Source organism: Halichoerus grypus, chromosome 7 (assembly GCF_964656455.1).
Source record: "Halichoerus grypus chromosome 7, mHalGry1.hap1.1, whole genome shotgun sequence".
Taxonomy (NCBI): domain Eukaryota; kingdom Metazoa; phylum Chordata; class Mammalia; order Carnivora; family Phocidae; genus Halichoerus; species Halichoerus grypus.
The window spans coordinates 19,407,329-19,551,507 of NC_135718.1; the positions used below are offsets into that span (position 1 = coordinate 19,407,329).

Genomic DNA, 144,179 nt, shown 5'->3' on the forward strand with positions numbered 1-144,179 from the left:
GAGCGTACACATGCGTGGGGGAGAGAAGCAGAGGGAGAGGGAGAGAGAGCATCTCAAGCAGACTCTCTGCTGAGCGTGCAGCATGGCGCAGGGCTCCATCTCATGACCCTGAGATCATGACCTGAGCCAAAATCAAGAGTCATATGCTTAGAGGCACCTGGGTGGCTCAGTCGTTGGGCGTCTGCCTTCGGCTCCGGTTATGATCCCGGTGTCCTGGGATCGAGCCCCGCATCAGGCTCCCCACTCCATGGGAAGCCTGCTTCTCCCTCTCCCATTCCCCCTGCTTGTGTTCCCTCTTTCGCTGTCTCTCTCAATGTCAAATAAATAAATAAAATCTTAAAAAAAAAAAAAAGAGTCATACGCTTAACTGACTAAACCACCCAGGAGACCCTGGGAAGATCGTATTATAGCAAAACTAGAGTATAAACAATGACTTAACATTTAAACTCTACAGATTTAACTAGTCAAAATGAAAGTGAATATACATTTTTAATTTAAATTCACAAAACTTTCCTTATTTTAAAAATGCCTCTTTAGGCATTTCTGGCTTCCACTAATGGAGTAGCTCCTAACAAAGTAGCTCCTAACAAACCAACCCTCCTGTTACCTAAACAACTATAAACTCTAGGGAGAGAAATCAGCAAGGAAAAAAAAGGTATATGTATTTTGAAAAGGAAGAAATAAAATGGTCTCTACGGGGCACCTGGATGGCTCAGTTAGTTGAGCATCTGCCTTCGGCTCAGGTCATGATCTCAGGGTCCTGGGATCGAGGCCCATGTTGGGCTCCCTGCTCACCTCGAAGTTGACTTCTCCCTCTTCCTCTGCTCCTCCTCCTCCCCCACTTGTACTTTTTCTCTCTCTCTCAAATAATCTTTTAAAAATATAAAATAAAGGGATTCCTGGGTGGCTCAGTCGGTTAAACGTCTGCCTTCAGCTCAGGTCATGATCCCACGGTCCTGGGATCGAGCCCCGCATCAGGCTCCCTGCTCAGCGGGAAGCCGGCTTCTCCCTCTGACCCTCCCCTGCTTGTGTTCCCTCTCTCACTGTATCTCTGTCAAATAAATAAAAATCTTAAAAAAAAAAATAAAATAAAAATAAAAAAGTATTTATGGAGAACATGATTTGTCCAAAGACTCTCCAAAAGGCCCTACTAGCATAAATGCAATTTCCAAGGTCATAGGAATATCCCAGTGTGGACTGTACTTAGTGACTCGCTTCCAAAGAATAGAGTCAAAGAAAAAGAAATGTAACTTTACAGGAAAGACACTGGGAAATGATCTTGGGCAGGTGATTAAGGTAAAGTAAACATCAAGGTAAGACATGTTAATAACAGGTGCCACTGATATGATGCAAACACTTTACCCCTGGTGCTATTATTTCATGCCAGTCTATGTATGAAAAAAATAATCAGGGAAACCCAAAATGAGAGGTATTCTACAAAACACATGAAAAGTACTCCTCAAAACTGTCAAGATAGGAAAAACAGACTGAGAAACTATCACAGACCAGAGGAGCTATGACAATTAAATGTACTGGAAATCCCCTTGAGGGATCTGAGAAAAAAAGGGCATTAGTGGAAAAACTGTGCAATCTGAATACAATCTGGAGCTTAGTTGATAAACTAAATGTATACATGTTGAGTGACAAATGTACCACGGTAATTGTTTTGGGCTGAACTGTCTCCCCCAACCCTCCCCAAAATCTGTATGTTCAAGTCCCAATTCTCAGTACTGCCGTATGTGACAGTATTTGGAGAAAAGGCCTTTAAAGAGGTGATTAAGGGGCGCCTGGGTGGCTCAGTCATTAGGCGTCTGCCTTAGGCTCAGGTCATGGTCCCAGGGTCCTAGGATCGAGCCCCACATCGGGCTCCCTGCTCCGCGGGAAGCCTGCTTCTCCCTCTCCCACTCCCCCTGCTTGTGTTCCCTCTCTGTGTCTCTCTCTCAAATAAATAAATAAAATCTTTTAAAAAAAATAAAGAGGTGATTAAGAGTGGGCCTTAATCCAATCTGACTGGTGTCCTTATGTGAGGAAGAAATTTGAACCTGTAACTTTATTTTTTAAAAGATTTTATTTATTGATTTGACAGAGAGAGACACAACGAGAGAGGGAACACAAGCAGGGGGAGTGGGAGACAAAAAGCAGGCCTCCCGGGGAGCAGGGAGCCCAATGCGGGTCTCGATCCCAGGACCCTGGGATCATGACCTGAGCCGAAGGCAAACGCTTAACGACTGAGCTACCCAGGTACCCCTAACTTTATTTTTTTAAAAATGTTATCTTTCAGGGGCACCTGGGTGGCTCAGTTGTTGCGCATCTGCCTTCAGCTCAGGTCATGATTCCAGGGTCCTGGGACTGAGCCCTGCGTCGGGCTCCCTACTCCGCGGGAGGCCTGCTTCTCCCTCTCCCACTCCCCCTGCTTGTGTTCCCTCTCTCGCTGTGTCTCTGTCAAATAAATAAAATCTTTAAAAAAATAAATAAATAAAAATAAAAATGTTATCTTTCAAAAGACACCATTTGGAAAGCAAAAAGACAATTCACAGGCTGGGAGAAAGTATTTGCAAGTTATACCTGGTAAGGGACTTGTATCCAGAATATTTAAGAACTCTTACAAATTGTTATTCTTTTTTTTTTTTTTAAGATTTTATTTGACACAGAGAGAGAGAATGCACAAGCAGGCGGAGTGGCAGGCAGACGGAGTGGAGAGCCTGACATGGCGCTTAACCAACTGAGCCACCCAGGCACCCCTGTTATTTATATTCTATAATAAGTAACAAAATTTTAAAATGTGCAAAAAATATGAATAAGCATCTCACCAAAGAAGATATACAAATGACCAATAAGTACATAAAAAGATGCTTAACATCATTAGTTAACAGGCAAATGCAAACTAAGATCATGAGATACCAATTCACATTCACAAGAATGGCTGACTATAATAAAAAAGAATAACAAGCGTTGGTGAGGATATGGAAAAACCATAACCCTCATATATTACTGGTGGAGATCTAAAATGGTGCAACTCCTCTGGGAAATTTTGGCAGTTCCTAGGGTGTCTGGCTGGCTCAGTCACAAGAGCATGAGAGACTCCTGACCTTGCAGTCATGAGTTTGAGCCCCATGTTGGGTGTAGAGATTACTTAAATAAACTTTAAAAAAAAAATTAAAGAAAAAAAGAAAAAAGTTTGGCAGTCCTGAAAATGTGAAAAAGTTACCATATGACCAACAATTCCAATCCAAGAAAAATGACAACACATATCCACACAAAAACTTGTTCATGAATGTTCATAGCAGTGTTATTTATAATACTCAAAAGTGAGAACAAGCCAAGTGTCCAACTAATGGTTGGATAAACAAACCACAGTATATATTCCGACAATGGGATATCACTCAGCAATAAAAAAGAATGAATTATGAATATGTGCTACAACGTGGATGAGCCTTAAAAACATGCTGAGACAAGTCAGTCACAAAAGGCCCCACACTGTAAGATTCTATTTATATGAAATGTCCAGAACAGGCAAATCCACAGTATGAGACACAAACTAGATTTATGGCTGCCAAGGGATGAGGGAGGCGGGAGATACAGAGTGAGTGCTAATAGGTACAGGGGTTTCTTTTTGGGGTAATGAAAATGTTCTAAAATTAGACTGTAGAGATCGTTTCACAATTCTGTGTATATACTAAAAAAGTACTGAATTGCATAATTTTAATATGTGGATATTATGGTCTATGAATTAAATCTCAGTAAAGTGATTTAATAAACATAATAAACAAAAAACAAAAACCTCATCTGAGGGGGGAAAAAAAAGTTTCAACAATTAAGTTTTCCAAACTTTTAATCAGAAAAACAAGGAAACTTTATGACTCAATTTTTTGGCTTAGTGTTCTTAGCTACTCTTAAAACTATCTTCCTAAATTCTAATAAATACACTGCTCTCTTAAATTAAAAACTATTTTTAAAGAACCATTACAATGAGTTAAAGCCAGGGTTCTAATCCTCACCAAGGGTCATAATCACCTGGGGGAACTTAAGAACTAGCAACAACCAGAACCCCACTCCATAAAGATTTTGATTCAACTGGTCTAGGGAAATACACCAGCAGTTTAAAGCTCCCCCAACATGGATTTAAGCATGCAGCCAGGACTGGGAATCGTGGATGTATTTCAAAAGAATATGAAGCCACGTTTAAAGAATCTTTTTAGGTAAAGGCAGACCTTTCTTAGGCAAAACAAAAAGCAGATATTTAAGAAAAATTTGTTTCTAATCATACAACTATAAATAAAAAGCCACATAAAATACTAAAGTAGTCATAAACCAATTATTTAATTGAAGCTATAAAAAAAGAGGCAATATAATTGATAAAATAATTAGGAAAGAATATTTAGCATGTTTCAAAAGATTTAAAACAGGAGCAGGACACTTTACAAAAAGTTGTGTGGGAAATAAAATTCTTAAACTATAAGTAGAAATGTAACATTACAGAGTATCTTATAAAATACAATGACAGAAATATAAAAGGACTATGTATGCTCTAAGTCTGAAAACTATTAGTAGTGACTACATATTTAAATGTACAGTTCCTGGGTATGAGATTCATATTACTATACACAACTTCCAAACCAGTGGACAATATTTTCCGTTTAACCATGAGTAGTATCATCTTCTACAAAGTCTTTGGCCATCTCTGCTGTGATCACGTCAATATGACTAACCTGAAGAAAAAAATGTTAAAAACTGTGTTAAACCTTAAAAAAATATCAGTGTTCTCACTGTTCAGAGTAATATTTTAAAAATATGGCCTATCACCTATAAATTTTACATATCAAGTCAAATGAGTCTAAAACACTGATGGATAAGACCTTTATAATGTTGTTTGTTGAAAGCATGAGTTTAAAAAATATTCTGCATTTTAGATCTCTGAAGATCCGGGTAAGTACTAACGTCTAATTATCAAACCATGTTTTTTCAGTTTTTATTATTTTGCTATTTCAAAGAATCTTAAGGCTGAAGACATCAGGAAGAGATGTGTGGCCCAGCCAAATAGAAATGACCGTACATAACTTAAAGACTGTGCACTGAATAGACCAGACAGGAAGATATTGTCTCTTAATGCCAATGAAAATAACACCAATGCAACGAATGCCACAAAAACTAAACTTCACAGGCATTTGAAAGAAAAGTTTTGTTTTTTTTTTTTTTTACAAACTCATAAGATAAGCAACAAATTTCTCAGTTTTCCTTTATGATTTAAGTAACATAAAACAAGAATTTGACAAATACAATACAAACTTAAACTCAATGTAAAAAAAATTTTTTTTTACCTTATTTCTAAACTTTACACCATAGAATTTGTCAGCTGACTCAAGCAGTTCAGGCCTAAAAGTAGTTGTAATAAATTGTGCATGTACAGCAAGTTCCATAATCATATCTATAAAAAGAAATAGTAATTTAATAAAACCATTTTCTGAGTAGATCTGAACATTTAAAAAGCAACTATCTTCACTCTTACCTAAAATTCAAAACAGCCTGTAACTTTATTTTTCATGCATATATGCAAAATTACCAACTTACTCTCTTACATTAGGGATAGATCTTTTACCCAGTATCTTAAAGTTACAGAATATGAAGTAGCGGCTACTCATAACACAGCATTAAAATTGTCAGAGCAAAACAACTTTTCTCACACACAAAACAAGAACAACCTTCCCCTGCTACCCACGTCCCCAAAGATCTTTTGAATTTACTAAAGATCAAATATAAATATAGATTCTTTATTTATTTTTAAAGATTTTATTTATTTGAGAAAGAGAGAGAGCATGAGTAGTGGGGAGAGGCAGAGGGAGAAGCAGGCTCCCCGCTGAGCAGGGAACCCCACTCAGGGCTTGATCCCAGGACTCTGGGATCATGACCTGAGCCGAAGGCAGACGCTTAACCGACTGAGCCACCCAGGCATCCCCAAATATAGATTCTTTAAATACAGAATCAACATTTAATGTCAGGGGTTATTCAAACATTGAGAAAAACAAGTTTTAAAAAGAGAGACTTCTGTGTAAAAGTTTAACTGAAGGATTTTCAATTGACAAACACATCGACCTCTCACAGAATTAAGCTTTGTAGTCTAATACTAAATTCTAAAAAACTTACTAAAAGAAATTTTATTTACAGAATATACACCCTGTCTAGTCCCCCCAAATATCTTAGGCAACAAGAATTCACTACCAAAGAAGCAAGTTATCATTTTTAAGCAAGTTCTCATTGTTAAGTACAAACTCAAACTACCTGACACAGCCTTTCTGTGCTGGGCATCCAGAGCCTGGTCAATTTCATCGAACAGGTAAAAAGGAGCTGGGTCACATTTCTGAATAGCAAAAATCAGAGCAAGAGCTACCAAGGATTTCTGTCCACCAGAAAGCTGTTGCATTTCTCTCATTTCACCCTGTTTTCCTGTAAATGACACCTAAGAGAACATTTAACTAAGTTAATACCCAAAAGGGGTAGAATCACCATCACCTCTTAAATCACATACAGTGCACCAATTTGTAAAATATTCTACAAATGCCACTACGGTAATACTGGGGAAAATTGGATATAAAGGTATTTTACCCTAATTCCAACTCCAGTGAACTGGTCAACTGATGGGACACTGCTTTGTGACCCAGAACCCCTCTCACTTTCACCACTTCCTTCTCCTTCATCCTGAGACTGACTGCCCTCCACATCTCCTTTCTTCATCACCAAAGTAGCTTTGCCACCAGGTACCAACTTCTGGAATACTTCACTGAAGTTCTTGGACACCTTTAAAAAGAATGAATGAACAAACAAATGAATAAACTACGTGGTGATTCAAATATAAATTCTGCTTAGGTGGCACTGCACGTATTACTTCTTAAGGCAAAGACAAATATTTAAAAGCAATCACAAACATTTTAACCAGAGCAACAGACTGAATCCTTTTAAGAGCTGTGTAGGATATTCTAATTAGTGTGTTAGAAAACTATATGCTGGATTTGTTCACTTGTATTAGATCCAACTATCAGTGGGGGAAAAAACTTAAAAACCTTTACAAATTGAGTAATAAACTGAGTAACAGCTGAGGCTTTTGTCTCGTGTATGCATTAAATACAAACAGAAACATACCTGCTTGAAAGTTAACTGAATAGCTTCATATTTTCGAAGTTCAAGTACATTCATCAGTTCCATGATTGATTTGTACCCCCTATCCAACTCTTCTTGTCGTTTTATTAACTTTTCTTTCTGCTCAGAGAAATTTACAAACTGATCTAAAGCTTTTTTGTTAACATGGCTGTACTTCTTCAATTCTGTGTTGCACTGTTCAAGTTTTCGAAACAACTACAAAGAGAAAAATAAATGTATAAATAAATTCACATGAAGAGAAATTTGCAATAAGATTTCAAATTTAAAACTACACAATTTACCTGTTTGAGGCTCAGTGTCTGGTACTTTTCAAATGCTTCCTGAGGAAGTGATCCAAGTTCTCGAATTTTCTTCATACACTCTTCTTTCTTCTTCAGCAGCATGCCTTGTCGATTTGTCATCTTTTCTAGTTCTTTAGTATCATGATTTATAGCATCCATGTGTTCTTTTTCCATATTTTTCCAGCGTTCCATACTCTTCTGAAGCTCCTTAATTCCAGCTTCTGTTTTATCAATGGAATTGTCCAAATCTAAAATAGGGGGAAAAAAAAAAATTAAGCCATAATGCCTATTTTAAAGCTAGAGTACTATTTGACTGAAGATTTTAATGGCCAAATCGATCAAAATAAATAGGTTTTAGGTTTTTTCTCTTTGTTTAAATTGTACTGTGTAAATCCATGAAACATTTAATTCAGGACAAAAATAGGAGTGTACATTAGTCAAGTATATATTTCTCATTATTAAATGTTTATAAAAAATTTTAAAAATTTTCTTCTCAGCAACTAGGTGATAAACTTAATTCAGCTATTTCACACTTTTGGAAACAAAATTAATAATTATGGTCTCTCATAAAATTGTCACAAACATTTCAACAAAACAAAGGTTACTATTTATAATCAACCCACTAAACTCCATTCACCATAAATTATTTATGGTGATGGAAAACACACAAAATCATAAGTGCATGCTTTTGCCTATTTGGGTATTTCATTTTGTAGTAAACAATTTTATCAAATAAATAAGCTAACTTTTAACAAAATACAAAAAAAAATTTTTACTAAATAAAAATTCACCTTCTGATCGTGCCATAGTATCTTTTACTCTTTTATTGATTGCTTCAAGTTCTGAGGTTGTAGCAGTGAGAACAGTACCCCCTTCTGTCTCTCTCAGTTCATTAAGTTCCTGCAAGATAAAAGAAACTTAAGATCATTAAACCACAGAATATGAATTTTGTTAGTTTCAAAATAATTACGTCAACAGTTTCCAATAGCTGTTACTTTTTTTGCATTAATATATAAAAACTTAATCATCCAATTGTTGATATACATTTGGACGGTTTTTAGTTTTTGACTATTATAAATAATGCTATGAATATTCTTGTCTTTTTAATCAACCTCAATGAAGTATAATTTACATCCAATAAAATGAGCCAATTTTAAGTGCAGAGCTCAGTGAGCTGTGATAATGTATACACCCACATAAGTACCACTACAATGAAGATACAGTTTTTCATTAAACCAAGAAGCTCCCTTGTACCCTCTATAATCAGTTCCCTCTACTCATGGCCCCAGAAAACTATCATTCTGCTTTCTATTGCTATAGATTATTTTCCCCAATAGCTGTTATTTTGAATAAGCATTCAAGAGAGATAGAAAGTACACTCTGTATAATTGCAAATATTTAAAGTATCCATTAAAGGGGAAAAAAAAAGGTAACGATGTAATAACTAGAAAATTTCTCAGCGACTGACTATACTGAGAAAACATTAGTTACTAACACTTACCGAGTACCTAGAATGGGCCAGGATATTCATACAAAACAGGTTTTACTGTTATGCTCACTTTTCACAAGAGGACACTGAGGCTTAGGAATAATACGTTACTTGCAAAAGATCGTACACTAGGTGGCAGTGCCAGAACCCCAACTCAGGGGATGTGCTTTCTGTCCCCAAAGCCCATGCTATCAAAGCCACTCGTGTTTAAGTTCTTTCAAAAGGTTATGGTCATCAACAAACCCCCAAAAAAGAACATACCTGTTCTACTTGGTCCAAGCGTTTCCTCAAATTCTCATTTAGGTATGTCTCTACTCGAGTAATGATACCTTCTAATTTAATTCTTTCATTCAGCAACTGTCTGTTTTCCTAGAAGAAAAGAAAATTATTTGTCTACATAGGCACGCACATTTCACACACAGGAATGCTGTTAATCTGCTGTCCTCTCCATTACTTGTGTTCAAAGGACCTGCAATAGAAAGCCCTATATTTTCTTCATTTTCTGTCTTACCTATTCAGAATGCTAAGTTTGTGTGCTTGGTTCTTTTTATAAGACATCCTGCCAAAAATATTTATCTACTTTTCATTTTTTGGACTTAGTATTTACGTCTCTGTAATACAAAAATCAAATGTTTAACCAAGCGGTGTCTGGGTGGCTCAGTCCGTTTAGCATCAACTCTTTATTTTGGCTCATGTCATGATCTCAGGGTCCTGGGACTGAGACCCAGGTCAGGCTCTATGCTCAGCATGGAGTCTGCTTGACCCTCTCCCCTTGACTCCTCCCCCGACTCGTGCTCTAATAAACAAATAAAATCTTTAAAAAAAAGTTTAATCAAAAACAGTATTAATTATATAAAGGCAGTCAGATCAAAAGAGACAGCAAAGCTAACAAGCTCAATCTTACTAATAATAAAAGTGCATTAAATAAGATGAAGAAAATGAAGACTTCTTGTATAATCCTAACATACCCACAATGGTTTAGAAAAACTTACTTACTCTTACAGGTATGAGAAGTTCAAGTCTCATTTTTCTATTTTCTCAAAGTTCCCTTCTTTTGCATTCCCTTAGTAGCAAGAAACTTTTTACAACAGCCAATTATAAATGAAAATTTATACTTATATAAATTGTACTTGCCTGCTGAAGTTGACGAATTTCATCATTCAGTGCATCTACTCTCTTCTGATCTTCCAGACTAAGTTGTGAAAGCAAATCAGTTCCCAGTTCTGCTTTCAACGATTCTCTGGTGGACTCCATAGCATGCAAACTTGCCTCCAAACTTTGTAAGCTACGTTGCTATGTGACAGATCATCCATTTATTAATAAAGGTGTTAGTCACTGCATTACTTATTAATAGTGAAAAATTGAGAACAATCTATATTTGATATTAAAGTGAACTGAATCATATCAACTCAAGTAACTATTAGGTATCCACTTAATTTGATAATTATAACTAAATAGCAGTAAGAAAAATACTTATGATACAATACTATCAGGGTATATGGGACCAATCATATTCCACGACTGAATCATATAAAAATCTTCTTACATATTAAATGTTAATAAGAACAAAAAGAAAAGACTGCTGGAATGTGTTAGGGTGGTATAGTTGGACAATTAAAAACTACTGTTTTAGTACTACTGATGAACTAAACAGTTTTTGTCAAAGCTTATGAGACTAACGTGTTATTACTTGTAATTTAGCAGTAATAGTTTGGCTTCTACCCTGTTTAGTAGAATTTCGATAAAATATTCAAACAACTCCATAAATAGTGCTTAACAGACAAAAATGATTACTAACAAATTAATGATCATCAGAAAATACTATTATGCTATAGCTCAAAATGCCTACTTGTTCACTGAAGCTGGACAATCTGAATGCGGACTACAGAATGAGACTTTGGGTACCCATGGGTGTAAGTACAGTATAGATAGGGGAAGTCCAAAAGTATAGGTCTACAAAAAATGGAACATATAAACTCCAGATAATAACCTATGTAATATATGGTCCATCCCAATTCTAAATAATTAAAATAGATCTGTAACAAAAGGGACATACTTACGAACCTTTGGCATAAAGGTTTTCTCTGACTGCTGCCTCTTCTCTTTTAACATCTTCATTTCTGATAATATGCTATCTCGAGATGCTTTAAATTTCCTTTGCTGGGTCTCTATCTGCTGCATTTGGTTCATCAACTGATCAATTTCATTATTAATCCATATACAAGGCTAAGGAAAATTCTCTCTAGTTCTTTTAAAAACATGTGTATCCCCTCCCTTCCTTTTCTTTACCTCCAAATAAAAGTTATTTCCTCAAATTTATGGACCATAACAATGCTAAATTAACTACAACACTGTATTATATCATAAAGAAGCTTAAAACATTTTACCCCACCATTTCTCTCAAAATAACATATATTTTACTTAAAGCTATATAAAAACAAAAATTCTTGGGAAACCCTAAGAGAATCTGAATGAGGTATATATTTTTTGTATCTTTTCAAGAAATATTTACTGTGTTATCTATTAATGCTTAAAGCACTATAGAAGGTAGTTATGTATGAAGAGGAGGCCTTGTCCAATGTAGAAAAATAATACCACCTAGCTGGATTATCAAATACAGGAAGGTAGTTGATGTATGTTGTCAATATCCTTCTTTTTCTTATGTTTCCCAATGTTTTCTTTGCGCCAACATCTTGCCAAATTTGGGCAGCTCTAAATATGCTCTGCAGACCCCTGCAAAGTCAAAACTAACATGTTTATTTACCTTTTGCTCTGTGCTGCTGCTTGCACTGATGGCACAGAAGCTATAAACCCACTTTAAAAAAAAAATTGCCACTTTCAATTAAGAATATCCCAGGGGTGCCTGGGTGGCTCAGTCGGTTAAGTGTCTGCCTTCGGCTCAGGTCACAATCCCGTGGTCCTGGGATCGAGCCCCACGTCAGGCTCCCTGCTCAGTAGGGAGTCTGTTTTTCCCTCTCCTCCCCTGTTCCTGCTCTCTAGCTCACTATCTCCAAAAAAAAAAAAGAAATCATTAAGAATATTCCAATGACTCAGTAAAAATGGTTTTTCTTGATGCTTGAGTACCTATTAGGTAATCTTCACACCCAATGTGGGGCTTAAACTCATGACCCAGAAATCAAGAGTTGGATGCTCTACCGACTGAGCACAGTAGGTGCCCCTCAAGTATCTACATTTTTTAAATTGTGTGATGTAATTCAAAGTACACATAAAACACTTTTGCCTTATACCAAAGTACTGGGGTTAATTTAAGAAAATGCAGAGGTACAATGTTTCTGTTGTGAGCTAAACTAGCCACTCTTCATGGAACACCAGTTTTATTTGAAAGAAGTGAAGGTACTATGTTTACTAAGACTTGGATTTTGACAGCCTTCGTCCACTAATACATCTGCACCAAATGACCTTGAAATAAAAATCTAATGCACATTTTTCAACCCCTGTGTTTAACTTCTATGCAGTATGTGGCATTAGAGGCCCCCAACCCTTCTTTGAAACACTAACCTCATTTTCTTTCTACAATGCTGACCAATCCTCCTCAGTTTCCTCTATAACTTTAAATTCTAGTGCACCTCAGGTTCTTTGCTCTCAGAAATAGACTGACTCACTGCTCTCAGCTTTAAATATTAACAGCTAAGGAAAGAATCAATGTTACAAGAGTTTTTTCCTTGTCTTCAGAAGTTAACTTTTGACAACAATATAAGCTCCCATGCTTAAATAAAAGTCAAATGTGGAATTTTTTCCCCGCTGTATGAGAAAACACACTTAACATGTAAAAGATTACATATTTCAACCCAAACAGTTCTCCACCGTGGCACAAGACAAAAAGATATTTTCAATATTTCTGCGCAGGTTTTCATTGAGCTTTGCTTCAAGCTCACCTAGTTCTTCTTCTGCTTTTCTAACATCTTTTTGTAATTCAAGTCTAGACTTCCTTGTGTCATAATAACCTCCGGTTAGAGCACCCCGATGACTAACTTGGTCACCTATAAACAAAGCACAAGGAAGGTAGAAATTCTGTATAACAATTTCTTTATTCAGTGATAAACTGATTTATAATCAAACAACTAATTTAAAGGCTTTACCTATTTAATGAGAATTTAAAAGGATTTAAGCCACTCTGAGAAACTTTTGCTTTCCAACTGTTAAAATTTGCATTTAAAAAAGGTGCCTTCTAGGTGAACCTGAACATCTGCCAGAAAGGAAGGAAGTGCTAAAGACCAACGGGGACAGGTCAAGAGGACACAGGACTTGGGAGTTTGGAATTTCACTGGCCGTATTTGGGAAAATGTGAACATCAACGATGATAATAATGGCAAGTCTTGAGAAGTTTTTTGAATGCTTTTAAAAGCATAGAGATAGGGGTGCCTGGGTGGCTCAGTTGGTTAAGCATCCGACTCTTGATTGAAGCTCAGGTCATGATCTCAGGGTGTTAAGATTGAGCCCTGTGTCAGGGTCTGCACTGAGCATGGAGCCTGCTTGAGAGTCTCTCTCTTCCTCTCTCCCCACCCCTGCTGGCTCTCTTTCTCTTAAAAAAAAAAAAATACAGAAGCCTTGAAAGAATTTAAGAATCACCATTTGGAAACCCCCAGTGTATTGAGTCAAACCACTGGTAAAAAAATTGTTGGGGTGGGGTGCTTGGGTAGCTCAAATGGTTAAGTGTCTGCCTTCATCTCAGATCACGATCCCAGGGTCCTGGGATCAAACCCCACGTGGGGCTCCCGGCTCAGCGGGGAGTCTGCTTCTCCCTCTCCCTCTGCCTCTCCCCTGCTCATGCTCCCTCTAGCTCTCTGTCTCAAATGAATAAAAAATCTTAAAAAAAAAACCAAAGTTGTTGGGGAACCTGATATTCATGTTTTCTTAAAGCATAGTCCCACATATCACTTATTAATTATGAAGAGGAAAGGACACCTTTACAACTGAGAGATTGCTACTGGTCAAACTTAGCACCACTAACAGTGGGACACATTGTGTGATGCAGTAAGAATATACATCACTCATGCCAAGAATGTTTAAACTGAATCTCACGATGAGGAAGCAGTAGGACAAATCCAGAAAATGGGACATTCTATGAGAAAGTCAATTTCCTGAGGGTGGGAAGGAACAGGAGCTGTCCTATATTGAAAGAATCCAAAGAACATTGCATGTATCCTTGATCGGATCCTGGACAGAAAAATATTTTAGGACAACTGGGAAAATTTTAATGTACTTTTTAAATGATGATATTACTGGGTTATGTTAAATTACTTAGGTGTAACAATGATACCTGGGACTTAGGAGAGTGTCCTTACTCTTATGAGATATACATGCTTAACTTTTAGAAATAAAGCATCATAATTTTTATAACTTATTCTCAGAGGTAGTTCAAAACAGCAAAAAAATTATCTATAAAGATAAAGCTGGGGGGGGTGTGTTACCTTCTTTCGTCAACAAATAAATTATAAAGAAAAGGAAAAAATTGAAAAATGAGAGTAGGTGAACTTATATACCAAAGGTTCTTAACCTAGACTCCATGGATAAAATTCAGGATATCCATGACTTAGGTAGGAAAAAAAATTTACATCTTTATTTTTATACTAACTTCAAAATGAAATTTAGCAAATCCTTCTGTTATAACAAATAAGAATCACAGTGGTATTATCAGTACTTGTGTAACTCTGTTACCAAGAAAAATAACAGCTATTTTCTATCAGATTATATTTGCTGCAAATCTCAAAATATTGTTTACGTGTATCAGTAGTTCAAAGTTTTATTTATTAGACCCACTGCTAAATCTTGTTTTTGAATACCTTTAAGAATAAATTATTATGTCATATTTGAAAAAATATTGTGATTACCATGTCAATATGATTGGTTTCTTTTGTGATCCAAAGCATTTTATTTTATGCTCTTAAAAATATTTTGAGAAAGGGCTCACAGGCTTTACCAAAGAGCCAAAGGAGTCCACAGTGCAAAAAACGTTAAGAATCCCTACTACAGACCAAATGATTATACTTAAGAGACATCAACTAAATATAAAGTGTGGATCCTGTCTGGACTCAAACCATTTAAAAATGATAAAAAACTGGACATGAATTTTGAAATACTCTTAAAACTAAAATGGAATTTATCTGTTCAAAGCTGAGAATTACTATTACAAACCTTCCAGGGTAATGCAGTCCATAGTAAAAGCACGGGCTAGCTGGGTTGAAACTTCCATGCTACGACAAATAAGTGTTTTCCCAAACACATGTTTGAAAGCTTTGTCAAATCTGGGATTGTACCTCAATTTACTTATCATAGGAATCGCATCCTAAAAATGAATATTTTGTCAGGATAGAGATCACAACACAATTAAAACATGTTAGCAAAATTATGAATTACATCTTTATGAAATATAAACACAAATGCTTTCATTTTATTCTTAAGAAGTTAGAAAAATCACTCTACTGAAATATCTTGGAAATTATGTTCATGTAATCATCCAAGTTTTCAAGAGCAGAGAAAAATGACAAAGAGTTTAGGAGCTCTGGAGTCAGACAGCTCAAGTTCAAATCCTAGTTCTGACACTCATCAGACATATGCTCTGGACAAGTTGCTTAACTTCTCCATTTAATAGTTACTTCCTCTACAGAACTGCAGTAGCAGTACTTTCCTGATAAAGTTGTTAAGACTAGACTAGACCAGACAAACTAATAATATGTGAAACACATAGGATAGCATCTGTCACACAGAAGGGCTAAATAGGGGAGCCTGGGGGGCTCAGTCAGTTGAGCGTCTGACTTTTGATTTTGGATCAGGTCACGATCTCAGGGTTGTGAGATCAAGCCCCATGTAGGGCTCCAGGCTGGGCATGGAGCCTGCTTAAGATTCTCTCCCCCTCCCTCTCTCTCCCCCCACCTCCCACCTTCCTGCTCCCCCTGCTGGCTTGCACTCTTTCTAAAAATTTAAAAATTTAAAAAAGGCTAAAAAAATGTAAACTAATACTATTTCCTCAAAATGTTTTCATTTTATTATATGTATGTCTTAGGTATTCAGGAAAATATTTTTTACATAAAATTTTCCCTTTTTACATTCTTCTAATTCTTCTGAACTATTAGGAAAGGATTTTTCTAATTTTCAAATTAGGAAATATAACCTAAAACAGTGCAATAAATATGTTAAGCTTAAATCAGTAATTACAAAGAGAACACCAATGTAACTACCATGGAGGACAAGAAATAGAACACTGCTGACACTAAGAACTGTGCCCCTTTCCTAATCACATAGTGGTTACCTGTTGGAGGTGACCACTATCATAATTTTTGTGATAACCATTTCCTTGTACTTCTTTCAAATTCTATCATCTAAATTTAGTTTTATGTGTTTACTTATTTATAAGATTTATTTATTTATTTATTTTGGGAGAGTGGTGAGGGGCAGAGGGAGGAGAGAGAGAATCTCAAGCAGACTCCCCGCTAAGCGTGGAGCCCAGTCTCAGCCAATGTGGGGCTCGGTCTCAGGACTATGAGGATCATGACCTGAGCTGAAATCAAGAGTAAGACGCTTAACCAACTGAGCCACCCAGGTGCCCCTGTCTGTGTGTTTAAAGGGAACCATACTACATGTATTCTTTTTTTTTTTTTAAAGATTTATTTATTTGAGAGAGAGAGAACATGAGAGGGGAGAGGGTCAGAGGGAGAAGCAGACTCCCTGCTGAGCAGGGAGCCTGATGCGGGACTCGATCCTGGGACTCCAGCCAGGATCATGACCTGAGCTGAAGGCAGTCGCTTAACCAACTGAGCCACCCAGGCGCCCCACTACATGCATTCTTGAGTCTTGCTTCATTCACAGCATCACATCTGTGATTACATTTTCCTCCCCAAAACTTCAAGGATAATTTATAGATTTAAAAGAAGAAAAAGGTGGACCCTTTAAAGCAGCTTTTAAGATTCTCACTGTACCAGGAGCACCTGGGTGGCTCAGTTGGTTAAGGATCTTGCCTTCGGCTCAGGTCATGATCCAGGGGTCCTGGGATCAAGCCCTGCGTGGGGTTCCCTGCTCGGGGGGGAGTCTGTGTCTCCTTCTCCCTTTGCCCCTCCTCCCTCTCGTGCTAATAAATAAATAAAATCTTAAAAAAAAAAAGATTCTCACTGTTCCACTTAAATTGTTACCATTATCATAGAGTTTCAGCTCTAACCTTAGACTAGGATAGTAAAATAGTTGCTAATACCATCAACATTCTGAAACCAAACGCCTCAAAGCAATTATATTTTTCTCAAGAACACTGTCTGAGGAATATTCTTAATCCATTTAAACGTATACCAGCAAGTAACAAAAGCAACATTGTTTTCAGGGCCTATTATCTTACTAAACATTTTTATTTAATTTATAAGCCATTTAAAAAGTATATTCAAAAAACTTAAAAAAAATTTACTTCAAATGACAGTTCCTTAGGGATTTCTTCTCCTTAATTTTGTCACCCTGGGATAATCTCTCAAAGTATCCTGTACTTATGTATTTTAACACTTTACACATTTGCAGTGATTTGTTTCATGTGTTGCCTGTGACCTGTCTCCCTTCCCATCCCTACCCAGTAGTGACTATGCTGTAACAGAAGCATGTTTATCTCACAGACCAGTGAATCCTAACGTACAGTGCCTGTGCACTAGCATGTGCTAACCACAAGAAGAAATAACCTATTGAAAGAAAGATAGACCTTCACACACACCAACTCACATTGGTTTCAGGATAGGCAGTATCCCTGACATCTAACTTGTTAAGAGGAAGAAAAGTGACCTCTCCAGGAAGATTCATTTTATTAAACTCCATCAAAATCTTTGTGCTGACTTCATCTGAATCAACAATATGATAAAATAACCTGCATGTAAACAAAACAAGACACATCTTTATTGCTAGACTTTAAAGTGCTATAAACATTTAGGCAAACAATTCACTTTTTTTTCTTTGCGACCCAATTTGTACTGAGGTAGGGTGGGAGGGAAACTACTTAGAAAATTCCAATGAGGAGAAGGAGAGGAAGCCCCAAAAGGGATAGTTCTAGCTTCTACAGTTAGGAATACTTAACATGTACATCTTTAAAAAATTAAATAAGCAACTAGGATAAAAGAAGGTAATGGGAGACAGATTATACTAAAATTCCAAAAAGCTTATTCTTATTCCTTCTTTCCTTCAAAAATTCAAAATATCAAACAAAAACTTTACCTGTTGCCAGCAGTGACTTCCACGCATGTGTAGAAAGCGGGCTCACATTCGAAGTTATTCATCACGATGCCGTGATAGCCATTTTGAACATGCTGGTTTATTCCTTTCCTACGAAAGTGGTCCAGTACTTTGTTTATGCTGTCTATTCCATTTAAAATAGCCTGTTAAATTGTCAGAGATGAAAAATATTAAAATAATATTTCCAGTGGCACTCCTGCTGGTAAGAAACAAATCCTTTACTTTATACATTAAAAAATACTTCAGAGATTAAACTAAACATCCTCCCCAATGCCACATCACCCCCTTGAAAAATGCCAATTACATGAAACACTTTCTTATGGGTTCTGTTCTGACACTAACATTAAAAATGGGACTCTTCATCTAAAAATCAAGTGTTATCATTAATGCATGGGTTGTAGTAAGGCTGCTTAAACAAGACCCATCATTTTAAATTTATAGGACAAGTGATTTACACTCTTATTTATCACCTGAAACCAAGGACTTACAGCTTGAAAACTAACAAATTCTTGTGTAATAATTGGCTCAATGTAAACTGAAGTAATGAAAAGAACCTGCTCACCTTTCCTGTTGCTGCTCTAAGAAGTTGCTGTTTCTTTTCAAGATCTTCTCTTTTAGCAGCGAGTGCTTGCTGTTCTGCATTCTCCTCTCTCCACAAGTAACTAATCAATAAAAATTAGACTATCTTTAATTTTAAAAGCATTAAGATGCACCAACAGTATATAATTTAGGATAAAATACTGAAAAAAATATCAAATTTGAATAGTTCATTTACAACTTTTTAAGATTTTTAAAAAGATTTTATTTATTTGAGAGAGCAAGCAAGCATGTGCACGTCTGGGGGAGGTGAAGCAGACCTCCCCGCTGAGCAGGAAGCCCAGCTCGGGGCTCAATCCCAGGACACCGAGATCATGACCTGAGCCACAGGCAAACGCTTAACCGACTGAGCCACTCAGGAGCCCCAAGATTTTCTTCAAGTAATTTCTACACCCAAAGTGGGGCTTGAACTCACAACCCCAAGATCAAGAGTTGCATATGCTCCACCAACTGAGCCAGCCAGGTACCCTTAGCTCATTTATAACTTAAAGACCATTTAACAGCTAGTAATTAGTGTTACTCAAAAAAATTAAGGCATCGGGGCACCTGCTGGCTCAGTCATTAAGCATCTGCCTTTGGCTCGGGTCATGATCCCAGGGTGCTGGGATCGAGCCCCGCATCGGGCTCCCTGCTCCATGGGAAGCCTGCTTCTCCCTCTCCCACTCCCCCTGCTTGTGTTCCCTCTCTCGCTGTGTCTCTCTCTGTCAAATAAATAAATCTTAAAAAAAAAAAAAATTAAGGCATATTTTAGTCTATACTAACTTTCTTTCACTTTGTAATTCATCTTTCTTATTTTTTACTTCGTAGTATTTTCTGTCCAGTTCTTCTACTCGAGCTTTGACTTCATTAAGATCCTGATCCAGTTTCTATGGAAATAAAAATAATTTAAACTTAAAATCCAATTTCACGCAAACTAGTCCATAGTGAGAGCAAGATCAGTAGTTGCTAGGGGAAGAAGGAAGGGGAAACATTTTGGGGTGATGAACAGGCTTGTTATCTTAAGTGTGGTCATGATTTCACAGATGCACTCATATGTCAAAACTTATCAAATGATACATTTTAAACACACGCAATTTATCGTTATGCCAACTTAATAAAGCTATTAAAAAATTCAATTCTAACTTTTTTAAAATGCCTTTAGGCAAAAGAACACATCAAGAGAAAACATAAACCATAAAATGAATTACTCTATAAAATACTGCTAAAATAGAATTTACTCACTAATGATCTAAACCTTTCTACTAGAATTTTAGAAGAAAACAATACATTCACACCAATCTCAAAATAGTGCTCAATAGTTTTTACACCACTCCCTCACACACATACGATAGATTGAAAATTATACTAAGAAGCAAAAGGCCATTCTACATAATTCAATCAGCACTATAAAATCATCTCTATCCAGTATAAAGGACAGACTTCACTAGTGGAAGGTGTAGCTGAAATACTGCAAATATAATGAAGTTCAAGCTTGAGAAAGAATGAATAAAAACTACTGAAAAATCTTGGCTCTTCACCAGGCTGTTTCAAAAAGAGCATTTGTTGAGGTTGTTTCCATGAACTCATGACAAACACATTTTCTTTCTTTTAGGAAAGGACATGTAGCTATCACAGCTGAAACTATATTAATTTCCAAATAACTACCTGGAATTAACCTGTGTTTTCCATTCCCTCCATAAAATATCCTGACCAAGCACACTGGACTCTAGAGGCTACTGTCTATTACTCCTGGTCACTCTTCTCCCAGTTATTTATGATTACAGAGCCAGTTGGGTTTGCTCCCCACTATGTTTTCATTTATGCTGTGATTACATTAAATATTAAACAGAATATGAAGACAAAGAAAAGAGCTGTTTCTTTAAAAACTTGATTTAGTTCTGGATACACTCAATGGTGACACACTAAAAATTGAATTAAGTGGGGAAATCAACTCTAAAAGATCGAAAAATAACATAATACATAAACACATATAGTAATATGTATTTTATACTAAAAAATCATAATTCAAAATGTCAAATCCCAAAGTTAAAGACTAGAAAACTGGTCCAGATTACAAAAGATAACAGAAATATGACAACTAAATGCAATACATGATCCTAGATTGAATCCTGAATTCTGTTCTCATCCAGCTTTAAGGAGAACTGTATTTATATATGTGGCTCCTAACAAAAAGGTCCCCTGAGAACTCCCAGTCACTACTCATACTCAAAAGAAACATCTTGGGCTCTACATGAAAAGACTGGTATGTACTCTGGTGGGGGGATGTTGATAATGGGGGAGGCTATGCATTTGTGGTGGTAGGAGGTATATGGGAAACCTCTGTACCTTCCTCCCAATTTTGCTTTGAATCCAAAACTACTCTAAAAAATGGTCTTAAAAAAAGACTGGCACATGAGCAAACATTTATCTTTTTAACCAAAATACTTACGATATATATAAATATATGTATGTTTACATGTGTATAAACACAAATACTATTACATATAAAATTTAATATACACACATACATATATGAAGATTTTATGCATTTAGTGACTTTGATATAAACCAGTAACCAACTGGTACAGATCTCATGAGGTAAGAGAATTCCTCTGTGTAGGTACATATAGAACTTCCTCACCCTACACTTGTCCTACATAATCCCTTCTCATCACTTCTATCATCTTATATACAGCCACACGTAACACTTCACAAAGCATTTTCCCCCTTTCTCATTTTAAATAACATGAGATCTTTCTTATTCTGGAAGTGATTTTATCTTCTACTTCAATTTTTAAGAAAATGCTACTAAACATGCACAGTACATAATGTTTTATTCATTTAGAAAATCTTATAAAATCACCACTGCCTTAACCAACAAAAAATATATTCTGCAGTAAGTTATTAAATTGACAGAATTGTAAAAGACTGTAAAAATGGAAAAAAAATTAAATTAGTTACTCTGAAATTATATTTTAGACTTGTTTATCACATTAAAATTAAGGGTAGTTCAGGAACATTCTACCAATTCATAAAAATATATTTTAAAATATACTCAATCTACATGAACACTCACAGATATGGAAAAAATCTTCCTTGAAAAGGAGAACTACCATATAAATATTAATGTATATCTATAAATATTATGTATATAAATATTAAATTGTGCTGGTCTTTTCTAAATAAGTACCTGTTTCATATATTTTAAGAGCAGCAGTGTATTGTTCAAAAATAAAACTTAAAGAAATAGGTAAAATGTACGTGTCTTCTGAAAAATTTTCACAAAGCAGCTATAAAAGTTCTTACGTTATACTGCTCCAGGTTTTTCTCTTTATTTGCCTCAGTGTCCTCCAAATCCTTATGGATAGCAGCAATCTGTCTTTTCTTGTCATTAATAGCCTGATCTAAAGACTTGAGTTCCTTTTTAATCCATTTATCCCTTTCTTCCTTTGATGTAAACTGGCTTCCTCGACCCTGCTTTGCATAAAGATCTGTTCTTTCCTGGGTAGCTTGGGCCAATCTATATAAGACAGAAGAAAAGAATGGATTAAAAAGGAGAAAATAAGCAAGTTTAACTACAATCGATATGTCAAGAACACAGAGATAACAGTCATTTTCAAAATTCCGTAAAAAAATATAGAAAGCAACTGGTATCTAATAGAGCTCCTTGGGCTAGTACTATATAAATTTCATTTTGAAAAGTCACAGTTAAAGTCATGTGAAACAGCCCATATCCTAAGGATTTTGGGCAATGTCTTTACTCCAGTTCTGGGTTAGTCAGTAAAGCTAGAGACAATTCTAATATCCTATCTCAGGAATTTTCAAACTATATTTAACTATATAAACATTTCTAACTCCTTATAATAAAAGACTATCAAGGTTAAAAGGCAAGAGAAAGACAAAGAAAATATTTACGATACACAAAATACTAGAACAAATACAGATTACAGACAACCTTATCAAACAATAAGAAAAAAATCAGAAAAAAAGGGGCAAAGGAAATAAAGAATTCACTAAAAAAAATACTGGTGGCATAAAAACATAATAATGCACTAAACCATGAAATCAGCAAAAGTTGGCATGTTCAATCTACATATAGATACTAAAATGTCCAGATGCTAAAACAGCAATAAAAAAAGGAAACAGGATGAAACAGTAAGATGTCATGTGGGTAAAAACAAAACAAACAAACCATCATCCATGTTTTAAAAAGCCCAACAACATCTAGGCAAGTTATTTATCTTAGGCAAGTTATTTAACCTCCCAGAGCCTCAAGTCTGAACTTACAGTGAGGATAATGTGAATCTCTTAGGGCTTCTAAGTGAAAAAAATGTACGTGATATGTATACAATGACGCTTGGCCCACAGTAGCTGTTTAACACAGGCTATTACTTTGAAATTGGATTTAACTTTTGCCCTTACTGTGTCTTCTTAACTCATAACTATTTAGCTTTCACAGAGGAACTATGTAGAAAGGTAGAAGTATTGGTGAAAGAAATCCCAGACCTAGCAATTCCTCGCTCTTCTTTTTCTTTCACACTGTTGAATTTAGGTTCTGTTTCTGCCAGTTCTTTCTGCTTTTCTTCTATTTTTTCAAGCAGCTTCTGCCTCTCTTTTAATAAGCGTTTCTGTAAATAAAGCAGGATAAGTAAAAATGCAACCTTAAAAATTTCTGTTTAAGTTTAGCATAAAATACTTTCTCATGAAAAAAAAATTCATGAGAAAACTGATCCTGCAACACAAAACTAATTTTTAAATAAAAGAAACAAGGAGACAGTACTGAGTTGCTACTTAAGTGAAAATTATTTTAATGTGCCAGATCTTCTACAAAATTTAAGCATGCACCCCCATCACAGAAAGGATGGTCTTCTGTAATTCCTATTCAACTGAACACTTACGTCTTTCATTTTTAGCATTTTAACTTACCCTTTGTTCACTATTGCCTGCCAATTCATCTTGTAAATCCTTGGCTTTAAGCTCTAACTTAGTCCTCTGCTTAATTTGCTCTTGTCTTTCAGCGCTGAGCTGCTCCTTTTCTTCTTTCATAGCTGAAATTTTTGTTTTCAGTTCTCTAACTTGGCGCTCAATATCCTAGTCAAAAAGTATGAAATAGAAATGAGTCAGACAATTAGAAGTATAAAAGCAGAGTTTTTACACCATTAGTTCTGTCCCTTTTTCCTTCATTTACACTTTCAGTACTATTCTGTCTTTCCAATACTCAATCCCAATGACATGCATTTGAAGTTACCATTCCATAATTCTGGTACAAAAGGATTTACTGTGCTCAAAAAACATAAGTTAACCTAAGCCTAGTTTATAATCTTACCTCCATCTTATCTCTTGCATCCTGCTGGGCATCTCTTAATTGTCTGGATTTTTCTCCACTAGTCTCTCGCTTAGCAGAAAGCTGGGGGGAACAAAAAGCTGTAATTTCTAACTCATTTTGTATTTTGTTTAATACTTCATAACATGTAGTAAAACTGTATGCTAAAACAAAATCATTCACTTGAAGTTTTTTTTAATTTTTAGTGGTTTTAAAGTAAAAAGCTCCTTTAGTTTTAAGTATTACTAAAAAGCCAAGAAAAAAATTCATGAAGTTTTTTATTATTAAGTAAACTCCACCCCCAACATGGGGCTTGAACTCATAACCCTGATATCAAGAGTCCCATGCTCCACTGACTGAGCCAGCCAGGCACCCCTTCATGAAGCTTTTAAAGATGGCTTCCCTCATTTTGGTTTGCCTTGCACCACCATCTGATGACATTTCAGATAAAACTATAGCAAGGACGATACAGGTCTAGGCATTTTCCTTGGAATAAACTGAAAGAACAAATTTACTGACCAATGATTTCATTAAGAGGTTTAAAATTTTTTTTTTTTTAATATTTTATTTATTTATTTGACACAGAGAGAGAGAGATAGCGAGAGCAGGGACACAAGCAGGCGAAGTGGGCGAGGGAGAAGCAGGCTTCCCGCTGAGCAGGGAGCCCAATGTGGGGCTCGAACCCAGGACCCTGGGATCACGACCTGAGCCGAAGGCAGACGCTTAACGACTGAGCCACCCAGGCACCCAAGAGGCTTAAAATTTTTTTTAAGTTTCTATTTAAGAATCCCTGAAAAGTATAAATATAGAATGAGCTTAACCTAGTCATTAAATAAAATCACTCTGAATTTAAATAACAAAATTCTTTTACCTCATCAAGTTTAGCACGAGTCTCGTTAAGTTCCTGGTTGTAAATGGTATATTCCAGGGCTCGTCTCATTTTATCCCACTTTTGATACTGAGCTAGTTCTTCCTTTTCTTCCTCTAAGGTATGTAATCTCTCTTCAATGTATTTTAACAACTCATTGATTTTTTCCCGTTTGCCCTCTTAAAAAGAAATGAGAGAGGGGTGAAGGAGTTGAATAAAATTTTTATGTAAATAGTATCTATTCTCAAATATACCGTGAGTTAAAATTAATCTTAAGAACTACAGCATTATAGAATAGTATGTGGTAACCAAATCTAAGATACTAAAATGACAAAATGCTTTATTATGAAAAGCATCAGAGAACGTTACACATGGTGACACTTTTTTTTCTTTTTTTTAAAGATTTTATTTATTTATCTGAGAGACAGAATGGGAGACAGAGAGCATGAGAGGGGGAGGATCAGAGGGAGAAGCAGACTCCCCGCTGAGCAGGGAGCCCGATGCGGGACTCGATCCCGGGACTCCAGGATCATGACCTGAGCCGAAGGCAGTTGCTTAACCAACTGAGCCACCCAGGTGCCCCATGGTGACACTTTTTAAGTTTTTATTATTTTAGTTCATATATAATGTTATATCAGTTTCAGGTACACAGTACAGTGATTCCATAATTCGATACATTATACAATGCTCACTGTAAGTGTAGTTACCATCTGTCACCACACAATGTTATTACAATATCATGGGCTATATTCCCTATACTGTACTTTTCATCTCTGTGACTTACTTTATACCTGAAAGTTTTTCCTCTTAATCCCTTTTACCTATTTTACCCATCTTCCCCCTGCACCACCACCCTGGCAACCACCAGGTGGTTCTCTGTATTTATGAGTCTGTTTTGTTTGCTTGGTTTTTTTTAGATTCCAAATATTAGTGAAATCATGTATTTGCTTTTCTCTGTCTGACTTATTTCATCAGCATAATACCCTCTAGGTTCATCCATGTTGTCACAAATGGCAAGATCTCATTTTTTAAAAAGTGGCTAGGTAATACTCCACTGTATGCATATACCACAACTTCTTTATCCACTCGTCTATTGATGGACACCTAGGTTGCTTCTACCTCTTGGCTACTGTTACGTAATGCTGTAATAAACATATGGGTGCATGTATCTTTTTGAACCAGTGTTCACTAATTCTTTTATTACATGTGGTTAAGGGCCTCAGTTCAAACTTCCTTTAAAGGCAACTGTGCCTTCCCACAATATTTAAAAAAACCCTACTAATATCATTGATGTCACTGATTTTCAACTTTTATAGTAATAGCATTATCTATAACTTCCATATATTGAACACCCACTATATTCCAATCATGGTGCTACTCTGCTCCTCTACTCACCACCATAAACTATGAAAAAGAATTTTACAGATGGAGAGGTTTTAGACCAGAGAGATCAAGTCACAGTGTCAGTTAATTATTAGTTATTAGTCAGATTTTGAACTCAAGACTGTCTGACTCTTAAGACATGACAGAACACAGAACTTGAAAAGCAAAGTAGGGTTTCCATAAATACATGTACTAAAGAAGATTCAAAGTTTTCCATTTACTTGCTCCTGAACAACTTAAAACCTAATGCCAGCTGACACTCCCAGCAATTTTTTTTGAGGACTGCATCCAATTCTGTTATCCTCACTAACAATGAGGACAGTGGAGGCACAAAATAGTTGACCTACAAAGGCATTATTATCTAACAGCAATTCTTTATTTAAAGAGAGCTTATATTGAAATCTCAAAACTTAAAATGTCACGAACTAATTTTCTCTCCATTCAGTACATAGGCCAATTACCAAACAGTATACCGGTGAGAAAAGATAGAAGCCCTTTCAACTATAATAACACAATGAAAAAGTAATTCATAAAATAAGGCAGAATCACACTTCTTTACCTGTTTCTTTCATTAAAGATATGCTTTCTTCTTTTCGTTCATCATATACTCTAGTACCAGCTACTTCTCTTAATAGTTTTAGTCTCTGAGAATCTGGTGCTGTGGCCATCTGGTTGATCTACAAATTTTATAAAAATAATTATTACGTAGCTACAGATTGCTCTTTAAGAACTCTACCTTGAAAGAGTTTTCACATGCTAAGTTTTCAGTATCACTTAAAGAATGTAATTTGTGCAGTGCATATACCTACACACCTATATGTCCTTTATTTAAATGAAATTTATCAAATGAAAATCCAAATAGAATTGATACATTCATCAATCTAATTTATGAATAAAACTCTAAATTAAAAATGAAGGAAAAATAAACATCCCATCACCCTACTTTTTCTCAGTCAACACTGTAAGTTGTACAAAAGATGAACTCCACTTGGAAAGAGCAAAGTATTTTTACAAGGGGGAACCTATCACTCTATATTTTTAAAAAGCTATAATGACACTATTAAAAATGTAACAGGGGCACCTGGGTGGCTCAGTTGGTTGAGCGTCCAACCCTTGGTTTTAGCTCAGGTCATGACCTCAGGGTTGTGAGATCAAGCCCTGAGTCCGTCTCTGTGCTCAGGGCAGAGTCTGCTTGAGATTCTCTCCCTCTGTCCCTGCCCCCACTTGTGTGCACTCTTTCTAAAATAGAATCTTAAAAAAAAATAATATATATAAAAAACAAAAATGGTATGCATTATTATTACTTTTTAAGTAAACTCTACACCCATTATGGGGCTTAAACTTACAACCCCAAGAGTCACATGCTCTACTGACTGAGCCATCCAGGTACCCCAAAACTGGTATGCTTTAAATAGAGACAGATAAAAATAACTAACAGGGGTAGTGACCATTAAATAAAATAAGCAAAAGCATCTTTAAAATCTTAAAAATAGGGTGGGGTGGGAGGGATGGGGTGACTGGGTGATGGACACTGGGGAGGGTATGTGTTCCGGTAAGCGCTGTGAATTGTGCAAGACTGTTGAATCTCAGATCTGTACCTCTGAAACAAATAATGCAATATATGTTAAGAAAGAAAAAAAGAAGAAGAAGAATGTAGCAGGAGGGGAAGAATGAAGGGGGGGAAATCGGAGGGGGAGAAGAACCATGAGAGACGATGGACTCTGAAAAACAAACTGAGGGTTCTGGGGGGGGCGGTGGGAGGATGGGTTAGCCTGGTGATGGGTATTGAGGAGGGCACGTTCTGCATGGAGCACTGGGTGTTATGCACAAACAATGAATCATGGAACACTATATCTAAAACTAATGATGTAATGTATGGGGATTAACATAACAATAAAAAAATTTAAAAAAAATAAAATCTTAAAAATATATGGCAGGGCACCCAGGTGGCTTAGTCAGTTAAGTGTCCGACTCTTGGTTTTGGCTCAGGTCGTGCTCTCAAGAGCATGTGATGGAGCCCCACATCGGGATCCACGCTGGGCAGATCTGCTTGAGATTCTCTCTCTCCCTCTGCCCCTTTCCCTGCTCGCATACTCTCTAAAATAAATAAATAAAATCTTGAAAAAATATATATGGCCAAAAAACCACAGAAAGTGGTACAAACTAGTGTCATGCAACTTTAAACAACAAGCATGAGTTTACCATATTCATAAAAATAAAACTAATCATTAAAGGCAAAAAATGCTCTCACTGCATTAAAAAAGTGAAGTGAGTTACTCTCACTTTCACATAAAAAGAGAACCAGCTCTGAACTAAGACAGTATGGTCTATCAAAAGCATATAAATCAAAGAATCCCTCTTCAGATCCTTTTTTTTTTTTTAAAGATTCATTCATTTGAGAGAGAGAGAGAAAGAGTGAGCACGCACACTCAAGTGGGGGGAGGGGCTAGGGAAGAGGTAGAGAATCCCCAAGCAGACTTCCCAGCGAACATGGAGTCTGACGCAGGGCCTGATCTCAGGATCTGGAGATCATGACCCAAGCTGAAATTAAGAGTCGGCTACTCAACCGACTAAGCCACCCAGGTGCACCCCCTCTGTCAGATCCTTATCCCTGATTACCCCAAATATGGTCATTCAACGTATTCACTTAAAAAATATTTAACAAATGCTTACAACATTATGCCACTCTGCTGGGCACTGGGAAAGGAGCAATGAACATACAGAAAAGAAAAGGTCTTTCCCTCCTGGAACTTACATTCTAAGTGGAAGACAACAGGAAATAAATATACACCAGTACAGTGTAACTGTTAGGAAAAACAGAGAACAGAGAAAACATGTAGGGCTGGAGTAAAGGCAATGCTCTTTTAGTTGAGGTAACTTCCTGGATGGCTTATATGAAATGACATATAAGTAGAAACTGAAATGAAGTATAGGGGCCTATGTTGTATGTGCGTAGGGAAGACTCAGATAAATAGTCTTTCATAATCAGCCTCCTTTTAAAGAAATTCCTTGCTTATAAAGCTGGTCTTTTCAAAAACTTGTTCTGCATTTCCCAAATGCAAAACACCATACTCTTCCTAATCACTTCTCCTGGATGCTACCTTTCCAACACATATCTAAAAATCCTCCAATATGAAATAAGTGGACATTTAAAAAGAACTTTCCCCTAGTCCAAAAAAAAACACTACAACAAACTATGAGAACACTGCAGGCTATGTTCTAAAAAAAGAAATTATCTTAGATATAGTTTAAAGTATATGAAGAAACAGTAAAAGTATGTAACTACTAAAAACTATAGAAAATATAATCTCTACAAGAAAAAATAATATGTGGCATTATGGCAGATTTCTGGCAATGTAAGCTTTCTAACTATTTTAGCTGTGTGATATATTAAGTAACAAAGCATTAATTTTAGGAAGTAAATTTTTTTTTTTTTAAAGATTTTATTTATTTATTTGACAGAGAAAGACACAGTGAGAGAGGGAACACAAGCAGGGGGAGTGAGAGAGGGAGAAGCAGGCTTCCCGCGGAGCAGGGAGCCCGATGCGGGGCTCGATCCCAGGACCCCGGGATCATGACCTGAGCTGAAGGCAGACACTTAATGACTGAGCCACCCAGGCGCCCCTAGGAAGTAATTTTTTTCAAATGTTATTTTTATAGAATTTCTATAGTATTTTTTTTTTTTAAGTTAGGCTTCATGCCCAGCGTGGAGCCCAACGCAGGGCTTGAACTCACAACCCTGAGATCAAGACCTGAGCTGACATCAAGAGTCGGACGCTTAGCCAGCTGAGCCACCCAGGCACCCCTCTATACTATTCTTAAATAAGATCGTTGTGACTTTCACAAACCAAAAACATCTTCCAGTACAGGACATCTTATTAAGTGATATAGGCCACCAAGAAGACAAAATCCACCAACTGCAGAAATGATTCCATCCCACTACACAATAGATCTACTTTGTACTTTATGGCCACATAAAAGGTAATACTATCAATACAAAATAAATCAATGAAAACAAAAGACAGTAAGGTCCATTTTTGCTTCAACTTAACCACTAAAAACAATAAGCCAAGTTCATCATTCAAGGGAATATACTCAGAAAACAAATTCTATAAAAAAACGACATACAATTTTTTTACCTTTCCTTGTTTTACAATATAATAAGGATTGCTTCGAGAAAAACCAGCACTTTCAAGGAGATTCATCACATCATTTTTCCTGTTAATAAACATTGAAAAAATTTTTTCAGATAAATAACCCAATAAGCAAAAAAATGAAGGCTGACTCCTGGGTTAAGGAGCATGAGGGACTATAGTCATTAAACCACCTATTGTATCAGCCTCAGAGAATCCTGATTTTTTTTTCCCCCAAAAAGATATTAGCTATTTGACAGAGAGCGAGAGAGAGAGAGAGAGCACGCACACACAAGCAGGCAGAGCAAGAGGGAGAAGCAGGCACCCCACTGAGCAGAGAGCCCAATGTGTGGCTCGATCCCAGCCTCCTGGGATCATGACCTGAGCCAAAGGCAGATGCCCAACCAACAGAGCCACCCAGGTGCCCCGAGAATCCTTTTTCTTATGTTAATGCTCTAAATACTGGTTTGTTGAACACGAGGCATATATAAAACCCATATAATGAGCTAAGTAAAGTACTTTCACTCTTTTGTAAAGAAATTAAAATGTAAAGAAAATGCTTACGTGACCATTTTCTTGTCTAGGAAATACTGATCCTTTTTGGCACCAATAACTCTTCTAAGTGAAACTTCTTCTTTATCAATCTAAGAAAAAATGTAAAAGCCTAAAATTAATTTCACAGTAAAAGTGGGAAACTTTTTAATTAATAAGGTCATTCTAGAGTCCCTAACCATAACAATTATTTTGAAACTTCAATTCTCACTAAAGATATGCTATGAATATCAATTCTTAAGACAGACACTTTTTCACAACAGCTTACACACCCCCATGTTTACTAGAATGTTCATTATAATTTTAAGACAAAATTAATATGTAAACTGTATAGCTATTTTAGCAAAAACTAAATTATAAGACCTTAAGTACAGTTGTAAATGTTTCAAAGCTTGGAAGAAAATCAGCTGCATCAATAAAATTCTCAACATTATTACTGGGGAAAAAAGCCATTACTCACTGGCAACCGGTTGTCTGAATTATCAAAAATAATCTCCACAAAAGCAGAAATGACACGAGGACCAGTACCCTCCTAAAACATGCAAAAAATAAACATCATTTAACTGGTATTTTCACATTCTTTATCTTTTTTTTTTCCTTTAAATACCTTTAAAATTTAGTGCATGGTAACAAACCTAATTCAATGGAGAAAAATTTCTATCAGACTAGTATATACCCTTCTTGTCAAAAGAGCAAAGACACTGGCTTAGGATAACAATACTTCTCAACCAAATGGCTTTAGATTCTAACTAAAAACATGAGAACTATTCAAGAGATATCAAAGTCAGATGTATTTAGGTCTTGTTCTGAAGACCACTTTATTAGAACCTAAGACCCCAGGCACACCTAATTCTACCTATTTGCTAATACCTATAACACTTGAGGCTTTTCTCTTATAGACTCATTTAATGCTGGAAAGGAACCCTAACAAATTATATAATTACTGGAACTCAGCTTTTTTAAACAATTTGCAATATGGTACATAATCTTAAATCTGCTATGACAAGACACACATTTAACATGTGTCACATATAGACCAACTTATGACCCAGCTACTGCTATACCAAGTCCAGAGAATTTCCAGTTTAGAAACTGTTACTACATAGTGATTCAACACAATAAAGAATGATACTTAAAGAGGCTATTCTTTCAATGCCAATCTTAGAAACCTAAAAAAAAAGTTCATCTACAGGTAACCAGTTCTGATTACTGGGCTAAAAATTCAAGTTTAAGAGAGCAAAATAAAAGATAATGGTTAAAAAAACAAAAACAACCAAAACACCTCCCTAATAACTGTGAGATACTCTATTGAGATATACTAAGGAATTTCACTTTCTGGTCTTAAAACTAATTATAAGCCACATTCAAACCAAAAAGAAATCTTATCATTTTATTATAGCCTTTTATAATTTTTTACCCTTAAATTTCTTTAGTTCGTTATTCATAATTATTCAATGAAAAATTCTAACAATTTTATTTACTATAAATACACTTACCTTTCATATTGGAAAATGCTGTTACCATTTGACTTACAAATACGGCCAAAAATAAAACAAGTATGTTGTTTAGTTTGCAACTGTTGCTTCCCTATGCTCCCAATTAACTTCTGGTTCTAAGTCTCAAAATTCCTAATTCCCAATCTCAAACTCTTTTTTTCTCCTCAGCAAACCTGCTTCTGAGCATTACCAGACCATACTCTTAATAAATAATTTATATGGAAGACATACCCATCTATAGAAAAATCCTATAATTTTCTTACCATTATATAAAAATTAGGCCTTCGTCATGCATTAATATAGCAGGCTAAACTCCACAGCAGAATTAATACACTTAAAGAGAGACTGTATCATGTTTACAAAAGATCTGAAGCCTGAACAGATTATTTTATTTATCAGAATCAACAGTGTAGTTTAAAAAATACATAGTATCAGTAACCTCTCAACGCAATTTCACTCACATGCAACAAAGCCAATCGCTGTTCCGGACGAAGATGACTGAACTCATCACTAAGAACAAACTGAATTGCTAAAAATACAAAAACGTAACTATTAGTACAGTCCAAACAAACATCTATGCCTTATTTATAACTCCCCATACTTTCTACCAGGTAATCAACAAGGCAGATAAAGTAGATTATCTATTCCATATATGCAGAAGATTTGCATGTATTTCAGACTAATTAGCTTGGAAATGATAAGAAAAATACTAAGAAGTTTCCACTGAAACATTTAAGGGAAGAAAAAGAGAACACTGAGGTAACAAAAAGAGACATGCAAACTAAAGTCTACCTCTTGATCAAAGTATACACTGAGTGGTTAACACTTTGTTTGTACCCACTAGATATAAATAATATACATCAAAATATTTATTAACAAAATAGAATATATTTCTAGAATATCCTTAACTGGATACTTTTTGTCAAAAGAAATTGAACTAAGTGGGAAATACAGGGACATTATTTCAGATTCCCACCTTCTACTGCAATGCTTGCACTGCCCTTATCTGCTGTAAGAAACTATTCCTGCTTCTATATAGGGTACCTAACTAGACCACCCTGTCCTAGAAATGAAACTCTACTCAGCTGTCCTGTTTCCAGTCCACCCCCAGGAGACCTTTGACATTCTAAGAGTTGAGTGTGCATGTATGAATGTGTACACTAAGGGTGGAGTGATTTATCTTTTATAATCACCTATCTTTTATAATCACCTATCTTTTATAATCACCTTGGGAGGATAGATTCAAATTGCCTTCATCCCCTGGAGATCATGAAGTACTTCTACTTCAATCCCATTCTCTTATCACCAAATTACAACCACTGAAGGCCTATTGATTTGTGAGCACAGAAGGGATACTTACTAAGTTCCCCGCTATTCCTCAAGCACTACTCAACTAAGAGGTTCAATATTTTTCAACTTGCTTCTTGTATAGTCCAAAACTGTTAAAATGTTTTTTCTTTCCAAAGGATTTAACAGAGGCATTATTATACTTAATTGCATTTTTTAAAGATTTATTTATTTGAGAGAGAGAGAGAATGAGAGTGTGGTGGGGAAAGGCAGAGAGAGAGAGAGGGAGAGAGAATCTCAAGCAGACTCTGCACTAAGTGCAGAGCCCAATGGGGGGCTTGATCCCACAACCCCAAGATCACGACCTGAGCTGAAACCAAGAGTTGGACGCTTAACTGACTGAGCCACCAGGTGCCCCACTTAATTTTCAAAGCTATTTAACTATTTTCTTTTTTTAAAAAAATATTTTATTTATTTATTTGAGAGAGAGAATGAGATAGAGAGATCATGAGGGTCAGAGGGAGAAGCAGACTCCCTGCTAAGCAGGGAGCCCGATGCAGGACTCGATCCCAGGACCGAGAGATCATGACCTGAGCCGAGGGCAGACGCTTAACTGACTGAGCCACCCAGGCGCCCCTATTTAACTACTTTCAAATTGACAACAGTCTTTGTTGAATCTGTGATTTTTTACACCCCTCCATCCTTCAAAAAAAATGATTTAGAAAGCATTTTTCTAGAAGATGAAACAGAGGGGTGCCTGACTCGCTCAGTCAGTAGAGCATGTGACTCTTGATCTTGGGGTCATGAGTTCAAGACCTAGATTGGGTACAAAGCTTACTTTAAAAATAAATAAATAAACGAAACAGAAAGATAAGCCATTCTCCAAAACAGTATTAGCTATTCTACTGCATTTATATTTTTATATATACATACATTTATATATATATGCATTTGCAAAATTTAGATACTGCACTCAAGTTTAAAAAGCACTTCCATTTGTGTTATCTCATGATTCTCACAACCCATCAAAGTAGGCAGGTCAAAGACCTCTTTTTATTTTTATTTTTTAAAGATTTTATTTATTTATTTGAGAGAGAGAGAGAAACAGCATGAGAGGGGATGGGGTCAGAGGGAGAAGCAGGCTCCCCGCTGAGCCAGGAGCCCAATATGGGACATGATACCAGAACTCCGGGATCATGACCTGAGCCGAAGGCAGTCACTTAACCAACTGAGTCACCCAGGCGCCCTCAAAGACCTCTTTTTAAAGTGCAAAGAGTACCTTAAGAGATTGTTTTGCCCAGTTTTTCAGCTAATTAATCACTAGGTATAGAGAACTCAGATTATTATATCATTATACTTGAAATCCTCTACACTAAACTACAACGCTGTGTGAAGAAGTATTTTGAGTTTCATGCAGACACAACCTCAGAAAACCAATTTTCTAAGTAGGCTCCACACCAAGCATGGAGCACAATGAGGGGCTTGAACTCACAACCCTGAGATTAAGACCTGGGCTGAGATCAAGAGTCAGATGCTTAACCAACTGAGCCACCCAGGCACCCCTCAGAAGGAGCCTCTCAGAAAACCAATTTTTATTTTTATTTTTTAGAAAACCAATTTTTAAAATAAATTACCTGAAGATACCCAGGTCTTAACATATTTAGAATTTAAAAAACAATACTTACCATAAAAAAAGTTACTTTTTCCAGATCCATTTCTTCCCACTATAAAATTTCAAAAAGTACATGTTACTTTGCATAGAAACCAATAAAATTAAAACTTTACTGAAAGTATTAAAAAATTTATATTCTACTAACTTAACATCTTAATATTTGAAGTTAAATACAAAAGAGTAAACAAAAGAAATCAATAAACAAAACAGCTTCAATCACCAAATGAGTACAATTTTTGTATAGACATCAGATGGTTTTTTCTTGTATTTATTTCATTGATTCTTTTGCTCTTTTCTATTTTTTTTTTTTAAAGATTTTATTTATTTATTTGACAGAGACAGAGATAGCGAGAGCAGGAACACAAGCAGCAGGAGTGGGAGAGGGAGAAGCAGGCTTCCCCCCGAAAGGAGGGAGCCCGATGTGGGACTCGATGCCAGGACCCTGGGATCATGACCTGAGCTGAAGGCAGATGCTTAACGACTGAGCCATCCAGGCACCCTTTTGCTCTTTTCTAATAGTTTAAAATTAATAGGAATAACCAAACGTTACCAGGTTTTCATAATTTACAATCATTACTATGGACATATAATTCTTTTTAAATTATATATAATGGAAAAAAATAAAAAAATAAATTATATATAATGGAATCTTTTTAATAATTTAAAGATTCACATGTTACTTAAATTTTTAATGGTTAAATAATCATTTTAAATTCTCAAACTATTTGCTTATTAAAGTACTTATGATCAGCCCTACATATCATGTATAATCTCAGAATCACAAAAGTATAGGTTAAGTATAAGGCACTTTTTTTTTTAACTACCTGAACTCAAAAATAAACAATTCTATACATAAAAAGATATCAAATGTTTCAGATTTAATGAATTCATTTGAATTTTGTTGTTCAGCAAAATTCCCAATCTCTCTCATCTTGACCAAGATATCCTGAACAAATTAGCCCTTACAGTTATCATCTTTAGTGCAAAGTAAAGCCTAAAAAAAAATCATTTCTGTTGTGCCAGAAAGTAATAAATCGCTTTTTAAAAAAGGCATATGACTGGGCGCCTGGGTGGCTCAGTCGTTAAGCGTCTGCCTTCAGCTCAGGTCATGATCCCCGGGTCCTGGCATCGAGTCCCACATCGGGCTCCCTCCTTTCGGGGGGAAGCCTGCTTCTCCCTCTCCCACTCCTGCTGCTTGTGTTCCTGCTCTCGCTCTCTCTCTCTGTCAAATGGATAAGTAAAATCTTAAAAAAAAATTCTTAAAAAAAAAAAATAAAAAAGGCATATGACACAGAGGCCAGCTTGAAAAAGATTTCCACTGGCTTAATCTAGGACAATCTGAGCACCAAAATAATTGGATGAATTATAAATTTGTGCTGGAAGGGGGAAATAATCCATGACTCCAAACTGATAATAAAATGACAAAGAGCTAAGGAAGGAGAACTCTTGCTCACAGAATACCACACAGTAAATGTGAAAGGAATGCTGGAAATGGAAAATCATCATTTTGTAACCATCAGAATAAAGGCAAGAATTATCAATGGATGCTAAATCTAGGGGGAAATTCTGAAAAGGAGCACAATATTTGCATGGTCCAAAAGTATTTCCCATCCTCATACTATTTATTATTTGCAAGAGAACAAACACTATACAGTAGAAAAACCAGATAACTACCTAGACTGGGTGATCAAAAGTAACATCATTTAAAAAGAAGTAGAAAGAATGATTCTTTACCTCCAGATGTAATATCATTTATGTAGTATTTTTTAAAAACAATGTTATAAAAGACAAAGAAAGGCTGTGGAACTGATCCAGATCAAAGGAGACTAAAGAGACATGACGACTAGTGGCAGTACCTAACGCTAAATTAAATTAGATCCTGTAGTAGAGGAGGAAAAAATACTACAAAGAACGTTTTTGGGTCAATCAGTATAACTGGAAAATGAAGAGCAGTTTATTTTATTAATGTCAAATTTACTGAAGTTGGTAACTGTACTGTGTTTTATGTAAGAAAATATCCCTATTCTTAGAAAGTCTACATTGATTTCAAAGGTAAAGGACCATGACCTACATAACTTACTCTATGAAAAAAAAAAGTGTGAGAGTGAGTGCAAATGATAAAGCAAGTGAAGAAAATGTTAACAGGTAGATTAGGGTAATGGAGATAGTATTCTTTGTATTGTTCCTATTTATACAACTTTTCTATAAATCTTAAATTATCTCTAAATAAAAGTTTAAAAAGATAATTTATCATTAAAAGAATTACATATAGTTCAAACCATAATCTACTCATGAATAAATAACTTAAAATTTTTAAATTTCCCTTTAAGAATTACTCTTACCCACAGAGTGAAATACTATAATTTTAAGGATGTTGAATATTTAATGACTATAAAAAGATATTCAAGACTTTTTTTTTTTTTTTAAAGATTTTATTTATTTGACAGAGAGAGACACAGCGAGAGAGGGAACACAAACAGGGGGAGTGGGAGAAGGAGAAGTAGGCTTCCCGCGGAGCAGGGAGCCCGATGTGGGGCTCGATCCCAGGATACTGGGATCATGACCCGAGCCGAAGGCAGACACTTAACGACTGAGCCACCCAAGCGCCCCAAGACTTATTCTTAAACAGAAAAAAAAGATTACCAACAGATTACACAAGCCCATTTTTATATTTATATAGATGTACACAAGGTAGATCCAGTTTATATGTGCCCCAGATTCACCTGCCCCAACCCAAGTCTTGGTTGCCTGTCAATGAAGAGGCTCAGTATCCATCACCGTAGGTTGTTTCAGCCTACCCTAAGTATGCACTCAGGTCAGATCTGTGAAAAACCAAAGGAGGCTATAGTTCCCGGACTACTTCAGGGGGGGTTAGTCCCCAGAGTAACACCATCCAAGAGCATGGGGGAAATTAATGCCCTGTGTGGTAAACTTTGACCAATCAGAGACAGAGACTATTCCTTTCCCATCTGATCTTTCCCACACATGGTGGGTTCCCAAAGTCCGTCTGGAAGTTATCTAATTTGACCACAAACTAGCTGCGCCTTCTTTATAAAGCTATGACCAGCTTTCCCACTTACTCTTGCCCTCAGACTGCACCTTCCCATTAAAGCTTATTAGTAGCTGAGTGCGCCTTGCACTGTTTTCTAGGAAACCAAGTTTAACACAAGGATAGATTGTTAATATTAATAATGGCTATTTCTGGGCAGGATTACAGTTTATAGTTTTTTTTCCTTTTAGCGTTTAAACTCTTCCATAATGTTCTATAATTAACATATATTTCTTTTGTTAAAAAGCTACAGAAAAGGTAACCTGAAAAAGGTATATGCTTGGGGGCACCTGGGTGGCTCAGATGGTTAAGCGTCTGCCTTCAGCTCAGGTCATGATCCCAGGGTCCTGGGATCGAGCCCCGCATCAGGCTCCCTGCTCAGCGGGGAGCCTGCTTCTCCCTCTCTCACTACCACTGCTTGTGTTTCTGCTCTCCCTATCTCTCTCTGTCAAATAAATAAATAAAATCTTAAAAAAAAAAAAGGTATATGCTTGGTACATTCAAGCATCATTTAACTATTAAAACAAGAGTTTCAAACATCAAACATCACCACAAGAGATACCTGCCTCCCAATCTTTTTTTTTTCACGGTCAAAATCATTAAATAACCAAAGTAGTATGCTTTTACAGGATATTTTTAATGTCCATCTCAGTCTATACTATTTTGGATCTTTCTTATATTATTAAGGTACCTGTTTTTAAAACATGTTTAAGCAGTAAAATCATATTAGGTTTGTTAAAACAAAGAAAAGAAAGAACACTTAGACAATTTCCTTTGTAACTGTAACTATTAACAACACTAATGTTGCGAACAAAGTAGTAAACAGCTATCTGAAAATAGCCAAAACAAAAATATTTGATAGATCCTACAGACATAATCTAATCATCATAGGTAATAATGGTCATCATTATAGCTCATTTATAAAATTATACCATTGATATAATTAAGATATCCACCTACTTTTAACCTGTAAGAAATAATATAAATCTAGTAATTATTCATTTTTTCCCATTTCTAAAGATTTTCTGATTGATGAGAATCAGAAGGCACTTGTAATCAAAATATAAGTAAAATATTGGATCAAGCTATCCTTATGGCACACAAATTATATTAACTATTCAATAGGTACAGCAGGGAGGAAAATGTTTTCATAATTTATTTCCAACTACAAGCTACAAGTGATGTACTGAGGGTAGGTTTTTTTCTTGCCCTAAGTTTTTTTTTTAACTGAAGTATAGTTGACATTCTTGCCCTCAATTTTTAAAATTTATTTATTTATTTATTTTTAAGATTTTATTTATTTGACAGAGAGAGAGGACACAAGTAGGCAGAGTGGCAGGCAGAGAGAGAGGGAGAAGCAGGCTCCCCGCCGAGCAGGGACCCAGGGATCATGACCTGAGCCGAAGGCAGACCCTTAACCGACTGAGCCACCCAGGCACCCCTAAATAACGTTTGCCCTTTACTAATCTCGATGAGTGCGACACACTGAATTGTGTCATTCCCCTCCCCCCCATTCATATGTTGGAAGTCCTAATCCCAAATGTGATGGTATTTGGAGATGGGGGCCTTTGGGAGATAAATCAGGATCAGGTCAGGTTGTGGGGGGGGGCCTTCATGATGGAATTAGTGTTCTAATAAGGAAGAGGGAGACAGAACCAAAGAGGTCATGTGAGCATGATGATGAAGATGGTGACTTCCAGAATGTGACTATGCTGGCACCCTCATCATAGACTTGAATTTCCAAAACAGAAAATAAATTATTGTTCTTTAAGCCACCCAGTCTATATTTAGTGGTAGACCTAGCAGTCTAATATACCAATAAACCACATAAGGGGGACAACGTATAGAAGTCTGTTTATAAGAGTTTCATCTAGCCTTTAAAAATTCAGCAGGATGTCAAAAAACACTTTTGCTGGCTGTATCAGCAAAAAATGGACACTCTCATCCGAAGAGTCTTATACTAAATACTGTATTTCTTTTTTTTTTTTTTTAAAGATTTTATTTATTTGACAGAGAGACACAGCAAGAGCAGGAACACAAGCAGGGGGAGTGGGAGAGGGAGAAGCAGGCTTCCCGCTGAGCAGGGAGCCCGACGCGGGGCTCGATCCCAGGACCCTGGGATCACGACTTGAGCTGAAGGCAGATACCTAACGACTGAGCCACCCAGGTGCCCCTAAATACTGTATTTCAGAACAGTAATCATTGTAGCTCTTTATCCTCACACATATACTTTCTCATTTAATTTTCCCAACAGCCCTATAAGATGGGTATCATTAGCTCCACTTTACAAATGAGAAAACTAAAGCCCCTCCCGGAGTCAAGTTTGAAAGAGTATGTATCAGAACTGGGATTTGAAACTCATTCTGTTATGCTCCAAAGTTTATGCTCTTCCCAACAAGCTGCATGGTGTAACTTTAAACAGTATGACAGAAAAAAAAATCTGGGAGCAATCTGTGAATAAATAATGGTCATCTTTGAAATAAGGCAACAGTGGGCATTTTAATTAGGAAATGACATATCAAGAACAGAATAGCTCAAATGTTAAATTTAGTGTCATTCGCTATAATCATAGACACACTTTCACACATACAAGGCTACCTAAATAAAAATGAGTTAACTAATGATCGTCTTATGCAAATATTTTAAATGTATAAATAAGCAATTCATCAGTGTAGATAAAAGACATGCTATTTCATATAGAAAAAATATGTATAAATTCATGTAATATTCCAACCCAATTCCTCTTTCCTTAAGCCTAGACAGAATTTAAATGGTCTATACATATCAATCTGATTTTGTAAACCATCAACACTTACCGATAACATTATGTTTTGAGCTGAAGGGATCTACAATTGTTTGATCTCTGTAACTCCGAAAACCCTGGATAATAACCTAATAAATAAAAAAGATACTTTTCAGAGAATACATACTAAAAGAACTCCTAAACTAACATTTTTCCTTGCTCTTCTCTTTCTGGTTTCTCATGTAATGCAAGATAGAGAACTTTCTATTTCTTGTAAGAGAAACTCATTCTGAAAAGTGGTGATTAAAAATCTTCTTTAAAAAACAGTCCGTTTATTAGTAACCACTGGCATTGTTGTTTTTTTAGGAATTATAATTAGTAACCTGTTAAGGAACTCTCAAAATCAAGTACATTGTATAAGATTCGTTGGAATGCTAAACATTACATTACTTTAATAAAAATGTGTCAAGCAGGCAGGCTGGCCCCCGCTTCCCTTACTCCAGGAGCGGTGGGCGCTTCTTTCGGACACACCCGCCAGCCAAAGTAAGCAGCCGTTCCAAGAAAAGGGTGCTTCAAGTCCAACACACCCAACAGAGAAACTTCTCTCCAAGAGCGTGAATGGGCTCATCTTTGCGGTGGACTCTTGCGCGGGAAGACCATTTTGACAGGAGTAAACAAGTGAACGAGGTGGCGCTACATATTCTGCAAGGAGGAGGGTCCCTTTCACGTCTCCCGTAATTCGGGGACAAAGACCCCGGGCTAAGCTGACACCCCAACCTGAGCCCCCCAGAGGCGCCTCCGGGCCGGGGAGGCCACCTCTCCATACACCCCACGCAAATGGCCCGCGCGGGGCCATCCGCGCAGGACAACACAGCTTCCCGCCCCGCCGCTGCCGCCCCCGGCGCGGCCCCCAGCCAGCTCGGGGCCCTCAGCCCGCACCCGGCCCACCCGGGAAGGCCCGCGCCCTCCAAACCTCTCGGAGAGACTGCTCCGTCAGACGAACGCCCTGCGAGGAGGCCCGCGCTGCAGGCAGGCGCCCCAATTCTCCGCTGCCCCCCGCGCTCGCGGGGCGGGGCCTCTCCCCTCCCCCGCCGCCCGCGTCCAGCTCTGGGTCCACCCTGCCGGGAGGCGGGAGGCCTCGGGTCTCACCGCGACACCCTAGCCTCAAGGAGTGTTCCTCAGAGGCCCGTGAGGGGGTGGGCGGGACGCACAGGCCTCACCTGTTTTATGTACATGGTTCCGCGCCCCTCGCCGGGGAGGACTCCCCCCGAGAAGCGACAGCGCGGCCGTGGGGTCCAGTGAGGCGCCTACAAGACCCCTCCCCCAAAGCGTCGCTCGCTCCCGTCCAGCCAAACAAAATGGCGGCGCCCGTGGAGGCGGAGTCCGCGCCTTAGACGGAACCATCCTCGCGGCCCCTACAGAGCGTAGGGGGAGTCAGGGTCAGGTCTGTTCTTTCCTTTTGACCAAAGGAGCCTTCTACGGCGTCCCTAAGTGGGTTTCATTTGATTGATTTATTTGTAGCTGAATTTTTCCTGAGAATTCGCTGGAAGCTTCTTTCGGAAAAGCCTTAATCGTGAGGTTGGCTCGTATTCCCTCCGAGAGCGGAGCTAATGGTTGCGTCCACAAGGGGGGAAAGGTTCGGCGCCAAAGCCAAGTGTGAGAGTCCGAGGGCCAGTAGCGGAGCTTGCCGGTGACCACGTGATCTCTGGCTGTTTAAAAATGCTCACCCCGCGCCGCGGGCGCCTGTGCGCGAGCCTGCGGAGCGCTGTGGACGTCTGGGATTCGGCGTGCAGAGTCCTTGTTGCTTTATTTATTCTCCCTCGCTCTGGGAACTTGTGTAAACTTAGAATGGCCCCTACTGGCTCGGGACCGCACACTCACAGCACAGCCCGGAAGGGGCTTGACGCTCGAAAATTTGTTTTAATAACGTGGTAATTAATACCCTGGGAGCTCTTACTACTTTTCCATTTGTTGTAAATCTAGTCAGACATGGACAATTGCAACAAAAAGAAATTTAGGTAAGAATAAAAGCTCTTCTATTTTTTTAACAGCCTGAAAGATAATAGGTGCTAGCAGCACCCTAGATGTATCTAATCCCATCAGTCTTAAGGGAAAAACTTTAGTTAGTTAGAAATTGGATCTCTGGGCCGCTGTGAAATTACCTGCCATTCAAATTGGCGGTCCTTGCTGCCCCTCCCGCAGCTGTGGGCAGTTCCAGCCACAATTATTTCTAGATGGAACTATTTTTAATAGCCTGCTAACTTCATCCTTGTCAGCACTCCTTGGTGCTGGCAGAATCCAATCCTTTACAGCTCTTGGGGTTAAAAAAAAAAAAAATCTCTTAAACATTTCTCCAGGATTAGTGTCCCTACACTGTCAATTTCTGTGGGATTGTAGGCATGTTAATAAAGTTCGAAACCTCCAGTTCCTATTCTATAAAATGAGGATGGTAAAAATCACTTAATTTTTAGAATTAAAAATAGAATCTATAAAATAATTATATTTACTCAAATTGTGGAGATGGATGCCCCTGGGGCTTATATGAAATTGCAGTCTGGCTGACATCTTGATTTCAGCTTAATGACACCTGAGGAGAGGACCCAATTATGCTTTGCTCAGACTTAGGACCGTATTTCAAAAAATTCTGAGGCTGTAGACCTTTTCTCACAAATATTCAACCTGGTTTACAGTATCTGGAGCAATAAAGACTCCAAGGACCCTGAAGGTGAAGCGTAGGGCAAGGGCTAAGTACACACATGATATAAGACCCTGGATGTCATAGTTTCTCATTCTCCTCCTTATACTCCTCCATTGTTAAGACATTCCAAAATAAAGCTCTATCTCTAAGCTATTGTCAGTTCACAATCTTTTATCATCCCGGGAAGGGATCACAGACTGAATTTACCTATCTCTAAGTTACTTCTCCCAACCTCTTAAAAAAGATTCTTTTTTAAAGTGTGCCCTATCTATTCTTAGGCTACACAGATTTTCTATGGGTACCTTCCAGTCCAATGATCAGGAAGGAAATATCTCATTATCACTCAGTTCATTTTCAGTTCTTAGGGTCCCTAAGAGATAGAACTAGCACAGCAGAGATGATCCCAAATTATAGTTTTCTCTTGGTGACTCCTTGGTCAAGTCCCAAATCACCTAAGAAAACCTAGAAAACTCTCATCCAAGCAAGATAGAACTATAGCATTTGTGGGAAGATGAGATTCAAAAGAAAGACAAAATCTTTTATTGCTTCCCTCCTGGATATATGGGAGACATTGCAAAACTTCTTTAGGGAAAAAACTTGGGAGGAAGCCTTTTCAGGTACCATGCCCCAAAAGCCAAGACTAAACACTTGGTACTGTTGCAGGATTTTTTTTCTCTGTTGGTGCCCGCGTCACCCCACTTCGAAGAATGAAAGAGGTAGACCAGACAGAGTGGTGGGCAGGCTTATTGAGCAATATCAAAGTGATAGCACAAAGGAGGAGAGAGAGGACCCGAGAGGGTTGCCATCAGAGTTTCTAAGTCTAGGGGTTTTTATGGGCTTTGTTGGAGGGCTGTTTTAACCTGATTAACCCTCCCTGTACCTGTCATCCAATCAGGGTTTTGTCATCTATCTATCACATGCAAAAGGGTGGAGGCCTCCTTCCAGGGTGGGTGTAAAATCCTTTAAAGGGTGGTTTCCTCTTAGGGCAGGAGGCCTCCTCGTCCCCGCCTGCCTTTCTTCCAGTTATTCTTCATCAATACCTCACAGGAAGTAAAGATTCTCATCCCTCATTCTCATCCCTCTACTGGATGATGTTGGGGAAATTGTCATTATTGGAAAAACCCATTCAAAAAACAACTCCTGAAAAACCACCAATAACCTTCACTTCGATTCCCTATTTGTGTTATCTTTATGCCACAGTAATCTTCATATTTTTATTTTTAAAAACTCAAATTCTTAAAAAAAATAAAAAAATAAAAAAAATAAAAAAAATAAAAACTCAAATTCTCATGTAAGCATGTGTTAACATTCTATTTAATTCATTAATGAGAAGCTCAATAAGATGACGAAGCTGCTTTAAAAGATCAAAAACTGAAATTTAGATAGTCATTGGGAGAAAAAAAGAATGCTAAAATATTATTCCTAAATTAGACACAAAACTGGTAAACACAGGGTGATAAACTATAACCTTTAAGATAATCTAGTCTACTAGTCAAAAGAGATTCATCACAGGTTATCGGTTTTCTTCCAGTTTTTACAAAATTGTAAACTATTTGGGCCCTAATCAATTGTGAATACTAAGTTGTTAGTAACATTAAAAGGTCATGCAATCTTTTTTTTTTTTTTTTGCCTGTAGTTCCAAGTTTGGAGTCATTTTTCGGAATAAAGACCTTGAGAATAAAAATAAAACTTAGAGATAAACTTTCTTGGGTACCTTAAATATTCCCAACAAGTTAAGGACCAAATTCTCAACACCTTACAAAATGTACAGTCACTGTCCCTCCATAGAATCAATCACATGGGGGAAATTCGAGCTATAATGAAAAACTTAGTCATTGGAAAAATAATTGCCTGAATAAACCTTGGGTTAACCTCCATAATTACCTCTATACTTGCACCAAATCCCCACAGCCTTCATATTCCATAAAAATGATACTGTACAATATGTGGCCTTTTGTGCCTGGCTTCTTTCATTTAGCATAATGTTCTCAAGGTTCATCCATGTTGTATGTAGCATATAGTAATGGTACAGGCTACATTCCCTCTTACGGTTGAATAATATTCCATTGTATGAATAGATCACGTTCTGTTTGTCCATTCATCAGCTGATGGACATATGGGTTGCTTCCACTTTCTGACTATTAGGAATAAAATGGCTATGAACATTCATGTTCAAGTTTTTGTGTGGATATAGGTTTCCATTCTTCTGAGTATGTCCCCAGGTGTGGAAGAGCTGGGTCATATGGTAACTCTCCCATTTAACTTTTTGAAGAAGTGCCAAACTGATATCCAAAGGGGCTGTGCCATTTTATTTATTTATTTTATTTATTTATTTATTATTTATTTAATTTATTTATATTTGACACAAGCGGGGGGGAGCAGGAGAGGGAGAAGCAGGTTCCCCTGCTGAGCAGAGAGCCCAACGCAGGGCTCGATCCCAGGACCCTGAGACCATGACCTGAGCCAAAGGCAGCCACTTAACTGACTGAGCCACCCAGGTGCCCCAGGCTGTGCCATTTTATATTCACACCAGCAATGTGTGAAGGTTCCAATTCTTGGCAAAACTTGTTCTTGTTGTCTTTTTTATTTTAACAGTCCTAGTGGATGTGAAGTGGTATCTCATTGTAATTTTGATTTTCATTTCCCTAATGACTAATGATGTTGAGCATCTGCTCATGTCTTTCATGTTAATTTATGTATTTTACTTGGAGAAAATACCTTGTCCATTTTTAAGTTTGTCTTTTTGCTGCATTGTAAGAGTTCTTTATACATTCTGGACACTAGATCTTTAGGTCAGATACAAGATTTGCAAGTATTTTCTATTTCTTTTTTTTTTTTTTTTTTTTTTTTTTTTTTTAAAGATTTTATTTATTTATTTGACAGAGAGAGAGACAGCGAGAGCAGGAACACAAGCAGGGGGAGTGGGAGAGGGAGAAGCAGGCCTCCCGCCGAGCAGGGAGCCCGATGCGGGACTCGATCCCAGGACCCCGGGATCATGACCTGAGCCGAAGGCAGACGCTTAACGACTGAGCCACCCAGGCACCCAGTATTTTCTATTTCTTTGGGTTGTCTTTTCCCTTTCTTAATAATCTCCCTTGAAGTACATAACTTTTACATTTTAATGTCATCTGATTAATCTGTTTTTTGATTTGGTTGCTTGTGGTTTTGGTGTCATATCTAAGAAATCATTGCCTAAATTTTAGTCCAATTTTGATAACTGATATCTATGAAAGGAGTCAGCTGACAACTTTACACTGCCTGGAAAACACTTCTCCCGAAATCTCCAGTACTCACCCCTCACCTCATTTAGGCCTCTGCTCAATTTTAACTTTTCAGGAAGGTCTCCTTTGACTACCTGATCTAAAGTAACTTACCCCTTGGTTACTCACCATCCTTGGTACTGCTTTATTTTTCTTACAGCACTCTCTATCTGACATTCTCTCTCTCTTTCTCTGTCTCTCCTCTTTTTCATTTTCATTTATTGCATACCTCACTCTCACATTGGAATGTATGCTCCTGGAAAGAAGGAATTTTTGTTTACTTTGTCAACTGTTGGTTACTCAGTGCCCAGCATAGACTTGTAATAGGTGATCAATGATACTTTGTTAATGATTCCTCAAATCTCCAATGCAGTGTTAACAAACTTTTTCATCTTTGCCAATCTGAAATATGAAAAATGGTATTTAAACATCTTTCAATTTGCATTTCTATTTCTGTGAGTGAGGTTTAGCACTTTCTCATACATTAAAAAATCATCAGGGCTCCTGGCTGGCTCAGTGGGTAGAGCATACGACTCTTAATCTTGGGGTCATGAGTTTGAGCCCCACATTGGGGTAGAGACTACTTAAAAATAAATAAGTAAAAATGGTTTTTTAAAAATCATCTTTATTTCTTTCTGTATAAACATCATTGTTTTCAATAGATGCTATTTTAATAAGTAAATACATTTCTTTAAAAGGATTATAGATGTCATAGAGTTTGGTCATTCTGTACTTTATCAGGGTTTGGAATAGTGCCTGTTGAATGAATAAAAAATAACTACCGGAGACAACTATGAGAAGGTGAACAGAGGCTCCATGAAACTTTTCAATGTTTAAAAAGAGTCCTCCTAATTGAAGGGGATCTCCTAGGCTAAAATATAGAGAAGAAAGGATTAGCTTCCTTGGCAGCTACTCATGGACCTTCTTTTAGTTTCCCTGCACTAGCAGAGCCTGAGAGTAGGATTTGGGGGCAGGGAGTGATCCCAGGGAGCAGAAGTGATAGAGTGGGAAGTGACAGAACAGGAAGGGAGAAAAGTCGAGAACGTGTGCAATGGTGAAATTTTTGCTCACGTGGGCACAGATGATCAATCCCACTGGGAGACTCCTGAGGAAACATGTACCACATGCCTCAGGACTGTCGCACCAAAGGACAGAGAGACTGAGGCATTCGTCTGCCAATTCCCATCTCCCACTGCTTGAAAAGCACCCTTGGATGCGTACCTCACCCATGCTTGGGAACTGCACCTGTAGTTAGCTGTGCAGCCTTCCCCAGCCTCAGAGAAAGACTGAAGGCAGAAAACCAGACAGCTGTACTGGCCAACCCTTGAGGAGAGAGTCTGTCGACATGTGTGGGATCTCTAGTCCCCTGCACTGAGAGCATGTGTGGCCTTTGTGTTGTTACTCTTTAGTCTTCTATTGGCTTTGAATGTTTCCACGTGCTTTTGTCTTATCTCACCATCTGGATTTCACAGTCCTTAAAGGCTGGACTATTGTCCACTCTAAGGTGTATCATACAGTCTCTTGGGATTATATAATGACATACACACACTTGTTGATTGTTTTTCATTCATTCGTGCATTCGTCACAAAATGTGACGATCATGGTTCTGCGAAGAAGAAAGGAAGATACACTCTTCGAATTTTTACCTAGCTACCTTGCCTTTTGTTGTCCAGGGTCCTGGATTTGCCTCCGTCCCAGCATTTGTGCATCCCAGAGAAGGAAACTAGACAGTCTCCTCAGCCCTAGACCAGATGTCTAGGTGAACATTAGCTACGGGGTGTACTGGGCGAAAGAATCGGAAGTCATGAAATGAAATCTTTGCCGTCTGCAGATCATGTCTGAAATATGTTACCTTCTCAATTGATTTGTTAAAAGGAGAAAGGGGTGGTCATTGGGGTCCTGATTATATTATCTAAGCTGGTTTTATAGTCTTAATAATGACTTCTGTGGGAGGAAAGCTGGTGAGTCTATTATATGGAAGAGGACTGTGTCCCTGTGCCCAGGTTTCATCCTAGTTGGTCTAGACAATGCCACCAAGTACAGCTGTGTAGACTGCACCGCACAGCTCCTGGGGGCACCATTCCCATAGCTGTGCAGTATGGAGACCTATAGATAAAAATCACAAATGGAAGCTCCTTCTCAAACAGGAAAGACTGAGAGAAGAGAAGTTTGGTAGGTGTCTCTGCTCATTGAATGGTGCCAAGTAACTCACCCCTCCCCACATGACTTTACCCTGGGGAAGATATTGAAGGCTGGGAAGCTGGTGGGTGAGATCTCATCTCCCTTACACCAGTGAGTTGAAAATAATAGTTGTGGCATCTACTCTATACCAGACTGTGCTAAACAATTCATGGATAATATTTAGTCCTCAACAACCTTGGGAACCTTGGGTAAGCCATGCAGGTCTTCAGGTCGGTACTACTTCAAGTGCACTCCGAATCATTGAAGCCTATGAACTGCTCGTTACCAGTTCACAAGGAAAGCAGTACAGAATTAAGAGTAGGCTTTTAGAAAAGTTCATAATCATTTAATATCCAAGTGCATGATCAGGGAACTTATCTTGTTGAACAAGGGCTAGACCAAGTACTGTCCATGAGTCATGTGTTTTGAGAGCTGTGTATGTAGTAAGACCATGTTACCATGTGTGATATTTCAAGGTTAGTTGGTCAACGGTAAACTGAACACATGTAAAAATCTGAGAAAATAAAAGTATTTCTTTAGATTATTTTTACCTATTAAAGGTAACTTCCTTTTGTAAAAACTATATTTAAAATTTATCATTTAAAAATATTAGCTAAGGGACGCCTGGGTGGCTCAGTCAGTTAAGTGTCTGCCTTCAGCTCAGGTCATGATCTCAGGGTCCTGGGATCGAGTCCCACATTGGGCTCCTCGCTCAGCAGGGAGCCTGTTTCTCCCTCTGCCTGCCACTCCCCCTGCTTGTGTTCCCTCTCTCTCTCTCTGACAAATAAATAAATAAAATCTTTAATAAAAATATTAGCTAAATTAGGGAAGCAAATTTTCATAGTAATATTTAACTATAATTTACAGGTGTCAAACTTCACTCAACTGCTTTTAATCAAGAAAAAACATACTTTTCCTACCATGCAAGCAGCAACAATAGTACAACAACAATGACTAATGAAAGTGGTTCTGAAGAAATTAAAACTAAAAGAATTTGTACCGGTTTTACTTGGAAGTATGGTTCCTCACATATTGAGCTCAGTTTTGTAGCCACAATTGCTACTGAAGTGCTGAAACTCTAGTGTGTTATTTGCAGAGTTGTATTAGCTGATAAAGCTAATAAATAAAGTCATCGAACTTAGGTAGCATTTACACAGAAAACAAAAGAAATACATTCAAAACCTTAAGAGAGAGGGAAACAAATCATGAGAGCCTCACTCTCTTCTCTTTCTCGCTCGCTCTCTTTTTTTTAAGAACTCTTGGGAAGAAAGACCATTGAATTTAAAAAACTGATAGAAGCAGAGGTTCCATATTTCACATATAAACATTGGAAATTTGTGTCTTACAAAGTAGCATTTTGAGATGCTAAAATTTAAAAAAATAGACATTAGTGAGGACTGTCTTAAAGATCTTGGAAATTATGGCTGAATCTGTGCAAAAGAAGGTAAGTCAAGTATTATTTTTCATAGCTAGATAAATTTATCAACCAGCTAATGACATGGCAGATTAAGTCACCAAAGAAATACAGCTAGTAAAGTATTTTTCATTGCAAGTTGTTGAATGTTCACATACTGCTAACATGACAATTACTTTAGTGTATAGGCAATTTGAACATGGTGGAGATATGAGGGAGAATTTTTTTTTTTTTAAGATTTTTTTTTTTAAGATTTTTTATTTATTTACCTGACGGAGAGAGACACGGCGAGAGAGGGAACACAAGCAGGGGGAGTGAGCCACCCAGGTGCCCCAAGGGAGAATTTTTTTCAGCTTCGTTGATGACAAACACAACTAACAGTGAACCATATAAAACTATGAAGAATTATGTTGTTAATGAATGTGGTTTGAGTTTAAGTTTGGCGTAGGAATACGCTCTAATGGTGCAGCTGCTTTGACAGAAAGACATCCTGAAATTATTACCCAAATTAAATAGCTTGCATGAGAATGTAAATCAACACACTGCTTTGTTCATCAAGAAAATTTTACAGTGAGGGGCGCCTGGGTGGCTCAGTTGGTTAGGCGACTGCCTTCCGCTCGGGTCATGCTCCCGGAGTCTCTGGATAGAGCCTCTCATCGGGATCCCGGCTCAGCGGGGAGCCTGCTTCTCCCTCTGACCCTCTCCCCTCTCATGCTGTTTCTCTCTCTCTCTCAAATAAATAAATAAATAAAATCTTAAAAAAAAAAGAAAATTTTACAATGAAAACATTTCAGTTAAATTAAACAGGGTCTAGTTCATATCAAAAAATTATGAATTATGCAAAAGCTAATGTATTAAATTTGAGATTATTCTCTTTTTTATGTGATAACATGGAAGCTGATCATCAACAACCATTGTTGCATACTAAGATAGGGTGCTTCCTGAAGGGGAAAGTTCTATTGGGAATGTTTGAATGTGAAACAAACTTTTGGTGTTTCTAGAAAGTAAAAACCACCCACCCTTATAAGGGCCCAACCTTTTGAAAATGTGGTTTGAACAACAGACTTGTTTATTTGTGTGATATTTTTGGCATTTTTGATGATGTTACTATTTCTAAGCAAGGAAAGACTACAATATGATTTTCAACGGCAAATAAGATCAGAGAGTAAGAATAAAAGCAGCTTGGAAGAAAAGAGTTTCCACACTGTTATACCATGCTCCATCATTTAACAGCAATTACCAAAAAAGTAGGTGATGATCTTGTTATTGCACATCTATAAAATGATACAGCTAAATGACTTACAGATTTGACAAAATTGTTTCAATTTTATTTCCATCAAAAGAAGATCCGTGCATGGGAAATTCACAGATCCTGAAACCATTGCCTTCATTGAAAAATAATTTGCAGCACTATCAACAATAGCCAGACTATGGAAGGAGCCCAAATGCCCATCAACTGATGACTGCATAAAGAAGATGTGAGAAATGTATATATACAATGGAATACTACTCAGTCATCAAAAAGAATGAAACCTTGCCATTTACAACGACACGGATAGAGCTAGAGTGTATTATGCTAAGCGAAATAAGTCCATCAGAGAAAGACAGATACGATATGATTTCACTCATATGTGGAATTTAAGAAACAAAACAGATGAACATTTGGGAGGTGGGAAAAAAGGAGAGAGAGGGAAACAAATCATGAGAGACTCTCTCTCTCTCTTTTTTTTAAGATTTACTTATTTATTTTAGGTGGGAAAGGCAGAGGGTAGAGGGAGAGGGAAAGAGAAAATTGTCCACTGAGCGTGGAGCCCAACTCAGGGCTCTATCTCATAACCCTGATGAGATCATGACCTCAGCTGAAATCAAGAATCAGACGCTTAGTTGACTGAGCCACCCAGGGGCCCCAAGAGGGACTCCTAACTATAGAGAACAAATTGAGGGTTGATGGAGGGAGGTGAATGGGGGATGAGATAGATGGGTAATAGGTGTTAAGGAGGGCACTTGTTATGATGAGCACTGTGTGTTGTATGCAAATGATGAACCACTGAACTCTACTACTGAACCAATATTGAACTGTATGTCAACTAATTAGAATTAAAAAAAGATAATTTGATTTAACTGTACAATTGTTGAACAATACAGGTTTGAACTGTGCAGGTCCACTTCTATGCAGAGTTTTTTCAGTAAATACAGTACTGTCAATGTCTTTTCTCTTCCTTAGGATTTTCTTTCTTTTTTTTTTTTTAGAGATTTTATTTATTTATTTGACAGAAAGAGACACAGCGAGAGAGGGAACACAAGCAGGGGGAGTGGGAGAGGGAGAAGCAGGCTTCCCGCGGAGCGGGGAGCCCAATGCGGGGCTCGATCCCAGGACCCTGGGATCATGACCTGAGCCGAAGGCAGACACTTAACCACTGAGCCACCCAGGTGCCCTTCCTTAGGATTTTCTTAATGACATTTTCCTTTCTCTAGCTTACTTTATTATAAATAACACAGTATATAATACATATAACATACAAAATATAAGTTAATTGCTTATGTTACCAGTAAGTCTTCTGGTTGACGATAGGCTATAAATAGTTAAGTTTTGGGGAAAGTCAAAAGTCACACATGGATTTTCAACATCATGGGGTTCCCCAACCCCCATGTTGTTCAAGGGTCAGCTGTATCACTTTACAGGATAAATTGGTGGAACTGGCAAAGGATGGAGAGGTGAGATGTATTTTGAAAATCAGAATCATTTGCTTCATCTTGGATAAAAGTAAAATATGAAAATCCTGAGCTTCGTGAAATTGATTTAAAATTTCTTCTTCCAGGCATGCCTGGGTGGCTCAGTTGGATGAGCGTCCAACTCTTGATTTCAGCTCAGGTCATGATCTCAGGGTCGTGAGATAGAGCTCCAACTTGGATTCTGTGCTCAGCAGGAAGTCTGCTTGAGATTCTCTCTCTTCCTCTCTCTTCCCCTACCCGCAGTGTGCTCACACTCTCTCTCTCTCCCCAAGATAAATAAATAATCTTTTAAAAAATGTCTTCTTCCATTCCCATCAACAAACCTCTATGAGACTGATTTCTCCACTAAAGCTCTTATTAAGACAAAACATAAAAGCAGTTTTGACGACCATTGTACGTTGTGAGTAGCATTATATTCCATTCTGCATGGACTAAATAGGCTAACAAGCCATAAAAATGTGCATTTGTCCATTAAAAACCCATAATCTTGATATACTGTTTATTTGAAGTAGGGAATCACTGTATTTCACTTATAATTTTCTGTTTAATTGTGAATGCAGAACGACAAAATGTCAGCGCAATAGCAATTCTCTATATTAATCATCTATAATATGCACATTGAATGAACAACAGGTAGAGATTTTGCATTTATTTTACTTTTTCCTATGTTATGTTTTGATTATATTATTATATTATATTAGGTTTTTAAAAATTTTGTATGTAATATAATTTATCTAGTAACTCATTTTTTTTTTTTGAATTTTACAAATGGATTGATTTGCAACAGATAATCTTTTTTAAATACTGGTTCTTCACCATAGTGTGAGAAGCTCTGTACATGTCACCTTCATCTGTAAGGTTAGGATAAACTGCCAACTTGAATCCAACACAGTTTTGGATGGTGTAAAGTCCAATGAGTTAGGAAAAAAAGGACCACTCAGTCTATGGCCATATCATCCTGAATGCACCCAATCTTGTCTGATCTGGGAAGCTAAGCAGGGTCAGGCCTGAGTAGTACTTAGATTGGATTCCGCCTAGGAATACTAGGTGCTGTGGGCTTAAAACAAAACAAAACAAAAAACAAAACACAGAAAGGGACCACTCATTCCTGCAGGAAAGATGAGCTGTTTGGGGTTTCACTTTTTCATGCTTCCCACTAGAGGGCAGTCAAGAAGTACTTACAATTGTGGGTGCATCTTAAAGCCAAAATCGCTCTTAAACCAAGAGACTGAAACATGTAGGAAACAATAAAACAGAGCAAGCACAATTACCCAGTGACCATTTATTGAGTATAGTTAACACTACCAAACTGTACGTTTAAAAATGCTTAAGATGGTAACATTTGTATTATGTGTATTTCCCCACCACTGAGAGAGAGACAGAGAGAGAGAGAGACTCTTCAGGCCAGAAGCCTGGAGTGGGCAGGAACCATCCACATTGACAACTCCAGCTCACAAGATGTGGAGAGAAGTGGAGACACACAGGCTGACCCATCACAGGGGCGGTTGAGCCTCTTTTCTGGGCACACACACTTACACACACATGTACTTTTATTCTGGTATTGCTTTACCCTACTTTTCCAAAGTCAACTGTTTTAGGACCCCTCTCTCCATAATTAGTCAGTTCATTCAACATTTACTGACTACCTCCTTGTTCCAGGCACCTTGGAAGGCTCTGGAGGACAGCTGTGAATGAGCTTCTGCCTCAAGGTGTTTAGAGAAGATAGTTCTTTCTGTTTGGGGCCTTGAAGGTCCTGCATCTCCTTCAATCACTGGCAAGTGGGCCACTTGGAGCTGTTTCTCAAGCGTTCTCTTGAGAAGGTGGGGAGACAAGGAAGCAAGAGGGAGAAGAGCTACAGAACCACAGAGCGATCTAGGGTTGCCTTGACAACAAGATCAGGGGAAATGGCCAAGCCCTTGAGGTGCCAGGGCTGGACTCGGCCTTGGCCCACTGTCCGTGGCAGGATGTCACCTTTTGACTCTAACAGAACTTCACTGAAGTGATTCTTTGAGATCCAAAGGAAGAGGGGCCCACGCTTTGAGGAACTCATCCCACGTCTATTCCAGCCTTTTTCCGATTCTGTAGGAACACGGGAATGTCCTCACTCTGAAGGCGGGCTGAGACCTCTGGGAGCAGTGTAGGGTATGGGTAAGGGTTTGGCTTAAGAATCAAACAAGCCTTAGTTAAAACCCAGGCTGTGCCCCGTGGTAGCTCCCTAACCTTGCACAATGTCTGTATGTCTGAGCCCCACTATCTTCATTTTTAAAGTGGAAACAACATCCTCAAAGGGTGTTGTAAGGATGGTATTATAAAATGTATGTGAAGTTCTCAGTACAGTGCCTGGCATGCAATAAGCACACAATAAAGCTGAACTGGAGCTCAGAGTGCATCTTACCCCACTTCATTCTACAGACGGGAGAACTGAGGCCCAGTAGCCTAGTAATGGTGGAAAGATGATAGATTTTGGAGTTAGACCTGGTTTGAATCCTGACTCTACCCCTGGACTTTAGGAAGTTCCCTTAATCTCTCTAAACCTCAGTTTCCTCATCTGTGAAATGGGACAATCAGGTTGTTCTGAGGACTAAATGGAGATATTCTGTAAAGCACCTGGTACCAGGGCCTGGCATATAGTAGTTGCCCAATAAAATGTTCCTTTGGGTCCTTTCTTCTCTTTGGTTGTCCAGAGTCATATTTGGCTCACTTTCTTTCTTTCTTTTTCTTTCTTTCTTTCTTTCTTTCTTTCTTTCTTTCTTTCTTTCTTTCTTTCTTTCTTTCTTTCTTTCTTTCTTTCTTTCTTTCTTTCTTTCTTTCTTTCTTTCTTTCTTTCTTTCTTTCTCTCTTTTTTTTTTTTCAGTAGGATCTGTCCCCAGTATGGAGGCCAATGTGAGGCTGAGATCAAGACCTGAGCTGAGATCAAGAGCTGGACACTCTACAGAATGAACCACCCAGGTGCCCTGGTCCTAACTTTAAAAATGCAAGCCTCAGGGAGTTCATGCTGACATTCATGATGCAAACATGGAAGTCAAGCAGCTTTATCTCAACTCAAATCCAATTCCTGACCTTGGGCAAGTTACTGATCCTCTTTCTGCTGCATTTAACTTGTCTGTAAAATGAGGATAATAATAGTACCTAGCTCCTGGTGCTGGTATGAGGATCAAGCTCTTTTGAAGTGACCCATAAATGTTTATTAGCATGTCCTACAACCACGGCTCTGATCTATAAGAGACTCTCAGGTAGATAAGTAGTAATGCCCATATTCCTTCCTTCCTTCCTTCCTTCCTTCATTTTTTGTTCATTTGTGTGCCAGGCTGTTAGAGCTGGGATTCACAGAATTAGACAAGGCCCCTGCTCTTGAGTTGCTCACAATCTACAAAACTTAAACAATGGCTACCTGATTGTGTGTCAAGGGCTTTGAGGAGAGGCCAGACTCTGCAGTCAGACTTCAGCCCTGCCACTCTGTGACCTTACCCGAGTGACTTAACCTCTCTGCGCCTCTGTAAAATAATATAAAATGGGGATTATCAGTCCATTTCATTCATGGGATTGTTATGAAGTTTGAATGGTTTCGTAGCTGCAAAGTGCTTAGAACAGACTGGCACATGGTAAGCAAACTATGTGGGCTTGTTCAGTCGATAGAAGCATAAGCAGAAATGACAGCAGCATTCAGGGGAGAGGGTGGAGTCCTAGAGGAAGAAATAGGGAAACCCAAAGAAATTCAGTGCACTTCCTACATGTCAGGCCCCCTACATTTCACGTTTTGAAATAGTCCCACCAGCCAAACCTGGAAGGGACCCTGGAGAATATTTTGTTAAAGATTCACAGTTTACAGATGAGAAAACTCAGGTCAGGTGAGGTGAATAGAATAATAGCCCCCAAATATGTCCAAGTCCTAATCCTCAGAACCTATGATTATGTGACCTTACATGGCAAAAAGGACTTTGCTTGTGTGATTAAATTAAGGATTTTGAGTTGGGGAGATTATCCTGGATTTTCCGGGTGGGCCCAATGTAATCACAAGGGTCCTTGTAAGGGAAAGAAGGAAACAGGAGAGTCAGAGAAGTCAATGTGATGATAGAAACAGGAGTTGGATTGATGTGGGGCCAATGATTCAAGGAACCCGTGCATGTGTGAACAGGGAGCTCTGATTTCCCCATACCCCTTTACTCCACGGGTGCCCTTCCATTGATCTGAGCCTTCATTCCCTGCTGATTGTCCCAGGAACCAAATTTGCTACTTTCAGCTTTGATGAAGTGCCCTCCTCCCCACCCCCGCCTTTAGAGACAAAGCCAGAGCTTTACTCTCGGAAGTGGAAACTAGGAATGCCAACAGGAAATGAGTGCTATTAGCTATCTGGAAATCTTTTCAAGAAAGAACTCACCCTAGATGAGATTTGTGAACAAGGCTGATGAGATTTGGGAAATGTAGCCAATAGCAGATAAGCAGTTGTCTAATTGTCATGGGTCCTCTGTGAGAAAGATGTGGTGGCTGGCTTGGAAAATTGGTAGGAGACAATCATCAGAACTTGTGCCTCCACAACTGGACAGGGCAGAGGAGGACTTGCGAGGCTGGGAAGCCAAATTTACATATTTGGACAGGAATATCCCTAGAATGGAGAAGAGAAAATAGGCTACTGCTGCTGGAGAGAATAAAAGGGTTCACCAGTGATCAAGAAAACAGGCCCTACTGGACTTGGTAGGTGGGAGCACAACCTGACATCAAGTTCTCGGAAGGCTCTTTGTTAGTTTCTACCAACAACTCTCCTTTAGGAAACTCATCATAGGGGACAAAGAAAAGATGTTCAGCTGCTAAGATGTTCATTTTAGCATTGTTTATCATTGGTGCAAATGCTCAGCAATATGGGATTGTTAAATAAATGATGGTATGGCCATGTAGTAGGACGCTATGCCAGATTTAAAATGTCGAAGACCAGGGTGCCTGGGTGGCTCAGATGGTTAAGCGACTGCCTTCGGCTCAGGTCATGATCCTGGAGTCCCGGGATCGAGTCCCTCATCGGGCTCCCTGCTCAATGGGGAGTCTGCTTCACCCTCTGACCGTCTCCCCTCTCATGCTCTTTCTCACTCTCTCTCTCTAAAATAGATAAATAAAATATTTAAAAAATAAATAAATAAAATAAAATGTCGAAGACCATTTCAAGACATGAGATGTTAGTACACACTCATAATTGAAGAGTGGGTTGTAAGATGGCATGAGAGTGGGATCCCATCTTTTTTGTTTGTTTGTTTTGTTTTTTAAAAAGCATGCAAAGCCTGGAAGGACAATTACTAAAATGCTACCAATAGCACCCTTTGGATGATGGGATTATGGGAGGTTTTAGTGTTTTATCTTTTAGCTTATAGGATATTTTTGATATTCAATCATTAGCATGTGTTACCTTTGCAAATGAAAGTTATCTATAAACAATAATTAAAAGGAAGTGACCGATTGGTTATGTCTAGTTTGTGCCTGGATCTTCCCATACGTTACCCCATTTATACTTTAGCACAGTATGGGGGGCGCCTGGGTGGCTCAGTCGTTAAGCACCTGCCCTCGGCTCAGGTCATGATCTCAGGGTCCTGCGATCGAGCCCCGCATTGGGCTCCCTGCTCAGCGGGAAGTCTGCTTCTCCCTCTCCCACTCCCCCTGCTTGTGTTCCCTCTCTCGCTGTGTCTCTCTCTGTCAAATAAATAAATAAAATCTTTAAAAAAATAAAAAAACAAAACAGTATGAGTTAGGTGTTATTATGCCCACTTTGTCTACCGGGAAAATGACACAAAGACTTGAAGCAACTCGCTCAAGGTCACACAGTTAAATCAGTGCCGGAGCCACGATTTCAAACCAATTCCTTCGCGCTCATAGGCCACCCTCTTTCTACGACACCACTTGCTTCCCCCATGAAGAATTGCCAGTCCTCTCTGTGCTCTTTCTGTGGTCGGAGCAACCCTCAGCTTATGTAGTAGCCTAGGCTTGCCTTATCCTCAGGAGAGGGAACAGTTCTGCTGTTGGACTCCAGGAATCACCTTATAAGTGAATACCTTCATTTCCTGTTTCCTCATTCCCACTCTTGTTATGCCTTAGAGTACATGGGTCCCTCCAGACCCGATGAGGGCTGGGGGACCTGGTGGGTCAAGGCCCAGGGACCGTGCTCGCAGACGCTGCTACCCTAGCGGCTTTCCTGCTTAGCCTCCTTCACTCTAGCTCCCAGTGGGTCATCTGAAATAAGCTGGGGCTTCTATAAATACCAGAAGCTGGGTGATCCCCGCCCCCTCCCCGCCCCCCCCCCCCGCCCCCGCATGCGGTAACCCAGGGCATTGAGATAAACGCTCAGTTTCCATTGTGCAAGTCGACCTGGGAGGGATGTATCTGAATGGTCTCAGTCTCCACACCACTTAGCACAGTGCTTGGCGTGGAGAAGACACTCCGTCACTATAAAATGTATCCATGGCTACAGGGAATCAGCCAGGTCACTCTCCCAGCCAGCAGCTTTCCTCTTCTCTCCCCTTAGGTCAAACATTGTCCAAGTGGCAGAGAACTGAGCAAGCCGCTAGTATAGTCTGAAGACTTCCTACTATCCAAAATGACTAAAGGGAGGGTGACAGAATCAAACAATTTTTGAGTGCCTGCCTGGGATCAGCATTCTGCTCTTTCTAGTATTCATTCATTCCACAAATATTCAGCTTGTTGAATGTCTATGGGCTAAGCCTTGTACTGGATGCCACAGAAAATAAACAGGTAAAAAAAGGATATGTAAGGAGCTTCTTATTTGAAGCATAGGATTTTTTTTTAAAATTATTTAAAAATTATTATACAGTAAAATTGATTTCTTTCCTTCTGATGTATGTTCCGTGCATTTTAGTACGTATAGATTCATGTAACTAGCATCACAATCAGGATGCAGAACGAAGTGTAGGAATTTTAATTTCCATTTAGCTGTTGAGGAAATTGAGGTCCAGAGAGTCTGAGCGATGCCCCGAGGACAAGCACCCTGGTGTTAACACAGATGACAGAAGGAAATTGGGATTTTGCTGTGGAGTCCAAGAAAGGCTAAGGAAGGGATCTGGTTCCAGGTATTGGACCTTGAAGTGGAAATTTTCACTTTTCCAGGGATGGTTGCAAACTTCAGTGAAGTCTATTCTGAAGATTTTAAGAAAACCTTCTGGGAATTTAGAATTTAGCTGGGTCCAGTGATTTACTCTCTCTGATTACCTGCCCAGCCTCGAAGTCTATAGCTTGTCTGCAATAGCTGATTTTATGAAGCATTTGGACTCATTTTCTTTAAAAAATATGAATACTTGGTAATCTTTTGCCAATCACTCCTGGTCATATTTGTGACTGTCATTTGATGTACCCAAAATGAAACAATCGCTTTTCCGACTCCTCTCTTGGGGAAAGCGTGCTTGGCTGCCCTTATCACAAGCCGGCTTTTAACTTGATGTGTTTAATGAGTGCCATCCTGGAAAACATTTCAGTGTCGTGAAAATGTAAATTAAAAGTCAATAAAGTAGATTAAAAGGTCGAGAGTCTCTTCCAAGGAGTGTCATGCACTCACATCTAATACCTCTCAAATACCCACTGTGGTTGCTGAAAGTTTATGTAATTAATAAATACACATGGTTAAAACTGATATTAAGTGACCAATAATTTCCTTCCCACCCCACCCCCAGACCCTAGTACCTTGGTCTCTCTTTCCAGAGGCAAACATGATGACCAGTTAACTGTGTATCCTTTTGGGAAGTTACTAAGCAATCAAAGGTATTTTATTTATTGTCTATAGAATATGTATTTATGTATTGTCTAAAGGAAATATGCCATCCCATTTTTCCTGACTCTATTCATTCAAGTAAGTCAACGGAGGGTGGGCACCAGGGATTCAAGGACAAATACGGCAGTTGTGATTTTCAAAGAGCTCATAGTAGAGCAGAGGGGAGCTTATGTGTAAACAGGACTGAACACAGAGTTCTTGGATTTGTGGCCCAGATGCTCCTTAGTCCCACCCATTTGGTCCTGACCCATCCACCACTGGTGCCATCTTGTGGCAATGGCTGGTTTTCCAGACGTAGTTACATACAGGGCTGGTCTAAGGCTTCCAAGGTAGGGCTAAGCTTGCCTTCCCAGTGGAAAGGGAAATTCTTCTCCTCAAAGTCCCCAACAGGAACCCAGAAGCCCACTCCCACAGCTGGTGACCTCTAGCCTGGAGTAAGCCTCATGAACAACTTCCTTCCAAAGTGCTTGGAATTCCCACCCTACGACCATTGGGTGGGAAGGGACTTTAGAGAGTGACCCATCTCCATTCCAGACTTCCCCTCCCACACATCCTTCCCCCACCATAGGGTCTTCTGGCCTCGGTGGGGGTGGGAACACACCAGTGAACAAATACTCCCTCCCTGGGGCAGCCTACATCTGGACTGGTCACCCAACACAAAGGGCTGGAAAGATCTTCCCTTTATTAGCTGACACATGTGGCCCTCTGACAACCATCCACTGTCCCCAGTGCAGGATTATCCAACAGACACACCAAATACAGCTTATGGAATCAGCAAAGTGGAGGCCACTGAAAAAATAATTTTTTTTTCAAAGAACATTGATAATTGATAAAATAAAAAAAAAGCACTGAAGTGGTCATCAGTGGAAAAATCAGCACATTACTAGACTTCCTTATACTTGTTTTTAGGATGGGGATAAGGGTGGGCAGGAGATATCATAATCTTTAGAGGCTGACGGCCCCTAAAGATCTTGAATGGGCTCCGTCGTCTTAGATTCTGCGTTGACTCAAAGGAAGTCTCCTTCTCAGATAGCTTTCAAATATCTGATGACTTCCTCCACTCTCACACTCAACTTTGCTGCAGTTTGTCAGCCTCCAGGAAGCCCTTTTTGAGCAACTGGGAGAGAATTGGGGTTTCCCCCAAGACACACAACCCCATCTGTATTTGTCTTACTCGGTGTCCTGACCCATGTACAAGGAGACAACAATACCCCCGAGCGGGTGCCCACACAGTGCCCCCAGAGTCAGTGACTACTCCTTTACTTCATGGCTGAAGCTTGCACATCCGCCCACCTGTCCCCATCAGCCTTACATCACCAGTCTGGAGGGATGGGGATCATCCCTTCACCTCCTTACACAACCCCAGGCTCTCCAGAGCAGGGCTGTGGAATGGGGCTGATGTTGAGAGTTGGTGCCCCTCAGCCTGGTAGGATGAGGGTATAAGAAGGGGTGACTAAGCCTTTCTAGCAACCCGGGGGGTCATAAATATCATGGCTCTTATTACTAAACAGGGTATGGCAGAGAGAGGGCTCTGGAGAATAGGGGGCCCTGAATGGGACAGGAAGTGGTCACTGTGATTCAACCACAGAGCTTTTCCCTGAACGTTGTCTGTTAGGAGTGACACAGCATTTGGGGAAAGTCACTGTGCTGAGGTGGGCGTGGGGGTGGGTAGAGAGATGTTCAAGTTATGGGCTGGTCCTGCCACAGAAACTGGGCAGCGAAACCAGGAAGGAGAGCTCCTGCGACATTGGTATCTCCAGGGGGCCACCGCCAGCCCAGATCCCAGCCCTGTGGGGAAATGCTTCTCTGTAGGGGTGGGACAGCCCCCGGGAGGCAGCATCTCCCTGACCTCCCAGGGTCAGAGACCCAACTTACTAGAGCTGCCATTTGGACAGGTTACTTTACTTCTCTGAACCTCTATTTCCTTATCAATATAATGGAAATAATAATGGAGACAACTAAGCGGGTTGTTGTGAAATTCAAATGAGATGTTACATGATCATCACTTTGAAGAGAGATTGACATAGGGTAGGTGGTAAGAAACAATAGCTGTTATTATTCTGTGTTTGTTATAACCAGAGACTCTCAGAGGTGGAAATCTTAGCCTGAATAATCCATTTTAAAGAAAAGAAATCTGAAGTGTCAAGAAGGGAACTGATGTCTTCACAGGGTCTCCACAGCTGTGCCTAGAACAAAGGTCTCCGCTTCTCAGCCCCTTTGTCTCTTTCTCTTCCCCTTTCCCCACCCCTCCTTCTTCATCACACCATTCACTGTGTCAACCATTTTATGTATGTGATATCGTTAAATATCACATACATTAACATCGTTAAAAGGTAAGCAAAATTGTTCCATCTTTCAGATACCATGTCATTCAGAATGCTTCTATCCATCTTCTCATCAATTTCTCTAGAACTCTGCCCTCGCTGTCCTCCCTTTCCAGGAAGTCCTCCTGGATTAAAACTCCACCAGAACTCTAATCCCTCTGAGACACTGTATCCTCTCAGCTATTAGTGGACAACCTGCTCGAGCGAGTACTTCTGCAACTATCAACAATTGACACAAACATACAGGGGAAGAGGATAATGTCAGTCAAACGTGGGTCTTTCAGGGGTGCCTGGCTGGCTCAGTTGGTAGAGCACGCAACTCTTAATCTCAGGGTGGTGAGTTCAAACCCCATGTTAGGTGTAGAGCCTACTTATAATAAAATATTTTTAAAAATGGGTCTTGCAAATCATAACTTTAAAAAAAATTATTAAAAATTGGGGCATCTGGGTGACTCAGACAGTTAAGCATCTGCCTTCGGCTCAGGTCATGATCCCAGGGTCCTGGGATTGAGCCCTGCATCAGGTTCCCTGCTGAGCAGGGAGCCTGCTTCTCCCTCTGCCTGCTGCTCCCCCTGTTTGTACTCTGTCTCTCTCTGTTAAATAAAAAATAAAAAATCTTTAAAAAATTATTAAAAATACTTTTATAATAAACATAAAGTACTAATAATAGCCACCTTTTTTTTTTTTTGAGTGTTTATTTTATGCCTAGCTTTCGTCTGGGTGATTTACAGGGAATATTTTTAAATCTGCATTTATAGTATTCTCAGCAAGCGAGGAGGATTCCTCAACAGCTTCCATCCTTCCAGGGTTTTCCCTGGCTTCTGGCAGCTCACCCAAGGCGGTAGCAGCCTGTGGGCAGCTTCCACTCTCAGGAGACGTCCAGTCTCAGATAAAGCCACAGAGTACTGGGATGGGGGACAGATACCCCAGGTACATCTGGGGACAACCAGTCAAATACATTCATTGTGGTTTTAAGCATATTTCTGAGAGGAGACCTGCCCTCTCTGGTTTGGTTCTGATCCCCTCAGTTTCAGGGTCAGCCTGAGAATAGGCGCCAGGTCTGTGGTGTAAAGTCTAAGATCTTCGGGGTACATTCTCAGCGCAGTGGGAGAATCACTCTTACCTCTCTCCCTAATCTCTGAGACCTGGTCACTCACCACTCCTTCCCTTGGCTCCTGACCCTGTCTCTCTTACACCAGTAAGCTTGTTGCAATTTCCCCCAATATACCTGGCGGTGTCCTACATCTGGACCTCTGCACATTTCCTTCCCTGCCTCAAATACTCCTGCATCCCCTGCTCGCTGTCTGAGAACATTCCTGGGGAATTAAATAAAGACTCCATGTGGGCCTGTCTCCGTGGACAAAACAGGGACTGGGATTTAGTCTTAATTATTTATAAAAATAGGCTGCAGGCCTATGGGCCCTAGTTTGCTGATTTGATTTTTAAAAATATTGCATTAAAATATTATTTATGTTGGTCCTTGAGTTTTTTGGCACCCCCCCCTTAGGTTTTTGTACTCAAAGCAAGTGCCCCACTCTTCTCACACTATTCCCTGCCCTGTTTGTTTGCATCCCCAGAGCCCCAGCAGACTTCCTGCAGGTTAGATGAATGAATGGATGAATGAATGAATGAAGAGGAAATCCTAACATCACACCTTGTACTGGGCTGTGGGGAGCAGCTGAGTGCCATGATGTCAACCCCGCCTGGCCACTTCCTAGCTGTGTGTCTTTGGGCAAGTTACTAAACCTTGCAGAGCCTCCATCTCCTCATTTGATGAGTGGGAATGACAGGTCAGGGTTCTCCCACCTCACAGTATTGTGGGAGTGACTGGCGACTGCCCCTGCTGGGGCACCGAAAACTGACAAATACACAAATACCATAGTTGGGAAGCCACACGTGGACTCCTCCGACCACAATGAAGTTTTACGTCCTCCTTCCCTCCCTCCCTTGCACCTGCTCTCAGAAAAAGGAACAGAAACGACTTCTTACTGACATGGGAAGTGATCCCCACCAGGGGAAGCTGAACTTTTAATTGGCACCAAAGCCTTAAAGTAAAGGAAGTGAAGTGGAATTTCAGGTGCGGCCGGGAGGAGGAGGCTTTGGGGGTGGGAGAGCTTTTCTGAGTCACTGATGGCACATCCAATAAACAATGTCAAGGATAGTGCTTCCAAAAGCTCCAGCCACTCTCCTCAAGAGTAATTCACTTCTTCTTGGGCCTCAGTTTCCTCCCGCATGAAATGAGCGAGTTGGACAAGCTGCCCTCTGAGCCCCCTGCATCTTCGAGATTCTGATGGTGCTTTGGAAGGGCAGGAGGGGGAAGAGGCGTCTTGCGTTTCCCTTTGCCCTTCTTAGATAACCGTTCTGGTCTCTTCACTCTCACACAGGCGACCCCCACAGGACCAGGCCCCAGAGCAGGGCCCTGGGCAGGCCCAGGATGGATTCAGGAGCACGTGGGTGTCCGGGCCCCCCGAGACTGGGGTGGGGGTGGGGGTAAAGGTAAGCGCTCCGCCCCTCCGGCCCAGGGGAGCCGGGCTCGGTTGGGGCGCATCCTCTGCCCGCCCCACCCTCAGAGCCACCCTGGCTGGGCGCGGGTGCCTATTGCACAATTGCCGCCCCGGGAATGCAGCCCGGGCAGTTCCCACGGGGCTCCCAGCTCAGGGTGGGACCCCCTTCTTGGCAGGGCGATCAGAATCACGCTCGGCAAAATATTAATTATTGTTGCTTCCAAAGCCCCACCACTGGCAGGTGCCGGGCCCTGCCCAGGAAATCCAAATAATCAGCATCATTGCCATTTTAGTCACCCCCGGTGGGGGGGGCAGACCACGTGACACCCCCTCCCCCCGCCCCCGCTGTTGTGTTGTGGTTGGTTTTGTTTTGTTCTGTTTTAAGCCAGCGCCGCTTCCTGGAACCCAGCCTGACACCGGCAAGTGGCAAGTGCTGGGAGGCCAGTGGGGGCTGGGGTGGGGTGGGGGTGAGTATGGGAGAAGTGGAGAATGTGAAACTCTTGGGGATGAAAGAAAGAAGAAAAACTTACTGTCCAAGCAAATTTATACGCGATTCTCCTCATTTTGGAGAAGAGGCTGAGAGATGTAAGAAAATTGCCCCAAGTCCCCAGTTGGTAAGAGGCAGAGTTGGGTCACTTCCCACTACACTAATGGCAGGTGATTGCACAGGCAGGATTAACCACCCTGGTCTAATCAGTGGTTGAGCATATTGGGAACGTGAGAAAGCAGTGGGCAGGCCAGCCATGTCAGGGTGTCAGTGGGGCTGTGGGACTCATACTCTTGGTGGCAGTGAAAATGTCCCATCAAAACACAGTGAGGTGGTATGCATCCAGGAAGGTCATGCCCCCCTGACCTGCCTCAGAATTGTGGGAATTTTAAGAGACAGACTCTTAAAAGTTCCTTGGAACAAAGTGCTTAATTGATGACAGTTAAGCCTCAATTAGTATTCCAAAGAAGCGTTCCAGAATCAGAAATAGTTTGTGAAAAAGCACTCCATTTATAAATGCATACCACTCCCTGTCCTCTCCCACTTCCTGGATAAGTGGAAGCAACATTTGGGGAATAATTCTATCTACTCCACAGGATATTTTGCTGTTCTTAAGAATAATGATTATGAAAAGTCTTTAATAACATAAGGAAATGCATATGCTATAAGGTAGGAGGCAAGACTGTACACACAGGACGATCACAGCTATTTGAAAGAAAAAAAAGGAAGAAAGAATGAAAGAACCCAAACCAATACATACAAAACAGACCAGCAGGAAACACACAGATGTTGACAGTGGTTTTCTGTGGGTGGTAGGTGATTTCTTTTTCTTCTTTCAACTTTCCAGTATTTACGGCATATATTACTTTATAGTAGAAACTAGCCATACTTTACTTTAAAAGAGAGAAAGTGGATGATAATAGTAATATAACAATAATTACAACAACAACAATAGTAAACTAGCATTTACTGAGCATATACTGGGTGCCAGGCACAGTGCTAAGCACTTTACTTGCTTTAAAAAAAAAAAAAAAAAATCCTCAGAGCAATCCTGTGAAGTGGACATTATTAATGTCTCTATTTTACAAAGCCTCTGAGATATTAGGGCATGTCCTAGACATTGAGTTTTTGGCTGTCCTGGATCCAAAGCCCCCTGGCTAGCGTGCAAGACTTGCCCTCATGTGTGGGCTTGAAGGAGGGAAGCACTCCCCACCCCCTCCTATCCCTGAGGTCCAAGAGCAAATCCTCCCACCTCAGGCGGACGGTGGGTGGATGCTCCCGCCTGGGGCCTGGGCCTTGGACCCCTGCATGCTGAAGGGTTAGAACTCCATTTGCTGTGATATCTAGCTGCGGTGGTGTCAACATCCCGACTAGACACTTCCTGGCCAAGGGCCAGTTTTGTGTCTCCTACCACTCTGAGCCTGGAGAGCTGCCTTCACTTCTGCTCCTTTCCTGAGACTAGCCCCTCCTGACCCCCTGCCGACTGCATTGTATTTGATACCCTTCTTTGTTTAAGACAGTCAGGGTCCATTTCTGTGGCTTGTTACCAAGAGCTCTGACTGATATCAGTGATTTTCCAGCAGTTCCAGAGCAAGTGGTGGAAGCAGGACTCCAGTCCAGACCTGTCCATCCAGAGCTCAAACATTTAACCAATCCTCCTGTGCTACCCACTCTTCCCCAGCGCATGATAAACATTTCTTGAACTTCTAGAAAACAAACCAGAAATATCGTTTGGAAATTTTTCTCAGAAACAAAGGCCCCACCATCCACCCTGCTGCCACGGGGCCCTGGCAGGTCAGAGAGGAGCCAAGCCAGTCTCCAGTGACTGCCCTACCATGGGACCCGGGAAGGAAAGGAAGAGAGGCAGTTCAAGCCCCACCGGTACTTCCTGACTGCTGCCAGAGAACTGACTCAGAATGGGGTCTCCTCCCCCAGAAGCCTTCTTTGACCTTTGGCGTCTGGGAGAAGAACCTCGGGTATGATCCCCATGGCACCCACGCCAGGTTATGATAGTTGGTTTGCAGGTCAACCTCCCAAGCAACTGTAAACTTCTAGAGGACAAGCACTGGACATTTTCCCCCTGAATCCTTCATGTCTAGCACATCAGTATTATTGGAATGAATGAATGAAGGGCTTGTCCCTTCCCCACACCCAGCAGTGGGAAACCTTAAACCCTGGGACTTGTCAAAAGCATCTTGGCAAAATAGAACCACCACGGGCTTTGGAGTTGACAAATCTTGCTTCAAGCCATGGCTCTCTTACCTCCAAGCAGATTCTTCCTTGACCTCCCTGACCCTCAGGTTCCTCATCTGCAGCATGGGGATAGTAGCTAAACTCTCACCCCAAGTGATTGGGAAAACAGAAACAGTGGTTGGGACACTGTAGGAGCCTCAGTCTATCCCAGCTTGCTTCCTCCTCCCAATACTCGATTTTGATTTGCTTCCCTCTTCCTGCCCCTCACCTGAGTAAATATCCAACAGTAGGGAAAAGGTTAAATCAACTATGGCATACCAATAAGAGAAAATGTTAAGAAGTCAATAAAAATGTGGCTTAACCAAAATTTTTAACAGAATAGAAGATGGCCATGTATTCATGTGAAGTGAAGAAAAGGCTAAATTATTTATACAGTATGACCTCAGCCATTTGAAATGAGTATGCATATGCATGCTTGTACATGCAATAGGCAATTTCTGGAAGGATATGCAAGAAAACTCTTAACAGTGGTTTCCTCTTGTGTGGGAATAGAAAGTTGGGTTGGACTTCGACTTTTTCCCTTTATAACCTCTGCCCTTATTTTTATACATATAAAAAATAGAGAATAAATCATCTTATAATATAAATAAAAAATTTGCCATGATTATGTATTAATCTGTAAATAAAAACCCCCAAATGCAGAAAAAATAAAAAGGAAATATAACAAGATTTCAAAAGTGGTTATTTGGGGAGTGGTGGAATCGTGGAATTAATAAAATACTTTTCTCCTTCATATCTTTCCATATTTTCCAAATGTTCTGCGATGAGCTTATAGCTCTTCTATAATCAGAAATAAGGCAAACCTCATTTCAGTAGCTTCTCTGGACTGGGAAGGAGGGGGAGGAGGAGCAGGTGAGTGTGTCCAAAGGGCCAAGGGAGCCCGAGGTGGAACTGGGCAGAGGCAGTTGTATTTTTGGAGCCCTGTGGTTCCCGCTGAGTCAACTAACTAGTTGTTTGGCCCCAGCCTGCCAGTGGAAGCAGGAAATGCTCCCACTCCTGCCCTGGTTCACTCTTAGTCATCCTCTGGGAAAGCAGGGTAGGGGTGGGGGCCGGAGGGTAGTTGGGAGTCTCCATCTACCCCTGCAGCCTTCTAGGCAGAGAAGTCCTGGGAAGGAGTCTAAGACAGAGATATCCTATCCACCTGGCATTGTCCCCTTGGGGGGGGGGAGGGGGCAGCAGCTGGGAGGGAGCAGCAGGGGTTGGGGGAGGGGTGCTGGGAAAATGCCCCTCTGGCCTCCAGCAGGCAGCACTGCACCCCCCTGTGGAGCTGCTGTGAAAATTAATTACCATTTGTCCAGAGCTTTGAGATTCCCCAGATGAAAGACATGGCAGAGGAGTGTCACCATGAACACGTGTTCACGGTACGGGCTTTTATCCCAAACACCCATCATGACAATCACGTGTTCCTCTCCTAACCTCCCCCAGCCCTGACATCCTGGCCTCAGAGCCCCCGAAGTTGAATGTCAGTATCAAATCCTGCCGAAGGGGAGGAGGGAAGGGCAGGGGACAGTGGATCCCCCATCATCCTGTATCTCAGATGGGTAAACTGAGGTGCCCCTTTCCCCCCTCCCCCGGTTAAAAGGAGGAAATTATGACAAAATTGAGAAAAGCGAGGTAAGAAGACTTGGAGACAGGGGTTGTGGATTAGTTTATCCCAGAACCCAGGCCTCTGTCCCTCTTGTGGACTGAGGGATGGAAGGAATTCTAGAACTCTCTGGCTCAGGGCATGCAGTGCCGAGGAGGTTCATCCCCAGGTGTGCAAGGTAGATGGATTTCACTCTGACTTCTAATTCCTCTAGCAAACTGAAGGATTCTCTGCTGATTGCTTCGAACACTTGACCATGGTGAATTCTGTCATCTCCTGGCTCTGTGAATTTGGGTGAGAAACTCTTTGGTTTTCTGGATTCTTTTTGTTCTGTCTTTCCCTCCAAATTTTAGGCAAGATAATTGATCCGTAAAGCTGCTTCGTGTGTTTCTGGGCAGGTGTACAGAGCAAATCCAACAGACAAAAGATCATGAAGGGGCCAGGCCCTCCCTCAAGGAGACTGAATTCTTATTGGAGAGTTGGACCCTCCCTTGCTTAGAAGACACTTAAACAATGTAAGAGGTCAGACAGACGAAGAAAAGGCCTAAGCCCCAAGAAGAGTAGGACAGTTGTGGACTAGAGAATTCAGGAGACTTTCCTAGGACCCAAGTAGGGAAACGCAAAGGGCCCCGGCCTCAGTAGAGACAGTGAAGCTGCCGCTGAGGCCAGAATGGAAGGTGCACGTGAGGACAGGGACAGGCAGATGGGCTGGCTGGGTGAGGTTGAAGGTCCCTTGAACGCCAAGCTAAAGAACTGGGGTTTTGTCCAGAGGGCAAAGAAAAGCCACTGAATGTTTCTGAGCCAGAGAATGAGATGATGCAGAGTTTGAGAAGAGGTAAAATACTTTCACCAGGAGGTGAATTTTCACATCTCCGAGTCAGCCACCCTACCATGAAATTCACCTTTTCCTCCTCAGTCCAGCCGCTGACTTCTATGTCAGCTAATGATATATATAAGCACAGAAGTCACCTCCCGGGCTTGCTCTCTGACACACTACCTGCTGTTATTTTCTTTATAGTACTTATCACGCTTGGAAATGAACTTGTTTAGGCACTTGTTTACTTCCTTTTTCTCTTGTTGTCCTTAGAATGTAAGCAAAATGAGGTAGGTGGGGCACTGTTACCTATTTTGTTTGCGGTTTCATCTCTAGCACCTAGGACAGCACTGGGCTGGTGGCAGATGCTCCATGTGCATTTGTGGGATGAATGAATAAGTGGATTGATAAAAAATGGATAAATGGTACTACCATGTTCTCAGTCACCCTGGCCCCTTGACTTGTCCTCTTCCTCCTCTGCAGGATCCAGTTGTTCTTTCCATGCCTATGGATATTATCTCTGCATCTCTCCCTGTCCTCCTCCTCCCCCTTTGCATTTTACCCCTTGATCCTCTCAAACAGCGTCTAAAGTCCTTAAAGGCAGAGGCTCCTCGTTATCATTTCCCCATGGGGCTCAGTACAGGGCAATGACAATTCCCACTGATCTGGTCTTTATAGTCTTCCAAGCGCTTTTTTTTTTTTTTAAAGATTTTACTTATTTGACACAGAGAGTGACAGCGAGAGAAGGAACACAAGCAGGGGGAGTGGAAGAGGGAGAAGCAGGCTTCCCACATAACAGGGAGCCCAACGTGGGGCTTGATCCCAGGACCCCGGGATCACGACCCGAGCCAAAGGCAGACGCCTAACGACTGAGCCACCCAGGTGCCCCTTCCAAGTGCTTTTTACACCATCCTGGTATACCTAGGACTCAAACCTCAGTTCTCATCTCTAAACTACACACTTATTCCATTATTACTCTGATTGATGCATAATTGCTGGTGAACGAATGAATGAACGCTGGAAGTGCTCAAGATCCATTGTAGAGGGAGAAACTGGAAGCAGGAAGACTTGGTTCATATGGAGATGTTGGTTCATATGGAGAAGAGGAGAGTGAGGGAAGGGGGTGTGGTGCAGGGACAGCCAAAAGCTGGGGCTAGAGAAGGTTGACTCCTCGATTACTCTGTCCCATGTGTCAAGTACCCTGTCCCCCTTGTCTTGTCACTTAAGACAGAAAGATATGTAGTCAGGAGAAGACACTAGAGACGAAGTTAAAGCCGGGGGGGGGGGGGGTGGTGGTGGTGGGAGATTCCGAGTCCAAAAGAGACATTATTTACTGGTTTGTAAGCTCTTGTATTTATAAGCAATAAATATTAAACATATAAGCAATTCCACTAGACAGAAATTGCAGAGGACAGGGGCGCCTGGCTGGCTCAGTCGGTTAAGCATCATCCTTTGGCTCAGGTCATGATCTCGGGGTCCTGGGATTGAGCCCTGGGTCAGGCTGCCCACTCTGTGGGGAGTCTGCTTCTCCCTCTCCCTTTGCCTGTGGCTCCCCCTGCTTGTGCTCGCGTTCTCTCTCTCTCTCTCTGACAAATAAATAAATAAAATCTTAAAAAAAAAAAAAGAAATTGCAGAGGACAGGGGCACCTGGCTGGCTCACTTGGTGGAATGTGCAACTCTTGATCTCAGGGTTGTGAGTTCTAGCCCCATGTTGGGTGTACAGATTACTTAAAAATAAAAAAAAATTTTTTTTAATTTAAAAAAGAAATTACAAAGGACAAAAAAGTATAAAGAAAATATAAAATGAAAGTCACCAGTTTTTTTACCATCCAGAAAAAGTCATTCTAACATTTGATGTACATCCTTTTAGACTACATAAACATCAATATAAATATAAGTATATATGCACTTATATTTATGTATTTATATAATTATATTATATATGTTTATATATTTTGTTGTATATATTGTATATACAGTATATGTATTTTATATATGTAAGTAGACACACACATTTGTTTTTTTAATAAAATGGGATACAACAGTTTTGTAACCTGCTTTTTGTTCACTTAATAATATGTAGTGAACACAAAGGAAATTTTATAAGCCCAAAGGGCAGTTTGAAAAGATAACCTTTGGGATAAACAGGAAGCCAGAGAAGATATATGAGCATAAAGTGAGTGGCTAAGCTCTGTGGTTTTGATAAATATTATTAAAGCAAATAAATCTTAGATGTCCTGCCAGGTTAGGTAATTATTAGCTCTCTATCAGCAAGGTCGCTAATTCATAGACTCACAGGATGTTGGTCTTAAAGAAGGCTTTGAGATGATCTAATTCCATCCCCTTGACTTAGGTATTGAGAAACTACAAACCCAGAGACATTAACTAATGTGCCTAAAGAGGCATGACTGGTGAGCCACGGAGCTGGAATGAGAACAGAGTCCTGATTCCCATTCCAGTGCTCTTGCCACTAACCCACACCGATCAACTGTGGATATGCTCTTTAGCCACAGGCCCTGATGTGTTGAAAGGAACAGGGAGAGATGAGGCCCCAAACCCAGCGGTTCTCCAGGTATATAGTATTACTGGAGCTGTGTGTGTTAGGAGGGCGGCAAATGTCCTCAGGCAGGTCACGGGGACGGCATAGAACAGAGTACTTGAGAGGGGTTGGCTCTGATGTCAGACCACAAACACACCAAACAAATCTTGGTTCCCTTATTGATCTTGCTGCATGACTTTAGGCACTTTAAACTTTCTTGCCTCATTTTCTCATCTGTAAAAAGGGAAGAATAGCAATATCTACCACATCAGATTGCAGTGAGATTTAAGAGATAATGCACACCAAGAGCTCAGCAAGGTGTTTGTCATATGGAAAGAGTTCAATAAATGTGAGGCATCATGATTATTAATGCTCTGGTGTTGAAGGTCAATGTCCTCGTAAGCTTTAAAAAGAGCTTAAGGGCACATCACAGCTGTCCTTGACTGTGACATCTGTAAGGAAGAAGGATTTAGAAGCCCGACTATGGAGCTGTGTGAGCCCTGTCCACTATGAGGGCAGGAACCAAGATAAACTATCGCCCAAGGGAGGTCTGTAGGCAGCTGGGGACTGTAGGCAGCTGGGGACTCAGAGACTTTCTGGTGTTCTCACTGGAAGTCATGCCTGAGATAGAACAGTGAGGTCATCCTCATACTCCCTGGGCTAGCCAATTATTATATGAATCAAGGATGTAATTTTTTCCCCTCATTTTTCAATCTATTTAAAAGATAAGCAACTGTTTCAAGCAGAAAGTATAACAAGTTATTATGAGGTTTATAACTTACATAGAACTCAATTCACTACAAGAGTACAAAGAGTAGGGAGGGGGATATGTAAATATGTTATTATAGGTTCTTTCACTATATGCAAAACAATAGTACTATTTGAAGGTAGTGATGCATTAAAGCTGTATATTTTAAACCTTAGCACAACCGTTAACAACAACAACAAAATAAGTGTAATCAATAAGCTAACCGTGGAGAAAATGTGAAATTATAGAAAGTACAACGGGGCGCCTGTGTGGCTCAGTTGGTTAAGCGTCTGCCTTCAGCTCAGGTCATGATCTCTGGGTCCTGGGATCGAGCCCCGTGTCGGGCTCCCTGCTCAGTGGGGAGTCTGCTTCTCCCTCTTCCACTGCCTCTCCCCTCCACTCATGCTCTCTCTCTCTCTCTCTCAAATGAATAAATAAAACCTTAAAAAAAAAGAAAACACTCAATTTGTCTAAAAGAAGTCAGGAAAAGAGGAAAACAGGTGTAAAAAACAGAGGGGACAAATAAACCACCAACAGGAAAATAGTAGGTGTAAGCTCAACATATTGATAATTACATTAAAGGTAATTTAAGAGAGATAGATTGGACAAGAAAAGCAAGACCCTACTACATGTTGTGTACAAGAAAACGACTCTAAATATAAATACACAGATAGATTAAAAGTAAGATAAACAGATGCACCATGCAAACACTAATCAAAAGAAAGCTAGAGGGGTGCCTGGGTGGCTCAGTCATTAGAGGCCTGCCTTCGGCTCAGGTCATGATCTCAGGGTCCTGGGATCGAGCCCCGCATCGGGCTCCCTGCTCGGCGGGAAGCCTGCTTCTCCCTCTCCCACTCCCCCTGCTTGTGTTCCCTCTCTCGCTGTGTCTCACTCTGTCAAATAAATAAATAAAATCTTAAAAAAAAGAAAAAAGAAAAAGAAAGCTAGAGTAGCGATATTAATATCAGGAAATACAGACTACAGAACAAGGAATATGACCAGAGATAAAGACAGACATTTCACAGTGATAAAGGGGCGAATTCGTCAAGAGGACACACCAGACCTAGACACTGCTACACTTAACAGAGCTTCAGAATACATGCAGCAAAAAACGGATGCAACCGAGGAGCAGCTGGGTGGCTGACTCAGTCCGTTAAGCATCTGACTCTTGATCTTAGCTCAGGTCTTGATCTCAGGGTGAAGTCCTGCATTGGGCTCCATGCTGGGTGTGGAGCCTACTTAAACAAACAAACAAAAACAAACAAAATGAACTAAAAGGAGAACCAGCTAAATTCCAAGTGTAGCTGAAGACCTAAACACTCTTTTCTCAGTAATTGATAAAAAAGTAGACAGACTTAGCAAGGATAGAGAGGACTTGGATAACATTGTTAATCAGCTTGGCCTGACCTTTCATAACACTCCACCCAAAACAGCAGAACACACATTTTTTTTTCCAAGTGCACATGAAATATTCACCGAGACAGACCATATTGAGGCCATAAAATCAGTCTCAATAAATTTAAGGGAGCAAAACCACACAAAATATGTTCCATGACCACCACAGAATTAAACTAGAAATCAATAACAGAATGATATATAGAAAATCTTCCAAATTTTGGAAATTAACTGAACAGATAAAAAAGGGAATCATAATGGAAATCAGAATATGTTTTGAACTGAATGAGAATGGAAACATAACCTATCAATAATTTGTAGAGTGTTTACAGGAAAATTCATGGCTCTAAATGCTTATATTAGAAAAGAAGAGGGGCGCCTGGGTGGCTCAGTCATTAAGCGTCTGCCTTCGGCTCAGGTCATGATTCCAGGTCCTGGGATCGAGCCCCGCATCGGGCTCCCTGCTCGGCGGGAAGCCTGCTTCTCCCTCTCCCACTCCCCCTGCTTGTATTCCCTCTCTCGCTGTGTCTCTGTCTGTCAAATAAATAAATAAAATCTTTAAAAAAAAAAAAAAAAAAAAAAGAAAAGAAGAAAGTATAAAATCAATGACAGATTTTTACCTTAAGAAGCTAGAAAAGGAAGAGCAAATTGAACCCAAAGTAAATGAGAGGAGGGAAAAGTAAATATGAGTGGTAATCTATGAAGTAGAATATGGACACATTGTACAGAAAAATCAATAAAACCAAAAGCTAGTTCTTTGGAAAATATAAATAACATTGATAAATTTCTAACCAGACCAATCAGGAAAAAAACAAGGAAAGACAAAAATTACTAGTATCAGGCATAGGACAGGGAACACCACTCTAGATCCAAGGACCGTAAGATGATCGTAAGGAAACATTATTGACAACTTTATGCTAAACAATTCAGCAACTTTGATGAAATGAACAAGTCATATGAAAGATACAGACTACCAAAGCTCACTTAAGAAGAAATAAATAACTGGAATAGCTCTATATCCACTAAAAAAACCTGAATTTATTATAGTTAAAAAGCTTCGTAAAAAAGAAAACTTCAGGCCCCAGTGACTTCACTGGTAGGTCCCACCAAATAGTTAAGGAAGAAATAATACCAAGTCTATACAATCTCTTACAGAAGTTGGAAGAGCAAGGAACTCTTCCTAAATCATTTTATGAGAGCTGCGTTATCCTGATACAAAAACTAGACAAATACATGACAACAAAAGAAAAGACTAGAGACCATATCCTTCATAAACACAGGTACAAAAATCTATAAAGGAATATTAGTAAGTCAAACCCAGCAATACTTAAGAAAGATAACATGTCATGGTAAAATGGGGCTTATCCCAGAAAAGCAAGGTTTGATCAGCACTCAAAAATGAATCCACGTCTGGGCGCCTGGCTGGCTCAGTTAGTGGAACCTCTGACTCTTGATCTCGGGGTTGTGAGTTCAAGCCCCACAGTGGGTGTAGAGATTACTTAAATAAAATCTTAAAAAAAAAAAAATCAATCCATGTAATGAAATTAAGAAAAGAACTTCATTTACAACGGCATGAAAATACTTAGGAATACATTTAATGACAGAAGTGCAAGACTTACATACTGAAAACTACAAAACTGTTGAAATAAGGAAGATCTAAGTAAATAGGAAGATGCCCCATGTTCATGGACCAGAAGACTTAACATCGCTGGGATGGCAGTACTCCCCAAACTAACCTACAGATTCAACACACACCCTATCAAAATCCCAGCTGATTTTTTGGCAGAAATTGACAAGCTGCTACTAAAATTCAAAAGACCCAGGATAGCCAAAACAATCTTGAGAAAGAAGAACAAAGAATTGAAAGACTTACACTTCCCAATTTCAAAACTTACTACAAAGCTAAAGTAATCAAGATAGTGTTACTAAATCTCAATAATAAAACATATAATTCATTTAAAGAAAATTTTCAATAGATACTTTACTAAAGAAGATCTATGAATAGCCAGTAAGTACATGAAGTAATTGCTAACATCATTAGTAATTATAGAAATAGAAACTCAAAAATCCAATGAGTTACCACTACATACTACCAGAATGGCTAAACTCAAAAATACAAAAAAACAAAAAAACCAAAACTAATTAATACCAAGTGTAAACTAGAATATAGAGCAACTGGTACTCTCGTTCCTTGATGGTAGAAATGCAACTTACCATGTGACTGGAAATATGTCCACAAATGTCCATAGCAGCTTTATCCATAACAGCCAAAAGCTGGAAACAACCCAGAGAATGCAAAGGGGCACAAGGAAATTTTGCAGGTCAATAAAATAGCCCATATCTTCACTGCGGCGATGTTAACATGGCTGTAGGTATACATTTGTCAAAACTCATTTAACAGTAAAAATTAAATAAGTGAATTTCATACCATGTAAATTATACCTTAATAAAGCTAATTTTTAAAGATAATGAACATCATTATTTAATTCCCATTGTGATAGTGCTCTGAAGGGAAGCCATAGGTACCAGGGGAACATTTAATATGGAATCCTGAAATCTGGGAAGGTTTCCCTGAAGAAGTGAAATCATGAGTGAGGTACCAAGGAGATCCAAAAATGAGCAGGTGAAGAAGGGAAAGAATGAAGCAGAGGAAGGAATGTGTGCAAAGGCCCTGAGACTTGAATCCTCTCCACAGCAGCCTTGCCAATAGAAATCCCACTCTGCTTGCCCAACCCTTACACCAGTGGGTAGTTCACTGCTGCAATTATTGTAATTAATAATCATGACCACTATTCATTGAAGACTTACTGTGTCTTTGACTTCACACCAGGCAATTATTCCTCCTGACGTTTACTCTTCAAAATTGTACCCACAAGGTAGATTCAATCAATAGAGCTCTTTTATGGATAAGAACTTCAAGGCTTAGGGACATGAGGTAATTTGTCCATGTCCACACATTTAGCAAAAGCCAGAGCCAGAATTCACACCCAGGCTTATGAAACTCTAGCCCCTGAGTTCCTAGACACCACTCTACAACTTCAGTCAGACCATTCATTGGCTCTCCTCTGGAGGCCACACATCTTGACCTTTCCCTGCTCTTCTTCGTATGACATAGTTTCCAATCCTTTCATTGTCCACTATCTGTAAACCCACCAGTTTGTCCACATCCTTCTTGAAATTCAGTTCCCAAATCTAATGGCCCAGTAATCATGTTGGAAGAGAAGGCTGTCAAGTTAATGAACTCTTGCCATGAGATCTCTTGAAACCCAGTTCTAAAGAACAAATAGATGTCATAACCACCTTTAAGGGATGGAGACATGGAGACACACAACCGAGACACTTCTGAACTTCGTTTTCTGGAAAAGTGTGGTACAGAGAAAGAGTATGGTTTTGGGAGTCCAATGCGAGTTAGGTATCCTGCCTCTGACACCCACAAGCTCTAGCTATGTAACCTTAGGCTGGGTATGTCACCTCTCCGTTTTCTCACCCATAAACAGGCCTAACAGTACCCACTCTGCTGGGGTTTTGTGGCCCTTAAGTAAGAGAACATACGCAAAATACCCAGCATATAGCCTGCCCATCGTAAGTGCTTTTTAAAAGATCTTTTTGAAGGTTCTAAACTCATTAGGTTCCCTGGGCCTGGCAGCTATGCTTCCTTATTCTAAGTCTACCTGAAGACTGGAAATAATTTTTTTCATCTTCCTCCCATAGAGATATATTTGAGAGGTTTTTCCTCTCAAGCGGCACATTTTCTCCGGGCTGCTAGAGAAGCCTGGAATGAAAAGTGTACAGATGCTTCTAGGGTCTATTTTAAGCTCCCACCTAGTGGCTTCTTGGTTTCTGTAAACTTTACAAGTGAATGGTGGTGGGTGTGTGGGTGGGAAGCAATTTGATCTACTGCTATAAATACATACTACCAGAATATTAACTTTAGGTACCATAATTCATCACCTTAGGGTGCTCACTGGCAGTAGAACGAGACCAGAAGGGTTGAGTTTCATTGTGCCCAGGCTATGTGGTGGTTTCCTGGGCCTTCGTATCCAACACTCAGTTTGCTGGAATTGAGCACTCTACATGGCAAGTTAGCCAAGTATACGGCAGGGTCCCTGCCCCTTCTAGCTGAAACTGCCCTATCTACAGCCCTGCTCAGGGAGGCTGATCCAGGCAGGTCTCTGAACTTAGAGGAAACTGGTTGGTCCCAGAATGGACACCTGACCTAAGGGCAGCTGATCCGTGACTAACAGGGTGGTGTGGTGACATGAACTCTGACCAATAGGGTGACAGTCATTAAATCTAGGAAACTTGTTTCCTCTAGGATTGGGAAAGAATTGGCAAATGGCATGGGGTAAAGGAGATTATGTGGAGAGATGGAGAGCCCAGCTTCTGGTCCTGACATTTTTCCTTCCCAGTTTTTATTCATTCACTCCTTTACTCAATCAATACTTACTAAATACCCACTATAAATCAGGCCCATGGTGGGTCCCTCTCTCTCTCTCTCTTTTTAAGATCTATATTCTTTTATGTATTTATTTTTGAGAGAGAGAGAGCAAGCAAGCATGTGAGCTGGGGGAAAGGGGCACAGGGAGAGCGATAGAGTCTCAAGCAGACTCCCTGCTGAGCAGGGAGCCCAATGTGGGGCTCGATCTCAGATCTCAGGACCCTGAGATCATGACCTGAGCCAAAATCAAGAGTCAGATGCTTAACCAACTGAGCCACCCACCCAAGTGCCCCCTTGGGGCCCTCTTGAAATGCAATGTAATCTGCTCTCCTGGTGCTTGTCTGGAGAAGAGAGACAGTAGGATAATCATGGATAAATAAATAATCTTTAAGCTTTGGTGAAATATGAAGAAAAAATATAGATAGGAAGCTATGAGAGATGAACAGAGACATTTGACCTGGTCTGGGAGGGCTTCCCTAGAGAGGGGAAGTTTGAGCTGAGACATGAAGACCAGTGGGAGTTATTTAGTTAAAGGGTGAATTTAGGGGAGAAACATGTTCCAGGCAGAGGAACTAGCATGTGTAAAGGTCCTGAGGCAGGAGGGAACATGGCGTGTGTAGTGGCTGTCAGAAAGCCAGTGTGTCAAGAGCAAATAGACACAATTTGCATCTATCCACAAACCTTTTTCCTTAATGTGGTCTGAGGAGACTCTTCCTTGCAAACAAAAGCCCAATGGACAAAAGCATCTAGTATATATCCCAGGTGCTCAGAGGGGTAGAAGTTCAGTGAAATGACTTCATCTTTGCTCTACAATTTACTAGCTGTGTGACCTTGGGCAAGTTACTTAATCTCTCTGAGGCTCAGCTTGTGCATTTGGAAATGGATATAGTAAAAAATGTACGGAGTGGTGGTGAGCATTAGATTTGACGATGACTGGGTGCCCGCCTAGGTTGGTTTGTGGTACATGGTAGGTGCTTCCTACACACTTTTGGTATTAGCCAAATGACTGAGAGAAGACTAGGGCTCAATAAGAACTCACTTCTTTTTTGTACTCCAGTGAGAGTGGAGGTGGGGCCAAGACTAAATACAGCGTTCAAAACAAGTTAGTAAACAATACAAGAGAAATAAGGGAGGGGAGGGGGTTGGGAGGATGGGTTAGCCTGGTGATGGGTATTGAGGAGGGCACGTTCTGCATGGAGCACTGGGTGTTATGCACAAACAATGAATCATGGAACACTATATCTAAAACTAATGATGTAATGTATGGGGATTAACATAACAATAAAAAAAATTAAAAAAAAAAAAAAAAAAGAAAAGAAATAAGGGATGCACCAAGGCGGAGCTCAGTTATTAGCACAGGTAAACACAGCAATGTGTACAGGCTGCCATGTCCAGGGAGCTGGGGCATGAAGTATGCTGGGACCAGAGGGGAGAGGATGAAGCTGGAGCCTAGAAGAGGGGAGCTGGGGAAGGGGATTGTGTGGGGCTTCAAAGGCCAGCTCCAGTCTGGGACAGAAAGTCCAGTGACAGTCATTAGTGCTTATGAACTCCATGAGGGTAGGACCACTTGGCTCTCATTCCCCCAGGTTCTAGCAGGTGCTCAGCATTGAGTGGATGGAGCAGTGATGGGTATCTAGGCATGGAGTCACATCCCTCTCATCTGGTGTGTAGAGATCAGGAGGGGCTGTATTGTGGCTTTGAGCAATCTGTCCATCTGTTCCAGGGTTCTGCCCATTAAATGTTACCAGCAGCAGAATACAGGGCTGAAGTGGAGGGCAGTGCCAGAGATTGAGAGACAAGGAATGAGGGCCCTAGCCATGGGGCTTGGGGTCTGGACAGGGTTTATCCCAGAAAGAATACAGATCTTGGCAGAGTTACTGAGAAGGCAAAGGAAGCCAGTCTCGTGGATGAATCCTTCAGAGTGAGATGGAGAGTTGCAACACTGAGGAGAAACAGGCTTCTTTCCATGTTTTTATACACCACCTCATTCCATAAATGCATCGTGGTATGTCTAATCTTTACCACCCAAGGGTGGGTTTGTTTTTTTTGTAAGTCACTGTGGAAATGGAAATAGAAGAAAATTGGGAAATTTTAATGGAAACAAAATAACATGCCATAAAGTCATTGCAGACAATTATATAATTGTCACAAGGTAGGCAAAAACTTTCTTTCTGGGCTGCCTCATGGCCTGAGCAAGGAGGGAAACAGGGCAGGCGTGAGCTTTATGGTGTGCAGAAGATAAACCACCAGCGATTCAGAGAGATAGAGCCTCTGAGGGTATTGAGACCGGGGCAGCATTTTTCCTGGATCCTCACAGGAAGGAGACCCACGGGAGCACAGGGCTTCTGCCAGTGCGCTGGTGTGTGACTGCTCATACACTTCCTGCCCCCGTTGGGCCCAGCTCGGGAGCGGGGGTGGACCTGAAGGGGCTCACCCACAGCCACAGCTGGGACACAGAGTAGGGGAGAACTACTATCTCTGTTCTCCCAGCACTGGGGCTAGAGACCAACAGAGGTGGTTCTTCACAAACTGGGGATGAAGGAGCCAGACACCACCACCTTGAACTCCCCACCTGGCACTGGAAGCCAGTGAGAAGTTGGTCTTGACACAAATGGAGGTGTAATTAATGAGATTATTAAGGGAGTGAGAGTCAAAAGCCATCCCCAGCTGTGGGGCTTCACTTGGCTTACCCTCCAGTGACTCACTGGCTTATGAGCAATCCTCATATGCCTGATTTAGAGGACTTACTCACCCTTCAGAGAAAGACTTTAATGCAATAAAGCAAATGTCAGCAAGTGGGACGCAGCTTAGCACATCACTCCAGCCTGCACCCAGTTTCCCACCCCGTCTCTCCCTGCTCCAGGCCCCTCCAGCCACTCAGCACCTGGACAGGCTTCCGGGTCACATTCCAAGAGGCTCAGGGATTTGAAGCCCCAGAAGGAACTCAGGCATCAACATGACCAAACCCTGGAGAATTTTGGTCCAGCGAGGTTATTAGATTAGCTCCAAAGTGCTAGAGTTAGGGGCAAGGTGAGGGCTAGAAGCCAGGACTTCCCTCTTCCCTGTCCGACGTTCTTCACTCCACTTTCCGTGAAAGCCCTGCTTGGCTTATGCAGATGAGGGGCATGAGGTGAAGGAAATGCAGCCTCTCTGGCGTGGGTGGCATTCTTCCCTGAGGACTTGCCAAGGAATCTGTGGAGGGAGAGGGGCGAAAAGGAAAGGCTTGCAGAGAACAAGGCCTCAAGCCAAGCCTTTGAGGTGAGATGTTTAGAAAGAGCTGAGCTACCCTGGGCTAGGCCACCATCTTGCTATTTGTGGACATAGTGCCTGAGCGGGGGAGCAGGCCATCTCTCTGGGCCCCCCAGAACCGAGGGGTATGTTTGGAACTCCCACATCAGGTCCTGATTAGGAAACAGGCCCCAAGAGTTAGGCTGAGGCAGAGGCCTCGACAGGTGTGGGGAGAAGTCAATATTGTTCTTTCCTTCCTCCACCAACATAGGAAACAACTCAGTGGACAAGTCGATCCAGCTTGGGATTTAAACCCACTCATTGCGGCGCCTGGGTGGCTCAGATGGTTAAGCCTCTGCCTTCGGCTCAGGTCATGATTCCAGGGTCCTGGGATCGAGCCCCACGTCGGGCTCCTGGCTCAGCAGGGAGCCTGCTTCTCCCTCTCCCTCTGTCTCCCCCCACTGCTCATGCTCTATCTCTGTCTCAAATGAATAAATAAAATCTTAAAAAAAAATAAAATAAACCCACTCATTGACTGAGGGAATTACCTGGCAGAATTAGTCCCAAGGGTGAAAAAGAACCGGGGCAGGCACTTATGGTGAACTGTCACCTAGTTCACTTCTGTCCCTTGGGCATTTTTCCAACCTTTTCTAAGTGTGTCTGCCATGTGCCAGGCACTAAAAGGAGGCTGACCACAAGCTTGGCATTCAGGTTTGCTGCGATCAAGGGCCTTGAGCTTTAAGGGACCTTGGGGATCCTCTAGCTCATTTCACTGATGAAGCATCTGAGGCTCAAGGAGAACAATTTGCCTGGGCTCATGGGAGTCGAGAGCCCTGAATGGGTGGATGCTCTGACCACCTCTCCGTGTGGCCGGCACCTAAGGACTCCTCTTGCAAGTGAGCTTAGGGAAGCCTCTCAGTTGGAAAGCAATATTCTGCATTGTTAAGGTCACCAGCCGTGAGCAGATGCAGACTCAGTCTACAGTGGTACAGCCACCGTCACCCTAGTGCTCGTCTGGATCCAGTGAAATATGCTGTGTCCCCACCTAAATGTACTCCTACCTTATTACCCCAACTCACCAACACGAAGCAGTGCTTTTTTTTCTTTTCATCTTTTTATTTTGCACTATAAAAAACAACATCAACAACAACAACAACACCCAGTAACATACTGCTTTTCTTCACATTCATATGGATTTTAGGAAATTATTGCCTTTTCCCCCGGAGAGAACCTACAGACAAAAAAGAAGTACCACATTACAAAATCTGCAAACCCCAGAAGTCCACAGCTTGAAGACAACCCCCAGGGGCAGGGAAGATAACGTGTGTCATGAGAGACGAGACAAGCACACATTAAGGACAGCAAGCTGGGGAGACGACCGTGTCAATGCCACTGACCCGGACGTGGCGGGTCCCTCTTTCTCTTGGCACCCGCTGCCACCCCCTGAAAGGGGTGATTTTTGGTCTAAGGTCTGAAGAACTCCTTTCAAACGACACAAGAGATGCTTTGAGGAGAGGGGTGACGAGGAAGGTTCAAGTATGAGTAAGAAATCATGCGAAGTCCGAAGTCAGGGAAGAACCCACAGTGGAAAGGACACCCAGAGAGGTCGACGTCTTGCTACTTCAACCATCCGCCTCCACCTGGACCCAAGAGGGAGTCTCGGAAACATGGGAGGGTTCAAATCAGCATCTAGATGGCGTCCCTCCAAGCCCTGGACAGGGTTGCTTTCCTGACTGGGTGGTGATCAGCTTATGCCCTGAAGCAACAGACAGATACGGAGACTGCCAAAGTTAAAAAAGTAAGGTGGAAATTGTGCTTCCTTCAAAATGAATTGGCTTCATCACTGCCTTTTCTCCCGGTCTAGCCACTGCGCTCTCCCACGTTGCTGTGGGTATTTATTGCCTTGTGCTGGAAATGGAAAGGCGAGCTCGGAGGTGCTGGGCCCGGGCGGTCCTGAGAGGGCAGGGGTCTGGAAGTACAGTAGTCAGCACGCGCTGTGGTCTCATCATGGCCTGGCCTTCCTCCGTCCCCAAAACCTATCCCCGCCGTCAGCGTCAAGCACGTTTGCAAGCCTGGTGACCGCTCATTGTCCCGCCGGGGCAGCAGGACAGAGTGAGGTTTTCAGTATTGCACAGGTATGAAATGTCCACGAGTTTCAAAAAAGCAGAATCACAGTTGTTCTTGGGGCTGGGCTCGTTCCCCGATCCCGGTTTTAGCAGGAGGTGGCTGTGGCCATGGGGCTCCTGCTGAGCTCTGAGACTGTCGAGTGGGTGGGCACCGGGGCCAGCACCGAGGTAGGGAAGGTGCAGTAGGAACCCTGCAGGTCAGGGCTCAGTGTCTGCAAATGGGCTATGAATGACGAGCTTGCTGCCTCCCCTTGGCAGGAGGGAGCCTGGGGCGTGGAAGGCAGGATCTCAGACTCATACTGCAGGAGCTGGCCCATGAAGCCAAAGTTGGGCGACACCACACTCCTCCGCTGCTTGATGTAATCGAAGGCATCCTTCAGGCGGAACTGCTTGGCTTTCATGAGGTAAGCCATGCAGATGGTGGGCGAACGGGAGATCCCAGCCTCACAGTGGACCAGGACCTTGCCTCCCTTTTCCCTGACACAATCTGGAAGGAAGACAAGACAGTGAGGACGAGTTGGGACTGGAACCCAAAGGCAATGATGCCAAGATACAAGGATTCAACACAAAAGTAACCTAGTCATCATAATGTCACATCTGTCCAAGAGCTGAGGTTCCCAGTCTTTAATGCCCACTGGCAAGGACAGAGCTCATGGGGTCTCCCCAATGTCTATCCCCACGTAGGGCCTTTCTAATCTTCAGACGTGCTTCCCTGTTTTCCAGGATACTTGCACAGATTCTGCCCCTGAAGGTGCTAGATCTGGGGTAGTACTCCCTTTCCTGGAGATGCCATCCTAACTTGGGTTCCACGGATGGGTTTCAAGAGGACATTGCAAAATCCTTGACAATTGCATGGAAATTTATTGGGTAGGTACATTTTTCTGAGAGCGCCCCAGGGTCAAAGACTGACTCAGAAAAGCAATTCCTGCCTTTTGGGATCTGATTCTAATGGGGAGGACCTAGGCCCTCTCCTGCTAGAGGCCTGCCAGCCTCCCTGGGTACCCTGTCTGGCTGTGCCAGGGCAGGATGCTTGGCTCAGCTCCCAGGGTTCCCACCACCAAACATACAATAAATAGTGCACAGCCACTAATTATAGCCCTAGCTAAGTGACGCTTACTAGACTGGAAGATATAAATGGCTTTCACAAACTCCATCTTGCACAACAATGGGACTCACTGCTATAAAGCTACCACCATCAGTTAGCATTCTTTAGCTCAATATGACAAGGTCTCCCTCCTTTTCTGTTCCACTCCTCCCCCCAAAAGAACTACAACAGTTAAAAACGAGGGGCGAAAGGTTACGCATATATATATACACACATCAATTAAAAACCACAAAAAACAGTCTTTCCAATTCCCTCTCTTGCTAGTGAGGAAACAATTACAACATTACAACACAGGAAGTCTGATGTACCTGGTACAATGTAAAGCCACAGTGTGCAAAAACACTTAAGGTTTTGAAGGGCAAATAAAGTCAGCTCCCTTACGCAGCTCCCTCCTCAAGTTCAAGAAGTTTACAAATGAATCTGTAAGATCTAAAAGATCAAGTTTCTGAAGAGTCAAGGAGGAACCCCGGAGTTTCCTCAACAGAACAAAAGTCCCAAAGGATACAGTGTAGCTCATTAGAGGTACCCCCAATTTAGTCTGACTGAAAAGAAAAAAAGTTCCTGTAAATTAGTTCAAAGGGGACCCCAACCCTTAGGATTGCACAGTCATGACTCCGATCTTCCTTTGCTCCTTGTAGACTAGCTTTTAATTGCCCAGTGCCACATCCAAGAAAGCAAAGGGCCTAGAGTATGCTGTTTTTGCTCTGCCCCTCAGGGCTTGTCTACCACGTGCCCTCCCAGGCCCTCCCCTGGGAAGGGGTCAAGTGCATGGTATGGGCTCAGTGCCCCCCTTTCACCAGCAGGGCAAGGAGTCTGGGGAAAAGCATCGTGTGCTCTCAAAAGGCTGTGGGTTTGTGTGGTTGCGTACACAATACACAGGATGGAGAGGGAGGCTTCTGAGAAATGGATGGGGGCGGGTTTCATGACCTCACTGAGTAGCTATCCAGGTAATTAAACAACAGGCAGAGAAGGGCAAGGCATTCCCAGGGTCAGGGAGACAATGTCAAGGGGTTCCCATTCTGAACCCATCATTTGGGCTGCCTCTCAGAGATCCAAAGTAATCCTGTCAGCCCAGAAGCTCAGAGGACCAGGACAGGCTCAGCCTTCTGCCTCTGGAGACTTTCCCAGTGGGTTTCCTATAGAGGAGAAACCACGTGTGATGAGCACAGGGCCCACCATGTGGCTGAAGGGGGTCCCCTTAATTGCTACCTGCCCTGAACAGTTATTGCTGTGCCCAACACCTGCCTTTCCCCCTCCAAAAGCCCTCAAAACAAGATAAGGAAAGTCACATCTCAGCTTCAACACCTACGTGTGTTACAGGGGAAGAAGGCAAGGCCACAAGGTTGGGGAGTCGTGCCTGCAAACCTGAAACAGCCACCGAGGCAGAGAGAGGGGGGAAAGAGAAGCTGTCACACGAGGGAACAATCCAGCCTACGCTCAAGACGTGGAAACCCAAGGCCAGGAGCCCTTTCCAGGCAGAGAGGCCAGAGGTTTCCAGGCCTGTCCAGGGGACTAAATGATAACTGCCCAACACACATGAAAGATGCCAACTTTGCTATGCACAGAGCATGGAGCTTGATCAAATGCTATCTCTAATCCAAAATTAGCTGAAAATGCAAAACAAATTGCCCCTAAAGCAGTCTGCCAAAGACTGTGAAAAGCTGCCAGGGCCCTTGGGGCTCGGTGTGTAAGTAGTGCTCTCTCAATCCTTCTGTTGGCTTTCTAAAAATGCCCCAACCTACGTAGGAGCACAGTGAGGATCGTTCTTTCCCTCCCTTGCTTCCCTGGCGTGGAGCATTACGCACGGACACACTCTGCTTCCCACCCAGCTAGGAAAAATAACAAGAGCGGCAGTGAGTATTGCCATAAAATTATATTAATTCATTTATCTTGCAAATTAAAACTCCTATTAATAGCAACTCGAATCCTGCCCTCTGCCTCTTTGGTGGCTGCAGCCCTTCCTGGCTCCAACTCCTGGTGGTCGCATAGACGAGACACTTTTCTTCTTGGCAAAGGCTAGCAGCCTCCATCGATACCTCAGAACCGAGAACAGGTGCCCCTACTGGGCTCCCCGAATGACTGAGGACGAGTGACTGAACCTACCGATGAAGTCTATTGCTTCTTGAAAGTGGGAGCTAATGTCGGCTGTGTGGCTGTCTTCCACGGGGATCCATTTGTAGTGTAGGTGGGTGGTGCAGGACTCGGAAATCCGCCGGGAGACGTTCAGCAGGGCCGTGATGTGCAGGTTGGCGAGGAACTCGCACTTGGATGCATGGTAGGCACTTCCAAGGTAGAGGAACGGAAGGATTTCAACTGGGCCGCCCTGGAGGGAGGGGAAAAGGACAGCCGGGAAATATCGGATTAGCTTGCTCCTTTAGTAGACGAAGCAAAACAACCCCGACCTACTTGTTGTAAGGTGGGAGGTTCCCTTTCTGGTTTCCAGGTGGAGAGTTCAGAGCCAGGGTAGTTCAGCTCAGAGTGTGGGGAGAGCCTGGCAAACGCTCTACCCGACATGGCTGCCTTGTGACTGACTCAGTGACAGCCAAGCCCACGCAGCAAAGATGTTTCATTTTCTTACACATATCGAGGTAGGGAACGCTAGCAGCCTTCCTGTGCCGACAAGGAGGAGAAGATGTGCGTGAAGGGGAAGAACGGAGAGGCTTATGCTCACGTTCCAGCTGCCCCAGCAGCACCAGGGCAAGCCTTCTAACCTTGGGGCAGCCCTGGCTTCCTTCAAGACGGAACAGGTAAAAACTCAAGACGAGTGCCCCCACCTTACAGTCCTGATATTTTCATGGCATATTTCATCAAACCTAGGACCCCGATGATTGATCCGAAGACACATGTGGGTTTCAGAGATGTTAAAGTGTGCCCCCCAGAAAGGTTGCTTCTTGGAAGTGGAAATGACCACTGTTTACCTGGAATCCCTAAAGAAAACCTATTAAGCCAAGGAGAGAGGGGTTCCTCCTCCCCCTGATCTTTGTCACGTGGGACTGAGGGTTTGTGAGAGATGCTTACATCATTACCCTTTCGGAAGGCCACCCACACACCAGGTTTCCAGTTAAGGAGGATCCCAATTAGAAGCTGAGACCATCTACCCTGAGGCAAAGTTAAAAACAGCTAGCTGGTCAGACTCTGGCAGCCTTAGCAGCTCCAGGGTGGCAAGAAAAACCAGAGATAACTGGGACAATGGGAGGCCCCAGAGACTGAGAGAGAAACACTGGGCTTGGGGGTGGGGGGCGGCGGCGGCAATGGCTGAGTCTCTGGGAGCCTTTCTCATATCATCCATCCGTTTCCTGTGTTCCCATTTCCTGTCCCAGAATAAAAGCAGAACGGAAACTCTGCCGGACTCGTAATAGGGAAAGGGGTGTAGGATGAGGGCTGGCCGAAGGCAACGCTTAAATTACCTGGCATGTGGTGTGTGCTTTTTCTTTCCTGAGAAATCAAGTGTTCAAGCAAAGGCCAGTTTGGCCACTTAGAAGAAAGTCATAGAGGATTTTACCAAAGATAGTAAGAGTAACAACCAGTTTTGTTTTTGTTTTTGTTTTTAAGTAGGCTCCACGCTCAGTGAGGGGCTCAAAATCACGACCCTGAGATCAAGACCTGAACTGAGGTCAAGAGTTGGGTGCTTAACCGACTGAGCCCCCCAGGTGCCCCAAAAACCAGTATTTTTATTAGCACCTACTAGAGCTGGCCCTTGGACTTAACACTTTCGATGTACCTACATAGATCTCTCCCTCTCTTTAGTGCCTGGAATCTTACCCAAGTACTTCTAAAGCCTAGAACAACACACCCCTGAAACCATGTGTCTTTCTTTTTCTGAATCCTCTGTTTAGACTCAAGAGGAAGAAACCAAAGGACTTCAGAAACCCCAAAGGTTAACACAACCTTGCTTGGCTTCTCTCAATGCAGAGCGCTTCTAAGAAATAGCACTAGGGGGTTCCCCGATGAACCTTGGGAGACACATCAGGGCCTCCCCAGTCCTCTCTTGGCCAAAGGTCTGCTGTGCCTTTGCAACATCCTGACAATTCTCGTTTCTCTTTCACTTTCTGAGGAGTGAGGGGAAAACACCACCCAAACAAACAGAAAATAGAAATCCAGCTAAACCACATGCCCATGGCTTGAATGCTGAGGGTTCATCATACGCTGTGTTTTTCAATAAAGGAAAACAAACAAAATAATAACCCTGGCACCTTGCCAAGCTAATAGACTTCCTGACCAGGGATCCCATTCCAGGGAAGTCACTTGGCTTTACTGGGAAGTTTATTCCCAGGGGCAGAGTTCTGCTCATGCCAGGCAGCATCCAGACGTCTTCCTTCTTATGATCTGGACATGTTAAGTACATGTTGTGGGAAATACTTGAAAAGCTCCTCCCACCAAGTCAGGTGCCTAGGATGGGCCCCTTCCAAAAGAGGTTCTGTTTCTGTGGAAAACAGAACGAGGCCTTGAAAAGAACCAGAGTTAAGAGAAGGGAGGCGTTCTGGGCCTACTGTTGCCAGCCCAGCTACAGGATTCTTTGCAAAGAGATCAACTCCAGCTGTGAGACACATTTTTTCCCCTCTGTAAAATGGGAAGGTGGGCTTTGAGCTCTGGTTTCTGCCAGCTTTGGGTCCTTGCCCGCCTTTCCCTCATCCTCCAGCACTGAAGGGGACCCCTGACTGAGCCTTTCACACACTTTCAGGCTTTAAAGAGTTGCCAGAAAGTAACATTCCTGGAAGGGAAAAAAAAAACCTACATATTTGTAGGAGCATGAAATCCTCTACAGTGTCTCTTGATCTTCTCTGGTTTCAGAATTTATGGAATTGTAAGCAGCAGAAACCCTTAGAGCCTGCTTAGCCATCCAAAGGGTAGTTTCCCCACAACCCTCCCCCAGTCCCGTTTCAGTTAAAAATAACAAAAAGACACACCTCCACAGGTACTAGGTTGGTTTGCAGAAACTGCAGAGCATGAACAATTACAAAGAAGATTAACACAGGAAGCCTGAAAGTCAGCTCTGAAACATCTTCAGGGAAACCTAAACTGATATTCTGAAGCTTCTCTGCACTTCCTAGGCCAACTAATAATAATGTATCTTTCACTTCCCCGTTTCTCCAGAAGCTGTCAAGCGTCCTGTGGCTCCTTTGCTCTTGTCAGCTTGTTTGCTGGAAAGAAGCCCATTTACTCTTGGATGGAAACTCAAGTTGGCAAGCAACAGCTCTCTGAAGCTAGAGGGCTCTGCCGACACCCGGATCCACAGAAGAACGCACCAGTGCTACGGAGCGGGGAGAGGGAGAGCCAGGGGGCCGAGGAAGGAACGGAGTCCGCAGCCAAGACGGCATTTCCAAAACCACTCACCTGGTCATAGGCTGGCCTGTAGCTGAGGCTGAGCACTGGTTTCCCACACTGGCTCATGAGGGCTTTCTCGGTTTCAACCTTCTCTTGTGAAATGGGCTGTACGTCCACACAACACTCAGGATACTCCGAGTAAAAAGTCTCATATCCTCCTGCAAGGTTAAAAAAAAAGAAAAAAAGGAAGATAGATGTTAAGCATTGATTTCTCAGGCTTTTAGAAAATGTCCAGAATTAATCAATACCCTAAGTGTGGAAGAGTCAATATTAAGCTAACATAGATTCTGGTCTTGTAAAAAAAATTGAGCCAAACCAACTAATAGCTTTGGAGCAGAAATGGGCTACACACACACACAAACACACATTCCCTCTTTTCTAAAAAGTTATAGTTCAGAGAGGCAATGATTAATTTTTGCATCTATCAGAAGCAGCTGAAAGGAACTCTGACATCTGGCAATATTAACAAAATCCCTCCAGAAAACAAAAGCTATTTTCACTTACTTATCTAAAATGCAGGTGTGATTATGCAAAATTGCATTCACTTGCAAGAAGAGACTCCTGAATTGGTCTGTTTCATCCCTAGCCCATTAGCTCTGAACTGGACTATAGATGCAATCCCCTCTATTCATAAGGGAATGGGGGCTAATATGAGGTTTAAACTCAGTGCAATAAAACAGCCCTGCCCTTTCTCACTCCCAAGGAGCTAAAGAACACTGCTGACAATCCTCTCTATAGGTCCAATTTTGAGTAATCAATCTAGTTAATTACCTTCCAAACCAAACTGGAGGCACGAGGCCTTTAGAACTTAATTCTCAGTCCCAATATGTAAAAACTGTTTCTCTCCCCTTCAAGACCACCTACCCTTCCTATCTTCCTTAGCTTCCCCTCCTGATCTTTCTTCCCTACAAGTCCTCAAATGGTAACTACCAGCAGGTATGACTGTAAAAATCCTTAATATTACATTTAAACTTCTCCAGATGGGTCACTTAAGGTAAAAAATACTTTCTGACCAAGTCACAGAAACTTGGGCATATTAAAGAAGTCTCAGGCCCAGAACTCAATGGGAAAGAACCAAATGAAAAACATGCCAAGTGCTGCCAGGTGAACAGGACAGTCTCACTTGGGGAAGCCCTCACTCCCAATCCAAAAGGACCCAAGGGACTTCCGAGAGCCTCCAGAAAACCTGCTATTTCTTTCTGACCCAGAGAATTCACCTAGGGTCAAATCATCAATTAAATATGCATTCCGAGCCCATGTATTTTCCACAAAGTCCCCTTTCTTCTGTCTCTTAGTGGTGTGATAGGCCCACAGTGGAGCCCACGGTGGCCTTAAACCCCTGCAGTAGACAAATGGTTAATGGATAACATGGCGGTCTCCAGCTCCCTCCCAGAAGCTGCAGCCAATTCCTAGAATGAGTCATCTTGCCATTACTGCTTCCTCCCAGCTTGCTGGAACTGCCCCCGCCCCCATTGAGTACACTCAAATCTCCTCTGTGGTCACTTCAACAAAAAGCCCATTGGGCCCTCCCCAGATGAGCTTCTGGTCCTCCTGGTCATGATAGGAGACCACACGCCAGGGAGTAACGGAGGTGGGAGGTGGTGGTGTTTGTGGCTTAGTTTCCTCCTGCCCCCACCGTAGCCCCTGGACCCTTTCCCTCCTAGGATGTAGACAGAAGGTCACACTTAGGGACCCACAGCTTCATTGGAAGAGGTGACCCTAGTTAGTAAGTCACTTCCTGTGCCCGGGCCTCCAATGTTTTGGGTTCCAGGGCACAAACTGAGTGATACGGGATGGGAATATGGAGTCAAGAGTGGCCCAGGCCCTCCCAAACTTTCCCAAGAATGAGGCTTGGGAAAGACAAGCCTTCAGGCCACCCCAATTCTTGTCTTTAAATAGCACACTTAAAAGAGATGGCTGTCAGGACAGACAGGAGGTGCGGGTGTGGGCCGGGTCCTGCCTGCCTGTTGACAAAATAAGGCAGGCAGACAAAGCTGCTCAGTGTAGTTGAGGGACAGATAAACAAGGGGCTGTCTCTTCAAGCTGGGGTCAGGAGTCCTTCAGATTAGATGGTCTCTTTCACCCACTCCCTTCAGAGGCAGGGAGAGACGACCGTTCTCTGGTGCCTCACTTGAGCTGCAAGAGCTGTGGGAATTCTTTTGGCTGCTTCAATCCTCTTCAGAGTGATTCTGCTTTTGATCACCGCTGCATGACCAAGGGAGCAGAGAAGCTGCATGGACACTGTATATAAATACACACTGACAATGCCATTCGGTTGTCATCCCATTTTAGTGTTATTTTGGGGGGGGTGGAGGACGATAAAGGGAAGTATAAAAGTCATTATTGCCCCCAAGATCTGAAATGCTGCTAGATTAAAACCTGAATTCATCATATCTGGACATGAGGTAGATGAAGAAATAAAAATTTTCTTGGACAACAATTTAACATTTGTAGTGTTATAAAGTAACACTAAAGATAAAAGATAAAAGATACTGTTAAGTATCCAACAATTCCTACTGAAATTTAAAATGCACACAACTATCAACCTGGCAATTCTCAGAATCTCACTGAAAGACTGCACACGTAAAGCATTTGAACAAAAAATATACCCAACAACATTGCCTCAAATAGCGAGGTTGAAAGCAACCTACTGGCTACCACCAGGGGACTGGTTTAAGAAGTAAGGGGCACCTTACTCAGTAGGTTAAGCGTCTGCCTTTGGCTTGGGTCATGATCCCAGTGTCCTGGGATCAAGCCCTGGGCCCTGCGCCGGGCTCCTGGCTCCCTGCTAAGGCGAGGGAGTCTGCTTCTCCCTCCCCTGTTTGCATGCGCCCTCTCTGTCCCTCTCCAATAAATATTAAAAATAAAAAAATAAGTAAAATGGACACGTATGCTCTGATAAGGATAAATCTCCCAAGATCTAGTTAAGTGTAAGAAGCAGGAACAGGAAATATACAAAACGATTCTATTTTTTAAAGATACTGGTGGAAAACTAATTTGTCTAAAGACGAACAAAAAATAGTTGGTGGCTGTCTCTGGAGAGTGGAACTGGGTTCAAGGGCGTGCAGAAGACCCACTTCTAATCGTACAGCCTTTGTGCTTTTAAAAATTTTACCTGTGTGTGTTACTGTCATTTTAAAAAAAAAACATTTTAGACATGCATTTTCCCGAGATGTGAGTCTACAGAGCCGCTTACTTCCTGTGGCAGTAACTTCTAAACAGTCAGCATGACCCCCCCTGGAGAGGGGTGGGGAGCAGAGGTAGGACGGGGGATTTCCTGGACTATATCTTTCATGCTACTGGGAAGGCAGTAGCTTTTCCTGTACTCATGGCTAAGAACGGGAGGCAAAAACCACCATCAGGAAGAGAAAGAAATCCCGGGCTAAGTGTGAAATTTCTGCAGCGCTTGGAGGGCATCCCTCCTTCTCCTGCAAGCTGAGGCTGGTGGAGAAGGAAGATGATCATCTTCTGCCTGTCATCTCCCTAACAGGAATCAACAGGGGACAGTCTGCAAGAGGTGCTAATAGAGGTGGGGGCTCCGAGTGTGCTCTCCAGGTCTGGAGTGTGTGAAATTCCCCAAGTTGCGTGGTTTTGAAACAGGGCCCTCAACGCTCAGTTCACTGCACCCGAGTTCTGAACCACATCACTGCTGTTTCTCAAGGTGTCTGCAACAGCGTTGGCAGGGCCTCGGGGCACAGCTTGGGCTGAACACTCATCTCAGCACTGTGGACTGTCTTCCGTACGTTGGAGGTTACAAAGGACCTAAATACAAGGCGGGAGAAGTCATAGGAAGTGACCCAGAAATCAATGCTCTGTAATTTGAAAGTCAGTCACTCACTACCCGGGCCGGGGAAGTCGAAGTCCTCTCTCCAGCAGGTGTAATGGACGGACCGGTGGGGCAGCTTCTGGGGCATCTCAAACCAAAGGCGACGGAATCCCCTCCACCACCACCCTGCTACACCTCTCCTAAATCCTGGGGCTCGCTGGCCGGCAGCCTCCCACCCCTGGCAGACAGCAGGAGGCCAGCCCCGGGGATGATCTGCGGGGGTGGTGGGGGGGGAGGGTTTGAGGGAAAAGGTGAAAAGGGTGGGAAGGCTGTCAGCTCCAAATGGAGCTAGAGAAAGGCCTGGGAGGGGAGAAGGGAAGGCCAGAGGAAAACAATAAAAAGTAGTAAAATGAAGTGGAAAGGAAGGGGAGGGACTGGCCCGGGTCAAAAAGGCAAGAGGGGTCGGTGAAGACAGCCTAACACACGTTAATTGTCCAGGCGGGAGGAGAGGGGACGCCGCGGCGCCACGCTCCGGGGGGTCGCGACCTGCTGATCCCGCCTGATCTGCCTGTCAGAAAGGCTCAGAGCCCAGGCCCCAGCGAGGGCGGCTAAGCCGGCGCCAGCAAACGGGGGCCCGCGCCCAGCACGAGCCGACGGCCCCCGCGGCTGAGAAGCGGCGCCCCCGGCTGCGCAACCAACCCCACCCACCCAGGCGGCCGGGAGCTTTCGAGGAACGCGGGTGGGGAGGGGGAAGCTCTGAGGGCTGACACTGGCAGCGCCCTCCCTAGCGCCCGTCAAGCCCCAGGGCGCAGACTCGGGCAAGTGGAGACTACCGGGTGCCGGGTCGCGGAAGGCGCCCCGCACGAGGAGGGGACCCCAGAGCCCCGGGGCGTTCGCCGCGCGGGGGGCGGGGGTGGGGGGGGAGGGCGGTGACAGGGGCTCGGCGGCCCCGACGCGCTCACCTTTGAGGAAGTAGACCCGCGGGCCGGCGGGCAGGCAGGCGAGCAGCGAGGTGAGCACGACCCGCGCGGCGCTCTCCTCGCGGAGCTTCTGCCAGTGGCGGCTGCCCTGGTCGAGCACGACCACGGCCGCCACGCCGCCGCCGCCCTCCTGCAGCAGCCGCGCGCGCGCCGCCTCGTCGGGCAGCACGTAGCGTGCCGACACCGCGCCGCCGCGGGCCCGCCGCAGCACCACCGAGTTGAGGTTGACGTTGAGCGAGCCGCGCACGCTCGAGGCGGCGAAGGCCAGGTAGGGCCGGCAGTCGAGCACCACGCAGCGCGCCGCCGCCTCCTTGCGGAGCATCTTGCGCAGCTGGCGCCCGTCGAGCGACGTGACCTTCATGCCGCCGCCCCGCGGTCCCGCGCCGCGCGCCCCGCAGGTGCCCACGGCCAGGGTGCCCGCTGGCGAGGCACGGGAGGGCGACCCGCGAGGCTGCGGCCGGCCGAGCGAGCGAGCGAGCCCGGCGCCGGTGCGGCCGCTCAACTCTTCTTTCCCGCCCCGGACGCTCGGCAGCCGGCCCGGCCACTCGCCGCCCCAGAAGCCGGGGATTCCGCCAGCAGCGCCGCGTTTTATGTGAATGACTGTGCGGCCTGTGACGTGGCTGCCCATATAAGGCCGAATATGGGTATTTCCCCGCCCCTTCGGGCTGTGGCCACGCCCCGGGGAGCCGGAGGCGTGGGGCGGGCGCCGGGCGTTAGTCAGCCGGAGAAAGAGGAAGTGGAAGGCGCCTCCCTCCGCTTTCTGAGGCTTTGCGCGGAGAGACACTCACTCGCGCATCACCGAGGGCTGCCGGTGGGGTGTCAGGAACGCCACGAGGCCGAGGTGACCCACGCTGTGCGGGAAGAGGAGGAAGCGGAGGAGGCAGGGCCTGGCGCCGCACAATCCGGCTTTGAGTTTCATAGACGTAGGTGCCGAACCTGCTGGGTGGGGGCCTGCCAGGCACCGAGCCAAGGCCGGGCCGAGGGGAGCCCAGGGCCAGTGCCCCCAGATGAATCGGAAATGGATTTTGGTCTTCACCCAAGTCTTGACGCGTGAAACGAGATGATAGCTGGGATTGGCTTCAAGGCATGGATTATGGATGACTCAAGATTGGGTTTGTGTTGGTAACCGTTGAAGTTCAGTGATGGGTACCTTATACTGGGTTCATGATACTGTTTTCTCCACTTTTCTGTTTGCTTCAAATGATCCATAATAAAAGTACCTAAAAGTAAAAATGGAGAGAAGAGCCAGCAAAGGATTAACAGCCTTTTCTCCGTCACACTTCAATAATAATTAGAATAATTGTTTTTTGAGGAGCTCTTTTCTGGCCCCTGGAAAGTCTGTCACGGAATCAGCTGCAGCATCAACATGCATCCGTTGATGGAGCTCAGTCCAGGCAACTATCCAGGTGGCTTCTGGATTTGGGGGATTATCTGTGGATCAAGTCTAATCCCAGGCTGTCTGCCCCCACCAGTCCCCAGCAACGTCAGGCTTCCCATCCCCAGTCTTACTGAACTGGACACGTTCCCTCATTCAGCAAGTATTTATTGAGGGTCAGCTTTGTGCCAGGGCTCTGCTCGCTGCAGGGACAGGTGTGAGGGAAACATGCTTCTACCCTCTAACCCGTGACCGGAGTGGGGAGGGGGCTGCTCAGTGGAAAACAGCCTGCCTCCGCTAGAAAGGTGCTTGTTTACTACAGACAGAGGAGAATGAGGTTTTTAGAAGGAAGCAGAAATCAAATTCTGAAATCACAGGCAATCAAACCGGACGCTAGATAGTTGCTATTGGGTCACAGCGGCATTCAATCAGAGGCACTGTCCTGGCCCAGACAGTAGAGACTTAAGGAAGATGGGATGTGGGGGTTTTCTTTCTCTGTGGGGTTATTCCTGCCAGCCTTCCCTGCAGTTGTCTCCCAGTGTCACCAGCAACATCCACCACCAGACATTTCAGCCAGAGCCACGCAAGCCTGGAGCACCCACAGGGCCAGGCTCTGTGTTGGGGGCTGGACACCAAAGTGAGCAGGACCCACTCTCTGCTCGGGTTGCCCCAGCCCAGAGAGGAGGCTTGGCGCAGCACCAGGCCTCTGTAAGGTCCTGCAGTCAGTATGGAAAAGCATCCAGGCTGTAGGGAGTGGGGACCTGGAGAAGGCCTCCCAGAGCAGGGGAGAGCTGAGGGGAACTTCAAAGAATGAATTGAGGTTAGCCAGGCCTCGAAGGGGGAGGGTGGAAGGCATTCCAGGCAGAGGAAACTGCTAGAGGTAAAGAAAAACAAAACAAAACAAAATGCCTGCTTGGTGTGTGGGAGACCAAGGCACTTCTGGCATTTATTAGAAAATTAAGCAGGGTCAGATGACGGAGGGCCTTGTGTGCCATTTACGGCATTTGGATCTTATCCTTTGGCTGGAGCAGCCCTGGATGAGGGGTCTTACTCAGTGACCTGGTCAGGTGACATTTGGGAACCTCTCTGAGGCAGCACTGTGGAGGATGTTTTATTTGAGAGTGGGGGTAGGGGTCCAGACTGGAGTCAGGGAGACAGATAGGAGGCTTTTGTGGGTAATCCAGGCCTGAGCTGATAAGGGCCTGCCGGAACTTGGCAGTGATAGCAGCGATTGAAGAGGCCACGCAGATGGGAGAAACGTTTAGGAAGTAAATTGCCGGAAGGGATGGGATGGGGAGACAGTAAAGGGGACGCCAAGGTTTTCAACTGGGGTAATTGGGGTAATTGGGTGAATGGTGACACCTTTAGATAGAGAACCTACAGGAACAGATCTGGGTGAGTAGCAGCAGGAGGGGGGGTGACATTCAGACGTGTTAATAAGTTAGAGGTGATCATGGACCACTCAAGGGGGTACCCAGTAAGGGGGGGGGTGGCCTGGCAGCCAGTGCAGAAAAGTCATCTGTCAGCCTCTGTTTCCATGTCCAACAGATCACCAGGTCCCAGGATTCTGCCCTTTCCAGTCCCGGGGCAGGGCTGGCTGGCTTCATGGGTGTCTGACCTGTATTGGTACACGGGGCCCCATGCTTGGTTTACTGCTCTGCTGTCACTCTCTTGAAATTCTTAATAATTTTTGGACGAGGAACCCTGCATTTTCTTTTTGCACCAGCTCCCATAAATTATGTAGCTGGTTCCGCCCATGGCTATAGTTAAAAGGCCCCATCATCTCCCATACTGGGCTGTATAGTAGTGTCCTGTTTCCCAACCTCCAAGCCTTCTCCTTGCTCTCTCATCCTCTGCAATGTGATCTTTTTAAGCATGGATCTGAGCATAAAGCCCACCTGCTCTGCTCGGAAACCCTCAATGACACCTACACACTGTCTGATAAAGTCCAGATTCCTTAGTAGAACACCAAGGTCCTCCTCGTTCTGGCCAGTTGGCCAGAACCCATCTCTAACCTTGTTTCTCTCCTTCCTTTCTGCCCCTCCCCCAGGCTCCAGTTGTTGCCTGTTTCCTAAACTTGCCCAGCATTTTACTGACTGCTGCTTTTCGACAGGACCACAACTCATTCCTTTGTATAGGGATCCTTCACCTTCACACACAGCTCCAGAGCTACCATTGCACCTCCAAGAAGCTACCCCCTTTATCCGCAGCCTGTTAATCAGTTGCCCTCCTAGGGTCTCACCTTTGTGCAGTTTCTCCCTCCCCCAACCTGACACGTGAGTGTCATCTGTCCTGCCATTAACCTCCCAGGCCACACTGAGGATTTATCTCACCAACTGTGCCTGCGTCATAACATCCAGCACGTGGTGGGAGCCCGATCCATGTGGTAGGATGGAATTCAGTGCTTGCTGAGACTTGCAGCTGGCTTTTTAGGAAGCACCTGGGAAGAAAGTTGGCCACAGTATATAAATCACAGCATTAGACCCTGGGTAAAGAGGCAAGATAGAAGCTGTGGACACACGGTTTCCTAGGGTCAGGAACTGGGCTTCATCGGCCACAGGCCTAGCAGGGAGAGGAAGGTGTCTGAGATTGGAATTATGTAAATACTCATGCCTGTCCACCCTACTGCTTTGAATGGGGGTGAGGATGGGTTCAGGGAAAAAAAGCAGAATTTAAATTAATATTGTGAGTACATGAGGCAGGGCCTCTTCTCCCTGCCAATTATACTCAAAGGGAGACAAGAAGTTGTTTTTGTTTTTTTTTTAAGATTTTATTTATTTATTTGACAAAGAGAGAGATAGCGGAGAGCAGGAACACAAGCAGGGGGAGTGGGGAGGGAGAAGCAGGCCTCCCGCGGAGCAGAGAGCCCAATGCGGGGCTCGATCCCAGGACCCCGGGATCATGACCTGAGGCGAAGGCAGACGCTTAACGACTGAGCCACCCAGGCGCCCGGACAAGAAGATTTTTTAGGTTTCTCGGTGCTCGTTTGAGCAGTCATCCTAACCCTGACGCCCTGGTTCATCGTTGTGATCTGGGATTCTTACCCTTTGGAGGGTCGGGGTCACCCTTTTAAAAATGTTGTGGGCCTACAGCGTTCAGCTTCCAGTGTCAGGGAGTTACACAGACCTGGGAACTCCTGTGTCCGTCTCGGCTCATCTCAGCCTCAGTAGGAGCTTCTGGGATTTCTTCCCAGCCCTGCTTCCCAGCCCCCTGCCCATAAGGTGGGCCCAGGTGGCCAGTGACGATGGATCAGAAAGGACCCAAAAATGCCAGGGAGGGGCCCAGGGCAACCCCAGGGCCTGCCCAAGGATCCTCTCAGAAGGATGAATTTTGCCCCCCTCTTCATTTATTTGTTTCTGATTATGCAGGTAGCACATGCTCATTGTGGAAAATGGAGGGAAGTAAAAATGCTGCCGCCTTCTTCTTCTTCCCCTCCTCCTCCTCCTCCTCCTCCTCCTCCTCCTCCTCCTCCTTCTTCTCTGCTCTCTCAGGCTTATGATCCCAAATCAAGGCTGCCAGTCAGGTCTGGACCCTAGACTTGCTTCCCACCATCTTGCATAAAGGAAAGAGCACTGGACTAGGAGTCAAAGATCTGGATTCCCATCCAATCTCTGCTGTGGCCAGCTTTTATTCCTTTTTTTTTTTTTTTTTTAAGATTTTATTTATTTATTTGACAGAGAGAGACACAGTGAGAGAGGGAACACAAGCAGGGGGAGCAGGAGAGGGAGAATCCCCGCTGAGCAGGGAGCCCGATGCGGGGCTCGATCCCAGGACCCTGGGATCATGACCCGAGCCGAAGGCAGATGCCCAACGACTGAGCCACCCAGGTGCCCCTCTTCTTGAGTTAATATTTGTAAATGACTTTTGTGTGCGTGGGTGTTTTTCTCCCCATGGACCTCTCTCTCCCTTGCCCCCAGGTTTCTTGGAATGGGGTCAATACAGTGTTTCCTCATGAGTCCATGGCACTTGCTGTGTGACTGGTGAGAATCACTCATCTTCTTAGAGCCATGGTTTCCTCTTTTATAAAATAGGGACATTAATGTCTGTTTGCTGATGGTGACTGATGATGACAGAATGTACATAAAGCTGTATTGCATGATGGAGGCCAAAGATATTTGTATGGCCACTGTTGCTAATACTATCCATCAGCAAAGCATTTACTCATTTACTCGGTTAAATCCTGGTGCCCTGGTACATTCAGTTTCCTCTTCTGTAGCTCATAGGTTAATATATGTAAAGTACTTAGAACACTGCCTGGCGCCTATTAAGAACTCAATGAATGTTAGCTAGTTGAACAGACTGTAGTATTTGTTCCAGCCAAGAAAAGACTTTTCTAATAGCACAGGAAAAAAAAAGATGGGGGTAGGCATGGCAGGGAAGAGGAGCTGCCTAACGCAGCTGGCAATCAAAGAATTATTAGAAGCCTATGAACTTGTTCTTCGGAAAGTCTACTGAGTATAGGGAGATAGTTAAGAGTAAAAATCACCAGACCCACTTATAGTAAGGCAGGAGAGACAAGATGCTGTTCACACAATAATTGCGAAATTGGGTGGTTTTGAAAATGTTGAGAAATGAAGACATTTTACAAAAAGAGATGGCTAAAGCCTGGAGTATTAGAGCAGGTGAGCCTGGAAGAGGAGTGGGGACTTGATAAATAACCCCTCCAATTCTAAGAGCAAGGACTTGGGGGTGTGACATCCTGAAGTTCAAGTCCCTGGTCTGCCTCTTACTCGTTGTGTGACCTAGGCAAGTTACTTCACCTCTCTAAGCCACAATGCTCTCATTTGGAGAAAAAAAAAGGGGGGGGGGAGGTTAATAATAGTCCCTACCTCATAGGGATGATAAGATTAAATAAAGTGCCTACAAAAAGCCCTCCTCTGTGTGCCTGGAGCATGGTGAGGGCTCCATGCGAGCCATTATTTTTCTTTATGAAAAGTGATTAGAGGCACCGAAGCACAGAATCTTGGCAGTAAGGAATTTTAATTCTACCTTGAAATTTTCCAGAAAGGAAGCTTACTGCCTCAGGAGACATTTTTGAATGAGGCCAAAAAAGGAAACAAGCATGTTCTGAGATATTATGAGATGCCAGGGATATCCTGAGCACTTCACTTATTCTTACAACCACCCTATGATGTAAGTACTATTGCCTCCATTTTATAGTTGACCCAGGTCACAGAACTGAAGCCGACCTCCCTGTTATCTTCCATACTTTCCTTCTGTGTCTGGAGAAATACACTGTATAAGTCTAAACCCTGTTTGAAATATGTGAATAGTCATCTTGTCCCTTCTCTACTGTCTCTTTTCTAAGACAATAGTCCTCATTCCTCACAATAATGGTTTTCCAAACTCCTAGAAAACTCTTTGTTTATTTGCCAGAACTCTTTACTTGTGATCCCTGAATGAAACCAGGGTGCAGCAGAGAATGTCCATTTATTCACAGTTCCTGGGTTCTACCAAAAAAAAAAAAATTCCTGGACATGGTTAGAGGAAGGAAGAGATGATTTGGGAGAGCAAACTCCTGAAAGCAAAGAGATGCAGTTCTTCCCCTCCATGGAGGAGCCACGGGCTGTCTCTGAAGGATGGGAGCAGGACTTCTGTCCTCCAGGCCAGCCTCATCCCAGTGCCTATTCTGCTCTTCAAATTCGGTCTTGATAAGGCAGGGGCATTTTTGAATGCCATAGGAAGTGGGCTGGGGTGGGAGGAGGTTAGAAGGAGCAAGTTTGTGGTCTCCCGAACTTCAACCTAGAAATTCTAGATTCAAGCCGGAAAGATAAATAGCTGGTGCAAGTATGAGTGTGTGTGTGTGTGTGTGTGTGTGTGTGTGTGTACGTGCACGTGCGCACCCTTGAGTGAGCCTGTATTAGCTACACAGTAAGACACCCTGGGGGCAAGGAGGATGGGAGAAACCACCCAGACTTGAAATGTCAACAGCCTCTGGGTAGAGATATTGGCTGCTTATTTCCTCCACTCCTTCCCCCTCCCTCTCCCTCTCCTCCCATCCTCCCTCTCTCTTTTCCCCCTCCCTGTGTGTCTTGTGGTGTTTGAAGATGTTTCCCAGACTCCAGTCTTTTTCCACCTTCATGGATTTTGTCATATCTGAATACTACCTCCTCTGTCATTCCCGAAATTAACTTTACAGAGACTCATTTAAACAAACAAACAAACAAACAAAAAACCCTTATTCTGTCTTAAACCAAAGAAAGAATCTGAGGTTTGATAATCTAATTCTATTTTTTTTGTAGCAGAAATTAAAATATAGGACAATTGAGATGGGAGGTTTTCATCTGCGTACTACCTACAGTAGTCTCTCCTGCTGTCAGGATGCTACCCCGCGCCAACCCCAACAAATTGGGTTCTGGAGCAGAGTGGCCAGTGGCAACTGTATCTTCTGAGCTACAGTTTCTTCTTGCATCAAGTTGGGATAATTAATAAGTTGTAAAGTAGAAACAAAATAACAGACATGAAAGTACTTCGTAAAGCGCTTGGGATATTCTTTCTCATCAGTCATTTCCTTGTTGTTGGGAGAGGTGGGGTCTGGAATTCTATCTCCCCTGGTCCAGAACGAGTGGAAAGCATTCCTAAACCTCAAGCGTTCAGAGCAAGGTCTTTGGCTAAGGCGACACCTGCCCTGCCGTGGGACACCGCGGGAGCCTCTTCTCCTCTCTGCGCATCAGTTCCTTGGCCTCCAAAGGGAGATCGGTTACGGCAGCACTTCTCAAACTTGATGTGCATGAAATCAGAGGAACCTGTTGAAATGCAAATCGTCATTGTGGAGCCTGAGATTCTGCATTTCCAACCAGCTCCCACAGGATGCTGCGGGTGCTGGTCCAAAGACCACACTTTGAGTAGCAAGGAGTTATTAGTACTTAACGCCTAGAGGTGTTGAAGCTTAAATTAGGTAATACGTCCTAAACATTTAGCGTGGGGCTTACTTCAGGAACGTATCCAATAGATAGTAGCTCTATTGTCAATACTATAGTGATTAGTATATATGGGGGGTAGGGGTGGGTTAAGAGGTAACCCCAGATAGAAGAGAGAATGATGAGACTTATTGCATCAGTGGGATTTGGAAAGAGCAAGGTACCAGGAGGCAGGTTCAAGTCCTAGCTTTATAACTCCTGCCATAGCTGTGTGAGTTTGGGCACATCTCTTAACCTTTCTGAGCCTCAGTTTCCCCCTCCTCAAAAGGGAAGGAGAATTGAATTAGGTGGTGTCTAAGTATTTGCTTAGCTTTAAATCAAAACTTGAGGCCAGTAATCCCTGCTCTACCCCTCCCACCCCCACCAAAAGACACTGCTAACAGGCCTGACCTTGGCCATAACCTTGAGCTGCATCTATTGTAGGGATGGGCCTGCTCTGAGCTTGCCTTGACTACAGGGAAGATGAATAACTAGAGAGCTCAGCCTGGTGCCCTTGGCGTTCCTCGAGCCCTGGGTGACATCACCCCCGGAAGCCTCCATTCCTTGGCCAGCTTGTCCGAAGTCCTCCCTGTTAGGATGGGATGATTTGCAGCCTAAGTGGGAGCGAGTTTGCTGTGTGCCCAGGAAAAGGATGTTAAAAAGACACATTTTCAACATTCTATCCCACTGCTTAACCACACTGGAGGCAAAGATGATTCATGACCAAACTCCTTGTAAGCATATATCACACCTGGCAGATGCCTGCCCTTATGCATGTCCCTCCAGACTCTGGACTCAAGACCCAGGCAGCTAGATCCCCCAAGAAACTTGCTTCTCGTTGGAAGAAATGGGCACCCAGCAACTTAGATCCCAAGTGAGAACAGGCCAGCTAAAATGCATGAGTCCCATGGCCTTAAGCACCTTGTCAGTGCTACCCAGACAGTTTATTAACCCACATGTCTGTGCTGAGACTTCACCATGAGAAACATCTATTGAGTACCAGCTGCATGCCTCTGGCTGGGCAAGTTTAGCTGAATAACTTATTTAACCTGTGAATTACATCCCAGCGAAGGTGAGCCTAGTATAGATGGGGGCACTCTGGTTCAGAGAGGCTAAGTGACTTGTTCAGGGTCACACAGCAAGGCATTCAAGTGTCATCCCCTGAGCAAAGTCCACCAGGTTGGGCTGACCCCTTCCTTCTCTCTCCTCTGTTATAAACTTGCATCAAAGGCCCTGTCCTTCACAGCTACATTTGATTATTTACATCTCTCTCTCTCCCTCTGTCCAAAGAGCCAGCTCTTAAGGCCCTTGCAGCCATAAGCTTTAGCCTGTTCCATAGCTGTAACCTGTTCCATAGTTCCACTTGGCCCAATGAATACATGAAATTCAGTATGGTCCGAGCACCCTACCGCTCAGCTCTGGGCTGAGTGGGGAAGGAAGAGGAGCTCAAGAATTCATTCCTGACTTTAGGGGCCTACGGTCGGTTGTTACGGACCTGACTCTGAAAGAGAAAGAGGGTCCACAAGTCAGGCTGGACTTAGTTATAGATTCAAGGAGGGGTGGGGGTTAAAATCAGGGGGAGAGGAGATGGTTGAGGGCCCAAGCAGTCAGGGCAGGCTGGGGAAATGTGTAGGAAGGGAAAACCAGGGAGCATTTACTCGGGAGAGAGGAGAAAGGCTCTGTAGCTGAAGGAGACAGAATGGGAGACAGCACAGGGGTGGGAGGGGGAGGCAGCCAGGTGTCATCTCCAGGGAGATCACCCTGGTGAGGGGCAGGGGAGTTCTGGGACCAGAGAGAAGGTGGGGGGAGGCTAGGTCTAGGAACTAACACCTGCTTCGCGCAAGCAGGCATTATGTATATGGAGTCTAAAAATGTTTATTACCCTTTGACCTAGTAATTCCACTTCTGGGAAATGATCTTAAGGAAAATCTCCAAAATCCGGGGGAGGTAAAGCTATATTCACAACAGTGTTCATCACAGAGCTATTTATAAGAAGGTAAAAATGGAAGCAGCCAAAACATTTCTCATGAGAATGGCAAAGAAATTGGTATATCCAGCAGCCATTAAATGTGATGTTTTCAAAGCCTCTGAATAACATTCAGAATCAATTATGTTAAAACGTTAAGGGAAATGGCAGGTTAGACATAATAACAATAGCCGCCTTTATTGAGTGCTATTTCCTAAAGCCACTGCCTAGGTGCTTTCCCTGTTGGCCTCATATAATCAATACAACAGCCCTGAGCGGGTGCAGTTACTCCCACAGAACAGATTTGGAGACTGAGGCTCACCCAGGTGAGGGCGGGGAAGCCCTGGGATTTGCACCCTGGTCCCACTCCGGTGTGTGCTGACCCCCACCTTATATGACATGATCACATCTGTCAAGGAGACGGGAGAGAAATTTATAGAACCCTACAAGTGTTCTTTTTCAGGGTGGGAGGTGGGGTAGGGGTGATCCCCCCTACTTTTCTGTATTTTCTAAATTTTTCCTCGTGAAGTTGTGATACCCTTTTTGTATCTTTTCCTAATTTTCAGTTCTTTATTCTGTTCATTAGTCTGCAACTCATTTTTTTCCCATTTACCAGTAGGTCTCAGTGATCTTGTCATCTTGTGGATGTCCTTTATTCTTTGGGGGGCCTCGGGTGAATCCCACAGTACAGATTTGGCATGATTTATTTACCTGGGTCTCCCATTGAGGGACATTTTTCCCTACACACCTCTGGACAGAGGGTTGCATTTCTTTCAAGAACGGATTGAAACAAAGGACTTCCCAGGGGCTACACACGTGGTTTTGGCAGATTGGGGTGAGCGCTCCAGATTCAAGGACTGTCCCTGTTGGTAAGCAGCCTGCTGGAGTGAGTGGGTCTGTTTGAAAGATCAGTTTCTCTGGAGTCTTAGGTTTCCGGAAATAATAGCCCTACACCCCACACTCCCCTTGGGCCAGCTCCATCAGCTGACCCTCCTTGGCAGGTGTAGAGCTTTTCTCTTCGGGGGAAGTTACCGATTAGGATCCCCCGCCCTTGATTCATATTGACAGGCAGCTAATCCTGTTTAGCTGTGGGCAAATCCTCTTCAGGAAGTCAGTTACTCCAATGCCTGTGGGCCACCAGGATACAGAACTAACTCTTTTTCATTCAATTCCACCAACTTCCCTGGAGGTTTGTTACAGCAAATGTAGTTTGAAAAACCGGAGCCCGAGCCAATTCCTTAGACTGGCCGTGCCGCCTGCAGCCAGCGTTGTCTGGGCCCCGGGCTGTGTGCTTCATTTACCCAGAATAAGGAGCTGGAGTCTCAAGATTTCAAACAGCTCCAGCCTTCTGCTGTGATTCTTCGAGGCCTTAGAAAGACACAGCGCTGCATCCTACTAGCTCTGTGCTCCTGGGTGAGTTATGAACTTCTCTGAGCGTCAGTTTCTCATCTTTAAAATGGGGGTAGTGAGACCTACCTGGTAGGATTGTGCGAATGAAATGAACTAACTGCCAGGAGTCGGGCGCCTAGCACAGTGGCTATGCCTGGAAGCTGAGCAGGGAGTCATGCTTCTCATCCTTAAAGATCTGAGGAATGGAAGCCCTTGGCTCCCTTAGCCCAGTCTCCAAGGGCTTCCTTTGAGAATTTCTTATTCAGGCAGGGAAGCCTACTCATTTCTCAGCCAAGGCAATGGTACCCTGAGCCACTTAAGCTAAAAACAAAAGCAGCAACAACCAAACACCCCTTCTAAAGGCACCTCTGGACCTCGTTAAGAATCCAAACCCGTACAGCTGCTGTCTGGCCAGCACGTGTTGCTTCAGCCTTAGCTTGTCTTCATTACATCACTTCATCCTGAGCCCTAGCCGCCAGCCCATCAGCCTAAAGCTAGCTCCCAGGAGGGGAGGCATCACCTTAGTGAAGTTGAAAGCTCTAGTCCAAAATGTATTATTAGAGTGAAAAAACCAAGTGGAACAAAGAGTCTGGCACTAGTACTGTAGGAAAAGGGGAAACCCGCTTACCCAGACAGGTGTGTGTTCATATGCTATAGACTTTTTTTTTTAACGATTTTATTTATTTATTTATTTGACAGAGAGAGAGAGAGAGCGCGAGAGAGGGAACACAAGCAGGGGGAGTGGGAGAGGGAGAAGCAGGCTTCCCGCTGAGCAGGGAGCCCGATGTGGGGCTCGATCCCAGGACCCTGGGACCATGACTTGAGCCGAAGGCAGATGCCTGAGCCACCCAGTGACCTTTTAACTCACTTACATGCATTGTGCTGGTATAAAAACTTCTCTAGTATAAAAGTTATCAGCTAACAGCAGTTCCTTCTGGGGAGCGCAGTGTGCTCTCCCTGCTTACTGTTTGCCTTTCTGGTAATGAACACATCTTTTGAGAGAGGCAGTTATTGTAGTGGTTAGGAATGAGGGGATGTTGGAGTCAGACCATCCTGTTTGGCTTCATACTCAGATCTGTGTCTCTGCATCAGGCACCGAAGCTCTTGCAGCTCATTGGTAAAAGTGGGATGACAATAATAACAAAAGCAACCTCACTGGGATATTAGAGGGTTAAGCAAGGAGATGCATATGCTTAGCACAATGCCTGGAATTCAGGAAGCACTCAGAAAAGGTCAGCTGTTATTATTATTTGTATAACTTGTGTGTGTGTGCACACATATATGCATATAAATATTTATATGGCTTGGGCACAAGGGCAGGGGCATTGTGAGGCTGCACATGCCTTCCTGTGACAATCACAGCCATAAAAACAGAGGCGAGAATGCAAGCTGGTGCAGCCACTCTGGAAAACAGTATGGAGGTTGCTCAAAAAGTTGAAAATAGAGCTACCATATGACCCAGCAATTGCACTACTGGGTATTTACCCCAAAGATATGAATGTAGTGATCCGAAGGGGTACGTGCACCCCAATGTTTATAGCAGCAATGTCCACAATAGCCATACTATGGAAAGAGCCAAGATGTCCATCGACAGATGAATGGATAAAGAAGATGTGGTATATATATACAATGGAATATTTTGTAGCCATCAAAAAAACGAAATCTTGCCATTTGCAATGACATGGATGGAACTGGAGGGTATTATGCTAAGCAAAATAAGTCAATCAGAGAAAGACATGTATCATATGACCTCACTGATATGAGGAATTCTTAATCTCAGGAAACAAACTGAGGGTTGCTGGAGTGGTGGGGAGTGGGAGGGATGGGGTGGCTGGGTGATAGACATTGGGGAGGGTATGTGCTATGGTGAGCGCGGTGAATTGTGTAAGACTGATAAATCACAGACCTGTACCTCTGAAACAAATAATACATTATATGTTAAAAAAAAAAGAAGATAGTAGGAGGGAAAAATGAAGGGGGGGGACATCGGAGGGGGAGACGAACCATGAGAGACTGTGGACTCTGAGAAACAAACTGAGGGCTTAGAGGGGAGGCGGTGGGGGGATTTTAGCCTGGTGATGGGTATTAAAGAGGGCACGTATTGAATGGAACACTGGGTATTATATGCAAACAATGAATCATGGAACACGACATCAAAAATAAATAAATAAATAAATAAATAAATAAATAAATAAATACAAATTCAGTATCTACTCATTAAAAAAAAAGGCATGAAAAGGAAATAAAAGGTATACTCTTTGGAAAGAAAATAATACATCTGTCATTATTCCTACATGTCATGATTATGTTCCCAGAAAATTTAAAGAAGTCTATAAAAATTATTATAATCAATAAATGAATTAAGCAAGATCTTTGGATAGAAGGTCAGTATTCAAAAGTCAACTTTGTTTCTAGATTTTAGCAATTAGTAACTGAAAGTAGAAAATTTAATGATACAATTTACCACAGTATCAAAAGAAATCAAATACCTAGGAATAACTCAAACGAAATGAGCAAGACCTCTACACAGCAAACTACAAAATATTTTTGAAAGAAATTAACACCTAATTAAATGAAAGAATATACTATGTTCATGGCCTGAAAGGCTCAATATTATAATGCTACAATAAATAAACTACTATGGTTCTGGCACAAAGACCCACGGTGGAATAAAACAGAAACAGACCGGGGCGCCTGGGTGGCTCAGTCCATTGAGCATCTGACTCTTGGTTTCAGCTCGGGTCATGATCTTGCGTCCTGAGATGGAGCCCTGTGTGTAGGGCTCCGTGCTCAGTGCCGAGTTGCTTGTCTCTCTCCCTCTGCTCCTCCCTCTGCTCACACTCTCTCTCTCTCGCAAATAAATAAATAAAATCTTTCAGAAAAACGGAGGCGAGAAAAGAAAAGAGAACGTCTGCTTGTTAATAGCCAGCTCTGAAAGCCCTTGCCCCATGTGATCTTCTCTATCTTCAAAAGTGGGGCAGTTAAAGGAAACACTGATTCAGGAAAGGGTAAAATGTTTACAGGCCCAGCAGAGTCTACCCCCACCCCAACAGTACCCCAACAGTACCCAGTAACAGGGTTAGATGGCGAGAGAGCTGGAAAAGTGACTCAGGTTTGTCCTGTCTCCTGAGCCAGGAGCTTCTGGGGCAGGAAGGAATCAGAGCTAATTCATTCATTTGTTCAATGAATACTTGCTGAGTGCTGCCGTGTGGCAGTCACAGATCTGAGCCCAGGGACGAAGCAGTGGGCAGAGAAGACCTAAATAAAACAGCAAAGGAACAAATGAAATCCCGTAATCAGGGGGCTCCATTCTTCTGGAGGTTGGTAGACAACTAAGCAAAATGAGTAAGACTTGTGGTGTGTGGGATAGTGATAAATGTCATGGAAAAAAATTAGCAAAGAAGGGTTGTAGGTATTATTAGGATGGTTGCGATTTTAAATAGGGAAGGTCTTGATGAGCAGATAACATTTGAGTAAAGATCTGGAAGTGCAGGAGAGACCCTGCACTAGCCAGGTGGAGAGAAGAGCGAACACAAAGACCTTGAGCTGGGAGCAAGAACAGCAAGGAGGGCCATGGGGCTGGAATGGGGTAGATGAGACCAGCGGGCCCCAACAGGGGGTGATTTTGCTCCCCAAGTTGCCCCCAGGGGACAGCTGGTGGTGTCTGGAGAACTTACTTGTTGTCACAACTTGTGGTGGGGCGTTACTAGTGTCCAGGGATGCTGTCCAACATCCTACAGTGCATGGGGCAGCCTCCCCTGCTCCTCAAAGAATTACCCAGCCCCAAACATCACTAGGGCCAAATTTGAGAAACCCTTGCTGAAATGAGTTGCAGGAGATCATGTCCAAGAAATAAGAGGCAGAGGATTAGAGGATGGGGGTGGGGAGGGAGACTGCCTAGAGCCTTACAGGCCTATAAAGACTTGACTCTAAGCCATTTGTTGTAGCTTAAACCTAAGGACAATGGTCCTTGATCTTGGTTCCGGGTGCTGGTTCCCTTTGGCTTCCTGGGTGTGGCCAGCCCTCAGGGGCTGGAAAGTGGAAAACAGGGAATGTCCAGTCATTAAGTAAGACTGATCAGCATGTAAAAACCCAGTTTTGCTAGGAAGTTGTTAATCTGGATTAGATGAGAATAGCCCAGCCTTAGTCGCTAGCGGCCCTGAGAAGTCCTGACTTCATCAAGGAAGTGAGCCTTTCCTTTCACCAAGTAGGTTGGTTGTAGTGCAAGGCCAGTGATTGGATGTAAATCTTGCCTTCTAAAATTTTTACTGTGCTGAGAGATGGGGGGAGGGGAGAAAGATTAACCCCCCCACTGATACGTGGAAGATTCACGCAGGTCCTGCTGAGTGCACACCACTTGCTGGAAGCTGAGGTTAGATCGGTGAATGAACACACTGTGTGAGGGAGGGAGTTTGGGCTGGGAGATGACATACCCAGACCCCGCGACGTGGTGAGATACTTGCAATCACAGATGAGTGTGGACCCTGGCGAGAGAACGGGGCTCAGCCCTGGGTGTAAGGGGGACAGGAGAGGTGGTATCTGGGCCTTGGAAGACAAAGCTCAGGTGAATTATGGTGGGGCAGGCACCCCAAGCACCCCAAGCAGAGGGCAGGGTGAAGCAGTGTTTTCAGGAACTCCATTCTCTGTAGATTTCTGGGGCTCATCCTTATAGATTCTTATGCAGGTCTCCTCAGGTCCCACAGCCTGCATTTTACCCTGCACCCAGGGATCTGTGGCCCAGGTATTTCTCCAACGCCTACATGTTAAAGGGCAAGGTTAAGGCATCCAGCCTCCAAGAGAAAGGCAGCCAAATGCTGCTGCCTTGAAGGGCAAAAGCAGAGGAGTCTGGCCTGCTGAACATGGCCACGCGGAGGGCAAGGGTTCCCAGCCTTAACTGGCCTAAACATCACTATGGGGGGGGGGGCGTGAAATTGCAGATTTCTGGATCCTGTCACAGACCCTTTGCCTCAGTCTCTTAGAGAGGTCCCTCCCTCCCACCACTGAAATCTCAAAAACATGAAGACAGTCCCACCCAGTGTCCCACCTACTTATTTTAATAATAATGGCTGCTTTTTATCGAACACTTACTGGGTGCAGGGTTCTGTGCTGCATTTATTATCTGCTTCAAGCCTCACAACAACCCAGTGAAGGAGAGAAAATTCTGATAAGGAAACTGAGGCGCAACAGTCAGGGCAGAAGTGGGAGCGAATGTAGCACAGGCTTGCCTGACCCCAAACTCGGGACCTTAAGCTCTCTGCACTGCGTCCCTCCTGACGCCGTGCGGGGCACGTCTACTGCTTGTCTCCAGAGCTAGATGACAAACTATTGAGGGCAAAAGTTGCATCTTAGGCTGCTTGTATTCCTCAGACAGAAATGTCTTCTATTAATGGGAATTGCCTTCTCAGAAACAGCTAAAAGAGCTTTCTCTGGACCTTTCTCCCAGCCTGCAGACCCCCAGCCTCCTCAAATAGCATCTCCTCCTTTCTCTTCCCAGGTGGAGTCAGACGTCTCTGGGCTCCCGGGGTTCTAGTTCCTCTGCTCTGCGGCACTTGTCAGAAGGGTCTTGTATCTGAGTTCTCAGCCTTCCCTTCCTTCTGACGCATTCCTCCTGGGCTGTGAGCTCCTGCAAGTAGTGAGGCTGGCTTTTGCCCATCTGTCCCACGGAAGCAGCACCAAGTAGGCTCAGTGAATTCAAGGGGAGCTAATTGATGACATTCAGATTCTAGATTTCTGCAGACATAAACCAAGGACTGGCTTTTCTTCTTCTTTATTATTTTTATTTTTTAAAAGATATTATTTTTAAAATAATCTCTACACCCAACATGGGGCTCAAACTCAACCCCAAGATCAAGAGTTGCATGCTCCACTGACTGAGCCAGCCAGGTGCCCCTTCTTCTTTAAATCACATTTGTTTTGATTTGATTTATTGGGCACCTACTATATTCTAGGCCCTGGCTCAGGTACTAGGAATTCATTAGTAAACAGGATAAATGAGTTCCCTGCTGTCATGGCCCTTCCTGGTAGTGGGGAAGACAGGAAACACACGAATGCACTCAGCAAAGCCAGCCTCTGTGGTCAGGGTTGGAGAAAAGAAAGAGCAATCAGAGCACGAGCCAGACCGGTCTTTCTGAAGAGCCGGCATGTGAACTGATGATGGGATGATTAAAATGAGCCAGCAATGTATGAATCAGGGGAAGAACATTCCAGGTCCAAAGGCCAGGACCAGCGTGGCCCGTTTGAGTATTCACGGATGCTCCTCTGGATGGAATTTTGTGGGCAAGAGAGAGAGGTAGAACAGAACTTGGTTGGAAGTTCAAAATGGGTCTTACTGGGCTAAAAGCAAATTGTCAGCAGGACCGTGTTCCTTCTGAAAGCTCGAGGGGAGAAGCCATTTCCTTACCTTCTCCAGCTCCTAGAGTCTGTCTGCCTCCCTTGATTCATGGCTCCCTTCCGGCATCTTCAAAGCCAGCAATGGTGGGCTCAGTCCTTTTCACACTGAGTCACTCAGACTCAGTGCCTCCCTCTTTCACTTTTAAGGCCCCTTGTGTTGACATTGGGTCTAGGATAATCTCCTCACCTCAAAATTCTTGACTTCGTCGTATTTGCAAAGGTCGTTTTGCCATTGAAGTCACATACTCACAGTCTCCATCTTTAGAGGGGCATTATTCAGCCTGCCTCCACCAACGTGGACACAACAGGACTCTTGATTTTTTCCCCTAAACATGCTCTTCCTGTTCCTCCCCATCTCAGAATATGGCACCCCCATTTATCTACCCCAAACCTGGGGTCCTCCTTGATTCCTCTTTCCCTTGTGTCCCACCCCTGCCACATCTGATGCGTCCAAAAGTCCCGTCTGTCCACTTCTCTCAGCTTCCTCTCCTGCTACTGGTCCAAGCCGCCACCGCCCCCCACCTGGACCCTGGCAGTGGCCTCCTAACTGATCTCTGCTTCTGCCCTATCCTCCCTACAGTTCATTCTCGAAACAGCTGGTGATTTTTCATCATCACCCTGCTTAAAACCCTCCAATGGCTTCCCATCTCAGAGTTAAATCCAGTTTTTTTCACCATAGTTTGCAAGGTGCTGCATAATCTGAGAATCTCCCAGATTATCTCCTACCTCTCCTTCTTGACTACTAAGGTAAGACAGGAGCTGGGACTGTTTGAGACCATTTTCTACCCGAAACGGCAATGATGCCTTCTATTAATTGACTCTCCTCCTTTGCCCAAGTTAAGCATTTAATCCTAAAGCAACCCAAGAGAAGCAGGTCAAGATTGGATTCCAACAATGATTTAACTTGAAATAACATTACCGCTAATAACTGTCCTTCTGCCCCTCTAGCCAAGTATTCGAAACCTTTCCTGCTGACCCTGGTCAAGGTGCTGTGAACTATAGGAACAGTGCCTGATATACCAGGGCCTTAGCATTGGCCACTAGGAGTGAGGCTCTAGGGAGAAAATCCAAGTCTTCAGAAGACCTTGTCGTAGGTGATTTCAACAATAAGGAAGGTGGACCAATGACGCCTCTTGCAGGAAGCCCTCCCTGATTGCTTCAGCTCCCAGAGCTCTACCTTTCTCTCACACTTACAGTTTGTTTCATTTACTTCCCAGCAGGCTTTGCAGAAGCCAATATTGTTTCACATGTACATTTCACCCGTAGCATGTGAGCTCCTTGAGATTTTTGTTTGGTGTTATACTGCCGAATCCTGAGTGCCTAAAAGGGCCTGGCCCATGGTAGCCGCAATAAGTATTGGTTGGATGACTGTATCCTTCTAGCCACCCACGGACACTGGAGTTGGTCTGGGCCAGGCCCTGTCCTGGCTTCCAGGGATTTGCAGAAGTGACCCGTATAACTGCTTGCCCTCTGACTTTACCGGGGAGACAGACGTACTCACTGCATGCAACCAAAGAAAGGAGGAGGCCACGAGCAGGGGAACTGGACCTGCATGTTGGAAGGGGAAAGGTGCAGATGGAAGTGAGTGAGACAATCGTTGCGGAGTCCCTGGTGGGGCAGGCGGCTGTGGGGAATGGAGAGCCACCACTGGGCAAAAGTTAGGAGCACAGGCTCTAGAGCCCAGCTGTGTGAATGTGAATCCTGCTCCACCAATCACTCACTGTGTGATCTTGCCCAGTTACTTAATCTTGAGAAAAATGCAGCTTTCAAAACCTACTGCAGAGATTCTGATCTAGCAGGTCCAGGCTGGCTAGGAGCCTGTGTTTTTTGTTTAGTTTAGTTTTGTTTTGTATTTTACAAGCATCTCATGATGCATTATAGATGGAGCATAGACTTTACCTTGAAAACAGTGGCTTGCAGGGAGAGAAGGTCAAGCCGATCAGCAAACTGGAGGGTCAGGCTTTCATCTCAGTGATCTTTATCAGTCTGAAATCATAAATCGTCCTTCAGAGTTAGACATTATACCACCTACTAGGTGCTATGGAGAAGGCTTCGGGACAGCAGCCAAGGAGGATATCCACCAGGCCTTGTCTCCCCAGATCAGCCTAGGACACTCCCCAAGGGCGGATACTCAGGCACTCTGCGAATGTGCATTAATAGACCAATGGATTTTCTCGCTAATCCCCAGCTAGCTAGCGTAAACCCCACACGGCGGTTCTGGATGGACCACGTGAACTCCAGCGAGGGCCAGGTTGGTATGGGGGGGCCAGGAGGTAAGTGCCCAGCTCTGGTGTCTTCATTGCTTGGCTTGAACAAAGACCTCACAGCCAGGAACTCTGAGGAGCCAGATGCAAATAAATGCTTGGGAGATGTGAGTGAACCTCTCTGAGCCTCAGTTGAAATGCAAGGTCTGAGTGTTACCAGAGCATTCTTCATTTATTCATTTCACAAACATGTAAGCATCTGTCATCTGCCATGGTAACCAGGAGTAAAGGTAAAACAGGTGTCTGTCCATGGTGAGGTTATATTCCAAAGGGGACTTAGATAAAAGCAAATAAAATATATAAATTTAAATCAGAGGATAATAATGATAGGAAGACCATAAAAGAGAGTAATAGAACAGTGGGGGGGGGGAGGGGCGGGGTGTTCCTTTTTTAGTTAGGGCAATCAGAGAAGGCTTCTGTGGGGAGATGACATTTATCCTAAGCCTAGATGATGGGGAGCCAGCGATGTAGAGTCCAAGGGAAGTATATTTCAAGTGCAGGGTACAGCAAGTGCAAAGGCCCTGAGCTGGGAAAGTGCTTCAGATGTAAAACACAGCGTCTTCTACAGGGTCCTCAACAAGGGGTCATTTGGCCTCTGAGTGGCTGTCTGAACTGTCCAGGGCCCACAGCTCTCATCTAACAGACTCTGTAAGTCATGACATCATGGCTATAACCATGGCAAACATTGATGGAGAACCTCATGCCAACCATAACCTCTTCTCATCTGAGACTCACAGTCACTCCTCAGGTAGGTACAACTACTGTATTTGGGGCATTTTACTGAGACTCAGAGTGAGGCAAATTGTTCAGGTCACTTACTTGTCACACGGAAGAATGGGGATTCCAATCCATGGCAAACTCTACAGCCCTGGACTCATAATGGATGTGTGGCATTGTTGATCTCTCTAAAGCAGGAACTCTTGGGCCTGGGGTGGTCCCTGCCTCTCCTTAGGCCGTTACAGTGGTCCCCAGGCCCGCTGGGCACTGGTCGCCATGCTGAGCCGCCCCTCTGGAACATAACTAGCTGAGGGCTATGGTCTGGGGGTGGTGAGCCAAATCAGCCTGTCTGGAAACCATTCTTCTAGGCAACTCCTTCTAGAAGGAAGAGCTGTGTTCTCTTCCCAGCCTGCCCCCTCCATGGCCCCAGGCGTCCGCTTGAGTCAGCCCGAGGCCCGTGTGGGGGCGTCCTCCGGGCTTCTGCAACATCCTGTGTTCTGCCTTCTGCGAACCGACTTTCCATTACCAGGGAATCCCTCCCATTAGGGTTTGTTTTTACACCCTGGAGCTGACCAACCCACAGAACAATTAAAATGGCTCCCCCAGGGTCACCCAGAGCCACTCCTGCATTACACAGTCAGTCTCCAGCCTCCAGGGTCTGGCAGGAGCTTCCTCGCCTCCCTACCCAAGGCCTCCAATTCTGCTCCTTCTTCAGCGCACACTGTTAGGACCTCCTCTTCCAAAGAGCCTCCCTGCTGTCTCTGCTCCTTGAGCTCCTGTTGCCCTTTTGTCTGAGCCCTGAGAGTGGACTTTGGTTCCGCTCCTTCCTCTGATGAGGGCATGCCCTTTTCTCTAGGGAGCCACACCTCCTTCACTCCCTGCGATTAGATGGGGCCGTCATGTCCTTTCTCCTATCATCGTGATTGGCCCAGGGATGGGCATATGACCCAAAGCATGCCAATCAGAATCCTTGCCTGGGATTTTGGATATGGAACATAGGGAGAAAAGCCTCTCTGTCTTTCCTTAGGGTTTGCTAAACTGGCATGATGCAAGCCAGGCTGGGGTTATCTACATGCACCCCTTCTCCCCTTATGAGATGGAAGCTACCCGTCCACGGTGGGAGAAAATGAAGCCAACACACAGAGAGAAGCAGAGAGAGGAAAGATGTGAGTTGCTCATTATTTGAGTTTTTAGAGTTCCTGGACCTGGCCCCACCTCAATGAATGAGCCAGATTTACTTATTTACTTATTATTTACTTGCAACTTGTTTCTGCTTGAACTAGTTTGAATTTGGTTTCTGGCACTTGCAACCAAGAGTCCAAACAAGTACAATCATTCATAGGGTTCTTTCTTATACTATCACATACAAAATGTCTTTTGGGGGGTCTGTGCTTCTGTCTTCTCATGTAGATGGCCATCTCACTCAGAGCAGGAGTTGTTTCTTTAAAAATGTTTATTGTGGGGGTGCCTGGGTGGCTCAGTTGGTTGAGCATCCAGCTCTTGATTTTAGCTCAGGTCATGGTCTCAGGGTTGTGGGATCTGTGGGCTCTGTGCTTGTGCTCAGCATGGAGTCTGCTTGTCCCTTTCCCTCTGCTCTCCCCCCACCCCCCACTGCTCTCTCTCAAACAAATAAAATCTTTTAAAAAATGTTTATTGTGTATTTTTGATATAAAAGGACATAGGCAACAAATAAAACATAATAATAAAATTAACCCTTATAACCTGCTATGTGGCCTAAGAACTAGAACATGACTCAGACATGACCCTGCCTGTGGGCTCCTCCCCATCCATAACCTGTCTGCCCCCAGGGGTAACGACTGTCCTAAATTTTATGCTTAGTATTCTCTTGCTCTAGAACAATTTTAGGACAAATTTGTATGACCTCCTTAGAAAAAAGTTGTTTAGCTTTGTTTTTAAGCTTTAGAAAAAATGGTTTAGTGTACATAGTCTTCTGAAACTCGCTTTTTTAACACACCATTTATTTCTAAGATTCATCCATCTTACTGCATGTAACTATAGTTCATCTATTTTCACTGCTGTGTAATATTACATCGTGGGAATAGACCATAATTCACAATTTTTTCCTTCTCCTGGTCACGGACATCTGGCTTTTTCATAATTTTACTATTATAAACAATTCTTCTTTGAACATCCTTGTACATGTCTTTCACGCAGGTGCAAGAGTTCCCAGGGTATAAACCTAGGAGAGGAATTCCTTGCTAGGTTATTGGTGTGTGCAAGTTCAACCATACAAGATGGTGCCAAATCGTTTTCTAAAGTGATTATACCTACTTATCCCCCACCACCACCTTATGTAAGAGCCCCCACTGCCAACATCTTGACCAACTTGGTACCCTACTTCTGTCTCCCCCACTGTACCTAAAAGGGTTTTGGACTCGTAGGATCAAAAATGGTTCATTTACTGATTGCCTGAGACAGGGGAGTGGATGGGGAGGCAGCATGAAAGACAGACGTAGTTGGAAGCTGGAGAAGATGTAGAGACCATCTTCATCCAGAAAGGTGAACAACTAGAACCCCAGTATCTCAGATGGTCGGTGCTGAGCAGATTGCTCTCTGGGCTTCTCTGCGCCAATGCCCTGGGACCCTTTTGGGGGCCTTCATGACTGCCTGATTCGGACCCTCAGGTCTCAGCAAGCTCTTTATGGAGACAAACTTCTAGCATGGGCCTGCTCTGGGGAGCTCGTGCCTGGCAGTGTCCGCCTTGGAGCATTCCAGAGGAAGATTTTCAAATGCCTGTTCAGGCATGTCCCATGAGCCTGGGAGAGGACTTTAAAAACCCACCCCCTTGGGAATCCTATCTATGAGTAATACCCCCTACATCCATATGGGCCCTAATGTCCATTTCAAAGCATTCAGGTTTCTTTGCCCTCTTTACTCTAACTTCTTAAGTTTTTTTTTTTTTTTTAATAGGTAAGTCTTAGTAACATGGTAGAACTTTCTGTTTCCAGCCACCCCGGAAATTCTTAATCTTAGCACATACACACACACACACACACACACACACACACACACACCCTCTCAAAGCACACATTCCTCACTTCAAGTCCAAGGCCTACAAAAAGAGTTTTCTGTTGAAGGTCAGCAGCTCTGATTGCATTTCTTTATTTAGCACATTGTTTTTGCTGAAGCTGATTCCATCACCTTTGAGTTCACGGAAGTGGAGCCCATTAGAAGAGTCGGCAGTCAAGAGGCTCCCAAACAGGCTAAGAGATGCTAAACTTAGGTTCATGTGGCTACTGTGGTTTATTGACAGAAACCTCTCTCTCTCTCTCTCTCTCTCTCTCAGTTTTAATGGAGCCTGCATTTTCCAGCTTTACAGCCACCAACCTGTTTATAGTGGGAAGAAAGGAAACTTGGGGCTTTGGTCCCAGATGTCAACATCCACTCTTATCTCTGCCCTTAAATTCCCTACTCCTCCAGCAAGTGACCTACTTCCCAGGGCCCTAACATGGCTCCATGACACTCACATCCGGGCCTCAGGCTGGCCCAGGCATGCAGATGAGGCAGCGCTGTGTCTGGTCCTGGTGGAGAGGGTTATGGACCTGACTGTTGACTGGTCTCTTGGCTTCTGACCTGTGTCTCTCCTTCCCGCATCTTGATGGCCGGAGCCTGCATGTCTGTGGAGGCGACCATGGCCTTCTCTGGCCCTGGCTTCCTCACGGCTGGCCCTGCCTATACTATTCCCGCCTATGGTTTCTGTCCTCTCTACAGGGACACTGACTTTGTCCTGGGGCCAGCTCTCTGATCCACAGTGTGGGAGTGAAAATATCCACCATGCCAGTGAAGGTGGGCTTACACTTAATGTGCACACATCGTCAGGCGTCATGAGATTGGGGAAGATGAATCCCTTGGACAATGTCTTGCGTTGACATCATGATGGGGATGCTGTCAGGGTCAGCTAGGGCTGTGACTAGGGAGTGAATGGCTCCAACTGCTCCAAATAGCAATCTGTTGATATGTATTTAAACAGAAAAAAAAATGTAATTCTCTCCTGAGCTAGAAATTCCACTTCTAGGAATTTGTTTGATGGAAACACCAAAGACCTATATATGAAAGTGTTTGTGGTGATCCAGTTTCTATTAGCCCAAACTATCTCAATTATCTCAAATTATCTCAATACCTATTTTTCTATCAGATACAGCCGTGCAATGGTGTACCATGCAGCTGCTGCAAAAGCATGAGGTGGTATTCACGGACTCATATGAAACAATCTTCATGGAATATTGTTTGGTGAAAAGATGGTACAAAATCGTATACTATGCTAGCTCCATATTTTAAAGTAGGATATGGAATATACATGTCTGTATGTGCTGACAGTATTTCTAGACAAATTAAAGATGAATAGATAACAGAATATTTTTTAGGGATGAGCATGGGGTGGAGGGACAGTTATTTCTTGCTGTGTGCTCTTGCACTCTGAAGTTTTTGTCCTGTGTAGGTAGGAGTTAAACATAATTTTGAAATATAAAAATGAATATAGGCTGTTTTTTATTCTAATTACTCCCAGGTTTTTATGTCTGGAACATATATATGTCACAGATAGTGGCTCTGACAATGACCTTTTAAGAATGGAAAGACATCATACATATTAGGGAACTGAAAGAAGGATGTGGGATCCCCAAAGTTTGGCCTTGCCCATACAAAGCTGCTGGTCTCGTGTGGCTTTAAGCCCGGGAAAGGGAGCCTCCCCAGCCCCCTGCCACTGCCACCCCATCTCCTAACCCTGGCCACTCATTGGGCCACCAGCACCCTCTTCTCGGGCTCCCAGCTTTGTGTTGAGTATTACTTGGTGGATGCCAGGCCTCAGGCTCAGTGTTAGTGTCAAGGTATTTGCTTTTTTCTTCCCTCCATCCCCACAGCTGGCACAGTGGTCCAGGTCTCTGTAGCTTCCTCAGCTGCTTGCCCCACTTCAATCCACTCCTCACACAGCTGCCTGAGCGATCTTTCTAAACCGTAAGTCGTAACAGCTATTGCCCTGCTTAAAACCCATCCTGTGGCTTCCTATTGCCGTTAGAATATAGCCTCGTTACCATGGCTGTGAGGCCCAGCAAGACCTGACCCTTGCCTCCCTCTTCTCCTGGCCTCTCCCACTGCCCCTCACTCTCACTGCTCCGGCCACACTGGCTTTCTTCCTGTTCCTTGAAGACCCAAGCGTATTCCTGTCCCAGGGCTTTTGCATTTGCCGTTCTCTCTAACCGGACACCTCTTTCGCTCTTTGCGTGCTTGCGTCTCATCATTCAGTTCTCTGCTCGGTGTTACTTTTCTGACTACTCTAAGTAAACAGGGCACCCCTCCCCTAAATCCACTCACCACTCCATCCCATACCGATTTGTTTTCTTATAGTATTTACCAGTGTCAGCAGGGACCTTTGCGACTTGTTTGGGGTCTGATCTTTCTCCAGAGAATTTCAATGCCATTCCCTGTCTCTACGTCCATGGTGCTTTAGGCAGTGCTTGGAGCCTGGTGAGACAGCCGTGTTTACTAAGTGGGCGGACGCAGTACCTGGCAGGTGCTCCATGTTGGTGGAATCTCTGCTGCTTACTTGCTGTGTGGCCTCAGGAAAATCACAATTTCAGCAGCTGTGAAATGGGGCAGGCTGGGAGTACCCAGGCAAACAGAGAATCTCTCTGAGTGGAGCGTTTTGGTTTTTTCTCCAAGTCTATTATTCTAAAGAAGTTGCACAGAAACACAGACTCTGATTTTCCAGCTGGGGCCATTTTCTGCCCACCTTCCTGCTCTGGGAAGCAGCACATGTGCCTGGGAGACTCTCCGGGGAGGGAGCATTGGCCTGGAAAATATCCCAATGCCCAGGGGGAGGGGAGAGGCATGCCTGGGGGTGTTGAACTGTCTCCTGGAAAAGAGTGTGGGAAGAAAGAAAGACTGGGGTAAAGGAACTCAGACTTCAGGGAGGTGGTGTAGGCTGAACCCTCAGACAATGTCTGACGCTCACTGTGGGGACCCAGAAAGAATGAATGATGAACGTGACTATTATTATTACTGTCGCTAGGCCGCGAGCACTTCCAGGAAAGAAGGAACCAGACATGTCGAACGAACTGCATTTTCACAATTCTCTGCCTCATTTCACCTTCACGACAGCCTTTGGGGCAGGTACACTTAGGAACCCCGCTTGGAGCTAAAGAAACTGAGGCAGAGAAGGAGTCTTGCTGCAGAGCCAGGATTCAACACATTCAGGCTCTTCCAATTTTGAGGTGTCTCAGAACTTGCCAGTCTTCTTGGCTTTTGCTCGGCCCGATCTGTTCCGTTTTAGTTACCCACAGGAGAACAACCACTCTGAAATGGAACCGGGGCTGTTGGCTTGTTTTGGAGGGAACAGGGCTCGGAAGAAGAAGGAGCACCCCTGCCTGGCTTTGCAGGAGAATCCTCAGGCGGAGCCCAGGGGCCGCTAGGTAAGGGAGAGAACCAGGGCCAAACCCAGAGAACCTGCTTTCAAGCTTTGAGGTGAGGTGGCTAATCTCCATGCAGCTTACAAGAGGCTCTGGAGGAAGCTGGGCCTTTGGAAGGGGCTCGGCCCAAGTGAACAGAGCTGCCCAAAGCAGGCTCCCACAGGCTGGGAACCCTAGCCTTCTGGGGCTGGATCCTCCAGCCCTGTCCTGACCTTGGAGGGGCGGAGCCAGGCCTCAAATCACAACCTTCCAGCTGAGGGACAGGCGCAGCCTGCAGGTTTTTCCTCTAGAGCTAAGTTTTAGGGGCCATGCCTGACTCAGAACCACACCTGGAGCCACCTGCCCAAGATGCAGCCCCTTGTCCTGCCACACTGTAGGGGTGACATTCTCCACCCTGACTCACTCCTTTCCCCAGAAGGACACCTACAATCTCACCACTGCTGCTAGTGCTTGGGATAAGCCCTTGAGGTCAGATCCTTTGTTCAAAGTCTGCAGGGAGCTGCCATGAAATGTCTCATACCTTCGTGGGAATTTATCCACTCAAGGGCGTGCGGGAGTGAATGTCCTGTTCCAGGGGCTGTAAGGGATTGGGAGTGGCCCCTGAAGGGATCCTGGCGGAATACACTAGAGAAACAGGCCCCAATCAGGCCTGGGGTCAGGGCCGGAAGAACAGGTGGTGGAACCTGGAGGCAAAAAAGGAACCGAATTAGGTGCTTTTTAATCAGACCATTATGTTTTAGGCAACACCTCTGCCGGAGAGTCGGTCTGCTTTAAGGACCGGATGAAGGCAGTGCCGTCAGGGTTTGGTGCTCCGGGAAAGGCCGCCTGGGGTCTGCACGTGTCTTCTCCCCCTGCCCCACCCCCAGCTCAGGCCCCCGTCCCAGTATGTCCCTCCCTACCGCGGGTTCCGGAGTGGCCACCCACAGAGCAGCCTCAGGGCTGGGCGCTGAGTCATAAGGCTCTGGTGCCTGCCATGGGGGGCGGGGTGGGGGGCAGGGTGGCAGATGGCTTGATGTGGGCGTGAGTGAGGGGAGGGCAGGTGGGAGGGGGCAGTGACCCTGGGCCCAGCAGGGAGGGATTTGAGGAAGTGACCTGGGAGGTGGGCTAAGACCTGCAATGAGCTTTCCTTTCCTGCGTCTTTCCTCCCATTTGCGGAGTAGCCAGCGTGGCCAGGTAGGGGTGGAGAGTGACCCTGGGGGTCTAAGGCCTGAGACCCAGGGCTTCCGCACGGCCGGCCTGGCCCGGCTGGTCCAACCGTGGGAGGCAGAGCCTGGCTGTGTTTATCCAGGCTGGCGCTTCCGGAGCAGATGGGCGCCTGTCAGTGCTGCCAGCCAGGAACTGGGCTGAAGTCCACTCATTGCCAAGTGGCAGGTGACTCGGGGGCCTGGAGGGGAACATGTGTTTGGTTTGGCTGTTTAGTAGGGAACGTCTGTCCAGGCCGAGGGCTGCCTGCACACCTGAGGGAGCGCAGCCCCAGCTTGTGTCGCACACAGTGCCGACTCCTTGACCCCAAGACACTCGGCCCTTCTAGTTCCTGAGAGCGGGGCAATCTGGGAAGGCGGCTCCAGGGTCCAAGTCTACTTTCTGCCACCTCTGTCTTGTGTAGTATTTACCTAGGGCTGCCGTAACAAAGTGCCACCCGCTGGGGGTTTAAGCAACAGAGATGCACGCTCTCCCAGTTCTGGAGGCTGGGAGTCCCAGATTGGGGGGGGGGGGCGGGGTTGATGCCCCAGGGAGCCTCTCTCCAGGCTTCTGGAGGCTGTCAGCCGTCCTGCAGGTTCCTGGCTTGCAGGTACATCCTCTGTCCTCCTTCTCCCTCTTCCCTCGGCTTTCTCCCCTCCGTGGCCCCCGTGTTTGGTCTCTTCCGAAAGGACAGCGGTCGTTGGATTAAGGGCCCACCCTACTCCAGTATGACCTCAGCTTAATTTACTTGTATCCACAACGACCCTATTTGGGACCTAATAAAGTCGCATTCCGAGGTTCCAGGCAGGACAGAGATTTGGGGAGGACACTATCGGACCCGGGGAAGTGGGGTTGCTCTCCTGCCTTGCTCTTACTCCCAGCTTTAACGTTTCCTCCCTCTCACGCCGCCACTTCCCTGCACCCAGGCTGGAGCGGACAGCGAGGATAAGGCTGCCCCTGTCCCAATCCCATGGAGCCACAGCTGTTAATTAGCAAGAAAACACTCTAGAAAGGCAGGAATGATTTTTACTGACATGCTCTTCCCCATTAAGGGGCAATCCACTTACAACTGTGATTTTTTTCATCCTTTTTGGGGTTTCAGAGGCTTCTGGGAATCTGAGGGAAAGCTTTGGACTCCCACTCAGGATAAACGCATGCACAAACACAGCTCTCAGTGGCGACACAGCCTTCCAGGGCCTGTCTGTCCGTCTGCCCGCAGGTTCCAGGGAGGATCCTCTCAGGGCTAAGGAATGCCTGCCCAGGAGCCAAAAGCGGGTCCAGGGGTTGTCAGGCTGGGCAAGGGCCAAGGAGGGTTTCCTCACGTTGGATCCTTGCCAGTGTGTGTGTGTGTGTGTGTGTGTGTGTGTGTGCATGTGCACGCTCCGGGGGAGGGTAGGCATCACTGAGGAGGGGGGTGGATGTGGAGGGCCCAAGAAAAGGAGGATACCCTGAGGTGGTGTGAACATGTATTTTTCTCTTGTCTCAGTAGCCACCATGCCAGAGACACTGTTGAGAAGAGGTCCAGCCCTGGGATGGCTTTCTAAGATGTATTATTAAATGGGAGGGGGTGGGGAGTTGAAGCATAACGCACCCACCATTATCCTGTTTGTGTAAAAACACCCACTGTGTACTTATGCATATATATATATATATATATATATATATATATATATATATATACACAGAGACCTCCCAAAGTATAAACAGAAAACAGTGGCTGCTTCTGGGGAGGGGTCTAGCACTTTCCTTGATGCTCCCTATGTTTTAGTATGGTTTGACTTTTTACAGTAACAATGTATTCAAATGTTAATTGTGGATTAAATAAGTTAACAGCTTTTCAAAGAAAGGCTCTTGATATTTGGGGGTTTCCGATCCCTTTGAAAAGCCCTGAAAACCACGGGCCTGATCTCCACCTGTGCACCTGCCCACTGTAAGAATCCCCAGGCTGGGGGGAGGACCGGAGTCCCGGTCCTGAAACTGACCCAGCTCCTTCCCTTGGAGAAGCCCACCTCCTGCCCCAGCCAGGCCACTGGGGTGTCCTTTTCCCTTCTCCCCGCTTCCCACCCAGCCCCCAGTAAATTCTTGCCTGATCGTCCTCTGGGCCAGTGGTTCTCAAACTAGAGGCAACAGAATCACCTGGGGGCCTTGTTAAAGTGGATTGCTAGAGCACCCCCCCACCTAGGGTGGGGCCTGGGATTTCCTTTTCTAACAAGTGTCCAGGTAATTGGATATGATGGATCCTCCTGCTCGACTTTGAGAACCACTGCTCTAGGTAAAGGGCATTAGTTGTGCCTTTTAGGGTTCACCTGGAATGCAAAGAGGGGCTCCAGTGGGGAACAAAGGCTTGTCACCTCTCCTGTGTGGCGGTGAGGAGAAAGTCCTGGGGACTCGTGTGGGGGCAGGGAGAAGGGGAACATCTTCTACTCTTAGGGGTTAGGACTAAGAGATGCCTGCACTGGAAGACTTTTGATTGTCTCAGCAGAAGGGGATCATCCCGCCCCAAGCTTCCTTCCTGTCCCATCAGCCTATGCGTCCCCTCTGCACTGAGACCGAAGGTGGGGCTACAGAGGCAAGGACGGGAGGGGTAAAAGGTAAGGGAGGGGCTCTACAGCCCCTGAGCTTCCCTTTTCTATCTTCCAGGCTCTGAGGTTCTTGTGAATTGAAAGAGAGGGTCTTACCCACCCTCCCCTCCCCTCAAGGAACTTGATTGAACAAATTCGTGTCCCTGGCACCCGGCCCAGCAACTGGCACGAAGTCAGCGCCCAGTGAATGTGCGTTAAAGGACAGAAAGGTGGAAGCTTAGCCCCACCCTGCAGGCTGGAGGACGCCATGCTGGAAGCAGGGGAAGGCTTTCTGGGGTACTTTTCCACTCCTTCCCTTTCTGCCTCTTGCCCTCCAGCAAGTCCCAGTTCTCCCTATGTCCACAGGGAGCAGCTGTGGGTTTGTTTTCTTCCCTGCGGTGAATGTGTCCCACCCTGGGGGTAGTTGAAGGGAGGACTCAGAGCCCCAGTGAATTAAACCCCGAGGATGGAATGCGGGGCCTCAGGGCTAGTGGAGTTGTGCAAGGTCAGGATTCAGGAGCAGTGGGTTCTTAGAGGCCTCTCCACCCCAAGCCACATCAGACTTGCCCTCTGGAATCTCTCTTCAGGCCTCAGTGGGAGTCATAAAGATGCAGGCTCCCTGGGGGCTCGCTTCGGGGGAAGTGCCCTGGGCGCCACCACGGAGGGGGGCCTGTGTGTGTGAGGCGCTTCTGGGGATGAGCTCAGCCATTGTTTGGAGCTGCTTTGTCTGCTCAACTGCCCCGGGAGTGATGAAAGAGGGTCGGCCGTGCCAGATTCTAGCAGAGGCAGAGATAAGAGCCCTTACCAAATAGAGGGGCAGCAGCCGTGGCTACCTGCCTGCCGAGCCCGGGGAAGGCTTGTTCGGTCTGCCCCTTGAGAGCCTCAGTGAGGGGTGCAGCCCGGCAGCGCCCTGGCCCCCAGTTCCTTTCGCCTGCTGGGGGGCAGGGGAGGGTGGATAGTGACCTGTGGAGGGACAGGGACACCCGGAGCCGCTGCAGATCCCAGGTGAACCCTGTGAGGCCCAACAGCCAAGAGTTCCCAGTGACTTCTCAGGAGCCCAAGTCCACAGTCCTGCTCCTCCTCCACCTCTGCAGCCTCAGCTCGGGCCAGCCCTTGCTTCCCGCCCCTCACCCCTCACCCCGCGCTCGCTCTGGCCCGCACGGCGCCCGGCTCTGGGGTGCAAAGGCTCCCACTCGCGGGGCTCCCAGTGGCATGCACAGAGAGAGTTGGCAACCGGCAGCTCAACCCAACAGGCGCTGAGAGCTGTGTCTGGGGAACACCGAAGGAAGCAACCCCTTCTGGAACTCGTCTCCTTCCACATCCGCACTGAACTCTGTCTGGTCTCCCGTTTGACTGATGCCGGCTCCTGTCTCTTGAGCTCTGGCGTTCAGAGAAGGGCTTGCCACGCCTTCCCCATCCTTGCCGCAGCACGACACAGGGAGACTGTGAACCCACTTAACAGAAAAGGAAACTGACGAAGAGTGTGGCTCAGGAGCTTGCCCCCCTTCCACGCCTTGATTGCCCTTCATTCCTAACTGTTCCTCCCACTGCAGGAAGATTCCCAGTCCCTGAGGTCTGGCCTCCCTTGTCTTCTCGGTCCTCTTTCCAGCCGTGTCCCCACGCCCACCCCTCCACAATCTCGCGTCCTCCCACACCTCCCGTATCTGGATCAGAGGCTCCAGCACCCTCCAGATGTGCACCCACACTTCTTCCCCGCTTGCTGGGCATTTCCATCCAGGCATCCTGCCAGAGCTCAGCCCGCTGTGCCCAAGCCCTCCATCTCTCCAGACCCCTCGCTGACTGTTGTCGGTGCCCCCAGTTCCTGGTCATCCAGGTCCCAAGGCGTCTCTCTTTTGCATCCATCCAGAACACACAGTGCTCTGTGGCACGGCGGGGGCAGATGGGGCAGTGACATCCCACTTAAGACTCTTCTGGTTGCAAGTGACAAAAAATTCCTATTGGAACTGCTGGGATCCGTAACAGACCCAACTGAGCTGGCGTCAGACAAGCTGAGCCCAGCCACTCAGATGGTACCATCAGGCCTTTCAGCTCCGCACATGCCCAGTACTGGCTCTGCTCTTAGTCTCCCGGGTGGCACAGTGGCCCTCAGCTGGGGGCTACACCCTCTAGGATGGGAAGGAAGAGGCCAGGTGCCTTTGTGAGAAGGGCAACAGGGCGATCACAAGGTGGGAGAGGCAAGCAGGGGCCAGTCCGTAGGGCCCTTCTTTCTCCCCTTGCGGGGCCCAGGAGTCGGTGCATGTCCACCTCCTCCAGGAAGCCCAAAAGCCCTCCCTGCCTCACTGGTCCAGTCTCACCAGTTTGCCCAGCTCTCTGGGGCAATGAGCTAGAATGGGAGTTATGTGAGAATTGCAACATCCTCTCTCTTTGCCCTCGAGGAACAGGGAAGATAGCATCTATACGGACTCCATAAGAGGGTTGGCAATCCGGATGGTGGACAAGAGCACCGGGTGAGGACTGAGGGGAAATAATGGGAGGTGTGGATGGCCGAGGCTGGAGGGTGGGGGGTCAGGGAAGTGTGCACATCCTCTGTGCACTACATTGAAATGGCAGTCGGGACGGGAAGACCTCGCCTGTGCCCACCACTCCCAGACCCTGGGAGGTGATGGGGGTCAGCCCCACCCATTACCCAGGCCCTTTGTGGGGGAGGGGAGCTCAGGCTCACAATGCAGCCCAACACTGACCATTCTCCCCTGCCCCCACCTGGATTAGGGTTGTAGCTGGGGTCTAGGAATAGCGGTTGGGAGCAACAGTATTTTATTATCGGTTTCCATTAACGAATATTGACTGGGTACCTGCTTCAGGACCCACTGAACACAATAGGCAAATTATCCATTAGATTTTTTGAGCATCGGGGCGCCTGGGTGGCTCAGTCGTTAAGCGTCTGCCTTCGGCTCAGGTCATGATCCCAGGGTCCTGGGATCGAGCCCCGCATCGGGCTCCCTGCTCCGCGGGAAGCCTGCTTCTCCCTCCCCCACTCCCCCTGCTTGTGTTCCCTCTCTCGCTGTGTCTTTCTCTGTCAAATAAATAAATAAAATCTTTAAAAAAAAAAAAAAAGATTTTTTGAGCATCTACTACTGGGTTCAAGGCTCCATATAAGGCAAGGAGCTCAAAGTAAAATGAAATGCTTGGTTTCAGAAGCTGCATTAGCCTAGGTTTTTGTTTTTCCATTTTTAATGATTGATGACAGAAGCTTTAGTACAGATATCAGCGTCCTGCTCTCAGTCATGAAAATCTTGGTTCAGCCAGGTTTTAACTAGAATTATTCCCTCTAATCTCCCCTACAAAGAGTTTTGGGTTTTGTTTTTGTTTTTGTTTTAAGTGATCTCTACGCTCAACATGGGGCTTGAACTCACAACCCCGAGATCAAGAGTCGCACGCTCCACTGTCTGAGCCAACCAGGTGCCCTTTAAGAGTTCTTAATTATATGAATAAGTGGGTTTGTAAAATTGCGGGGGGATTCAGTCAGCTTTCATCAGCTTCTCTTTTTTTTAAGTAACATATTTCTTTCTTTTTTATTTTAGAAAAGAATCGGGAAGAAAATTAAAAAATGATCCATACTCCTCCCACCCAGATGACCCCTTGTTCTTGCTTCTTAAATGCATTTGGAAAAGAGTTGAAATGCTAGAGAAAGACCCAGAATGTGAAGTAAAACTGTCCCATTGCTCCTTCCCAGATTCAGGTTTCTCCTCCTAAAGGTTTGTGCCATTCACGGCGTCTTACATCCCTCCAGAAAAGGTTTAATGCGTTTGTAAGCATCATAAATGCATTATTAGGGGTGCCTGGGTGGCTCAGTCGTTAAGCGTCTGCCTTCGGCTCAGGTCGTGATCCCAGGGTCCTGGGATTGAGCCCCATATCGGGCTCTCTGCTTGGCGGGGAGCCTGCTTCTCCCTCTCCCACTCCCCCTGCTTGTGTTCCCTCTCTCGCTGTCTCTCTCTGTCAAATAAATAAATAAAATCTTAAAAACAATAAATGCATTATTATATCCTATTCATAGAAGGTTCTCCCAGAAGTTAAGAAGGGTTGCTCTCAGGGTCCGTGGGTGGCTCAGTCGTTAAGCGTCTGCCTTCGGCTCAGGTCGTGATCCCAGGGTCCTGGGATCGAGCCCCACATTGGGCTCCCTGCTCAGCAGGGAGTCTGCTTCTCCCTCTCCCACTCCCCCTGCTTGTGTTCCCTCTCTCACTGTGTCTCTCTCTGTCAAATAAATAAATAAAATATTAAAAAAAAAAAAGAAGTGTTGTTCTCTGTCCTTTGATAGTTCATTTTTATATGTATTTTTGTCTTGTCCTATCACATCTGCATTCCTAGTCAGAGGAACCAGGTATCCTGTGCTCCCCAGGCTTGGACTTGCTGGGTGACCTCAGCAAGTCACTTCACTTCACTGAGGCTCAGTTTTCTCATGGAGAAAATGAGGATCCTGGTGGGGGTTCCACGGGAGTGGGCCTGAAGCAAGGCCTGGTTAGCTGGGAGGCATTCCACACATGCCAGAGTGTTCCCTTAGCCCCTTTTGGAAGGAGGCAGGGCCACTGGTTCTAAATTAATGTTACAGAAGGGCCTGTCAGCAGTTACCCCTCAGAATGACCTGTCGCTTCACTTCCCAGCTGCAGGAAGAGGACCGTGGGAGTCTCCTGACAGGAGATGACAGGGTCGCACGAATTCCTCACCCTCGGTGTTGGCTCCCACCCCAGGTGCTCAATCGATCCGACTCTGGAGGGTTGGACCCATCTGTCCTTGGCTGGGAAGGAATCCCTGCTAACAGTGGGACAGCCCCCTGATATATGGCCCCTGTCCCCCTCCCGCTATTCTTTCTCTGACCTCAGGTTTTAAGATCTCTGTGACCCCTGCCTCAGGGAGCAAACGGCCCACAGGAAAGGTCTCTAGCATCCTCCGGGGTCCAGAAGGTGACTTGGCTATTGTCAGCAAACCTGCGTGCAGCCCCAGGAAGTCTGAAGGCAGGGCAAGCTTCCAGCCTAAGGAGGTGGGGCTGTGCTGACGGCAGATGAGGGCAGAGGGCTGACGGAGCATGCTGGGAGGCGGCTCCGCAGCGCTGCTCCTTCGCAGGTGTTGCTTCCTTGGCCCTCCCAGATGCACTCCCCCTTTGCAGATGAGGATGCTGAGGCTCAGAGAGCTGAGCCAATTTGCTATTCAGTGAGTAAGGGGCAGAGCCAGGACTGGAGTCTGACTGCGGAGTTCAGAGCTCGTGCTCTGCCCCCAGGCCAGGCACGGGTGGGGACCAAACTGGGCCCCCAGAACTCAAGGCCACAAAGGGGCTGCCCACTCACAGGCACAGGCATGCTTCTCTTGGGGTCTGCTTTTATGAGGCCTGTTCTCTCAGTATCCCCAGTGTCTAGAACAGTGCCTGGCACATAGTATGTGCTCAGATAATCTCTGTGGAATAAAGAAAAGAATGGACAGCAAAAATGGCTGGCAAGCTAATTAGATGACCCCTCCACCAATGCTCCAAGGCTGATGCTCCCTAAACTCGTCTTGAGGCCCTGTGAGAAATGGTGTGAGCTTAACACCAAGCCACCAACCAGATTTTGGAGAGGGGCACGACCCCCACTCTCTTTAGTAGCCTCTTTGCCTTCCGAGTCAGACCCTTCGTGGTCTGCAGCATGCGGCGAGGCCCGTGAGGTCCCCAAGCCCAGGCTGCTGGAGGACTGTGGCCTCCCGTGGACATCCCCTAGACTGGGGTCCAGGCAGAGAGGCCCTGACTGGAGGAGTGAGGACGGGGTGCTCAGCAACGGAACATTTGTGTCAGCTCACACGGTGGCTCCAGCTGCCCTCCCAGGGCTGGGGGAGGGGGCTGAAGGTCACAGTGGGGTCAGCCTTGTTTGCGTCCGGCTGAGGTGCTCCCAGCTCACGAGCGAGTCAGACATCCACAGCCCGGCCTACGAGGAGCACATATTAACAGTAAGAGCAGAAATTTAAGGAGCATTTGCCACGCATTGGACACAGGTGGCTTCCATGTAATTTTCTCATTTAACTCTTACAAACACTTAGGGGCTAAGTACCATTTCATCTTCATTGTGCAGATGAGAAAACAGAGGTACCTGAAAGTTACAGCCTAAAAGGTTGTAAGTGGGATTTGAACCTCAGAGCCCGGCTCCAGAGTCGTGTTTGGCCTCCTTGTGTTTGGCCACCAGGACCCACTGTCATTGTCAGGGCCAGGCCTCTGAGCAGCCTCCGCCCAGGGCTGCTTTCTCCAGCCTCTAGAAGCGTCGGGCCCTGCCTTTCCACTGCGCGGGTGAGCCACTGTCACCTCTGAGCAACTGGGGAAAAAGAGAGCGACGCCGCCCGTCAGGCCTGGAAGCTTCCTACGAGCCCTGAGCTTCCAGGTAAGAAGTCCAGCTCCTCTGTGGAGAGGCCACGCGGCGAGGTGCCCAGGGATGATGTGTCTCCACCACGTCCTGCCCGTGCCACAGCACCGTGGACAAATAAGCCACTAAGTTTGGGGGTGCTTTGTTACCTACAATAGAGATTCGACAGCAAGTCAGGAAATTGGTCAGGAAACTGGTTCTTGGAAGTGCTGAATGAAAGCATCCACTGCCCGATGGGTCACTGACCAAGATGCTTTTCTCTTCGTCAGAGAAGCTGTTCCAGGTGGACCAGAGAGGCTCACCCAGGCCACTCCAGCTGCTCTTCTTTGTTCAGTGCCTTTAACTGACTCACTGTGTCCTTTTCCCGAGCCCTGGCAGCAGCAGGTTCCCTGTTGTTCCCCCTCCCAAGCCCCCACTCCACCAGAAGCCTTGGCCAGGGCTCCGCACACAGTGGGGGCCCAGTTCAGCGTGCTGTCTGACTCCCACCAGTCAGCTTTGTCCATGTCAGGCCTTCATCCCAAGCCGGGTGCTAGCAGAAGAGAAACCTTCAGAGCCCAAGTGCCTGGTTCAAAGCCCAGCTCTGCCACTTGTTTGCTGTGTGACCTTGAACAAGTCAAGCCACCTCTCTGAGCCTCTGTCTCCTTATCTGTAAAATGGGAAGAATACTACCTGACCTGTGAAGGTAAATGAGATAATGTTTCTAAGAGCCTTACACAGTGCGGGGCATGTAAGGGCCCCCCCCCCCCCCCCCCGCCATATATCCATCTTCTTCTCTCCTTATCTAGAAATGAAGGGAGAAATTTTAGGTTCCAATGACCCTTCCATCTACCACACCTTAACCCTCTTCTCCACAGGTCAAGCCTGGGTCTGAAATTCCAGCATAAGTCATTGTTTGTGGCCCAACTCTCAGTGCCGGATTACAGGTCCTCTGGGATGAGACCAGCCCTGCTTTCACAACTAGGAGACCTGGGCTCCAGGCTGCCCCCTGCCTGCAGGCCGGGAGACCTTGGGCAGCAGGGTGAGTAGTTCCTGCCCTGGTCTGGCAGAGTTGCTGTGAGGGTCACGGGCACCAATGGACATGGAAGAGCTTTCTGTTAGCATGGTGTCAAGCATGCAGCTGGATGTTGCCATTTGTAGTCCCTTTGATAGAAACTGGTTCCCTAGAGCTGTGCTGTCCTAAATTAAATAAAAATAAAAACCCAGTTCCTCAATCACACTGGCCACGTGTGGCTGGTGGCTACCATATTGGATAGCACAGAGAGAGAATGTTGGCATCATTGCAGAAAGTTCCATTGGACAGCACTGCGTTAAAGTTTCCCCAAAAGGACAACCGGTGGGAATGAGAGGGAGTGATGAAGAACAAGGAAGTCTGAGCAGAAAGGGGTGGGTGGCATGGATTTTTTTGTTTGTTTTGCAGAGCAGATTCAAGGATGGCCACCACCTCCGACTCCCTCCCTGCTAATAGCCATGCTGGGCAGCTTCTCTGGAAACAACGTTTTCTCACTGTGAGATCAGGGAGCAAAAGGGCCGCCTCCAGCAGGAAGTGGCCAGAGCAGGCCCAGACCACAGGGCCAGGCTTTATCCCCTGGCTTGGCTGGCAGTTGGGTGGGCCCATGGGATGACATGACAGAGCTTCTCTTTCCGTCCACGGTGCAGCCTGGTGGAGAGGGTGTGGCAGGCAGCCGGGGCAGCAGTGCCAGGACGATGATGCTTGAGCTTGGTGCTAAGGGACCAATTAGCCAGTCATGGGGTGCATCCCATGACTCTGCCGCCAATCCACAGAGGCTCCCTGAGCCCCAGATCCTCTCCCACTGCAGGCCACGGCACCGGGAACCCAGCACACTCAGGGTCACCAGCACCAGCCAATGCAGCTTGACCGACAGGCTCTGTGGGGGGATAGGGGTAGGGGGAGATGCCCAGAGAGCAGCAGGGACAGACTCAAGGGCCCACTCCATGAGAGGCCCAGCTGGGAGAAGACCTCCTAGAATTGACCTTTTCTGCCTTGCCTGGTAGAGTTCCTTCCTGCCCACCCCAACTCGACACACAGCCATATTCGTGTAAGTACCCAGACTTCCAGACAGCAGGCGCCCAGACATGCGCACACAGACCCACCCAGAGATGGACAGAGACATAGACACCCAGACATGTAAAGCAGATGTGGCCTTCCGGGTGCAGGCACCCGCGACCGGTGGCCAGAATTCCCCCTTTTCCTTCTCAACCAGAAGCCTTCCATTGACCAAAGTGTCCACTGTGTGTCTCCACACAAAAGCAGTCCTAGGGGTCTCCCCGGCCCTCCCCGATGACAAATGAGCGCCCCTGCAGTGCCCCAAGTGCCCGTGCCCCACACATGGGCTGGTCACCCAGCTGGACACGTGACGTCCCTGCTCTCAGCCAGAGGCTCTTTCTCTTGGCACCGTGAGAATGTGAGAACGGAGCACCTGTTCCCGGGCACACCGGCCTCGTCCCCCCCTCTGTCCCCTTGTAATCTTCACAGCAGCTTCAGTTTTCCCACGGGGCTTCCGGGACCCTCTCCCCGCTCCGGGAGCAGGCGGGCAGCAGGACAGGTGACAAAGCCAAAGTCATTCTCTCCTGAACAGGTGTGTGCCAGGGCTGGGGGGCAGGGCGGGGGGCCAGGCTTGGGGTAGGAGTTCCTAGAAGTCTGTCGAGCCCTGGAGTGTCACGGGCACATGTCTGCAACCCTGTTTTGAGCAGCCAGTCAGTCGGAGTTGCCAGAAGCCGTGGCCGATTTCCTCCCCTGCCCCCACGCTGGGTTCCCTTGCCACATTAGCTCTTATGAACATGAGCCACACGCTTGGGGCCAGGCATTCTTCGCAGGCCAGAGTTTCACAAGTAAGTCTCAGAAAAAGCCCAGTTCCCATCTGCTCAGCCCCATGCTTTTCTGCTGGCAGACTTAGGTGCTGGCAGGCCCAGGTGATCTGCAGCTTCCAGCCCATCTGCCTCGAGGCTGGCAGGTTATCAAGAACCTCAACCCCAGGCCCGGGGTTTAAAGTCAGCTACCCATCTCTGAAACCACAGGAAATGTCTGTGCCAACTCAAGGGATTAAATCTCTCCCTGCTTCATGCCCTTTCACGATCAACAGAGCAAGATTTATTAAATAATAACAGACCATTTCATTTTTATTATTTTTTTCCAAGAGGGGAAGTGGGAAGGGGCAGAGAAAAACTCTTAAGCAGGCCCCACATGTGGGGCCCGATTCGGGACCTTATCTCCCAACCCTGAGATCATGACCTGAGCCGAAATCAAGAGTCAGACGCTTGACAGACTGAGCCACCCTGGAGTCCCAATAACAGATCGTTTTAAAATAACAATTTAAAAATGTTAACAGTTAACGTTACTGACACAAAATAGTTCATTTTAAAATAATAATAACCAGGACGCCTGGGTGGCTCAGTCGTTAAGCGTCTGCCTTTGGCTCAGGTCATGATCCCAGGGTCCTGGGATCGAGTCCCACAACAGGCTCCTTGCTCAGTGAGGAGCCTGCTTCTCCCTCTCCCTCTGCTGCTCCCCCTGCTTGTGCTCTCTCTCTCTGACAAATAAATAAAAATCTTAAAAAAAAAAAAAAAAAAAACCGTCTTTAGAATGTAAGGAGCAATATAAACCACAAAAGTAGGTATCTTTGTCTGTTTTGTTCACTGATGTGTCCCAATAGCCTAGGCCGGTGTTTGGCACATTGCAGGCGCACAGAGGGTGTATGTTGAATAAAGTGCTTCCTATGTGCTGAACACTGTCTAAGTGCTTTACAGATATTAACGCATCCAACTTGACAACGTTGTGAGATGGGCAATATTATTCCCATTTTGCAGACAGGGAAACTTAGGCACGGAGAAACTAAGTAACCTACCCAAAGGCACACATCCAGGGCCCAGGCTTCTGACCACCATCCCCTCACTGCCTTTCTTGACGGCAACATCATGTTCTAATGCTTATGCTGTTTCTTTGAACGTATTTTTGTTTCATTTCTTTAACAATAATGTATTGACATCTGGTTCTCCTACCAGACTACCGTTTCCCTGAGGCCGGGGGAGGCAGGTGTGTCTCAAACACAGAAAATGATTCCAAGTTGGTAGAAGGAATGAATGGATTTCCTTCCATCTCATGGTCTACGTGTCATTCGCCAAATGGCTTAGGAATTCCTAGGGGTCGAGGAAGGAACCAAGGTATCAGTGGCCAAAAGCACAGACCCCAGAGTCCAAATGGCTGGGTTTGAATCTTCATCTCTACCCTTTCTAGCTGTGTTTACTTGGGCAGGTTACTCAACCTCTTAGGGCCTCAGTTTTGTCATGTTGTTGTCTGTTAAATGGGGATAATAATAGTTTTTGCCTTCTAGAGTTGATGTGGGAATTAAATGAGATAATGCTTGCTCAGAGCTTGGTGCACTGTGAGGGCTCCATAAATGGCAGTTATTGTCCCTGTTAATATGATGTTGGTGTAACTTCTGCTTGCCCTGTATCTGATGTGAAGTCAAGGCCGCCTATTAGCTCTTCCGCAGGCCACAGCCAGCCGCCTGCAGCGGGCTTGACCCACTCCTACCCATCTGTCATGGTGAATCCTCCGCCGGTTCTGGTCAGAGCTCACAACCTACTTATTAGCTTAATTGGACGCGACACCTTTCTAAAGATACCCTGGCTCCAAAGCCAGCCCTAACATCTGGCAAAGGACCTGGGGAATGACATGTTCTCACGGGGCCTCCGGTTGGAGCCAGTGGGGCCTGGCCGGGGGAGGGGCAGAAGGCACCATCCCAGTCCTCTCTAGGGATAATTGGCTGGCTCTGCCCTGTTAAATTTGAATTTTACATAAATGCCAAATTTATATCCTATTATAACTAAAGCCCCAATACTACCCAGGCATGCCGATATTAAAAAACTCTTTGGTATTTACCTGAAACTCAGATTTAGAGGGGTGCCCCTTTTCTACCCCCTAAAGCTGGCAATCCGAACTCTGGGGCATGCAGGAGAGGGAGATGAGGATGAGGTGTGTGAAGGAGCAGGAGTAGGACTTGGCTGGGCCCTGCTCTCCACGGCCCTGGCAGCCGGGCTCCACTCTGGGCCTCCTGGGTCTGAGGCAAGGTTGCCTGGGGACTGAGTGGAGGGAAGGCTCTGCTGGAGGAATAGGGCCCTGCTGCCAACTCAGAGTTGTCTGCACTTCACTGGCTCCCTCGGGCACAGGCCTCCTTCCTGGTTGACATCCTGGATGGGAGGACCAAGCACAGCAGCCCTTTTCCCCTGAGAGGCGGTGACATGCAATCCCCGGAGCACAGCTGGTGGGATGGGCCACAGAAACCAATCCCTCCTGTTACAAGAGGGCCCCCAAGAAGGCGAGGGGCTTGTCCAATGTCACAAGGGGAGTCGTGCTGGAGATAAACCTAGACCGGGGTCTCTGGACATCTCATTCCCATTCCTCCATGCCTCCCTGATTATCTTCCTGTGCCTGTTGGGAACAGTTGTTTCCAGAACAATTTTGATCCTCAAACTCAACAGGCTTTGAACTAGACCCATCCTCTTCCTTCTCTAACCTGCAATTCTACCTGGTTCTACAGCTCAAGACACAGTAGCCCATCCACCCAGCTGTGCAAACTAGAAACTCTAGCATCATCCCGAGCACCCCTCCTTCCCCTTGTCCTCGCAATCACTAGGCCCTGTTAAGGCCACCTCCGTTGTAGCCTTGAATTTGCCCACCGCCTTCCACGGAGGCAGCAGGCAGCCCCCATCCGGCACCCAGCTGCAGCCCCGCGCCACCGCCCCCCCCCCCCCCGCCCCCACCTCCAGTCCATTCTGCCCCAGCTGCAAACGAAACATGAATCTGCGCAGGCCAGCCTCTACTCTCCCATCTTACAGATCCATCCTGGCTTCTTATTTTTAGGATCGAAACTGGCCTCCTTAACATAGCTTACAAACTTCTTGTACCATGTATGCCTGTCTGCCTCTCCCGCTGCTCTTTCCTCCCATGGGAATCCCTCCCCCCACTGGGCAGTGGACCGACCTTCCTCACTCCTTCCACGAACCAAGCTCTCTCTTGCTTCAGGGCTTTGCGTGTGCTGTCCCACCTGCCTGCCTCCCTCCTCCCAGTCTGCCTTCCTCGGCTACCCCCTACCTGTCCAATCTGTCCACCAGACCTTTGTGTAGGCTCCGCATCCTTCAGAAAGCCTCCCCTGTCCCTGCCAACCCTCTGAGGCTGAAGCGGGGTCCTTCCTCAGGCCCCATGAGGGCAGGAGCCAAGTCTAGCATTTTCCCTGCTACATCTATAGTAACCAGTGTGGTGCTTGGCACACATGAGGGACTCGCTAATCGTGACTTGCAGTCATTATTACAAATGCCTGGGTCACACCAGATGGCAACGCTAGGAGGAGAAAGGAGAGGAAAGGACCGGTGGGCCCAGCAGTCTTTCATTTCCAGCCACACAACAGATTTTCCTGGGTTGCTTTACAGAAATCTTGATGCCCAGATACCACTCCAGAGATTCTGATTCTTTTGATCTGAGGTGAGACCAAACATATGGGTATTTTTGAAATCTCTTCAGATATTCTTATGCGCAACTGAGGCCTGGGTGAGCTCTAAAGCCAAGCATACGGTCTCAGCTCAGTAAATTCTGGCTACCTGGTGTCCATTCCTACTACTCCTTATTGAGGGCCGGCTTGGGGGGGCGGGGAGGAGGATGTCCCCAGCTATTTACCTCTCTGCCCTCAGATTCCCTTCCTTGAGGAATGGCCCCCTGGGCTGAAGACCAATACATATACACCCTCCTCATGGAGCCAGTCTGGCAACCCAATGTTGGATCTACGGGGAGACAGCCAGGCCCAGAAGAAGGGCAGTGGCTGGGGTCTAGCTCAGCAGGCTGGGTCCTCCATCTCCTGCCAGAGTTGGCTCCAGGGGAGTTCAGTTGGTTCAATAAATATTTGCTGAGCACCCAGGCTGAGCCAGGTACTTTGCCAATGGCAGGGGAGGGAGACAGAGGTGAATCCTGTAACTGAGTCCGACTGAGGATCAGTCCTATATTTGGCCCTGGACAGGGGCTCAAAGAGAAACTGGCTGGGGAGTGGAGGTGGCCCTGGCTGTCATCACCATTAGCCTCTAAATCCACCTCCACTATCACCTGAGCAAATAGGAAGCTCTGGGCACCATGTCCCCACCCCTGCCGCCTTCCATTTATTATGGCCCAGTGTGACCGGAGCTGTTGCATCTGAATCTCCTGGGAAGCTCGTTAAAAACACAGGTGTCTGGGCCCCAGCTCCAGAAATCTGATTTCGAAGGTCTGGGGTGAGGCCCAGCACTCTGCATTTTCAGCAAGCTCCCCAAGGGATGCTAACACAATAGGTGGTTGCCTTTAAGCACCACAGCAGTGTCACATCCCCAGGTTGGTTGATGTATTTTGGGGAAGGAAGGGGGTGAACAGTGGCTCAGGGCCCAGCCCTACCTGGTCTGACTGACTCGCTTCACAGTGACTGTTCCCCAACGTTCTCCAAGTGGGCCTTGGGGGCTCTGGGCTGCGTGATTTGATTAACCCTCACCCCAACCAGGAAAAGCTGGTATTATCAGCAAGTGCCAAGAAAGAAGCAGTTAATGCCTACTGGGGGGATTGGCGGAGGCCCCAAGGGAGGTAGAGGCACTGGAGCTGGGAGCTGGATCTTGGTAGATGAATTCAATTTTGATATTCAAAGAAGGAGGGGTCAGTTGGTTCTGGGTGGCGCAGTCAGTTAAGCGTCTGACTCTTGATTTCTGCTCAGGTCATGATCTCAGGGTCGTGAGAGCGAGCCCCGCATCAGGCTCTGAGCTCAGTGCAGAGTCTGCTTGAGATTCTCTCTCCATCTCCTGCCCCTGCCCATCTCTCTCTCAAATAAATAAATCTTTCTAAAAAAAGGAGAAGAAGGAGGAGGGAAATCCCAGGCAGAGGACACAAGGTGAATGACGTCACAAGGTGGGGAACACGTTACTGTGTGGAACAGTGGGTGGGCTGATGGGTCATAATGAAGGTGTAGGGAGGGACATGGGAGTGACCACACAAGAAAGGTCCACCAAGGCCTCTTTACTTGGTGGGCACGGGGAAATGACCAGAAAGATCTGAATGGGGAAATAAGGCTGATCTGGCTTCGGGAAGGTGACTTTGGAGAAACAGGGTTGGATGCAGATGAGGAGGCCAAACAGGCAAGAATGGTGAGTCACTCCACCTCTCTGGGTCAGTTTGTTCATCTCTAAAATGGAGATAATTGGGGCGCCTGGGTGGCTCAGTCGTTAAGCGTCTGCCTTCGGCTCAGGTCGTGATCCCAGGGTCCTGGGATCGGGCCCCGCATCGGGCTCACTGCTCCGCGGGAAGCCTGCTTCTCCCTCTCCCACTCCCCCTGCTTGTGTTCCCTCTCTCACTGTGTCTCTCTCTGTCAAATAAATAAATAAAATCTTTAAAAAAAAATAAAATAAAATGGAGATAATTGTCTCTCCCTGACATTTGTCACAGGCTTATCGTGAAGATGGAAGAAACTGGAAAATGGGAGAGGGTGTTGGTGAGACCCCTGACACAGAGAAGGTCAGCATCAGGGGGTGGGGAGCTGTGTGGACAATGATGCACTTTGGCTGGAGACCCCAGGGGCACAGCCACAAGACACAGGGGCATCCAAAGAAGACACAGGACCAGGGTAGGAGGAGGCATGTGTCATCTGAATCCACAGAGAGACAGAGAGAGAGACAAAGAGGCAGAGACAGAGACAGAGACAGAGAGTTCAAAGGCTCATCTGAAGCAAGACTGCAAACTGACATGTTTCTCCATCTGAATAGATCCAATGGGCGGAATTTTGTTTCCTAGAAAGCCTTGCGGGCAGCCGCCCCGAGCCAGCATCTCAGGGAGGGCTTGACCAGCAGAAGCCTCTTCTCCAGCTGGAGAGGACTATGGGAGACATTCCAGCCAGAGGGGCTCAGGGGCCCTGGGCAAGAGTGATGTGAGGATGAGCTGGTCCAGAGCGGTCACTGAGGGTGTCCAGTCCAACTTCCTGCCTTGGCAAGAATCACTCCTGCAGTGTCCCCCAAGAGGGCTACCAACACCCCCCAATCCTCCCCCAGCCCCTGAGTCTTGGTCCACTTGGGGCCATTGCTTAACCCAGCAGCTTTAAGCCTCACAACTCCAGGAAGTGAGTTTTTCAATCCTAATTTTCCCAGTGAACAAAGAGCATCAAGGAGTCCACACAACTAGCTTGTGGAAAAGCTGGGACTCACACCTTGGATGTGATGGCCTTGGATGCTAAGGGCTGGGCTTTCGCCCACCGTGTCATGCACCTAGCGCTCGGACAGGGGCTGGGCTGTCCTTTATAGGCTACACATCTGGAGAGCAGAACACTAAGAAGCCAGTTATGTAAGGGCAAGGTGTGAGGTGGTGAGCTCACCAGAAAATGCTTCCTGGAGGAGGAAGTGCCATTCTGGAGGAGGGAACTGGCAGGCCAGTCTGGAGGCCTTGGCCTCTCTGGGCCCAAGCTCTGGGCTTGCTTGGTTCCCTCAAGGGTAGGGAAGCTGTCTTTCCAGAAAGACACAGCCCTGACCCAGGCTTGTTCCTTCCTCATACCTGGATTCCTTCTGGATCTCTGGGTGTGCAGTCCTCAGGAGTCTGGAAGGGCACACGCTGTTATGAGACCTTTGATACTTACATATGTAAGCCATTTGTTCTCTGAAGAGGCTGATGTCGCATTCACGTCCCTCAGGGCCTCAGGATGCAACCTCCCCAGAGTCCAATGTGTGGGCCTCATGGTGGGTGGTTGAGTCCAACAATTCATATTGCTCAATGACACACTGGC

The 144,179-nt window shown here is 44.5% G+C and overlaps 2 protein-coding genes, 1 long non-coding RNA gene and 1 pseudogene across 3 annotated transcripts; 2 read left to right on the forward strand and 2 right to left on the reverse strand.

The window, feature by feature from the left end:
• Positions 1-4,301: 4,301 nt before the first annotated feature.
• SMC3 (structural maintenance of chromosomes 3) lies at positions 4,302-42,598 on the reverse strand. The gene is made up of 29 exons (XM_036070023.2): positions 42,441-42,598; positions 41,294-41,369; positions 35,442-35,480; positions 32,931-32,998; positions 31,434-31,505; positions 30,986-31,065; positions 30,428-30,506; positions 26,848-26,965; positions 24,909-25,084; positions 24,041-24,121; positions 23,641-23,805; positions 23,221-23,342; positions 22,021-22,234; positions 19,498-19,601; positions 18,701-18,800; positions 18,121-18,281; positions 17,635-17,776; positions 15,079-15,229; positions 12,771-12,923; positions 10,987-11,138; positions 10,057-10,215; positions 9,184-9,291; positions 8,225-8,333; positions 7,434-7,681; positions 7,135-7,347; positions 6,601-6,792; positions 6,277-6,454; positions 5,319-5,425; positions 4,302-4,709 (listed from the first exon to the last, which is right to left on the reverse strand). The coding sequence occupies exons 1-29, from the start codon at positions 42,453-42,455 to the stop codon at positions 4,638-4,640; spliced, it is 3,654 nt and encodes a 1,217-aa protein (XP_035925916.2). The 5' UTR covers positions 42,456-42,598; the 3' UTR covers positions 4,302-4,637.
• An 11,848-nt stretch (positions 42,599-54,446) lies between these two features.
• On the forward strand, positions 54,447-54,565 carry LOC118521472 (5S ribosomal RNA; annotated as a pseudogene).
• A 30,110-nt stretch (positions 54,566-84,675) lies between these two features.
• DUSP5 (dual specificity phosphatase 5) lies at positions 84,676-97,656 on the reverse strand. The gene is made up of 4 exons (XM_036070027.2): positions 96,865-97,656; positions 92,146-92,294; positions 88,915-89,134; positions 84,676-86,193 (listed from the first exon to the last, which is right to left on the reverse strand). Exons 1-4 carry the CDS (start codon positions 97,508-97,510, stop codon positions 85,793-85,795), a joined length of 1,416 nt encoding a protein of 471 aa, XP_035925920.2. The 5' UTR covers positions 97,511-97,656; the 3' UTR covers positions 84,676-85,792.
• Positions 97,657-128,233: 30,577 nt separating this feature from the next.
• Positions 128,234-132,237, forward strand: LOC144382448 (uncharacterized). The gene is made up of 4 exons (XR_013449431.1): positions 128,234-128,347; positions 130,447-130,518; positions 131,391-131,470; positions 131,593-132,237. It is a non-coding gene; the product is annotated as an uncharacterized LOC144382448 (long non-coding RNA).
• The last annotated feature ends 11,942 nt before the right edge of the window (positions 132,238-144,179 follow it).

Coding starts and splice junctions, on each gene's coding strand:
- SMC3 (XM_036070023.2), bottom strand. Junction 35,481..41,293: donor CTCAAAACATAATGTTATCG/GTAAGTGTTGAT, acceptor GAAATTTTATAG/TGGGAAGAAATGGATCTGGA. Junction 5,426..6,276: donor GCACAGAAAGGCTGTGTCAG/GTAGTTTGAGTT, acceptor TTCTTTTTATAG/ATATGATTATGGAACTTGCT.
- DUSP5 (XM_036070027.2), bottom strand. CDS start 97,510: ATGGGCAGCCACGTCACAGGCCGCACAGTCATTCACATAAAACGCGGC. Junction 92,295..96,864: donor GCGGGTCTACTTCCTCAAAG/GTGAGCGCGTCG, acceptor TTAACCTTGCAG/GAGGATATGAGACTTTTTAC. Junction 89,135..92,145: donor ACAGGCCAGCCTATGACCAG/GTGAGTGGTTTT, acceptor CCCTCCCTCCAG/GGCGGCCCAGTTGAAATCCT.